Here is a 119,029-nt window from a genome sequence, read left to right as displayed (position 1 = left end):
TTTTCATGGCTTCATTCAGACAAACCCTCTATAGCAGGGGTGGGCAACTCCAGGCTTCGAGGGCCGGTGTCCCTGCAGGTTTTAGATGTGTCCTTGAACCAACACAGCTGATTTAAATGGCTAAATTAGCTCCTGCAGTTCTCCAGAGGCCTGGTAACGAGCTAATCATGTGATTCAGGTGTGTTGACCCAAGGTGAGATCTAAAACCTGCAAGACACCGGCCCTCAAGGCCTGGAATTGCCCACCCCTGCTCTATAGTAACAGCTGTGTTACACCATGTTTGCCTACATGCGTGACACCGTCACGTCTCTGGTGACGTGCAACTGAACTTTTGAATGTTTGGTTCTCTCCACTATTCTCATTAACAGAGCAAACTAAGGATTAGCACGTGTGCAGGCGTAAGTCTTTGTGCGCTTCAGTTTCAGGCTTGTGTCACGTTCAGATCTGCACATATGGGTCTATCCTGGTAAAGTTGCCGTGATGACTCCTGCTGAAAAATGCTGCCATCAGATTATGAGAAAAGGAATGAGTGTCTGAGAGGGGCTTTAGGTTACATGTTTGAAATCACAGAAACGTCATATCACGGCTGATTTTGGAAGCAAGAAAAATAAATGAATACATTTTTCACTCAAAGACTCTTGTCAAAGAACAAAGAAACTGGTTGGGGAAAAAAAGGCTGCCCTCTAACATTTTGTGGAGCCCATTTGGAGATTATTTTAAAAAACATATCAAGACACACAAACCCCAAAGTTTTCAGAGGGTTCTCACAGGTTTAGCCAGTGTGTAGCACAAACATGTTTGACATCAGAGGCTCTGGTTGGGTCGTATGGAACGCCAGGACTGACATAATGAATTAATTAAACACACCATTAAATACACTCAACAAAAATATAAACGCAACACCTTTGTTACTGCTCCCATTCCCCATGGGATGGACGTAGAGACCTAAAATTCATTCCAGATACACAATATAACCATCCCTCCCAAACAGTGGTCACAAATCAGTCCAAATGTGTGGTAGTGGGCACATCTGCTATATTGAGATAATCCATCCCACCTCACAGGTGTGCCACATCAGGATGCTGATCTGACATCATGAGTAGTGCACAGGTGTACCTCAGACTGCCCACAACAAAAGGCCACCCTGGAATGTGCAGTTTTGTCTCACAGCAAAATGCCACAGATGCCACAAGCAATGAGGGAGCGTGCAATTGGCATGCTGACAGCAGGAATGTCAACCAGATCTGTCGCCCGTGCATTGAATGTTCATTTCTCAACCATAAGCCGTCTCCACAGGCGTTTCAGAGAATATGGCAGCACATCCAACCGGCCTCACAACCGCAGACCTCGTGTAACCACACCAGCCCAGGACCTCCACATCCAGCAGGTTCACCACCAAGATCGTCTGAGACCAGCCACCCAGACAGCTGCTGGAACAATTGGTTTGCACAACCAAACAATTTCTGCACAAACTGTCAGAAACCGTCTCAGGGACGCTCAACTGCATGCCCGTCGTCCTCATCGGGGTCTTGACCTGACTCCAGCTCGTCGCCGTAACAGACTTGTGTGGGCAAATGCTCACATTCTATGGCGTCTGGCACGTTGGAGAGGTGTGCGCTTCACGGATGAATCATGGTTCACATTGTTCAGGGCAGATGGCAGCTGAGAATGTCCCAGTTCTTGCATGGCCAGCATACTCACCGGACATGTCACCCATTGAGCATGTTCGGGATGTGCTTGACCGGCGTATACGACAGCGTGTACCAGTTCCCACGAATATCCAACAACCTCGCACAGCCATTGAAGTGGAGTGGACCAACATTCCACAGGCCACAATTGACAATCTGATAGACTCCATGCGACGATGTGTTGCACTGCATGAGGCAAATGGTGGTCACACCAGATACTGACCGGTTCTGGGTCCCCAGACCCCCAATAGCCCAAAAAACTGCACATTCCAGGGTGGCCTTTTGTTGTGGGCAGTCTGAGGTACACCTGTGCACTACTCATGATGTCAGATCAGCATCCTGATGTGGCACACCTGTGAGGTGGGATGGATTATCTCAATATAGCAGATGTGCCCACTACCACACATTTGGACTGATTTGTGACCACTGTTTGGGAGGGATGGTTATATTGTGTATCTGGAATGAATTTTAGGTCTCTACGTCCATCCCATGGGGAATGGGAGCAGTAACAAAGGTGTTGCGTTTATATTTTTGTTGAGTGTAATTAATTAAATGTGGCAATAAATAAACATTGTAAATAATGAATTCATTATTGGCACATTTAATTAATTATTTAATAATGTATTTAATTAATTCATTTTGGCACTATTGTCCCCTTCATGTCTCGCGTTGAAATCATCTTATCTGTCAGCCTCACCCATCAAACTGGGACTTGTGTCAAGCCAGCCTCCAATTCGAGACTTGCAGTCAAGCCAGCCTCCAGTTTGTTTTACGTTCCCTGTGTATTCAAAGTATTACGGGAATGGATGTGGAAACCGGATTTCAAAATAAAAGCCAACTTCTTTTTTTTTTTTTTTTTTTTTTTTTTTTTTTTTTTAATAAATAGGACAGGGGGAATGAATGAGAGAGAGAGGGGGAGAGAAAGAAAGAAAACCAAAGGGGAGAAGAGACGGTGAGAAGGGGGGGGAAGAGAGACAAAAAAAAAAAAAAAAAAACTCCTGGGTCACCTGTATGGAGAAAAAAAAAAAAACAAACAAACAAACAAACAGAGGAGACAGCAAACAACAAAGAGCAACATAATAATAGAGAAAACAAAGCACCATCACAATAAACTAGCTAGTCATAGATATCAGTATTTACTAAGTAATAAACGATATTGTGCAGCACGCAAGATAGACAGCGCACAGTGTGCTTTGAGGCAGCAGCCAAGAAAGCTTTAGTCCGCGTCTGTGAATACCCATGTGTGCATACCTGTGTGGATCAGCATGCTTGCATTCCAAAGGTTTCTCCATGTAATGATCTGCTAGGGAGTGTGGGGGGGCCTCAGCCCCGTCCTCCAGGGTGTGAAGCGGGTATGGAGGAGATCAAAACTCCAGACATCCAGAGGCCCCCAGAACACAAGAGACCATGGAAGACCAACAGAGGGGCAGCCGCGCCACTGTTCCAGTAAGAGCTGAGGAGAGTCCCAGATGAGGGCTCACTCAGCAGCCGCGGAGCAGAAGCCAGGGGGGGTTGCAGTGACGCGCCCGTGAGCTCCGCCGGCCCCCAGCTGCGCCTGAGTGACCGAGCCCTAGGCCGAGAGGCCGGGGGCACCCCACCTCCAAAGGGGGCCCGAGCGAGCCCCAGGCCCCGACAAGCGGCCGCCAAGGAGTGAGCCGGTGTGTACCCGGACGCCCACCCCCAGACACAAAGAACCACCAACACACCGACACCTGAGGGAGTCCGCCACCGGCAGGGGAAGTGGTGGTGGGTGGAGATAGGCCTCCAAACCTTGGAGGGCCTGAGGTGTCCCCAGAGAGGTGGCGTCTGATACCCAACCTGACATATAGACACAGACATACAGGCACACACAGACACAAACATCCATTCCCACCCTCATGCTCTCATATGCACTCACTCCACACTCAACCAACGTGGAGACAGACATAAAGAGACGCTGTACACACAATCACACTCCCCAAGCGTACTCTACAATCCGGGTCTAGGTACCCTTGCCCCTGGAGGGGGGGAATTGCACCCAGACCCAGGTGGTGTTACCCTTTTCCCTGCGGTGGGGAGAGGCAGACCACCCCGACTCCGCAGCAGCAGGGAGGCCCCACACCCCAGACCGCAGTCGGACGGCCAACTCCTCCTACTAGCCCTCCCGCTCCAGCAGGCCGCAGAGAATGGGGGTGGGAGAAGACTCCAAACCTCCCTCCACCCGCTCATTGTAGTGTTGATGCATATGTGTTCTAAGGTGCAATTAAAACCCAGGAGGGCATGGAGCTACCTGCCAAGGAGCAGCAGGTAAGCGCATAGTCCCTCCTGCTAACCCTCAATGACTAAGTGTATTTAAAATTGAGAGGTGGGCAACGACGTCAGGGGTGAGGTATACACCCTGATGGTGATTTGGACTCCGTGATTGTGCCCACCCCCAAGATCCTATATGTATGTGTAATGAGAGTGTGAATAATGTGAATGTCTAAGTTGTGGGATAAAATTGAGGCAGAGGCAGCCAGAAGGGGACAGGGGGGGGGGTAGCCTCCTCTGCACCCTGGTGACATACCCCCACTCCAAGGCCCTGCATGTGTGGGTGGTTGTGGAGGAGCGGGAAGAGGGAGGCAGCTGGAGATGGGGAGGGAAGGAAGGGAGGGGCAGGTAACCCCTCCCTGGGGCCAGCTCCCCCGCTGACCCCAGTAGGCACTCCCACCCTCCGCGACCCGCCAGGGAAGGGGGGCCCAGGCCCATCAGACCGGGGCCCAGTGCAGTAGCGCCCCCCGGCTCCACAGAGCCCTGGACAGTCCACCCAACCCCACCACAGAGAAAACTGCACCCACCCCACCAACCACACATCTTCCAGACTACATAAGACGGTAAACGCCCAGGCTGAGATCTTCCTCCACCTCTCCTGTATCTCCCCCTCCTGCAGAGAGTTCCTGAGAGAAGAAAGCTCCTGCCAGATGTGACCATCCCCCCCACCAGTTGAAGAGCCCCCCAGGCGGCTCGATGCACCGGCGGCACCCTGCTCCAGGGCCGGGCCCCCATGCACCCACCCGCCCACAACCCCGGCAACACACCAACCAGGACCCGAGCCCCCGAGGCCCGGCCCGGGCCCCCGCCCAGAGACGGAGCACCCCCAGAACCTCACGCCCATCCCGGACCCACCCAGGGGCAGCCAGGTTGCCAGGTCAGTAACCCACGTCCGTCAGCACAGACCCTCCCCTAGCCCCGCTGCACGCAGCCGCGAGGAAACAGTCACCTGAGAGCCAACAGAGCCCTCAACCGGACGTGACCGCTACCCCGGGTTGAGCCCCCCAAGGAAGATGCCTCCGGGGAACCCCCCGACGCCCTAAGCCTGTCCCTACCCCCTCACCAATCACAACAGTGAAGGCGGGACCAAACTATGACCCCCCACCCCCACTAGGTGATGGAGCTGATAAAAGGGGCCCAGAGCAATTGATCTGATGTGATGGCAGAGGCTGTGTCAAGACTAATGTAATCTAATAGATAATTTCTATATTGGTTAGAATTAAGATTATTTTTATTTTTCCAGTTCATGAGGACTGTTTTCTTGGCTATGCATAGGGCAGTGAAGATCATATGGGCTATATTCTTTTCTGAAGTGACATTATCTAAGCTGCCCAACAAACACACTAAGGGGGAGGTTGGAATGTTACATTTCAGACATTTTGATAAGTCTTCACATATCTCGCGCCAAAACTTTTGCACTGGTGGACAGAACCAAAGAGCGTGGATGTAATTGTCTGGTGTATTGCCTTGACAGTGTGAGCAGTTGTTGGAAGATGTAAAGCCCATCTTGAACATCCGATGACCTGTATAGTGCACTCTATGAAGTATTTTGTATTGTATTAATTGCAGACTGGGATTTTTAATTAATTTAAAAGTTTTTAAGCAAATCTGAGACCAGAAGTTTTGGTCTAGGTTGACTGATAAATCTGCTTCCCACTTTGCAGTAGGAAGGGATATTGATTCATCTAATTTAGAAAGTGTTCTGTATATTTTAGATAATAATTTGGGGGATTTAAGAGTAAGAAAATGTGCCGCACTTAGTGGTGTTTGTAATTCAACTTGACTGAGGTTAAATTTCTTTTTTACTATGGATTTAATTTGTTGATATTCTAAAAACCTTGTCTTGTTGATCCCATATTGTTCAACTAGTCTGTCAAATGGAATAAATTCTGTTCCCTCTAATATATGTTCTAAGTATTTAATTCCTTTACAACTCCATTCTGGGAAATTAATCATATTATTGTTTTGTAATATGTCAGGGTTATTCCAGATAGGTGTACGTTTGCATGGGATTAATGAAGACTCCGTTATTTTTAGAAACTCCCACCATGCTGTTAGAGAAAAGCTGATGTTGATACTTTTAAAGCATTCATGTCTTTTGATGTTTGAGCTAATAAATGGTAGGTCTGAAATCTCTAGATCCTTGCATAGTGCCTGTTCAACATCTAGCCAGGGCTCAACTAAGAAGGTATGTTTTAACCATTCTGAGATGAACTGAAGCCTGTTGGCTAAGAAGTATTGGTGAAAATTAGGCAGATCTAATCCTCCTCTATCCTTGGTTCTTTGTAGCGTTTTTAAGCTAATACGCGGGGGTTTATCTTTCCAAAGGAATTTGGAAATATATGAATCCAGAGATCTGAACCAATCTTGTGATGGTTTGTTAGGGATCATCAAAAATAAGTAATTTATTTTTGGCAAGATCATCATTTTTATAGTGGCGACCCTTCCCATGAGTGATATGGGTAAAGATTTCCATCTAGTCAGATCGCCTTCTACTTTCTTTAGAAGTGGGATGTGGTTTAGTTTAGTTAAGTCTGAAAGCTTAGGAGAGATATTAATACCTAAATATTTAATGTTTCCGGATTGCAGTGGGGCAGAGGAAGAATTATGGAAGGAGCAGTTAATGGGGAGAACTGTAGATTTTGGCCAGTTAATTGAATAATCTGAAACTCTTGAAAACCAGTTTATTAAAGTAATTACCTCAGAGAGGTTGGTTTGTGTGTTTTGCAGAAAAAGCAACACATCATCCGCATAGAGACTGATTTTATGTTCTATGTTCTTACATTTTATGCCCTTAATTGTTGTAGCCTGTCTAAATGCTGCTGCTAGAGGTTCGATAAAAATTGCAAAAAGTGAGGGGGAGAGTGGGCATCCCTGTCTGGTGCCCCTCAGGAGACAGAAGCTGGAGGATGTCTGGTCATTTGTTCTGATACGAGCCGTTGGGGAATTGTATAATATTCTTATCCAGTTTATGAAAGAGTTTCCAAAACCAAATTTGTGTAAAGTTGCGAATAAAAATTTCCAGTTAACTCTGTCAAATGCTTTTTCTGCATCTAGAGATAATATTATGGCTTCGATGTTTTTATCGTATGAGTAGTCTATTAAATTAAGTAATCTACGAGTGTTTGTTGAGGAATGCCGACCTTTTATGAAACCAGTTTGGTCAGGATGAATTAAGAGGGGGGTCATTTTCTCTAATCTCTTTGAGAGAGCTTTGCAGATTATTTTAAGGTCTACATTTAAAAGAGAAATTGGACGATAGCTTGAGGGAAATAAAGGGTCTTTGCCTGGTTTTAGCAGGAGACTAATGTTGGCAGAATTCATATTTGGTGGTAGTCTGCCCTTTTCCTCGATTTCCTGCAACATGCTGTGGAATACTGGTGCCAAAATTGTCCAGAATTCTTTGTAGAATTCTGCAGGGAAGCCGTCTGGACCTGGAGCCTTATTATTGGGCATACTTATCAGGGCTTCCTGGAGTTCACTTGGCGTCAGTGGCGAATCCAATTCCATTGCTTGACTGTCTAGTAATTTTGGAAGAGTTACGTTGTCAAGAAACAGATCAATTTCATTTTTAGATGGGTTTATTTGTGGTGAGTATAAAGTTTCATAGAAATCCCTAAAAATGTTGTTTATTCTTCCAGGATCATATATTGTGTTCCCCGATAAATCTTTAGCAGCACATATAGTTGTTTTTTCTTTATTTATTTTTAGCTGGTTAGCTAGAAATCGACCTGATTTGTTACTGTGTTCAAAATTCTGCAAGCGAAGTCTTTGTATAAGGAATTGTGTTTTTTTATTAATAGTTTCATTTAATTCTAGTTTTGTTTTGCATATTTTGTTCAATGTTTCCTGATCTTGGTGGGACGCGTAGGCTTCTTCTAGTGTTAAAAGCCAACTTCGAGTGAATTAACAGATATGTTAAGAACATAATAACATATAATTTAGGCTTTTTTTTTTACAAACTCTAATGTTAGATCTATATGACACAGCCTTGTACCCTAATTGTGCCCTGTCACTATCAAGGCCATCTTATTTTGGATTTCAAAGTAAAAGCCCTGTGAATCTTCATTTTTGAACTACTTTTTAAATGACTTAATAATGCTCTTAAAAGCAAAAGTCGTATTTCCAAATACTATTTGAACTTTATATCAACACTTTCCAACCACAGTCTTTTTCACAGTGATACCATATCAATATCAAGTCAGTCTGATTTTGCCTTTCATAGTAATGGCCCTTTGAAATTGCTGATATTTGACTTAATCTTTTAACGATTCAAAATGCTCTAAAATGAAAAATTCTTGTTTCCACAGGGTAATTCCACCTTAGATCAACAGTATACAGCCCCACAGTGATACCATATCAATATCAAGTCATTCTGATTATGCCTTCCAAAATAAAAGCCTTCTTAAATTGTCCATAATTGACCTAACTTTCAGTGATTTCAAAATGCACTAAAAAGGAAAATTCCTGTTTCCACAGGGTAATTCCACTCCAGATCAACAGTATACAGCCCCACAGTGATACCATATCAATATCAAGTCATTCTGATTATGCCTTCCAAAATAAATGCCCTTTCAAATTGAGCATATACGACCTACTTTTTTAACGATTTCAAAATGTTCTTAAACAGAATTTTGCTGTTTCCACAGGATAATTTCACTTTAGGTCAACAGTATACAACCTCACGATGTTACCATATCAATATCAAGTCATTCTGATTTTGCTTTCAAAAATAAAAGCATTTTCAAACTGCCCATATCTGACTTGATCCTGGAACAATTTCAAAATGCTCTAAAATGGAAAATTCCTGTTTCCACAGGGTAATTCAACTCCAGATCAACAGTATACAACCCCACAGTGATACCATATCAATATCAAGTCATTCTGATTATGCCTTTCAAAATAAAAGACTTTTCAAATTGCCAAGATACGACCTACTCTTTTAAAGATTTCAAAATGCTCTAAAAGTGAAAATTGCTGTTTCCACAGGATAATTTCACTTTAGGTCAACAGTATACAGCCCCTCAGTGATACCATATCAATTTCAAGTAATTCTGATTATGCCTTCCAAAATAATGGCCTGTTGAAAATGCCCATAATTTACTTAACTTTCAGTGATTTCAGAATGCTCTAAAAAGGAAGATTTCAGTTTCCACAGGGTAATTCCACTTTAGATCAACAGTATACAACCTCACGATGTTACCATGTCAATTTCAAGTCAGTCTGATTTTGCTTTTCAAAATAAAAGCATTTTCAATTTGCCCATATATGACTTACTCTTGGAGCGAATTCAAAATGCTCTAAGATGGAAAATTGCTGTTTCCACAGCATAATTCCACTTTAGATCAATAGTATCCAACCCCACAGTGATACCATATCAATATCAAATCAGTCTGATGTTGCCTTCCAAAATAAAAGACTTTTCAAATTGCCGATATACGACCTACTCTTTTAAAGAATTCAGAACGCTCTAAAAATGAAAATTGCTCTTTCCACAGGATGAATCCATGTTAGATCAAAAGTGTACAACCACACCATGGTACTATGTCAATTTCAAGTCATTCTGATTTTGCCTTCCAAAATAATGGCCTGTTGAAAATGCCCATAACTTACCTAACTTTCAGTGATTTCAGAATGCTCTAAAAAGGAAATTTTCTGTTTCCACAGAATAATTTCACTTTAAATCAACAGTATACAACCTCACGATGTTACCATGTCAATTTCAAGTCATTCTGATTTTGCTTTCCAAAATAAAAGCCTTTTCAAATTGCCCATATACGACCTACTCTTTTAACGATTTCAAAATGCTCTTAAATGAAAAATTCATGTTTCAACAGGACAATTCCACTTTAGATCAACAGTATACAACCCCACAGAGATACGATGTTAAGATCAAGTCACTCTGATTTTGCCTTCCAAAATAAAAATATTTTCAAATTGCCCGTAGACGACCTACTCTTTTAACGATTTCAAAATGCTCTTAAATTGAAAGATGCTGTTTCCACAGGATAATTCCACTTTAGATCAACAGTATCCAACCCGGCAGTAAAACCATGTAAATTTCATGTTGGTCTGATTTCGCCTTTCAAATTAATGGCCCGTCGAATTTGTCCATATGTGATATACTCTTTCAATTATTTCAGAATGTTTTAAAAATGAAAATTGCTGTTTCCACGGGATAATTTCACTCAAGATCGACAGTGCACACTATCACGGTGATATCAAGTCAATTTGCCTTTCAAAGTAATGGTCCATTGAAATTGTCCATGTATGACCCACTCTTTCACTGACTTCAGAATCCTATTAAAAGCAAAGTTGCTGTTTCCACAAGTTCATTTCACTCTACATTGACAGTATACAACCCCACAGTTTTATCACGTCAGTATCGGAATTATAATTGTTCATTTGGTACTTTTAATAATTAAACGCGGATGCTGTTAACAGGACAATTACTGTTTCCACTAAGTAATTGGAGTTCATGCAAACCATACACAACCTCTACAGTGGTAACATCTCAATCTCAAATCAATCTCGTTTTTCATTTCAGAGTACAAGCCTTTTGACTTTGTTTATAGGAGCTTCTCTTTCCACAACTTCAGAATGGCATTAAATGGAAAGTTCCAGCTTCTATGAATTAATACCAGTTTGTGCCAACACATATCATTGCATATAATCTAACAGTGGAGTTGGTGACCATACTTTTCGGTGACATTAGAATGCTGTTAAATAGGAAAATCCCTGTTCCCATGCAATAATTTTTCCTCTAAATCAATAATATACTCCCTCAAAGTTGTACACTGTGAAAATCAAGTCTTTCTTGTTTTGGCTTTAAAAATAATCGCCCTGGAAATGGTTTGCAAGCTGTTTTGTAATTTCTTTATTTAGAATGACATCTTTCCACAGACTTGAAATATGAACGTACTATCAATTACAACCTAGTGGCAATTTCAGCTTCCTTTTACATCATCTTTATGATTCAATTCTGTCATAATCAATTGAGTCTGATTTTGCTTTTCAAAATGAAAACCCAATATGTGTTGAAACAGCAATTTTCATTTTTAAAACATTCTGAAATAATTGAAAGAGTATATCACATATGGACAAATTCGACGGGCCATTAATTTGAAAGGCGAAATCAGACCAACATGAAATTTACATGGTTTTACTGTCGGGTTGGATACTGTTGATCTAAAGTGGAATTATCCTGTGGAAACAGCATCTTTCAATTTAAGAGCATTTTGAAATCGTTAAAAGAGTAGGTCGTCTACGGGCAATTTGAAAATACTTTTATTTTGGAAGGCAAAATCAGAGTGACTTGATCTTAACATCGTATCTCTGTGGGGTTGTATACTGTTGATCTAAAGTGGAATTGTCCTGTTGAAACATGAATTTTTCATTTAAGAGCATTTTGAAATCGTTAAAAGAGTAGGTCGTATATGGGCAATTTGAAAAAGCTTTTATTTTGAAAAGCAAAATCAGACTGACTTGAAATTGACATGGTAACATCGTGAGGTTGTATACTGTTGACCTAAAGTGAAATTATCCTGTGGAAACAGCAAAATTCTGTTTAAGAACATTTTGAAATCGTTAAAAAAGTAGGTCGTATATGCTCAATTTGAAAGGGCATTTATTTTGGAAGGCATAATCAGAATGACTTGATATTGATATGGTATCACTGTGGGGCTGTATACTGTTGATCTGGAGTGGAATTACCCTGTGGAAACAGGAAATTTCCATTTTAGAGCATTTTGAAATCACTGAAAGGTAGGTCAATTATGGACAATTTAAAAAGGCTTTTATTTTGGAAGGCATAATCAGAATGACTTGATATTGATATGGTATCACTGTGAAAAAGACTGTGGTTGGAAAGTGTTGATATAAAGTTCAAATAGTATTTGGAAATACGACTTTTGCTTTTAAGAGCATTATTAAGTCATTGAAATAGTTCAAAAATGAAGATTCACAAGGCTTTTACTTTGAAATCCAAAATAAGATGGCCTTGATAGTGACAGGGCACAACTAGGGCACAAGGCTGTGTCATATAGATCTAACATTAGAGTTTGTAAAAAAAAAAGCCTAAATTATATGTTATTATGTTCTTAACATATCTGTTAATTCACTCGAAGTTGGCTTTTATTTTGAAATCCGGTTTCCACATCCATTCCCGTAATACTTTGAATACACAGGGAACGTAAAACAAACTGGAGGCTGGCTTGACTGCAAGTCTCGAATTGGAGGCTGGCTTGACACCAGTAAACTGGGGGGGAACGCGGCCACTGCAGCTTCTATAACATTTGATTGGTTGCCGTGCAAAGTAAGTCAAGACAGGTCGATCTTAGATAATCGATTGCTTGTGTGAACTTGGGGCAGCCAGGTATCTCAGAATGCATTTCAAATCACAGGCAGCAATGTTGGTGGTGTAAAGTTTTGAAATACCCCGTTTTTCTGTCACCAGCTACACTTTTAATAGTGTTTTAGCCGCGAATGTAGCGCCGTAATCTTCACACATCTGCTCAGGTTGTCGACATAGAACATGTTTGCAAAAGTGCTCAGCTAACAGCTGACAGAGTGCACCGAGCTCACAGCCCCGGTGTTCCAGCTTCACTGTTTGTTTTTTTGGGGGAAAGGGGGGTTAACCGGTTTGTTTACATATTTCACTCTCCGTGTTCCACATGTTGCATTCGCAGATTCTCATTTTCACCAAACGATCGTCTCTTTCCGCCTGGTCTTGTGTCTCTGTGCTTCTGTAACATAAAGAACGAGCTGACATTTTTCTCACGACACCAGCGATCAGCTCAACAGGCCCTCAGTTTACCTGCATGCATCCTCCTCCTCACCTGTCAGCTGTTTAACACCTGCTGCTAGTTCAAGAAACACGCCCACGTGACCTGGTGATAGTCACAGTTTAACTGTGCTCGATATAACGCAATGTCGGCGCATAGTATTTTCCCCGAGCGCAGAGCTGCTGGAGCTTGTTTCCCTACAGAGCACTTTATAGGCGAACCCACTTTATCAGCGGCTGATGTCCAATCACCGGCACACAGCTTTGAAACCTCACCTGAGTTTTAGCTCTTAGTGGTTAAACGCTGGACTTAATTCACTCAGGTTCTGTCTGTCGGGTCACGTTTACTTCGCTGTTTTATTTACAACCGAAAGCAGGGGCGATTCTAGGATCAGAGCTTTGGGGGTGCTGAGCACCCAGAGAGCTGCCCAGCCAGGCAAGATAAACTTCAAGATGAGACTTCTTCCCCATCTCTGTCAGTCCCTGCATCCTTAAATGTCTCCAGTTGTTCCGAGTTCTCTCTGACTGTCTCCTTGGTGCATTTAAACCCCTGTTCCTCCCTGTCCTCGTCGTCTGTTGTCTTCGTCTCCATTATCAGTCATCATAATTTTACCGTCTCTGTGCAAGTCTGCAAATTTCTGTATTAAATCATAACATTCTTAAATTCATCAAGTCTCTCTGTGCCTGGGTCCTCATCACAAAACATGACATCACTGTTTTGTACATTTTAACACAATTTAATCCCACATTTGTGAAAGAAAAGCAAAACACTTTTTTTAAAGTCTGTAATAAAACCATCAAATCTGATAAAGGTTATTTAAATGCTGCAGAAGAAGAATGGATTGGAATAAAATAAAAAAAATACATATCCTAACCTTAATTACTGCGGGAGAATAATGAATGATGCTCATAGTGAGTAAAAAGTAAACTGAGTGCATTTTTTGGACAGAGATTCACTTTTAAAGTGTATGTATAATATAATACAGATACATAAAAATACACTCCAAAAATAGAGTCCTTGAAATGTACAAATGTACAAAATATTGATAAAAAAAAAATTATAAAAATGGAGGCAACTTTGCCTATGGTACAATGTATGAAAAGATCTTTACTGCAGATGCTACTATGACTCTGAAGATTTTTTATTTTATTTTAAACCATGTCACCTCACCTTGAGGTTGGCAAATCTGTCACTTTTGGTAGTCAAGTCTCTCAAGCAGGTTAACAGTTTCTGTTTTGCCTGTCACTCTTCCCTGTCTGTTTTCATACCTGGTTCTTCCTGAACTTGTACTCTCTCCTCATGTTCCCCCCATACCTCTTTCCCTCTTTGGACTGACAATAATACACAAATAGATTGTATTCAATTAGATGAAAAAATTACATTAATGTGAAAAAAAAATATTATTAAGATCACTAGTAAAAAAAAAAGTCCTCTCTCAGTGTACTTTCAACCAAAAGGCAAATAACCCAACCACATGTACATCTAATAAAAGATATAAATATTGAAACACTGATCCAACATTATCCTTTGTTGACAGATCATTTGTTCTTACACTTTTACCTGAATGTTGCTTCTGGGTATCATATTGGCACATATGACAAAATAACCAGTTTCTCTCTTTCCATTTCAAACAGGACAGTGGTAACAGCAGCAGGCTACGGACAATGTTAAGTTTTAGATTTTAAATAGTCTGTATAAATGTCAATGGGAGCAACAGGACAGTCAAATGTAGCTGATTTTACTACAGAGCAGGACGGATTGTAGGGTAGCAAACATAGTCGGGAAACAAGTTTTCAACACTGCAGGTTACCTGGTGTAATGTTTTTCAGCTAAAAAGAAACATGGCCTGACTCCTACCTAACTATATAAAGAGTAACTGAAGGTTAAATGCAGCTAATATGTCCTGTTTTAAGCCAGATGCTCACACCTCCACTCAGCTGCGTCTCAGCCACTATAGCTCTTGCAGCAACAGCGCTAGAGCCAGAGTAGGGGAGAGGCGAGCTGGAACAAACCATTTTTTGGGTGGTGGGAGGGGGTTATCTATACTTTTGTTGTTAAAATGTTACGTCTCAACCAAGTACTGAATGATTTTTATATTTTTAGTAGTGTGTCACACAAACAGCAAAACTATTGTCAAAAAAAAGAGTAAAAAATCTTTGGGGTGCTTTGATTCATTTTGGGGGTGCTGAAGCACCATTTTGGGGGTGCCATGTTCTGACTGAGAGATTTTTGAAACTAATTCAAATGTACAGCTCTGCTATCACTTCCAACATAAATGAAGACAGAAAACTAAACAGCAGTGACGTTTGCAGGGTTACTGAAGTTGGGCGACCTGGTATATAATGTTGTGCTACGTGATTGTGTCATCCAGTTTTACTACCCCAGTCGGGTTGTTTGAGTTCGAGCGGATGCCGTTTGGTCTGTGCAATGCACCCGCTACATTTCAACGCCTGATGCAGCACTGTTTGAGTGGACAGATTGCAGAGTCTTTATTGGTGTACTTAGATGACATTATCATTTATTCACCTGACTTTTCGTCTCATTTACAGCATCTAGATGAAGTGTTTCAGAGGCTGTGGCGTCATGGGTTGAAGTTACAGCCGAACAAGTGCGAGTTCCTGCAACAGGAGGTGAAATTTCTGGGGCATGTAGTGGATAAGTATGGTGTAAGACCAGACCCTGATAAGATTTCTGCAGTGATGGATTGGCCGGTCCCTGATACCATCAGACAAGTCAGATCCTTTTTGGGCCTGGCTGGCTACTACAGACGTTTTGTGTCCGCGAGCACCTGTTTTAGCATACGCAGATTACTCCCTTCCCTTTATTGTGTATACTGATGCCAGTGGGTGCGGGTTGGGAGCCGTTCTGGCGCAGGTTCAAGAAGGTCAAGAAAGGGTAATAGCATACGCCAGCAGAAGCTTACACCACACGGAACGGAATGACGCGAACTATAGTTCCTTCAAGTTGGAGCTGTTAGCCCTTAAGTGGGCAGTTACCGAAAAGTTTAAAGACTATCTGACTGGTGCACGATTCGTTGTGTATACTGATAATAACCCTGTGGCCCATTTACAGACTGCTCGCTTGGGCGCAGTAGAACAACGTTGGGTTGCCCAGCTGGCCTCTTTCGACTACGAGATCAAGTATCGTTCGGGTAAGAGCAATATTAATGCTGATGCCCTTTCTCGATTCCCCACTGTCCCAGCAGAGCACCTGGAGGGGGCTGGATCAGAGCGTGGAGTCACTTCAGCAGCCATTGAATTGACCTGTGAGGTAGAGGGGAGTGACTGGGTAGAAGCACAAGTTCACGATCCGGATATTCAAGTGGTAAAACAACTTCTGGAAGCTCAGGTCGCACCCACAAAGTCAGAACGTCAGGCATTGTCGCATGGTGTGCGGCGACTCCTACAGCAGCAAAAAAGACTTTTTATTAAAGACGGAGTACTGTGCCGTAAAGTGTCGGACGAATATACCCAGGAGACTCGTTATCAAGTTGTGTGTCCTAGTTCCAGGTGCCATGAGGTGTGGCGGAAGATCCATGAGGCTGCTGCCCATGCGGGGGTAGATCGAACCCTCTCTCGGATACGGCAGCGGTTCTACTGGGTTAACATGGAAGCGCAGGTACATCAGTTTCATCTGGGTTGTGTCCCCTGTAGTCTACAAAAGGAGAGGGTAGAACCTAGGGCTCCACTGCACCCTATTTCGGTCTCATACCCTTTGGAGGTTGTAGGCATGGATTTCCTGTCCTTAGGTCGACCAACTGACACTTATCAAAATATACTTGTGGTGACTGATCTGTTTACGCGGTTCGCTTGGGCTATCCCTACAATAAACCAAACAGCAGAGACTACAGTAAAGGCTTTGTGGAAGTACAGTGGGGCAAAAAAGTATTTAGTCAGCCACCGATTGTGCAAGTTCCCCCACTTAAAATGATGACAGAGGTCAGTAATTTGCACCAGAGGTACACTTCAACTGTGAGAGACAGAATGTGAAAAAAAAATCCATGAATTCACATGGTAGGATTTGTAAAGAATTTATTCGTAAATTCGGGTGGAAAATAAGTATTTGGTCACCTCAAACATGGAAAATCTCTGGCTCTCACAGACCTGTAACGTCTTCTGTAAGACGCTTTTCTGTCCCCCACTCGTTACCTGTATGAATGGCACCTGTTTGAACTCATCATCTGTATAAAAGACACCTGTCCACAGCCTCAAACAGTCAGACTCCAAACTCCGCCATGGCCAAGACCAAAGAGCTTTCGAAGGACACCAGGAAAAGTATTGTAGACCTGCACCAGACTGGGAAGAGTGAATCTACAATAGGCAAGCAGCTTGGTGTGAAAAAATCAACTGTGGGAGCAATCATCAGAAAATGGAAGACATACAAGACCACTGATAATCTCCCACGATCTGGGGCTCCACGCAAGATCTCATCCCGTGGGGTCAAAATGATCATGAGAACGGTGAGCAAAGATCCCAGAACCACACGGGGGGACCTGGTGAATGACCTGCAGAGAGCTGGGACCAAAGTAACAAAGGTCACCATCAGTAACACACTACAACGGCAGGGAATCAAATCCCGCAGTGCCAGACGTGTTCCGCTGCTGAAGCCAGTGCATGTCCAGGCCCGTCTGAAGTTTGCCAGAGAGCACATGGATGATACAGCAGAGGATTGGGAGAATGTCATGTGGTCAGATGAAACCAAAGTAGAACTTTTTGGTATAAACTCAACTCGTCGTGTTTGGAGGAAGAAGAATACTGAGTTGCATCCCAAGAACACCATACCTACTGTGAAGCATGGGGGTGGAAACATCATGCTATGGGGCTGTTTTTCTGCCAAGGGGACAGGACGACTGATCCGTATTAAGGACAGAATGAATGGGGCCATGTATCGTGAGATTTTGAGCCAAAACCTCCTTCCATCAGTGAGAACTTTGAAGATGAAACGAGGCTGGGTCTTCCAACATGACAATGATCCAAAACACACCGCCCGGGCAACAAAGGAGTGGCTCCGTAAGAAGCATTTGAAAGTCCTGGAGTGGCCTAGCCAGTCTCCAGACCTCAACCCCATAGAAAATCTGTGGCAGGAGTTGAAAGTCCGTGTTGCTCGGCGACAGCCCCAAAACATCACTGCTCTCGAGAAGATCTGCATGGAGGAATGGGCCAAAATACCAGCTACTGTGTGTGCAAACCTGGTAAAGACCTATAGTAAACGTTTGACCTCTGTTATTGCCAACAAAGGTTATGTTACAAAGTATTGAGTTGTATTTTTGTTATTGACCAAATACTTATTTTCCACCCTGATTTACGAATAAATTCTTTACAAATCCTACCATGTGGATTCATGGATTTTTTTTTTCACATTCTGTCTCTCACAGTTGAAGTGTACCTCTGGTGCAAATTACTGACCTCTGTCATCATTTTAGGTGGGGGAACTTGCACAATCGGTGGCTGACTAAATACTTTTTTGCCCCACTGTATGTGATACAGCCGTTCGGTTGCCCAGGCCGACTCCACCCCGACTGTGGGTCTAATTTCGAATCTGCATTAATGAAACAGCTTTGTGATACCTATGGTATAGCCAAAAGCCGTACGACACCTTACCACCCTGCAGGGAATGGTAGTGTAGAACGTTTCAATCAGACCCTATTGAACATGCTCCGCTCCCTAGAATCAGTTAGGCAGAGCCAGTGGGTAGGAAATCTGCCGGAACTCGTTCATGCTTATAATAATACTATCCATAGTTCCACAGGTTATGCGCCTGCCTATTTGATGTTTGGTCGACACTTGCGACTTCCTGTGGACGTGGTGTTAGGCGTGGCCCCCCAGCAGGCGAGGCAGGATGTAAGTGAGTGGGTGTATTCTCATCAACAGAAACTCTCCCTAGCTTACCGTTTGGCTGGGCAGAGGATGTATAGTGCGGCCTCCCAACACAAAAGCCAGTATGAGAAAAGAGGCTGTACCCTCCCATTGTTGCCCGGAGAGAGAGTCTGGGTACGTGACCGAAACAGACAGGGCGAAGGAAAACTGTGCTCCTGGTGGTCTCCTGAGCCATATGTGGTGTTGGAACAGGTGGGAGATGCGGGCTTAGCGTATAAGGTCAAACCAGAAAAGGGGGGTAATATACAAACTTTACATAGGAATGCCTTAAAAGTGTGCATTGCTCCTCAAACAGACTTTACCCCTCCTACGGAGGAGCCAACCACAGGCCCTTCGGATTTCCCAGCGCCAGTGTTTTATGGGTTTTTACCCCTTACTGACTGTGTGTCACCTCACCAGAGTGATTCAGGTATGTCCCTTAGACGGTCCATTAGGACCACGCGTGGGATTCCACCAGAGCGTTATAGGGAGATGGAGCATTAGCAGGGACTACTAATATTTCAGTGTGGGGGGATGTCATCCAGGGAAGGACGGATGTTGTTTTGCTGTGCTGTATTTTAATGTGAAGTGTACTTATTTATATTTTTATATTGCATGTACTGGTTATATTTTGTGCAGTGTTTTATTTAGATTGCATGTTTTGGTTATACCGTCAAATTGTCCTGGAGAGACTCCGCCTTTCCCCATTTTTACTAATTGGACACACCTGAGAGGAAAGGCAGTGTAATTTACAGAGTGCTGAGTGACACATAAGAGGGTTGGAGCTTGGCGTTCGAGGAGGACGGACAGCACCAGCGACTAGGGACGCGGAGCGAACAGGCGGACGGCAGTAGTAACGAGAGCCCAGCTTGTGCACTGCGGGAGAGCAGAGGCGGCGAGACAGCTGGTGCCGATTTGCAGTTTTAAAGAAGCGGCCGGCGGAGTTGAGAGCTCTGCCCACCCGGGGTAAGTCTTCGACTTAGCCCCTTTTATTGAATGAAAATTGCCGAAAAGAATAGTGACTGCCGCTCCCTCCCTTTCTTCAGCGTACCAGGACGCGGAATGCGGGGAGGAAGGCGAGGACTCCGCTGGGTTTCCCTTTTACATCACTTCGCTGGACTTTTTTAGTTCTTTGTGACTTTTATATCGTGGCGGATGCCACTGGACTTTTAATGTTGTGTTTTATTGCTTTTTATTGTGTTACCCCTTGGCCAAGGTTGTTTTAATTCATTTTGCATTTTTAACTATTTAAATATAATAAATTATATTTTAATTATACAGTTTTTTAATCGTGTGCTTTCCCTTGGCGGCTCCACTGCTCTGTCCGTTTGGAGGAAGGTTTCCTTCCTTTAAAAAAAAAAAGACACTGTGGAAATAAAATCACCTTCGCTCCGTTACAATTGCTAGCGACACAGCTATGTTAGCATAACATTAGCACAGTGAAGCTGGAGGATGAACCACAACTTTTTTTCCACTCATTAAAAGTTAACGTGAGGGATTCTGGTGGTCAGGGACAAATGCAATCGCATAGCAGGCCAAACTTCAGTCAGGAGAACAACTGAGATTATTCATCCACAATACAGGGTTAGTTATTAATATACTGCAACAACATGGGAATAGAGCAGCTGCGAGAGAATTCAACATTAATGAATCAATGTTACGGAAGTGGAGGAAGCGCAGTTTTTGGCTTTCCCCATATTCCAAAAGTGCTTCATCTCTTTGCTATGACTGTTGCCCGGAATAATTTGCAGATGATAATGGTTGTAGCCACACTGCCATGCTTTTGACCAAAACAGGCGCAGCTTGATGACATCATCACATGTGCTATCCCGATAGAGCGGTATAGTCAAAATCTCTATCTTTGGCCAAATTTATATTGTTTCTATCGTATATCATTTCTATCGCCCACTCCTACATGACAGAAACACCAACGTTATTTCTTTTATGCGTTTATACGCAGGTCACGCTGATTACTGAACAAAAACCCAAAGATCGGCTGTTAATCAGATTTATTTGCTCGCTCTCCTCTTTAAACATGTTTTTAATGTTAGTTATAATTCAGAATTGTTGACTGAAACACGTAGGACAGATAAGGAAATAAAAACCCGACAAATATAACCTCAGTAAATGAAGTCAGTGTACTGCGGGGGTTATGGCAGCTGTGCCTGCGCTTTGTCGGCGGTGGGACTGAGCTGGGCAGACATCATCGAAGCACTTTTGCAAAGAGGCTCTATCTTGACAAACCGACCAGAAATCTAAAGATTAAACCACTGCATTCTCTGCTAAAAAAAAAATATTAAAACGGTATTTGGTGACACACAAACAGGGTTTTTCAAAGTTCAGTTCTGTTAGTTGTTTCCCGCTGACATCGGGGGAGCAATGTTTGTCCAGTCTAAGATCAAACAAGGTCAGACACATGTCAGGTGTGCTTGAACAGTCACCTTATTGTAGGTATCCTCTGCAGTTAGCTTAGCAATGGTACGTGTTTCTGTAAAGCCTCATAGTCAGGGAGAGTCAATAAGGAAAAAGGCCCCAAATTTTAGACACTCCTGCACAGCCCTCTTCCAGAAGCAGCCAATCATCAGTGATTGCACTATAATTACATCCTGCACCAAATGCACCTGTAAATGTGGACCATCTCTAAAGAAGACGACCATAACCATAGCATTATGTTTTCAGCTCACACCAGGCTGCACAGCACAGCTGCCTTTATAATGATAAAAACTAAACGTAATCTTTGAGTACGAAGCCGTTACTTACATCCATTTTATCTTTTAATGTCCTAGTATGGTGAGAATAGTTTTATTTAACACCATAAAGCAAAGTCATCATTTTTAAATGAAAAGATTTACATTTTAATATAAATGTTTTGAATGATGTATAAGGAAAAGACTAAATGGAATATTTCCAAATGAGGGTGCTGGATCTCAGGATGCTAATAGACTGTTATTCATATATACTCGTATGTGTTACAAATTATATGAAGAATAAACCACACAATGACAATCTTTTTTTAAATTTATGATAGAATGACAATATTAAACAATGGAAAAGCCCTAAACATTACAGGAAAACCTCAACATTGAAATTTGAGTCAGCACAGTATATAAACACGATGGGAGTGAGAGACAGAGAGGAGTAGTGCTCCGTGCATCATGGCAAGTCCCCCAGCAAATACAGACTATGACAGCATAACTGAAGCATGGGTTGACAAAAGGCACATTTTGAGCCTAACCTTAAAAGAAGAAATCATTTGTGTCCTGAGCAGTGGTGGAGCGGGGGGTGGCTTAAGCCCGGGTGGTTTTTTCAGAAGCCCGGGGTCTTTTGGAGTGTAATTTTTTCATAGTTAGATGCCTGGCTGACAACTGTATAAAGCAAAAAACTACACACAATATTCGAAGCACATAGCGCACACTGTGGGAATTTACGACTGTGCGTAAATCCCCCCTAATATTGGTATGATCCGAGCTCAGGCACTAAGCGGGGCGGGGCAGCTGCTGCCTACGAGTGCGCTGTTAGAGAAACGCAGCCAGGCAGACAGAGGAGAACTGAAGTTCGACCAGGTACCAAAGCAAATCATCCGTACTGTACAAATAATGTAAATATGACGGTGAATCACGAAAGCTTGATATCAGACTGATCACTTGATCACTTACGTTACTTGGTCTTTAAGTGAATCAACAAACGGCGAAATGAAAAGTGGAACAACAACAATGCTGTTTCTTTAGAGAGTCTTAGCTTACATGTGTGTTTATTTCATATTTTCAGTTGTTACCCTCCACGGCTAAATAAATCGGTTTCAGTAATGCACTGATATACAAGAATGGACATAAGGAGCTTCTTTCAAAGAAAAAACTCAGGTAGATGTTATTTTATATATTATGCTTTGTATGTTGTTCAGTATATTTCTATGCAAAACAAGAGGAACTTCAACACACAGCAGTACATTCACAGTTGAAACCAGATATTTACATACACTTTATGGAAAACACAAGAACATTTTTTTTACTGTACAACAACAATTTAGAGTAAACTTGTTTTGTTTTGGATAAATAAATATTGAAATATCTTTTGAATTAGTTAAATGTCAGAATAAAGAGAGACAGAGCTTCTATTTTTTATCACTTTCGTCAAATTTAGGAGTACATGTACACTAAGTTTATTGTTCATTAATAAGAAAACTGCAGACGATTCCATTCTGAGCTGAAGAAGCTTCTGATTGGTTAGTAGAGTCCATGTGAGTAAATTGGTGGCACAGCTGTGGATGCATATAAGGCAAAACACAGAGCCTGTTTCTGTGACATGGAAAAATTAAGAGATGTCAACCAAAACACCAGAAAAAGAATTGTGGAGCTCCATAAGTGTGGCTCAATTTTGAATACAATTTGGTGCCATTTACAATTAAGAAATACAGATAGTTTCTCTCTTTACTCTTAAAGTTAACAAATATGTTTTTATATTTATCAATCTAAAAAAAATAAACATTTAGTCTGATTTGATGTTACAATTAAAAAAGTGTTTGTGTTTTGATCTGAAGAGTACATAAATATCTGGTTTCAACTGTATATTTGATGATTGTCAGCACAAAGAGGGAGAGAGAGGAACAGAGAGGGAGATGGAGAATGAGGACAGAACAGGTGGAACAAGAGCAGGGGCCCGTTCTTCGTACGTCGCTTACTACATCCAAGATCAAATGACACATCCAAGATCAAATCATCGCGCTAACCGTGAGCTCGCTAATCCGGTTCCCCGAACACACCTGCTGTTGACGATTACTACAGCTGGACGCAGGAATGTGACATCACTGGGTGTCGTAAAAGGGGCTACGCATCGATAGTAGAAACATTGATCGTCAACCCGCTGATTGGTCGGCGAAAATGTCGAAGGGGCGTGCTCGGTATTTTCCGGCAGCAGAGCAAGAACTCATGAGTGAGGGATTTCAGGAGTTTCAGAGTTTAATTAAAACGCAAGAGAACACTGCAAAGGCTGCAAAAGCAAGGAGAGAGGGCTGGCAGAAAGTTGCTGACAAATCAAACTCGTAGGTAATTTAATAATAATAATAATAATGGATTGGATTTATATAGCGCTTTCCAAGGCACCCAAAGCGCTTTACGATACCACTATTCATTCACTCCCACATTCACACACTGGTGGAGGCAGCTACGGTTGTAGCCAGGCTGCCATATCGCGCCATCGGCCCCTCTGGCCAACACCAGTAGGCGGTAGGGTAGATCTATCATATGACACTATATTGTCCAATATCATATGGCATTATATTATATTATAATATGTTATATTATATCCCCTTTCACATTAGAGCCACAACAGGACCCACAAGAACATGGGAACAAGTAAAAGTGGAATACAGGAGTATTCTACAGAATGGTAATATTTATCTCTTAGATTGCTTTGCGTCTCTTGGCAAGGTAATACTGGCCTGTAATACTCTGTTAGTTTGTTCATAACAGCAACCAAGAAAAGGGCAGAGGAAAAAAAGACAGGTGGTGGTCCTGCACCCCCTCGTCAACAAGTTGGTTAAGTAAATAATACCCTCACGGGAATATCGATATCTCTCTATGAGCACACTGTCGCGCTGAGCTAAAGGATCCTGTCTATCCCGCAATATACGCTGAATTCTGAGGACTCTCCTTATCAATCTTGCACCTTCCGCAATGGGTTGGTCGCGTATACGGACAGGACATGGCTGCGACAGGCTTCCCAAATCCACCTTCGCTTTTATAGCCGTGGTCTCTCATCTTGATTACACGAAGTGATTTACAATTACTACTCTGAAATATGAATTACATCTGTAATAATCACATACATGTAATAGAATGTTGATAGTACATTTCCCTTTTTTAGGAAATGACCTGTATGTATCTGTGTGACATCAATAAAAGGATCAAGTGCTGCATTATCTTTAGTTACATTGATGTTATTTATTTATGGTGAAACAGTGGTGGAATATCGCTGTTGCTTTCGTATAAATGAAGCGGACATACCTGCGTGGCCGCGATCTAATCCTGTTTACATAAAGTAAACCTGCTCCCGAGCAGGTTTACGCTTACGGCTCTGTTGCTATGACAGCAAGTCCCGGATGAGCTTCGGGGAACCGACTGATCCAGGATCACGCGAAATCGTCAACAATCTAATCCGGCTAACCTACTTAGCGAGGTACGAAGAACGGGCCCCTGGTGAGACACACATGTTAGTAAAATGGTTGTTTACCAAAAGTATCACCGTATCATAGGTCCTCATGTATCTCGTACCTAGTGTTTCTTTTTAGGTTTGCTATTTTTCAAATTCTACATTTATTAACTTTTGCAGGCTTGTTTGCACAACAAGGCTAAATAATTATATAAACTTTTCTCAATCTAAATAGTGGACTTTGGTAGAATTAAAAAAAATAAGTGTAGTGCAGGTCTATGATGATTTTTAGTGCTACTATCATCTAGTTCTGATTGTGGTTCTGTCTTGGTTAAGTCCTCAGTACTCCTGATTTTGAACTGTTGTAGTCCTGTTTTAATTCCGGATCAGTTCTGTGTCTGGTTGAATTTGGGTTTAGTCCTCGTGTCTTGATACAGCCCGACTTTGTTCTGCCTTGCTGCTTAATTAAAAAACTAGTGTCATGAATCGCTGTGTGGCAGGCAGGCAAGCAGGAGTGGTGGATCCAAAATGCAGGACTCAGACACAGAAGTACAACTTAAAGCACAGCTTTATTGCTGGGAAAAACCTCTTACTAAACTAAACTCACCAAAAGACAAACAAAAACGCTGGTGGACTAAAACATTGTAGCAGAAATACTGAACTGGAGGCAAAACACACAGCTTGTTGAGGGTACGACGCGACACTGACTCAGAGAAACACAGGGTTTAAAAACACTGGGAAGTAACGAGGGGAATGAGACACAGAAGGAGAGCACAGCTGGGGGAAATCAGAACTGACGAGACAAGGAAGCATAAACTGAACACATTCACATAAGACACAGACCTTCAAAGTAAAACAGGAACTATGACACAGAGACGCGAACTTGACACGGTGGAGACAGCAACTAAGAAACAGAGACATAACCAGTAAGGCAGAGGACTCGAACCAAAAGACAGAGGGAAACTCAAACATGCAGACACAGACTTACACAGAACAGAGGGGACACCGAGAGACATGAAGGGCAAGGGATCAAAACTAGAAACCATAGAATAAATCACACACAAGTACAATAATACAAAAATCACAAAGAACTAAAAATGCTGGGTCAGAAGACCCAGGACCCTGACAACTAGTTCAAGGTGTCCTGTATATGTGATATATATTTTTCCCTATATGAAGTCATTCTTTTTTTGAACAAAACTGAAAACAGAGCCAATTAATCTTTCAGTCATTTCTAAGCCCCCCCCCCCCCCCCCAAAAAAAAAAAAAAAAAAAAAAAATCCCACATGCATACTACCCTTTAGGGCTAAGCCCCAGGTGTTTCAAATGTCTGGCTCCACCTCTGGTCCTGAGTCCAAACTGTGAGTAGGGCTGGGTATCGTCACTGATTTCTAGAATCGATTCAATTCCGATTCACAAGGTCCCGAATCGATTCGATCCACGATTCGATTTAATTCGATTCGATTTAAATCTGGGAAATTTTGACAGTCAGAAATATTATAATTCAGATCAGTACATTTACATATTTTTGTATCAATAAAAAGGAAGCTGACACACGCAAGACTTTATCACAGGTGTAAGCGTCACAGCAGATGCCTTTGTGTCAAAGTAGCTGAAGATAAAACACAGAAAAACATGAAGGTTTTCCTGGCCTGGGATTTATAAAAATATTCTGCAGTACATCAAAAACGAAAGAAAACCATTAATCTACATATGAACATTACCCATTAATCGATGAATCGATTATAAAAACCCACCCCTAACTGTGAGGTCAGGAGAGGGGACTGAGACCTGAAGCTTCTGCCTACCATTCTACTTTTAAAAACGCCAGAGTGCTGGGCTGTTGTTTTCATATTTTAACTAGCGAGATTTTCTGACGTATCTTTGGCAGATACCGTGATTTATTTCGACGATAAGAAAGCGCAGTGACAAATCAGGCTTTTATTTTGGAATAGTTTTTGAGAGATTAAATTTTAATGTGTAAAAAAAAAAAGTTCTGACAGTCCTTTAAAAAATGTGATATATGAAGTTGTTGTACTCATTATATATGTTCGACTTTGCACCTTAACATCAGCTGGTCGAGCAGAAAAAATATTCTGATTTGAGACTGAATCTATGGATGGAAGGTCAGTGTGTTTATGTTGAAGGGGTAGCAGTCGGCGGAAGTCGTGCTTCAGGAGGAGGAAGCTGACAGCATGTGGGATGAAGGCTGCGAAGCACACGCCGCACAGCAGCACGGAGGAGTAATGATGAGAGGCTGAGCTCTCCACAGCACAAATTCAGTTCTTACACGACTCGTCAGAAAATAGCTCAGCCATGTCGGGAGTGTTAGCACGGCTGCTCTTCTACCCCACGTTAGCCTACAACGTTGTCATGGAGAAGGTGTCCTCGAGACGGTGGTTTGACCGAGTGGATGAAACTGTGATCCTCGGAGCGCTGCCGTTCAGGTCCATGACCAAACAGGTCCGCCTGTCAAACACTGAAGCTGCTAGCTAGCGCTCGACTACGCTAACGACTCTTTAGACCAGCTGCCGAGCTAGCCCGCGCTAACGAGGCGGCATTGACTTTGTTCTAAACAAATGTTTTGACAAGTTGTTATAGTAGTGGTGTGTGTGTGTACAATTTCAAAGAAATGCTGTAAAGACAGTAATATGCGAAGCCACAATTATGAAATAGTAACTCACAGTGAGTAGGTCATTATCTCAATCAGCGAATATTGTGATTTGTGGGTGATTCTCACCATCTTCGATCCAGCTGAAGCAGAAACCGCTGTAACACCGCCTCAGTTGTCTAACAAGCTAACATATCAGAAACAGAAACGGTCTCGCAGTTCAGTAGTTTTTGCCCATAGTTGGTCCTCTTGGATCATCAGACCTCTGACGGTCAACATGATTTATTAGGTTTGTTTTTCTTCAGTAGTCAGACAGAGCACACAGTGCAGTGTGCATCAGTAGAAAAACACTAAGACTAATGTTCATACTATGTTTAGCATTAATTCACACACCGCTGTTGCTATTGTTCTGCTGCTCTGTACCTCCGCCCCTTCCTTCACGATGCCCCATCAGTGCGTCCTGCCTACGGCCACTGTGGCCACTCCAGCACCACCCACAGATGCACATTTGGCCACTTATTTGTGTGTTTGAATACTTTGCACCCAAAAAGCTTTTGAATGGCCTTTTCCCGAGCTAAGGGCTTTCCTTTTATAAAAGTAATTTTGGTCCCAGCAAAGAAGCTTTTGGATAATTGTAGGACTGATTTCTAAAATGTTTTTGATTATTAAATGATAGGCAAACATCCCTTCCTCATTGTGAGGAATACAGCTTATTAATGTAAAGACTCTTACACAAGGAACATGCTACCATACCATACCACCTTTATTTATAAAGCACTTTAACATAAAACCAGAGTTCACAAAGTGCTGTACATGCAAAATGGCCTAAGTAAAGTAAATAAAAATAAGATAAAATAAATTAAATAACTAAAATAAATTAAAACAAATTGAGTCAACCCCTTTAATCAGTGCCAAAGGCTTCAGCGAATAAATATGTTTTAAGAAAACTTTTAAACTCAGAGAAGAGGCCTGTCTAACGTGCAAGGGCAGATCATTCCACAACTTTGGGTTGGCTGCGTAAAAATGCCACGAAACACACACTGAACGTTGTGCTTTTGTCACATTACACATACTGGATATTACCTGTTACATGATTAGAATAAGGACCACAGGCATCTTTCTCCTTAGCTCAGGTAAGATGCCTGTTTATGAGTGGCTGATATTATTGAAGTCGATGGCTGTGGTCCCTTTGCTGTGTACATTGTGACACTGACACCACCTTCAGTCTACTCCTTGGCAAACTCTCATGTCATGTGTGTTGTTTGTGTATACTTTTCCCTTCTAGTCAACTTCCCATAAATATTTGCACACTGTGAACTGACAGCTTTTGCAGCAGTGACTGTGGTGGCTTCTGGTGGTTGTTGAATTTTGCCATCTGAGCATCTGGTAAGTCAGCAGTCTTCCTCATGGCTGTGGACTCCAGATGAAATATTCTAATAATTTGACATACCAGATTTATGTTTTTTGTGATCATCAAAATGAAATAAAAAAAAATCTTGGAAAAAAATGAACTTTTACACAATATTGCCATTTTCTGAGATGCACCAGTGTTTGCATAAAGAGCAGAGAAGGAGACTGGAAATATATTTTGTCAAGACCTCATAAAAAATGGAATAAAGGAGAGAAAGAGTATTTAGAGTGCCGCTCTCGTGGCAGTTGCAGTTTTCAACTCTGAGAGCTGATGGCCTGTTTTTGCTTTTGCAGCTGGTGGAAACAGAAAATGTTCGAGGGGTGATCACCATGAACGAAGAGTACGAGACCAAATATTTCTGCAACTCAGCCCAGGTGAGTTCCCTTCGTTTGAGTTCCCATTATTAAGTTAACGTGCAGTGCATGGGGGCCCAGCCCTGGAGCAGGGTGCCGCCGGTGCATCGAGCCACCTGGGGGGCTCTTCAACTGGTGGGGGAGATTGTCACATCTTGCAGGAGCTTTCCTCTCCTCAGGAGCTCCCTCTGCAGGAGGGGGAGATACAGGAGAGGTGGAGGAAGATCTCAGCCTGGGTGTTTATTGTCTTATGTAGTCTGGAAGATGAGTGGATGGTGGGGTGGGTGCAGTTTTCTCTGTGGTGGGGTTGGGTGGACTGTCCCGGGCTCAGTGGGGCCGGGAGGCGCTGCTGCACTGGGCCCCGGTCTGGATGGGCCTGGGCCCCCTTTCCCTGGCGGGTCGCGGAGTATGGGGGTGCCTACTGGGGTCAGCGGGGGAGCTGGCCCCAGGGAGGGGTCACTTGCCCCTCCCTTCCTTCCCTCCCCATCTCCAGCTGCCTCCCTCTTCCTGCTCCACCACAACCACCCACACATGCAGGACCTTGGAGTAGGGGTATGTCACCAGGGTGCAGAGGAGGCTACCCCCCCCCCCCCCCCCCCCCCCGTCCCCTTCTGGCTGCCTCTGCCTCAATTTTATCCCACAACTTAGACATTCACATTACTCACACTCTCATTACACATACATATAGGATCTTGGGGTACGATACACGGAATCCAAAGTACCATCAGGGTGTACACCCCACCCCTGGCGTCGTTGCCCACCTCTCAATTTTAAATACAGACATTGAGGGCTAGCAGGAGGGACTATGCGCTTACTTGCTGCTCTCTGGCAGGTAGCTCCATGCCCTCCTGGGTTTTAATTGCACCTTAGAACACACATGCATCAACACTACAATGAGCGGGTGGAGGGAGGTTTGGAGTCTTCTCTCACCCCCATTCTCTGCGACCTGCTGGAGCGGGGGGGCTAGGAGGAGGAGTTGGCCGTCCGACTGCGGTCTGGAGTGTGGGGCCTTCCTGCTGCTGCGGAGTCGGGGCGGTCTGCCTCCCCCCACCGCAGGGAAAAGGGTAACACCACCTGGGTCTGGGTGCAGTTCCCCCCTCCAGGGGCAAGGGTACCTAGACCCGGTTTGTAGAGTACGCTTGGGGAGTGTGATCGTGTGTACAGCGTCTCTTTATGTCTGTCTCCACGTTGGTTGTGTGTGGAGTAAGTGTATATGAGAGCACGAGGGTGGGAATGGATGTTTGTATCTGTGTGTGCCTGTATGTCTGTGTCTATATGTCAGGTTGGGTGTCAGGCGCCACCTCTCTGGGGACATCTCAGGCCCTCCAAGGTATGGAGGCCTATCTCCCCCTACCACCACTTCCCCTGCCAGTGGCGGACTCCCTCAGACATCGGTGCGTTGGTGGTTCTTTGTGTCCGGGGATGGGCGTCCAGGTACACACTGGCTCACTCCTTGGCGGCCGCTTATCGGGGCCTGGAGCCTGGGGCTCGCTCGGGCCACTTCGGAGGTGGGGTGCCCCCGGCCTCTCGGCCTGGGGCTCGGTCACTCAGGCACAGCTGGCTGCCGGCGGAGCTCACGGGCGCGTCACTGCAACTCCGCCTGGCTTCTGCTCCGCGGCTGCTGAGTGAACCCTCATCTGGGACTCTCCTCAGCTCTTTCTGGGACAGCGGCGCGGCTGCCCCTCTGTTGGTCTTCCTTGGTCTCTTGTGTTCTGGGGGCCTCTGGATGTCTGGAGTTTTGATCTCCTCCATACCTGCTTCATGCCCTGGAGGACGGGGCTGTGGCCCCCCCACACCCTCTAGCAGATTATTACATGAAGGAACCTTTTTAAAAAAACAAGCGCGTCCATGCTCACAGGTGTACACACGGGTGATCACACCCACAAACTACACCCTTTTTGGCTCCTACCTCAAAGCACACTGTGTTCTGTTGATCTTATGTGCTGCACAATAATGTTTAATATTTAGTATTTACTGTCATATTCCCATATATCATTGTGATGTTGTTTATTCTATTACTCTTGTTCTCTTCTGCTTGTTTTCTTTTTTCTTTCTCAGCAGGTGATCCAGGTGATTGATATATGCATTTTTTTTTTCTCTGCCCGTTCTGTTAGTTTTTGTCTTTTGCCCTTCTCCCCCGTCCCTCTTCTCAGCTGTTTCTCTTTCCCTCTTTCTTTCTCCCCTTCTTTCCCCCAGTTAATTCTGTCCCGTATTCAGTAAGTGAAAATAAAATAAACAATAAAAGGTGAATCAAATGGACCATTACGGCAAGGCTGGGATGGTCAATTCGGTAAAGTAAATCCGTTGGGCATCTTTGTTTGCCCTTAGACAACAATTCTGATGGCAAAAGAGCCAAACGGGACAGGCAAAAAAAAAAAAAAGTTAACGTGCAGTTTAATCGCCCTGCTCATATTTGAAATGACCCTGTGCTGTCATGCATATGCAAGATGAGTTAAATACTGATGTGTGATAGAAGTTCAAACCCTAACAGTGCCAAAGAGCCGCCCCTCATACACTGTGTCATTTATTGTTGCGGTGCTGGTGCAGGAGTGGCAGGCTGCTGGTGTGGAGCAGCTCAGGCTTAGCACTGTGGACCTGACTGGTGTCCCCAGCATGGAGAACCTCCACAGAGGCGTGGAGTTTGCACTGCAGCATAAAGAGCAGGGAACCAGTGTGTACGTGCACTGCAAGGCTGGACGTTCCCGGAGCGCCACATTAGCTGCCGCCTACCTCATACGGGTCAGTATGATGCATTCAGACTGCAGACAGCACAAAAACCGAGTGGAGAGAAGAACATCCCACTTTTCATGGTAACGCAAGATAAAGCATAAAGAGCGGATAAAAAATAAAGAAATAAATAATAAATAGAATAATAAATTTACATTTGTTATGTTGGATAATTTTGAACAAATAAGAATAAGGTGGCAACAAATCCGTTTTTTACAGGAAGCAAATAATTATACTGCTATAAAATCTGAGCAGCGCATAAGCACTTTTAAGTACTTTTAAGTACTTTTAAGTACTTTTAAGCACTTTTAAGTACTTTTAAGTACTTTTAAGCACTTTTAAGTACTTTTAAGTATTTTTAAGTACTTTTAAGTACTGTGTAATTTCCTGGTAATTTAGCAGCAAAACAAACAATATTTCCCTGTATTTACGTCCTAAGTACGTGTTACTTTTTGTGGAGCAGGCAATATTACAGAGTGGCCTAAACGTGCCTATCCTGCATGTATTTTAGAGGAAAGGAGACACAATTTATACTGTAGGTAATTTTGAGTATTGCATAACTTATTTTAAGTCAGGGTCTCATATTTGCAGCCTGGGGGCCACTTGAAGAAATGTCATGCAGTTTGTCTTTGAAGTTCTTTAAAAAGCTGAGAATGACTGAATATGAAGGCAGCATGAGCAGAGAGCACAAACATGCTGAGGGATCAGCTGTTAGCTCAGTGACAGAGTCACACTCATGTCTGCAGTTTATTTTGTTAAACATGAACACAATGACAGCAGCAGTGCTGCCACGTGTGTGCACAGAGAGGACCAGTGTGTTTGTTTGGTGGTTCGATGAAAGGATTCAGTTTGTTACAATCTGTGTTCATGTTTGCAGTTTTGTCTCGTTATACAATATTTGAAATTTAAAAAACAAAACAAAACATTTTCAGAAATATTTGTGGGTGTTTTCTTGTTTGTTTCGTTTTTTATTACTACTTGAACACAAAGTGGTCTTCCAATGAGATGACATCGTTTCAGTTTCAGAGCCTGTTTTAAGTGGTGTGTAATTAGCTGGTAATTTTGCAGAAAAACAATATTTTTGATGCAGTTTTTGTGTTGACGGCTGTAAATGTTGAGTGACTTAACCTTCCCTTTTTACATCCTTATTTTGTTACACTGTGTACATGATGGATTTTCTGTTATTCAGTTGTTCTTTTTAACTTACAGTGTATTTAAAATTACTTACACTGTAAGCTGTGTCTCCTTTCCTGTAAAATACCCAGAAACTGGCCGAGGTTAATCCGCTTCATAATATGGCCCTCTCCCTGAACAGTACAGCATACTGCTAAATTACAATGTAATATATTTCTTTGTTTCCTGAAAAAACCCTGACTTTTTACCCTCTTATTCCAGCGTACTTACCTTTAAAGTATTTGTATGTAAATATAATCTCATGGTCATTTCAGATAAAACACATGCCACATTTAACTCCGTTTTTGACCCGTTTACCTCCACATGCACTGAACCACAGAGTGTTTAAGTCAATATTCCAGAGTGGTGACTGTATGAAACATGCTCATGGCTGATGAGTCGCTCAGGCATCAAGCGACAGGTTTGCTGTGTTGACCGTTTGCTTTCCTGCTGACAGTTACACTGCTGGACTCCAGACGAGGCCTGTCAGAAGCTGGCATCTGTTCGACCGCACATCCTAGTACGCTCCGCTCAGCTGGAGATGCTGAGGAAGTACTACCAGCAGATATGTGCACAGTCCAGCTGAGAAAGTGGGGCAGTGTGTCGGACCTCATCGTGTTCCCACTGGAGGTGGGAGACGGCGACTCAGAGCCTTGATCAAAACAACTGTAACAGGAAATGCAACTGTTGCCTTTTCAGCAAGTGCTCTTTGGCATGTGTACAGCTGCAGAACAGAACATGTTGTTTATCTGTTTTTGTTACTCTTTAATATAATTTTGTTGAAAGAAAATTTTCTTTTTATAATTTGATTTCCAGCCACGTTATTCTGTTTTAACTAACAAACTAAGACAAATCACTGCAATGCTCTCCACATTTGTTTTTAAAAAAAGAAAACACTCCCCTCAGAGCCGGCTGACGTCAGCTGGAGTTTAGTCAACAGGATGAGAACACTGTAGTAAATAATTCAGTAATGAAGGTGTTTCTGTGTAGACTGGAAAATATTTGCTTTATATTTTTCTGCAGTGCCTCATAATGTAAAAAAATGACCATAAATAAATGTTTATGACAAAAAGAGTAATGGTGCTTCTTTATTTTCAGTAGTTTGTTCATATTGGCAAGCACATATTTAAATAAAGTTAGGATGTTCCAATGTGACAGTTATCAAGAAGGTTTAATATGAGGATGGAGTCCCCGAAGCAAACACACATGAAAAATGTTCAAGTGATAATACTGTTAGATTCTATTTCATGCAAACAAATAGAAAAATTAAATTGAAGTAAAACAAAATAAAACCTAAATCTAACTGTAGCGTGGACAAACATTCGGTCAACTTTTACATCCTAGTAGGGTAGCTGTTTATTGGAAGTTCATTTAACTTTAACATTTAACATTAGTTTCCACTGACACGCTGTTGGCTAACAGCACTGACCATTTTGTGCTGGATGATCTTCCTGACACAACCCTCCCCTTTAATCCAGACTTGAGAGGCCACTCGGCGTAGTCTGACTTGTTGACTGCCAGTGCTGCATCGTATCATGACACATTGTTATATAAATCATGGTATTTTAAGCATTTGCATGGTTTGGGGCTAAAAAATTACACGCGAGTGCCAAACTCAATTAATTAAATACATCTGTAAATAACTAAATGTAGCATGATTAATTAAAAATTGAAATAATTTATTCAGTAATTACAGTTTTAAATATTTAATTATTTACAATTTTATTTAAAAATATTGAATTAGTAATTATTTAATGAAATCATTTGGCACTCTTAAAATGTGATGTTTGAATATTTCCGTTTCAGTGCATTTTCCAGGGCATTTTCCAGGGCACGCTTTCAGGAGCAAAGTGAAGGAGGAGATGAAAGCAGCACAGCGGGAGGTGAAACGCTGCCTGAGGGAAGCAAAGGACACCTACAGGAGGAAGGTGGAGCAGAAGTTGGAGAGGAACAATATGAGGGAGGTCTGGAATGGTGTGAAAACCATCACAGGCCACAACACCAAGAAAAGCACAGTGGGGGGGACTGTGGAGAAGGCAAACGAACTCAACAACTCCTTCAACAGGTTTGACCAGCCCACAACCCCCCCACCCTCACCCTCACCTTCACTACAGAGTCCTCTCCTGCCTCCCTCGCTTCCCCCCCTTCCTGACACCATGACACCCCCCTCCTCCAATCCCTCTCTCAGCAGCAAGACATCTCCCCCCCTCCCCTCCTCCCAAACATCTCCCAGTGTCACAGTGGATCAGGTCAGGAGGCAACTGAGGAAGCTTCGCCCCAGAAAGGCAGCAGGCCCAGACAAGGTGTGTCCTAGGATGCTAAAGGCGTGTGCTGCTGAACTTGGGGAGCCGCTACAACGAGTCTTCAACCTCAGTCTGCGACTGGGGAGAGTGCCCGCCCTATGGAAGACATCCTGCATCGTCCCGGTCCCTAAAAGGAACCGGCCCAATGAGCTGAATGACTTCCGACCGGTGGCACTGACGTCACATCTTATGAAGACTCTAGAGCGGCTCTTCCTCAACCTCCTCCGACCACAGGTACAACATGCCCAGGACCCACTACAGTTTGCATACAAGGCGGGTGTCGGAGTGGAGGATGCCATCCTGTACCTCCTACACAGAGCCCACTCACACCTGGATGGGGGAAAAGGCACGGTCAGGATACTGTTTCTTGACTTTTCCAGTGCCTTTAATACCATCCGGCCCTGTATGCTTCAGGAAAAACTGAACAGGATGGAGGTGGACCCCTGCCTGGTGGCTTGGATCTCCGACTACCTCACCGACAGACCACAGTACGTCAGGCTGAAGGACATCACGTCTGACACAGTGGTCAGCAGCACAGGAGCACCACAGGGAACTGTGCTGTCCCCTCTTCTCTTCACCCTGTACACCTCTGACTTCTGCTACAACTCTGAATTATGCCATATTCAGAAGTTTGCAGATGACACGGCCATCATGGGGTGTATCTGGGATGATCAGGAAGAGGAGTACAGAAGTCTGGTGAGGAACTTTGTCGCATGGAGTCACACAAACCACCTGCAACTCAACACCTCAAAGACTAAGGAACTGGTTGTGGACTTCGGGAGGTCCAGAGAAGGTCCACTGCCGGTTCAGATAGAGGGTGAGGAGGTGGAGGTGGTCAACAAGTACAAGTACCTCGGGCTGTGGGTGGACAATAAACTGGACTGGTCATGCAACACAGAGCACCTGTATAAAAAAGCCCAAAGCCGACTGTACTTCCTCAGGAGGCTGAGGTCTTTTAACATCTGCAGGAAGCTCCTGAGGATGTTTTACCAGTCGGTGGTTGCTGGAGTACTTTTCTATGCTGTGGTGTGCTGGGGGAGCAGCACAGCAAAGAGGGACTCATCCAGGCTGGAGAAACTGATCAGGAAGGCTAGCTCTGTGGTCGGCATGAAGCTGGACACTCTGGTGACAGTGGCAGAGAAAAGGACATTAAAGAAACTGATGGACATTATGGACAATGCTGGGCATCCTCTGCACACGGCCATAAACAATCAGAAGAGTCTGTTCAGTGACAGGTTGCTTCTCACAAAGACAAGAACTAACAGACTTAAAAACTCCTTTGTCCCACACGCCATCAAACTGTTTAACTCCTCTCTGGAGGGGAGAGGGAGGGGAAACAGGAAACAGGAGGACAAAGGAGGGGGGAACAACTAAGCTGTAGTGCCTCTTCACCTCACTGTACAATACCTTGTGCAATACTTTTTGTAAATAGTCAACAGTGCAATAGACTCAATACTTGAAATGTGCAATTCACTTGTATTTTTATTTTTTATTCCTATTTATCCCCTTTGTATACTCTATTTATATTTGTCTCTGTATTTATATATGTGTGTGTGTGTGTGTGTGTGTGTGTGTGTGTGTGTGTATATATATATATATATATATATATATATATATATATATATATATATATAACAATTCTGTAACTGTAACTTCGGTCGTTGCTGTGCTTTTTTTGGAAGTCGAATTTCCCAGAGGAACCCACCCGAGGGATTAATAAAGTTCTATCTTATCTTATCTTACATTGAGTGACATTTGTCTTCCCGTCCACGAGGGGGCGACTGGCCGCTGATAGTCAGCTCTCGGCCCGAAGAGGAAACTTGAGAGAGCCAACATGGCGGCGTCGTTGGTACGGTTTGTCCGCGGAGGTCTTGGAAGGAGTTTTAACAGTACGTTAACTAGAAATCCATATACAGGCTGTAGATTGCAGTGATTCGTTTTAGCATGCGTCCGTTTGCGTGCTACCAATACAGTGTCGTCTTCAGCTGTCAAATGCTCCGTGTTTGACCTTCGAGCTAGCTAATGCTACCTTTAGCCAGCTCTTGTGTAGCAGTGCGGATTCACTCGTCAGTACCTCTGTGATTGATCCTTTCTGTCTGTCCCTCCTCAGTTGCGAGGACTTCGTGTCTCCTGCAGCAGCAGACCAGACTGCAGGGCTCCAGCACCGAGACCAGACGTGAGTACACACTAACTCATCGTGCAGGGTAGTGCCGCTGAACCACCGAGCTGTTTGACATTAGGACTAATAGCTGTCACTAATAGCTGAGAACCCCAGAGTTAGAATTGTTTTAACTCAACTAGTTAACAGGACGTTACTGTGGGAGTATGGAGCAGCAAATCATTGTTTGTACCTACGGACATGGTTGCATTGACGGGTTGTTTTTGTCCCCGGTACTAACATTACACAGCAACAACTAAAAACATCAGACTTTTTTTTTAAAACACTGACAGGTGCTTTAAAAATATCCAGAGGGTCCACATATATGTAACAGCACATGGAGTGGGGTCCACAGTGAAAGCTGCTGTGTTTGTGACTGTTGTGATGTTATTTTGTCTGCTGACAGACACACAAAGCTCGACCTATCAGATAAAGCACTACATACATCAAATGAAAATTTAGTGTTTTCCCAACAGTAAAAGACTTTCGTGACTTTGTGCGCGTGTCAGATGAATGAGAAAAAAAAACTCTCTGGTGCACAAAGTTGGCAACAAAGAGGCGACACCGCATGTATGTAGCACAGCTGCTGGCTTAGTGTGCCGTTTCTTGAAGTCTGATCTTTGGGCTGAAACATCTGTGTTGAATCGTCCTTAGGGAGGGGAGTCCCAGTAATGACTCACGATGTTTCCTTTATCTTTACAATTTGCTAATTATATATATATATATATATATATATATATATATATATATATATATATATATATATATATATATTAGTGCCAAGCCGCACGTGTGTTTGTTTGGGAAGCAGCCAGCGGGTAATGGAGCCAGCGCATAATGGAGGAAATGAGTGTGCCGACTAGAAAAATCAACCGAGCGTGACCGAAGAGAAAACAGATGATGGTTCCAATGCCGGAGAGATTGTCGAACGGAAGAGCCATAGAAGTTCCGTAGTGTGAAGGTATTTCGGCTATTTCAAGTCTGACAAAAAACAGAGTAGCGTGCACTGTAAATTGTGCCGAAAGCAAGTCTGGAAATACAATAAACTGGTGCATGCGTCACACTGTGCGCCACGTTATTGTTTCGGTGAAATGAATTTCTACAATACTGTTACTGTTAATTCTACTCTCTGCAGTGTTTAAATGCTTACATATACACACAGTTACTGTCCCTCCACACATACGACTCGGTTCTGCTTCTATGCCCCAGCTTTGTTTACTTTTTCCCACCGAGGCTTCTAGACTTCTGATTGGCCAACATTTCTGCACGGTTAGGAATCTAGCGCCACCTGCTGCTTTGGCATGTTCATAGCAGCGTTTTCCTTCATTTCTCCCTTTATGTGTGGACGGGATTATTTTTTAAAACGAAAACGGAAAATCTCAGTTTTCAAAAATACCCGTGTACGTGTGGACGTAGCCTCAGTCTCTGACTGGAAGCGCTAATTCGTCATTCGGCTGTTGTCAGACTAAAGTAACTGTTAAAACTGTTTGAAAAGCTAAGCTATACAACAAGGAGAGATTGAGAATTTCCTTTTAGTTCTCAGTTTATTTGATATTGACAAAAGTTAGTCAGTTTTGTCTGTTCTTCTGTAAAACAAACTAAGATTTATTTTTAGAATTAATACTTTGTTTCTAAGTGGAATTGACAATTTAGTCTGTTTCGTTTGTTCTATTTTGAAACTTAAACGCTTTAGTGGCTGTCTTTTGTGTAGTTTGCAATATTTGCCTTTATTTATCTGAAAAAGTCTCATGTTCCTTAAGTACATCTACCCTGTTGAACTTATTATGGGAAATAAATATTTAAAAACAAGCTGCTGATTATTTCACATTTTACTTGTGAGCAACGGCACATTTAAATCTTACAAATATAGTTATTTGGCTTATATCGTGATAGATATCGTTATCGCCTGAAATGAAAAAAACATATCGTGATATGAAAAAATCTCATATCGCCCAGCTCTACGTGTACCACATAAAATCGTTTCGAGGTCAGTAAACACAACCAGAATTCATACATAAAGCACACGGGACTATAAGGGGCAGTGTCGATTTTCAGAAAAATCAAAGCATTGATTTTAAGTGTGCCGTATTTTCCAAAAAACACGGTAATAACGACGTCCCGCTAGCATGTGCTACCAAAAATAGTGCTTTGTTGTGTATCTAACGTACGAAAGCCAAACCAGTTCCACACCACTGAAGTTGCAGCATTTTTACAAACCAGTTCTCGGTTCATCCGTTTCATTCAACGATCCACTTTCGCTCTTCTCATTCTCCGTCGCCGCTGTGCTTTTTCCGCCATGTGCATATGTAAACAAAGACACTGCGCGTGCGCGTTTTACCCATATTCTACCGCAATATTTCATTTTCTTATTGTTGCCCAACATTATACCAGTATTACTGTGAACGGTATGATATGGCCCAGCCGTACCGTCATTGACCCTGAAGTTATTAGCACTGATTCCCAAACTGTCCCTCACAGTGACTTTATTATTTCAACACTGGTATCGGATCAGCGATTGGTGTTGGCAGAACCTTAAACCCAGGTCTTGTAATCAGATTGGAACCGGGAAAAATCTGAATCCGTGTTTCCTTAATGCTCAGGAGAGTCTTCAGCACATCAGCAAGACAATCGGTTGTATTAGAAAAACAAAAGCATTTTTTCATCTGTTAGGGCTGTGCGATATGACCAAAATCTCATATTCCAATATGAGACATCTATCATCCCAATAAAGATATAAATCACAAAAATTTAACATTTTCTGAAAATTCTGTGAATCTCGGGCAGCTTGACTTGCGTGAAGTGTTTCCAGCTGCACGTCGTGTACCTGGAGTCTTATGTCTAAAAATGAAACTATACATTTTTAGACATAAGTTGTAACTGTACATTTAACAGCTATTAGTCCTAATGTTTATTTTCACTTGCTAGATACGGGACAGACTTGAATGAGGAAAAGAAAAGGGAGAAAGGAAGAAGGGGAATAAACAGCAGAGAAGAGGGATGGGGATGAAGGGCAAAAAAACAACTAAATAAGCAGAAAAAAAATACATATATCAATCACCTGTTGAGAAAGAAAAAAGAAAACGAGCAGAAGAAAACGAGAGCAACATAATAAACAACATCACGATGATATATGGGAATATAACAGTAAATACTAAATATTAAACATTATTGTGCAGCATATAAGATCAACAGAACACAGTGTGCTTTGAGGTAGGAGCCAAAAAGGGTGTAGTTTGTGGGTGTGATCACCCGTGTGTACACCTGTGAGCATGGACGCGCTTGTTTTTTGTTTTTTAAAAGGTTCCTTCATGTAATAATCTGCTAGAGGGTGTGGGGGGGGCCACAGCCCCGTCCTCCAGGGCATGAAGCAGGTATGGAGGAGATCAAAACTCCAGACATCCAGAGGCCCCCAGAACACAAGAGACCAAGGAAGACCAACAGAGGGGCAGCCGCGCCACTGTCCCAGAAAGAGCTGAGGAGAGTCCCAGATGAGGGCTCACTCAGCAGCCGCGGAGCAGAAGCCAGGGGGGGTTGCAGTGACGTGCCTGTGAGCTCCGCCGGCAGCCAGCCTGTTCAAACGTTTGAGTCTAAGGTTTATTTTTTAGCACCTGACGGCTCTTTTTTGCATCCTCTTTCACGTGATTCAGTTTATTTTGAAAAGTCTCAATAGGACCTTGAGCTTTATTGTGAAAGGTTTATGTGGAAAATAAACAAGCGGACATGCAATGGTTTTACCGTCGTTGTTGCTAACAACAAAGCATAAAAACAGGCGCTTGTCCGTCCGTAGTGTGGTTATATTAAATATAAAAGAAAGAGAGAACTTTAAGAAATGAATATAGTCACTACAGTGGCCATCAAAACGATACAAACGATATCGTAAAATTCAATTCAATTTTATTTATATAGTGCCAAATCACAACAAAAGTCGCCTCAAGGCGCTTCATAAATGAAACGATAGATGTTTTTATATCGTCATCCGATGTCTATCGTTATATCAAACGGCCCCAGCGCCTGTGACTCTGGTCAAATGTTACACAGCCTGAAGCGTCTGTCGTGGTGAATTTACGGTGTCGTCTCCTCTGCTCTTTGCAGCCACCGTCAGGCCCAAGGATGCTGTCGCTCACAACCAGCTGGCAGCGTTTGGGGAGTATGTGGCAGAGATGATGCCCAAATATATTCAGCAGGTCCAGGTCAGTTCATATTCACATCACAGTGGGAGCACGTACACTCTTCTGTTGCAAATCCTGCTGCTGACCGAGACAGCACATTGATGGTTTTTCACAGTTATTGTGAAAAGCCATCAATGTGTTGGTGCCGTTACTAATCAAGACCTGAGTAAATATTTTAAAACTGTAATTAGACTTATTATGTTTGGATTTAGGCAGCACGGTGGCACGGTGGTTAGCACTGTTGCCGCACAGCAAGAAGGTCCTGAGTTCAATTCCACCATCAGGCCAGGGTCTTTCTGTGTGGAGTTTGCATGTTCTGCCCGTGTTTGCGTGGGTTCACTCCGGGTACTCCGGCTTCCTCCCACTGTCCAAAGATATGCAACTTGTGGGGATAGGTTAATTGGATAATCCAAATTGCCACTAGGTTTGAATGTGTGAGGGAATGTGAGTGCGAATGGTTGTCTGTCCCTGCGTGTTGGCCCTGCGACAAACTGGCGACCTGTCCAGGGTGTACCCCGCCTCCAGCCCCATGACAGCTGGGATAGGCTCCAGCACCCCCCGCGACCCTGAAAAGGATAAGCGGAAGCGAATGGATGGATGGATGGATGGATGGATGTTTGGATTTACTCTGATTTGAAAAAGGAAGAGAATGGATGAATGCATGTTTAGATTCAGAAACCTGCAGCAGGGCCTAAAAGACTGTGTTCATGTGTGTAGGTGACCTGCTACAATGAGCTGGAGGTGATGATCCATCCTGATGGAGTCATCCCTGTGCTGACCTTCCTGAGGGACCACACCAATGCTCAGTTCAGGAACATGACTGACTTGACAGCTGTCGACATCCCGACACGACAGAACCGTTTTGAGGTACAGAGATAAACTGGAACTGACTGAACCGTGAGCTGCCTGAGGTTATTGCTAAGAGAGGCAAGGATTTAAGCATCCTATCTGCAGGTGCATGCCTGTGTAGCCATGGTTACAAGAAAGTAGAACTCTCAGTGCAGGTGAACAACAACATATAACATGTTACACTATGTCATTATTTGTTTAACAAAAATGTATCCAAAATTTGGTGCGTGAAAGACCAAGTCTACAATTAATGCTTTGATAGGAATTATGAGGGAAAGTAGAGCCTGGTGCTGGTAATCAATGCATTTGATTAACCCTTTAAAGCCGGTCAGCGCGGGCACGCTCCGTTTTGCATAACTATTTTTAAATCCCCGTAGAACTGGAACCACGTAAGCTAGCGCAATAATGATTTTTGCATATGAAACCAGAGGAGTTGTACTTACATCTGATGCCATCAGCTTGTCCTCGGTCACGGTTTCCTTCCACATATAGCTTTGCAAAAATTGCATAAAAAGCACTTGCAGGAACAAAAACATAATATCCCAGAAACACGCTTTGCCGATCCGATCAGCTGTTTATAACACTTCCTACATTGAAATAGACGTCAGCGCGAACTATCGCATGTCCGCCATTACCTGCCCGTAACCGGAAGTGATGTCATTTTTACGGAAAATTTAGTTTTTTACTTGTAGGCCTTATAAGCCTATACTGGTGTTTTTAAAAGTCATGTTTGACTTTAAGCTTTTCTGAATAGTTTCTGTGATGCTTAGAACTCAAATTGCATTGCTGGAAATAGTTTATTTTGATGCACATGCTGTTTTCTTTGCAAATGTGCATTGTAGGATTGTTTTTCGTTTTTTCTGCAGTTTATAAAAATTGGTGTATCTGAAAAATAAAACTATGAAGACACTCAAAATAAATTTTCAGTTGTTGGAAACTATTTTTTGCAACTTTTTTGTATTTAAAGTTTTGAGGGATAAACCTCTTAAAGTAGAAATATATGTAAAAAAAACAAACGATTTTCTATTTATTTTTTTTTGTAATTTATTGCAATTTTTTTAAAATAAACTATTATGTAGTTACTATGGACTTAATGCATACATATTATTACAATCTGGGCTATAACAGTTGTATTGATGTATAGCAACTTGAAATGCTCCCAAAAATGGCTCCACAGCATGTAAAAATATAAAGTAAGCTCTGGCGGATTTGGTGCTATGGTAGGTTTTAAAGGGTTAATTGATCATCAGCACGGCCAGCCAAGGAGGAAAGATAAGCACTGATAAAGAAGCAATTATTTATGCTCATCAGTCCATTATTCTACAATGAGAAAGAAAGAAGAATTATAAAAAAGTGGAAAGCATTCAAGACAGACAAATGTACCTCAAGGTCAGAACAGGCAACGCTCCGGGAATCTGGAATAAACCCAAACACTGCATCTCAAAGTGTGCAGGGCTCAGTTAGCATGTTCAATGATAAACCTGATGACAGCCTGGAGATTTCTGCAATGTTGCGGCTCATTTATCAACCGAGCGTCTGCACCAATCTGTGCTTCAAGACGTTTCACAGCAGCGTCTGTGATTTATCAACATTTGTTCCTGAATTACTTTGTACTTCTTTAACAAATGGAGTAGTCCCTCTGACTGTGCATCATAGAGCCTGTCTGCATTAGGACATTTTACCATAAACCTTTAAAAATACTTCTGCCACCACGTTCAATAATAATTGTATTTATTATTGTGTTTTGGTCATTTTGTACAGTTTTCCAAAGCACCAAAAACCACACATAATATATAATAAATATGTATAGTATAATATAATATAGTATAATATAATATAATAAAAATCTAACCTTCATCCAGCGAACCATTTTCTTCCACTTATCTGGAGCTGGGTCACAGGGGCGGCACCAGGAAGGCCAAGGCCTGTTTGGACCTTGAGTCATTTAGGGGCATTGCTCTGCATACTGAGGGGGGTTCAAATATAAGTCAAATATGAGGCCATCTCTCTGAGAGCTAAAGCCTGGTGACATTAGGTCATGTAACAGGATCACAGCAAACCAACCGATCTGTAACAGAAGAGCTGAAAAGAATCATGTCCAGACTCAGTCCAAGAGAAGGGCTGTGGTGGGCAGTGTTGGTCAAGTTACTTGAAAAAAGTAATCAGTAATTAATTACTGATTACTCCCCCCAAAAAGTAATCCCGTTACTTTACTGATTACTTATTTTCAAAAGTAATTAATTACTTAGTTACTTAGTTACTTTTTAAAAACACGATTTACAACCTGAAGAGGTGATAAAGTGATAGATCTTTCAGCCCAATTCTACTTTTTCTACATAATCCATCATACAAAATGTAATCAAATGGAAAAGTCTCTCTTTTTTAACTTGTTTTATCAGTTTTAATCTTTTAACTTTATGCATCAAGCAAAACATTTAATTATATGCAACATTCTCTGACTTGAATAAATTAGTTTAACATTTAAACCTATTTTCTACACATTCCAGCACATAAAATAAAATATTTTTTGTGTTTTCACTCACTCTTTCAAACAGATGCAAGTAAAACACAGCAGAAAATAAATAAAGTCAAAGACTCAGCGGTCCTTTTGCTCTATTTTCACCTGTAAAGCAGGAGCAGGGTAGGCGGAGGGTTACCCTGGTGTAGGTGTGCTGCGGTCAGTTGAAGAATCCGCGCGAGTGTCTCTGTGAGTTTCCCATCACGTCGTAGCTACTCGGTGCTTGCTCGGAAGTTTAGGGGTTTTTTTCGCTGTAAAAAGTTTTCTTCCCACGCACGATGGACGCTAATGTTTTTGTCACTTTTTATGGAATCAAACTCAAAGTAAGGTCAGTACTTCCACGCTTTAAACGCTGCACGCTCATACTCTCTCCCGCACTCGATATATTATCCATTGTTGATCTGCACACAGCTGCTGTCACCAACGTCGCACTTGCTTACGTCACTGTCATGAGACATTCTCGCAAAAAAAATCACGGTTTTAGTAACGCAGTAACGCAGCGTTCCTACGGGAAAGTAACGGTAATCTAATTACCGATTTTGCAATAGTAATCCCTTACTTTACTCGTTACTTGAAAAAAGTAATCAGATTACAGTAACGCGTTACAAGTAACGCGTTACTGCCCATCTCTGGTGGTGGGACATTAGGTAGTCTAATTTATGCATTGATTGTGTACTATAGTACTCTGACTCACTGTGTGTGCTGGTCTACAGATTGTGTACAACCTGCTCTCACTGCGTTACAACTCCCGTATCCGCGTCAAGACCTACACCGATGAGTTAACACCGGTTGACTCCGCTGTCCCCGTCCACATGGCCGCTAACTGGTACGAGAGGGAGGTGAGTTGCCCGCTGCACTTGTGAAACTCAGCAGTGGTTTATACTAACATTACAGACAAACTGAGAGCAAAGCTGTATTACCACAGGTGTGGGACATGTTTGGAGTTTTCTTTGCCAACCATCCCGACCTGAGGCGGATCCTGACAGACTATGGCTTCGAGGGTCACCCCTTCAGGAAGGACTTCCCTCTGTCGGGATATGTGGAGGTGAGTTTACTTTGAGTCCACTTTATTCAACTCCAGCAATGTGAGAGACGGGAAGGAATCTGACCCGAAGCATGCCTCCCTCTGCAGGTTCGTTATGACGATGAGTTGAAACGTGTGGTGGCGGAGCCTGTGGAGCTGGCGCAGGAGTTTAGGAAGTTTGATTTAAACACGCCCTGGGAGGTGTTCCCCGCCTACCGAGATCCCAAAGAGGATGCACCCAAGCTGGAGGCTGGTGAAAAGGCCCCTGAGAAGAAGTGACGTCCTCTTGTTTAGCCTCCACATCTTCATCACCATGTTTTGTTTTTGTGTTATTCTGGGAGTCCAACCCCCCAGCAATCCTGATATTTATGTAAATAAAGATACTAGTAAAACATCTGGAATATTGTGGCTTTTTTTTCTTCCAGTTGATGAAAAAAGTATCTGAAAGGATTTGACAGAGGGGTACAGACCTGTCACTTTCACCATAAACTGGGAAAATGTTTTTAAAAGTAAACCCAATAATGCACAAAGCCTTATTTTGTTTAATTTTTCAAAATAAGTCCTTAAAGAATTTACATTCATGTTGGAATCATGAGCAGCAGAATATCGACCTGGGGGAATTCAAACAAAAAGGAAAAAAAACTAAAATTTTGGCACCTCAGTTGCTGACCTCAACTTCTGTGTTTTTTCACTGGTTTTGGTCTGGGAGGAATCACTCCATCGGTTGTCTCATTAGGAGCATGTCCCAACATTGTCAGGCATGCATGCAACCACATGGGGGCCATACAAACTACTGACACTATTTGAGTTTCAGAATTGTTCTTTTGGCAAAATGAGCTAACGTGCTGCATTTCCTTCCCTTTGATTTTCAGAGTTTTCTTAAGTTCAGCCCTGGGTAGGTAGAAAATGTTAATTTCTAACAAATGACGCAGCATCCTTTTGTTCCCGATGTGTTCCTGACACGAGGGCATCCAGCATCAAATCTGTGCTGAATAAGGGGAAATAAGGGACCAACCCGAGGTAACTAAACTGGGGGACGCTGTGTATTATGGGCCCCAAATAAACTGTTCCTACCGAGGCAGCAGCTTTAGCAAGTTGATAAAAGAGAAAACTAACAAACTGTGAGTGAGTGAAAAAGTCTGTGTGGTTGGTCAAAGTTGTCTCCAAATGTTTACCGAGGCTAGGATGTTCATGTGACTGTGATTATAGTTTTTACATTGCAGTGTCTGTTATGAACTTCATACCCCCCCCCCCCCCCCCCCCCCCCCCCAAACACACACACAACCGAAAAAATGAAACCAGACGTTTTAAACTATGGCTAACGTGAAAGCCAAACATGAAACAAACTTTTTGTTTGTGACCACTGAAGTCTTTTCAAATTTCAAACACTAAATTTAGCCAGCAGGTGGCGCTGCAGCACTGAATATAAAGCTGGAATGTCTTTCATCGCAGTCAGAATGACACTCAAACCTTTATGTTTATTTTTTATTTTGTCAAACATCTTCATTGAAGCATTCATTTTACAAATAAAAAATACTCGAAACACTTTAAAGAGTCAACGTGAGGCAGACTACTGCAGACAGGCTGTGGGTCAAACTGAGCCCTCTTTCCCCATAAGCAGGGTCACAGTTTCAGTTTCAATCATGCCGAGTAAAATGATGCTGTTCCAGAAAGCGAGCACATTTCGACCCATGTCTGTGCCACATATTTACTAATACACAGTCTTCCATTGGGGATTATCAGAAACAGAGAAGCACAGACCCGAAACATCCAACATATCGTCAGTTACTATACAGATAAGTCACTAATCAAGAAAAGTACACAGCAGGCATCGAGTGGGTCTGTGAAGCTGCTCTGCAATCGTGACAAAGTATCTTTTTCATGTATTTCACTTAAATGCATGCATCACACGAGTTTGGTGCAGGATTTCTGGACACCTTTGCAGACTGGTCACGGTTCTGAAAGCTGAACTGAGGCGTTCCACCTGTGTGCACTCCTCCTCACTGAGTGTTAGACTGTGACAGAATATATCTGCAATGAGCCACGCTCACAGTGTAATTTCATACTGTTAAAAAAAAAGGCATATTTTTCTGAATTTCTCAGAAGTGAGTGCAGCCCGTAAAGGACAGGAAATTGTGGATTAGTGAGACTGTGAATGTGGAGCCACCTGAAGCCGGAGATCAGCTGGTGCAAAATCATTTCTCCTGTGCCCAAAAGATGTGACAATGAAGCAAAGACTTTTCTTTTTACTTTCCACTACTCTAACGCTGTCGTTTAGGAACATTTTCAGGTTTATCTCTTCAGGTTTTCATAATTTTAAAGCCCAGTTTTAAAGACCTTGGTCCATTTGATGTAACTTCCTGCTGCTGCACACTCTCATTTCTGTCTCCTCCTTTGCCACGGTGTGTGTGGTTAGAAATTTCTGCTCTTAATATTAGCAATTAATCACATTACTGCCAGATGAGGGATAGTCAGAATTCAGGGATACATGAAGGGTTGCATGCTTCTTATAATGCAGCTTGTATTTTTTCCTAATCAGTCCAAATGACTTTGCACCAGCCCACTGTTTATGTTTCCTTCCAATGAATTTTTCACCATTGCGGCGCTCCAAGGGCCGGTAAAACTGGCAGGACCGCAGCGTGGTTAACGGGCATCTAGTTTATTAATAGCGTGGCTGTTTGGATTATTTTAGGAGTTACGTGTATTGGCTGCAACATTCACTGCCATTCAGCCTGCCAACTGAAGCGTGGCTACCCACGCGATGATTACCCCTGCTGTGGTGCTTCAGTCTGAATGCACTTCACTGGAGCAAGAGGAAGTGTTTATACACAAGTTTCCTGGGCTAATTAATTAATAGAGATTTTTCTGTGTGGCTCAGGATCGGCAGTTGTCCGAGATCTCTGATTCGCTGGTTATGATGTGGACATCATAGCTTATGTCTTATTTAAGTGTGAACTTCTCCACCCACAGCTTTACAAGAGGAAAATTATATCTTGAGCGATCTGATAAAAGCTAAAAGAAAGCAAAGTCAAGGCCTCTGGTATTTAATGTGAAATGTTTTGTTAATGGCCTTTTTAACTTTTGATACTAATAACAGATTTTGTTGCTAGGGGACAAAAGCTTTCTATCTTTTTTCTTCACGTTTAATTTGTTGACTCCTCTAACAATTAAAAAAAAAAAAGTTTGCTTGAATTTAGGCAGAATATTTGCCTTGATTTGAAAGATTCTGCTTATCCAAATAATAAAAGAGGGATTTTGGAAGTGATTGGACTGTAGTGTCTGGTTGGACACAAAAGCAGCTGCACCTGCAGCAGATGTACATGAACACCACCACTGCTCAGGTGGAGCACCACTTCTCTCCACCTGATGAATGCCAGTCAGTCTCTATTTCCTCTATTGAGGAAACTGTGTTGGGTTAAATGCACACGAGCACAGACTCTGTTGTTTGCTGTGAGAGTGAGCTGTTAAGCAAAATGGGATAATAATTCAGTGTGGGTTCGACACTGGGCAACCTTTTATAATTGCACAGCCATTTATGCTGTCAGTACCACCAAAATACTGATTAATGAAACTAATGTTGATTTGTTATTTTAGTCTTCAGGAAGCAGGTTTGCATTTTTTATACACTGGTGTGTTTAGATCAGGGGTGTCCACCTCCAGGCCTCGAGGGCAGGTGTCCTGGATGTTTTCGATGTGTCCTTGATCCAACACAGCTGATTCAAATGGCTAAATGACCTCCTCAACATGTCCTGAAGTTCTCCAGAGGCCTGGGAATGAACTAATCATGTGATTCAGGTGTACTGACCCAGGGTGAGATCTAAATCCTGCAGGACACCGGCCCTCGAGGCCTGGAGGTGGACACCCCTGGTTTTGATCGTTGGTTATATGAGAACCTCATTCCTGTGAATTTATAGCCAGTTAACTGTAATAAAAATGTAAATGTTCAGTAAAAGTGAAGTATGATTTCACATGTTGCCTTTCCAACAGAGAAGGTGATTTCATAAAGTCAAGGTTCATCACAACTTGAACAGCATCATCGTTTCCCCTGCGGCGTGAAATTAAACAGACATGCATATTATAGCTGCCGGGAGAAGCAATTACATTTTCCCCACAGTGGTTCTGAAGACATGAATTAAGTGCCGCTAGAATTAGAAATCAAATTAAGGTCCAGATCCCTGCAGGCTCAGAGGTGGCATGTGGTCAACAGTCGGATGGATATGGAGTCTGCACATTTCTACAGCTACGTCAGTTTGTTCCCGTCGCGCTCTGCTCCTCCTGCGGCTGATATTTGGGCGAGAAACACCAAACTTTAAAAAAAAAAAAGACTAATTTTGACACAAAACACACAAATTTCATATCAATTTACATGCCTCTATAGACAAAGAAAGTAAAGACACTTTACAAGCAGAAACACCTTGGACGAGGGTAACAAATGCACTTGGAGGAATATTTTGCTCAAAAAAATGAAAAATTCAGTGATTATCTACCACAGCTTTATGTCTACAGGTCAGACTGAAGTGTGCATGCAGTTTGAATTTTCATTTTGCTCAATGTAATGGAATTAAGTACATCGTTTTGCAGTTTAACCCTTCCCTTATAATTCTGCAGTACATTACACAGGACGTTTACTGCACATTTATCAAAACATGCTTACAAGTTTCTCTTCAGAGCAAGATCTTATGTTCAAAATGCAATCAAATATAAAGACTTTACAAGGACGATGTACTGTGGTACGCACCGGCCAACTGTCAACATTAAATAATCATATAACACTTTAACTAAAGTCGCCTCATTTAATCACTTAATCTAGCAATGTAGTTGGCAAGTAACATATGTGTTTATTTGTCAACAACTTAATGTCATCAAGCGGCAACGAGCAGCAGCCTCGTCTAAAAAAGAAGCTAACAAAGCCAAATCTATGAGCCACTTGGGCCTGACAACGGAAACAACTCAGTTTCAGTGCAGCAGAAATACGCAGGTGTAGAGTTAGGTTCAGTTTTTTATCTTTGTCTTTATAGCGAGAAGTGAAACTGTCTTTTGGGGCATTTTCATTGCTGCTGTCTAAAAAATAACTTGCTGTGTTTATTGCACCGCCTTGGATTCAGTGTTTGTGAGTGACTTTCTAACAGCTGGCATTAATTATCAGATATCTGTGACCGCACATGCAGCTCGCTAACCTATCTTTGTTGCCCAACTTAGAAGTTAGCTTGCTAGCATTCCACCTTAGCAGTCCACCATATTGTCCCAATATCCATCCAATCATATAATAATCATTAACAGTATATCACAGAGCATTTCTGAATCCCACTCTGTTTTTGAGCTGTATAAAAGACATGGACGCTAACTGATGAGCTAACACAGGAGTGAGTGGGTGATAACCACTGAACTTTCATTAAAGAGTTAAATATTCACATCTGCCAACATCATATCCTGGGAAGCCACTGGCTGAACATTGATTTTGTTGTAAGCGCTGCACTCAGTCCGGGTCGCTGTGACTTTGTGAAGGAATTCATATGAAGCAGAAAGACAGCCACAAAGCAGCATTCATTTGGAGTACAGCTCCCCAGTACTTTCTGTGAAATCTGAGACTTTTCCATCTTATATGAATTCCTCCAGAAATGTTCGGTGCCTAGTCAAGGTGCTGCAGCTAGGGTTTCTTGTCTGCATATGATTGGCTGGTGGCAGTATTGGTGGTGGCGGCAGCAGGAAAATCTGGGTATACCAGGAAGCCGGTAAAAGTGATGTACTTGGCGTGGTTGCTGTAGGCACCGAATCCATCTCTCTGGTGGGAGTAGAGCCAGACTGTGTCCCCTGGTTTAAGTGACAGCATCAAACTCTGGCTTTGCAGAGCTTTCTCACCTTGGCTATCGTCATAGATCATCGCTTGCACTTCCAGGCGGTTCTTCATCAGTTTGACGGACAGTGTCTTCTGTGGCATCTTGCCCACGTTGAAGGAGAAATAGTACGCCCCGGGAATGCGGCAGGTGAACACTCCCTCTGTCACGTTGAAGTCTTCCCCTATGTTAACAAATGCAGTGTCGAAGCTCACCGGCTGGTGTTGCGGCATGCCCAGTTGGTTCACGCCCACAATGCTTTGGGTGCGCCCCACCGAGAAAGCAGATCTCTGGTCATCCTCTTCGTCCTCCTCCTCCTCTTCTTCCTCTTTCATTTGCGGCTCCTTCTCCCCATCCGTCATTCCGGGTCTGACATGATCCGTGGCCTGGTTGTCGCTCGGCAGTGGGATGTTGTCTTGCAGTGGCTGCTCGGAGTCGGCGTGCTGCTGGTGGTGATGGTGGTGCGTTTGGTAGCCGTAGACATCGGGGTACACAAGGTAACCATTGAAGGTGGTGTAGTGTCCGGTGTTGCTGTACAGCGCGTAGCGAGGGTCGCCATGGAGACGGAGCCAGACAGTGTCCCCGAACTCCAGCTGCAACATGACACTCTGGCTCTGCACCTGAGGAATGATGCAGACTGTTATGCCGGTGTAGTCATACCGAGGCCTGTTTCACATCAACAACAAACACATGATCCTGTCACACAGCCTTTCATTGGACGGAATAATCCGCTCTGATCTGATCTCATTCCCATCCCCACACAAACACACCCTCTGTGAGTGCTACCACAACCTCTGACATCATAAAAGAGCGCTGTAAATATGGGGAGAAAAAACACACATCGAGAGAGATTGATTCAATCAATTATAAGATGTCTCTATAAAGTGCCGGGGCCTGTTTAAAGGTTATTGAAGTTCCATATTTTGGGAAATCTGGTAGCTTGATTAGATTAGAAGCTTTTGCATTTTTTAAATGTGCATGAAATGCAATGATCTGCTGGGAAACCTCTGGGTCTGACATTCATGTGCATGCCACTGGAATATACCAGAAGGTGTGCATGGCTTCACCCAGTAGGAGAGCGTGCCCTCAGGACAGCTGAGGCACATGAAACAGAGCCAGAGACCCTGACCCAGTCTTCTTGATTCTGACTGAGCACTAAAAAACACAACAGATTCATGCTGGGGGATCTTAGCCCAGGACACCTTCAGTACAGTTCTCAGTGTCAGGAATTTCACTTCACAAAGCAAAGTCCCAAAGTCCCAGTGCCTGACAGATCTGCACTCGGAGCTTCTTTAACCGTGTCCTGCTGGGCCAGCTGTGTGTATAAGCACAATGTAAGGTAGATTATTTAATGTTGTGGCCAGTCAAAGTACTAACTGTGGAGCTGGAGCTCACTTCCATAAAAACCTGAAGCAGGCTCCAAAGTTAAAAAACAGTCACTTTATTATAATAAGCAGAGGTGTATTAGGGCTTGGTGCATTTCCGCTCAGTCACTGACAAGAGAGAGATACCGGGGTGTTTATTACCCACTTTGACAAGGGGATAAAAGTTTAGGTCAGTCTCATCCTCCAAGTGTAGTAATCCTAACCAGTAATACCTGCTGAACATGTAAAGCACTACTGGATTATAAGATTTGGCCGCTAGCAGCTTTCTGTACATAAAAACAAATAAGATTGAAGCTCTGAAGCGTACCTTCCTCTCCTCCCCTGCATTTTCTTCATACACAATGGCCTGCACCTCATTCCTGTTTTTCATCAGCATCACAGACAGGTCCTTATTTGGAAACTTTCCCACGGTGAAGGAAAAGTAGTAGGCTCCAGGGATACGACAGCGGAACAGACCAGACTTGGCATCAAAGTCCCCACCGATGTTGACGTAAACAGCGTCAAAGGTTACCGTCATCTTTGGTCCACCTTCCATGCTGCTGGTGCGAGCGACCGAGAAAGCTGAGCGCAGCTCTACATCATCAAGCAGACGGGCGAAACCCCACGCACTGCCCATGTGACTCAGGCACAGCAGGACAATCAACAGGCCGGCTGGGAGCAGCATCTTATCTGTAGACAGAAAGAAAGAAGGGACACGTTTACCTCAAATACAGGTTTGCAAAGTTTCAGTCACACATCTCAGAGTTTCAGTCCTAGCTGCGGTTTTTGTGACAGTCTATCATAGAAAGGTTTCCATGGATCACTTGGCAAACAGCAGTGTATAATCAATACGTGACAGGGAAGTTAGGATATGGAATTTCCCTTGCTGCCTTGTCTTACTCCATGATTCCGAGTGGGATTTAATAAATAACCCTGTTGTGTTCAATCTGCTTAAACAGCACATCAGCTCCAGCTGCCTGAAGCCTTGTGTTCATTTATCTTGCTGCTTAGTGGCTGGAACATTTGTAACGGTTGTTTCATTAATTTCCACAGCATCGTATTCGTCCCCTTCACATGATTTGATATACCAATGCTCATAGTGAACTAGCACATGGAGATAAATGGAGATAAACCAGAACCCATTTCTGTGGAGAAGAGTTGGACTAGTTTTTTTCTGTCGATGGTTTCTTAATCATCACCATGGCAACACAGTAACGTGGTGGCTAACACCACTGCCTCACACCTGAAAGTGTTTGCCTCGTACCTGTGTGAGTTCTCTCTCCATCCCTCATCTCAGAGACACGTAGTTGGTAGGATTCAGATAATTGGTGATCCTAAACTGCCCAAAGATGTGAATGTGAATGCACACACACACACACACACACACACACACACCTGTAAATGGATGGATGCTGCTTACGTGCTGTCGCAGCCTTGCTTTGCTGCTGTCACTGCCCTTGAGGCAGTCACTGACCTCCTGGATGTACCTGAGCTACTCTCACTGAGTCAGTGTTGTCGGCACACTTGAACCAGCAGAAACTTCCTGAAATTTAGCACCAACTCAAAACATCACCAGAGGCGGAGCCAGACATTTGAAACACCCGGGGCTTAGCCCTAAAGGGTAGTATGCATGTGGGATTATTATTTTAGAAATGACTGAAAGACTGAAAGATTAATAGGTTCTGTTTTGAGTTTTGTTCAAAAAAGAATGACTTCATATAGGAAAAAAATATATCACATATGCAGGACACCATAAACTAGTTTTTTAATTAAGCAGCGAGGCAGAACAAAGTCGGGCCTGTATCAAGACACGAGGACTAAACCCCAATTCAACCAGACCAAGAACTGATCTGGAATTAAAACAGGACTACAACAGTTCAAAATCAGGACTACTGAGGACTTAACCAAGACAGAACCAGAATCAGAACTAGATGATAGTAGCACTAAAAATCATCATAGACCTGCACTACACTTGTTTTTTAATTCTACCAAAGTCCACTATTTAGACTGAGAAAAGTTTATGTAATTATTTAGCCTTGTTGTGCAAACAAGCCTGCATAACTTAATATAGAATTTGAAAAATAACAAACCTAAAAAGAAACACTAGGTACAAGATACATGAGTACCTATGATACGGTGATACTTTTGGTAAACAACCATTTGACTAACATGTGTGTCTCACCTGCTCTTGTTCCACCTCTGTTCTGTCCTCATTCTCCTCCATCTCCCTCTCTGCTCCTCTCTCTCCCTCTTTGTGCTGACAATCATCAAATATACAGTTGAAACCAGATATTTACACACTCTTCAGATAAAAACACTTTTTTAATTGTAACATCAAATCAGACTAAATGTTTATTTTTTTAGATTGATAAATATAAAAAACATTTGTTAATTTTAAGAGTAAAGAGATAAACTGTCTGTATTTCTTAATTGCAAATGGCACCAAATTGTATTCAAAATTGAGCCACACTTATGGAGCTCCACAGTTCTTTTCCTGGTGTTTTGGCTTATATGCATCCACAGCTGTGCCACCAATTTACTCACATGGACTCTGCTAACCTATCAGAAGCTTCTTCAGCTCAGAATGGAATCGTCTGGAGTTTTCTTATTAATTAACAATAAACTTAGTGTACATGTACTCCTAAATTTGATGAAAGTGATAAAAAATAGAAGCTCTGTCTCTCTTTATTCTGACATTTAACTAATTCAAAAGATATTTCAATATTTATCCAAAACAAAACAAGTTTACTCTAAATTGATGTTGTACAGTAAAAAAATGTTCTTGTGTTTTCCATAAAGTGTATGTAAATATCTGGTTTAAACTGTGAATATACTGCTGTGTATTGAAATTCCTCTTGTTTTGCATAGAAATATACTGAACAACATACAAAGCATAATATATAAAATAACATTTACCTGAGTTTTTTCTTTGAAAGAAGCCTCTAATGTCCATTCTTATATTTCAGTACATAACTGAAACCGATTTAGTCGGGGAGGGTAAGAACTGAAAATATGAAATAAACACACGTAAGCTAAGACTCTAAAAAAATAGCATTTGTTCTGCTTTTCATTTCGCCATTTGTTGATTCACTTGAAGAGCAAGTAACGTAATATTGGTCAAGTGATCAGTTTGATATCAATCTTTCGTGGTTCACCGTCATATTTACATTATTTGTACGGTACGAATGATTTGCTTTGGTACCTGGTCAAACTTAAGCTCTCCTTAGTATGGCTAGCTCCGTTTCTCCAACAGCGCACACAGGCAGCAGCTGCCCCGCCCTCTCGCTCAGTCGCTTAGTGCCTGAGCTCGGATCATACCAATATCAGGGGGGATTCACGCACAGTCGTAAATTCCCTCAGTGTGCACTATGTGCTTCGAATATTGTGTGTACTTTTTGTTTTATACAGTTGTCAGCCAGGCATCTAACTATGAAAAAATTGCACTCCAAAAGACCCCGGGCTTCTGACAAAACAACCCGGGCTTAAGCCCAGTAAGCCACCCTCACGCTCCGCCCCTGAACATCACCTGACAAAAATGTCCATCGTAGAGAATTATGGACAATAATAAATAACTGAGCTTCAACTGTTAAGCAAAGGCCATTTACTGCATATGAAAGATGACATTGCTCCATCAAGCTGAGCTTTTTGTCCACTGCCATCTAGATCAGTTTTAAAAACCAAGCCGAATTTTTGGCCTGTCTTAGAAGCTGAGGAACACTTCACTCTCATATGGTAGCAACTCGTCTGTCACAGCACGACTGCCTGACACAAGCTCTGAATCACACCCTGTGTTTTTATCCTTTATAATTTACAAAATAAATATAATCTTGCCTTCAGTAACACTGTTACTGTAATAAGTGGACAAACCTGGAGAAGCCAAAGCATCACTTTCTTGTCGACTTCATTACAATCAGGTTTTCTTCTGCAGTCAGAGAAGCTGCCCCTTCCTGGTCATGACAGACCGTGCAGTCATTTCAGCCACATCTGTCATTTGCACAGTGGAGGCACATATTTGTATCAACATTAGAACCACACTGGACAAACCCGACCCCCATACAGTGGAGCAACTACACATTTGCACATCAAAAACGACAACAAAAAAAGCTTTTCAATGAAAGAAAAACACGCAGTCCCAGAGCAGGGTTTGAATCACTCAAGCAGTTCGTGCTCAGTAAAGGAGGTATTGTGTTCTTTATTAGCAGCGACAAGCGCTTTCATTGTCTTATTGTCCTCCCCCAGTGAACCAACAGGAAGTAGACACACACACACACACACACACACACACACACACACACACACACACACACACACACACACACACACACACACACACACAGGTGGAGCTGCAGGGCTCTGAAAGCTTGTCAGAACAAAAGGACGAGGCTTAACATGTAAGGAGCAGAGACTCGGGGGAGTGGTCTCCATGTTCAGCACAGCGAATACATGATCACCACCTTAGTTTTACATTTGGACTTATTACATATAACAACCATCCACTCACAAAACAAACAATGCAGAACGTTAGAGAATATGAAGAAAATTAGATGCAGTTGTGTCAACAATATGCTTCAGTATTTCACACAATCAGAAGAATCTGAACTCTAATTCAAATTGTGAGCAGACGGTGGAGTTTTATGACAAGTGACAGTGAGGTATCAGAAGGTTTATATAGTCATAAACCCTGTCACACACTTCCCCCCCCCAAAATCAATACTTGAGTCACCTGATGCTGCTACTGGCTCTCTGTACTGTAGCTGTGATTGCTCTCATAGCGAGGGTGCTGCTGTGCTCTTAAGGTTCTGGTGTTATACTCCCTCCCAGGCCCTCACGTAGGTACCATTCATTTATTTTAAACACTATAGCTGATAAAAAAATAAAACAATAAACATGAAACTCATTAAATGAAACATTTAGAGATAAGTGGTTAATCCATACTGTCAGATTCATTTTTTACACTGTGACATATCTCAGTTATTGTTTTATTTTGCAAATGTTGACAGATTATATAAGTGCAGGATGTGGAGCTGGTTAGTTTGCAGCATTGTTGTAAAGTTTCCTCTAGATTTGGCTGTGGTTTCCATGGTAACTGTTAGGTTAGGTCAAGGTCAGTTTGAACTGGAATGACTGACGGTCCTGCTCCATGAAGAAATTGAGTGCAGTGTATCTTACAAGACAAATTAAAAGTGAGTAACATTTCCCGACCACACTGCAGGTTTCTCCCGTCTCACAGGTTATTTTTGCAGAGGAAGGCACTCTGGACTTCTGGATGCTGCTTATTTTGTTAAACCAAATGTCTGCATATTTTTATATCATATTTTATGATGGATCTTTTACTGGTGACCTGACAAGGCTAATCTGCCTACCAACCCAGACGACAGCATTGCACATATGTTCAGCATCACAACTGCAGAAAGCTGGCATGCTGTGGAAAATACAAATAGAAACAGAATGCAAAGATTTTATTTACAGTAGAACACAGACAGCAAATCAAATGTTTCAATTGAGAAAATGTACCATTTCAGTTAGAAAATAGGTGCTTTTGATTTTGTTGACAGCAACACATCTGAAGCTGGGCCATGTTTACGAACGTGTAGCATCCCTTCTACTGACGACAGTCCGTAAACATCTGGGAAAATCAGGGATACCGGCTGCTTTTGGGAGACGAATGTCGACTCGTTCTTTTCTGATTCTTGACTGGATCTTCTTTGCCGTGTCTTTCATTTCATAATGCTCCAAATATTTTTTATTGGTGAACGGTCTGGGCTGCAGGCAGCTCAGTTACCCCGCCATGCTGTTGTAAAAATTGCAGTGTGCAGTTTTTGTCTTTGTCCTGCTGACATAGACAAGGCTGTATGTACCTTTAGCATTGATGCTGCCTCTCCAGATCCAGTTCCACAGGCACTAACACACCTGATTATCATCACAGATGAAGGCTGCTGAACTTGTACTGATTATAAACTGTCCATCTCCTCTTCAGTCCAGATAACGCAAAATAATAAAAAAGTGTGTGACCACAGAACAGTTTTCCACTTTGCTCCAGTCAGCTTACAGTTTGGCGCAGAGACGACAGCAGTGTTTCAGCAGTGCTCACACATGCATGATGCAGATTTGTGGGCAAACATAGACAGTGATTTCTAGAAGTGTTCCTGAGCCCATGCAGAGATTTCCATGACAGAATCCCTTTAGTACAGTTCCACCCGAGGGCCAGACTATCATTCTTAGAGTCTCACACACTTTTGGTCACATTATATTCCACTGCATTATGTTTTAATTTACACTCTTACACAGTGTTCTTGTTCTTTTGGAAATGGTTTTATGAACTGCATGTTTTTACTTGGGTTAAATGCACAAGCTTAGACGCACAGACTAACATTCACTGTCAAACCAAACACAGTAAACACACCATTACTTTGTGCAACACTTTTGCAGTAGTGTAACAGGTTTGCATGCCTAACTGGTGAGAAAAGTGGAAACTATAAGACTTAAAACAGGTTCATACATACAGGCTGCATGTACACAGCACACACACTGACTGGGGATAACGTTTTGACTCCTTAAGCTTGTCCAGTTTTCTAACACATTAACTTTGAGGACACAAAGGTCATGTCCTCCCCAAAAGAAGGGAACAGAATGAAGAGATAATCAGCGTTATTCACTTCACATGCATGAAATCATGATGTTATGGCTGATCGGTGTATATAACTTATATGAAGCAGGAAATAGGTCCGTATATTTTGTTCTGCTGGGATTTTTACTGGCTGTTATTGATTAGAATTTGTTCTCATGACAAACCGGCATTGTGGCGTCTTACCTCATCTAATGTGCAAAGTGTTGTATATTATATGGTTCTCTATAACTTGTAATCTTTGAAAGTTATTTACTGGTGAAACTAAATGTTCTTCTTGTATGGCTATACTAAATCGACCTCTTTAAATGGAAACTAATTATAGTGGTTAATTGTACTTAAGGCACCGAGGCACAACTGATCACTTCTGTGTGATTACTCGTCCCATTGCAGCAGAGAGAGAAATCTTTTCTGAGAAAGCAAATAGTGCTGCAGATATCATAATTTTCCTTTATGAATCATAACAGTCTTAAAAAAGCAGATGATGCAGTAGTTAGTCTTGTTCACATAATGGCACCTTACATTAAAAAAATAGTGTTTGTCTATGTAATGGCAGCAGTTTTAACTAGTCATGTTGATTCTCCGCAGAGAGACGCTTCGGGTTCAAACAGTAATAAAAGAACAGATCAAACAAACTTCCTCCATAATGAGCACCCATGGGAGTAAAGCACAGAGCGAAGCAACAGAACGGGATGGAGCTGAGTAAGTCCATTCAAGAATAAAGAGTACATGGTGATACTTTTTCAAAAAATGTAACTAACGAGCCTCTTTCTAGTGCCCTGCACAGTTCTATAGTTAAAATGCACCTCAGGTGCATATTTCTCTTTGGCTGACTTTCTTGAAGTTTAGTGTTAACATTATTATGCGCGGAGCATTGTAATTGTGTGGTTACAATTATCTGATTGTACAAGCTTTTTTAGTATGCATAACACAACAATATCTGTTACACACTGAGTGTGTTTGACTATGTGCTGCTCAGTGTGTGCTGCAGTGAATATTCTTCATTTTAACCAGAAACAAACAGAAAAACACTAAATGGCTATGCTAGCTGTACTGAGGTGTAGCTAACAATGCTGCAAAGCACTACTTTGAGCTGAACATATGCTAACATATGTTCACTGATTATGCTAACACGTCGATGTTAAAGTAGACCTACTGCTGTTTCTGTCATGTAAAAGTGTATGACGGTCATATGGACAACACAGTGGTGCTAGCACAGTAATCCCTGTTGGCCAAAAGCCCCTTTAAGCATGTTAACTGCCTGAGCATGGTAGCATGCTAACATTTGCTATACAGCATGATGAGTAGCATACCACGACATTTGATTAGTTGTTGTAGTTTTACTCAGTAGCAGGGTGTCCGGTGATTACTGCAGTAATAAAATGACATAATGTATTAAGGTTAAAAATAAATAATACTAATGTAAGTACCGCAAGCCCAGAGGTCTGTAAACAATAAGCACTGCAAGTAAGATGAAGTATTGGCTCAGATACGAGTTATCTGCCATCTGGCAACAAAACGCCTGAAGATAGGGGCTGCTGCCTGCAGAGGCTCAGTCATCACGGGATAGCTGACTTTCATATTTGTTCACTCTGCTGTTAATTGTGTTTCTAATTTCTTGCTTCCCCACAGGCCGAGACAGACTGTGCAGAATTGGTGAAGCTGCTAATATTAAATAGGCTCCAAGTCACAGGCAATTTGTTATCTATCAGTCAGAAGTGTAAGTTCAATAAGTTATTGGATCATAATATAGATGTGTATATGTTCTGAAACCAAACCTGTAACAATAAATTAATAATTTGTGGAAATTACTTTAGTGTTATGTTACTGAAATATATTTTTGTTATTCTTGAAGCTCAACAGCTTCACAAGTTAATTACCTCGTTGGAGTGTACTCTTGTTTCAAGAGGACAACAGCTCTGTTTAACCCTCCTGCAAATAAAACCATATGTTAACTTAATGTGACTGCTAGCACTCGGCTGTGATGGCCAATACAGAGACTGAGGGAAGCCATCAGACTAACATCAGCTGTGACAGATATAATATGAGGAAATGTATCAGCTAATGAATTTGACTGCCATGAATCTTATTTACTATTTCTTTTTACTAGTTACTTATCTCCAAATGTCTGTTCATACGTCGATTTCTATATTTAACTGGGCTGAAGCCAGAATTCCCTTTTTGAACAGCTTACGAGTCCAGCAGCTTCTTCTGAGGGGAATACTGAGTAGTCTGAGCAGACTGGGAGATCCCGTTATGGTCCCAGTGAGTCCTGGATATGTTCCTTTTAACAAAAGACGTCTGTTCTTCCATGTGCCAGAGGATTTACTATGTACTGGAGTAAAACATCTCCTACCCTCATTCCCCTTAAATACTGTTTGTGTTTTCTGGCTTTTTGTCTCAGGGCAACAACAGAAGTAGGCCAGAGCTGTGTTTACATACACTGTAGAATCAGGTGGAACTGAACACATGAAAAACAAATTACAATAAGCAAAAAACAAACAAACAAACATGTAAATGCTGCCATCAAACTGCCTCTTTTGTCTTGCCTTCAGACTGCTCAGTAGTTTATCTGTAGTTGTCCAGATATTCGGTGAGTTCTTAAACTCCATGGTATGCAAATATCCGTGTCAGTACTAGCTGTTTCAAAGTGCCAGGAAACATGTTCTGGGAAAATCCACGGGGACTGATTCATTACTCAGTTCGCCAACCAACCGGATGTACGAGTTGGCGCTGCCGCGATACACCTAATCCACCGTGCCTACATCCATCTGGACAGGACAGGAGGGGCTGTCCAAATGATGCTCTTTGATTTCTCCAGTGTCTTCAGCACATTTCAAAATGTCCTGAACAGTGTTGGGTGTAATGCGTACTGTAATTAAATTACTTTTCCACTGAAAAAGTAGAGTAACTAATTACTGTTCATTTTTAGGTATTTTAATTACAGTTACTTACAATGTACTTACAACGTAGAAGTAAGCTCTGCTGCTTTAACACCGCTGTAGTGCAGCTGCGCGTCATTTCGCACCAGTTTGCTGCATAGTCGTATTCTAAAGCGGAAGATGTCGGACTCGGCTGAAGCGAGTGGCTGTTTTATGAAATGGACATATTCCCATCTCTTCACTTTTCTGAAACAAGCAGACAAGAACATTACAGTAAAATGTAAGCTATGTCTTGGGGAGAAAAAACTATCGGCCGCTGTTAATAGCACGAGTAATCTACTGAAGCACCTGACACGAGAGCATAGACGAACACTTCTGAGTGATCCTTGTTCATCATCCATGGATAACACCGCGACAACTCCTGCTAAGCAGGCAAAACGTGATTTTACTTCAGCAGCACAGAAAGCGTCTGAAGGTGAGCTTAAAAAATGATTGCGGGCTACATTGTGGAAGAGATGCTACCGCTGCGTACTGTAGAGTCTCCGTCTTTAAAAAAATGTATTTATTATTTAAAGAGTTTAATTTCTATTGTTTGCCCATTCAAGGTTTATAGGGATTTTAAGAAGTATTTAGTTAAATTACTTATTTAGTAATTAAGTTACTTTTCTGACACAGTAATTAGATAAGTATTTTAAATACAATATTGACTAAGTAATTAGTAATTAGTAATTAATTACTTTTTTAAAGTAACTTACCCAACACTGGTCCTGAATGACTGTCCTGCACATTGATACACCTCTTAATCCTTTCAGAGTGTTGTTTTGAAGACCTCCAGAATAGTTTTCTTATATGTATCAAAATAAAAGCATAAACTTGGATTTTTAACGCAGATGCAGAACATGAAACACTTATAGCTGAGATATTTCCTCACTGGTCAGAACTGCGTTAAACACAGATTACTGTACGCTAGCACATTCACATTTAAAACTGTGTCAGACACAGAAGTTTGGACGGCCACTGCAAGGAACTGTGTCTTATTCCCTTTTCACTCTGCCCCCTGTACACATAGGCAGTGGCATCTCATATTCAGAACAGGATCTGCAGCTACCGGATACCGGATGAGCTTTCAGAATACCTGAGAGTGGTAGACTAGTGTGTGTTCAACTATTTGCAACTGAACATCAACACACCAAATGTGCTGGAGGTACAGGATTACCTCACCTCTTCTTTCCGTTACAGTAAACACAGTGCAGATGGTAGCGGAAGAGTCAAAGTTCATTTTGCAGCTGTGGAGGCTCCAGCTGTATTTTGTACAGTCTACGACAAAATACAGACAGAAGATTTTTTGAAACTTCTTTTCCTAATGAATGTTTTCCACCTTCTTGGCATTTGGTTAACTACAAAAGCAAGTTGTGTAATTAATGTATTTGCCATAAAATACATGGAGTATGAATCATGTGCTTTTGCACTGTTGTGTTCTGCCAGTTTAACTCCAAGTCCTTCACCTTGCTGGAAAATCAACATTATCACAGAAGATGAAAGGTTGCATGCCTCAGTGACAGTCGCAGCAATCTTATCAAAAGAGCTCTGATCCTAGAGGGGATCAATCACTGTCTGTACGGGACTCCCCACCACTCAGCTGAGTGATAAAGCAGCAGCACAGAGCTGGTTGTGTGTCTGTTCACTGTATACACAGCATGAGTGTTACAGAGCTGCTGTATTTTCTGATGGCTAAAACACAAAACACAAAGCATCCTGCATTTGAAAAGGCATCCATCTTCCCAAGAGATTCAGAGATTTGTGCATTAGCCAAGAAAACCACCATCTGCAGTCATTTGTATTTGCCAATATGTGCATACATGGAGCGAGAGGTGGAGAAGAAAAACTCCAAGATCCCCAAACTGATAGTAGGCATTGGTGAAAACTGATAAGATATTTATTCAATTTAAGTCATCAAAGTAGGAACTGGGTTAAGGTGGGTTGCAAAGTGGCTTGTTGGTGTAAGCAACTATAGGCAGAGCAGTTAGAGAAAGAATCAGCTGAGCTTGATTTCATGGCCTCCCTGAACAAATTGTTTCCCCAAATCTAAGTAGCTTTACTCAAAAAGTCTCATCTTGTTGTTCGATGGGGTTGAAAATAAAACGGGCTTGCACAGATGTGATGGATTCAAAGGGGTTTTAAATACTCATCTGTGTTTGTTCTTAAAAGGCCATAATGATTGTTTGTAGAGGTAAAATCACAAGCTATCATACTCAGTTGAATAATAGTTTTTTCACCATGTGATTTCTAATATCTACACTCTCTGTGATCCACAGATTAAGCAGAGACACTGAGGAACACAGAAATATCTGTGTGTTTTTCAGACAGCAGAAACATGTGAGCCAAACTCCTCTTTGTCTCCAAAGGTCAGCCTGTGGGGGATTTCAAAACCAGCCTTATTCTTAGATTGACCTTCATGCATTTTTGAGTTTGTAGAGAGGATTTTAAAAGAGTCTCACAGAGAATTTCTCTTGTAGAAGTTAGTTAAAATACTACAAATGCATATCAGTGTGGTGTCATGGATTGCACCGCAGTGAACCAAATGTCCTCAGAGACAGCGAATCCTTGGCAGGTTCATTGCTTTACGAGCTTTGTCTTTATTCTTTTCTAATATCAGCTCGCCATCAGATTAAGCACCATCTTGTGTTGTCAGTAGAGTTGGTGCTTCTAGTCCATTTTCTCTCGTGTTGTGGTTCTCCCCGAGATATGCCCCGCGTCTAAAAATAGAGGGAGGAGAAGGGCTGATTTCTCCTCCCTGGAAACAGATCGATACCTGACGATTGAGATGGGAGAGAGAAGGAGGACAAGAGGAGGGAGAGAAAATGGAGGAAAGGTGGAGAAAGAGAAGAACGATGAACAAATCTGGCAGAATTTCTTGGAGTGGATCTAGCTGTTGAGTGGTTACTGGGGATTTAAAATACAGTAATAGTGTGTGTGTTTGTGCATGCGTGCTCATGTGGCCTATATAACTTTGTCATGTGGGTGGTGGTGTGCGTTTTTGTGTAGTCTCTGCTGCGTGGGTTGTTGGTGGTGTGTATCAGAAGAAATGTGTGACTGCGAGTGTGAATTTATCTGTGTGTGCTGATTAAAGTTATATTTTTGTGCACATGTGGGTTCACACATCTGAATCATGCTTGTTTCTGCCCTATATAATGTGGTTAAGGTTATATGAACAGTGGGGGAAATAATCCTTTCATGCCCTGAATCAGTAAGTGTGCTCACTTACAAAGAAGGGAACAGCCTGTAATCTATATGGTTGTCTCATTTTAATGGAGAGAGGCAGAATATCAACCACAGGGCCCAGGAAATATTACAATATTTTTCAGACAATAAGGTGCACTTAAAATCCTTTTATTTTCTCAAAAATCGACAGTGTGCCTTATGTATGAATTCTGGTTGTCCTTACTGACCTCGAACTGATTTTATGTGGTCAAATATCTGTCAAAAAATGTTGGTAAGCTACAAAGCCGCACCGCTTGATGGATTGTTGGAGCATTACGGCTACCGTAGTCAGGAGCCTCGCGGAATAATCTGGGTCCTAAACTCCATCCTCTTCAGGTCCCAAAGTCTGAAATTCTTTCATCTTTAATAAAATCATCAGCGTTGCTGCTTTACCAGGTGAAACAATTAAGTTTAACATCCAGGCATCCATGAAAAAGGAATTTATTACATTTCACTGAGTTAGAAGTTAGCAGGAAGTTAGCTCACTAGTTTCCACCTAATCATGATATAACATGTTCTGAGTGAGAGATTTCTGAAAATTTCAAACGTACAGCTCTGCTATCACTTCCAACATAAATGAAGACAGAAAACTAAACAGCAGTGACGTTTGTAGGGTTACCGAAGTTGGGCTAGCTGGTATATAATGATGTGCTACGTGGTGGCTAGCGACACAGTTATGTTAGCATAGCATAAACACAGTGAAGCTGGAGGATGAACGCTAACTTTTTTCCCCTTGATAAAAGTTAGCCTGAGGGTTCCCGATGGTTAGGGACAAATGCAATCGCATGGCAGGATGCTGTAAACGGACCAAACTTCAGTCAGGAGAACAACTGAGATTATTCATCCACAATACGAGGTTAGTCATTAATATACTGCAACAACATGGGAATAGAGCAGCTGCCAGAGAATTCAACATTAATGAGTCTGTCACGGTACTGGGTCATGGGAGCCAGTGTGTGGGTTGTTTAGTATTTAGTATTTATTTATTTATTGTCATTGTCAAGAACAATGAAATTGCGTTTGGGGCTTCCATACAACCCCAAAAAAAGAAGAAAATAATAAATACCCCTTAAAACCCAAGTGTACATATTTAACCCAGTGTGACTCCAATGCAATAAGACAATTATTGTCAATAATGTGTCATTTTGTATTAATTTGTGTTCTAGTTTCAGTTTAGCTCATCCAGTCAATTTCTAGGTTGCTATTAGTCCTTTGTTTCTTAATTTCTTTGTGTCAACATGGGGAACTTTACAACATGTAAAGTTCCCCATGTTGTTTATTGTGTGTTATTGGTCATGTTTCTTGCCTGCCTGGTTAATGTTGTCAAGTTTGTGTCATGCCTGCTTCTTATCATGTTTTCCTGTTTATTATGAAAGTCCAGTTTCCATGTCTTTGTGTTTTGGTTTACATTTCCTGTGCATCATTATGTTCATCCTAGTCAGCTGTTTCCTCATGTGTCTCCACTCCCCCTGATCACCTTATGTGTATATTTAAGTCCTTTGTCTCTTACTGTTCTTTGTCAGGTTGTGTGTTATCCTCACCACAGATTTAATAGTTTTCCCTCATTGTTTCACTGTATTTCATAGCATTCCTAGTTACTCTGTGTTCATAGTTTTTCATAGTTCTTTCACAGAGTGTCATTGTCATTTAGTTTACACAGTGTTCTTAGTCCCCTTAGTTTTCCCAGTTTCAGTGTGTCTCTAGAGTTGTTCTCATGCCATCAGCCACAACAAAGGCTCGCTTTATTTTTGGACTTAGTTCTGTCTTCACTGTATCTGCTTTTGGGTCTACCTCATCTACACACCGGCGCACCCCGCCGTGACAGCACGACCTGACCATGTCAGACCCAGCGGACAGTCCAGATGAGATGGGGGAGGAGCTGCAGCGGATCAGCCAGCTCATGACACGCATCTGCGGGTGCATGGACCCCAGAGTGGTGTCCACTGTGTTGGCGGCTATAGACGCCATCCTGTCGCAGCTCCGGCAGTTTCCCCAGCTTTTTGAGGCATTCGACTCTCTGGCCCCCCTGAAGGAGGAGCTTCGCACCCATCGCTGGCTTAGAGAGTGTTGAAAGCCGCAGCAGCACCCACGAATTCACCCCGTAAACGGGTGTCGTCGCCGCTGCCTCGTGAGCCAGAGGCAGTCAGAGTTGGAATGCTGAAGCTCGCCACTGCTCTGCCAGCGTCTCACCATTCATCGGCTTCCTCATCTCCGCCACAGTCAAGCTGCACAGAGGTGGTGGAGGCCATCAATTTTGGTGACGATGAGCGGCAGCAGGTGTTACGAGCCTTTCGGGAGGAAGAGCTCCGTTGGAAGCCCTGGCTCATTTTCGTGGAGGAGCTCTCGCCAGTCGCCCCGCTTCGGACCGGCCACTCACCTTCGCCGCCTCAATCGGACTACTCATCTCCTGTTTCCTATCTGGCACGGATGTGGTTGGAGGACGAGGGGAAATTCAAGTTTTGTCCACGGCCGCTTCAAAGAGGAAGCGGCGTTCACGTCGCCGTCGTGCATTGCTACGGCATGTCTTGCCTCCACTGAGCAGCACAAGGATGCTGTGGAGGTCATGGATTTCAACCTCGAGGAGCGGCAGTGCGCTGCATGCGCTCAACTAGGGGAAGAGCTCCGGTGGAAGCCGTGGTTCACTCCTAACTATGACAAGATTTTCCGGGGAACTTGCCTGGCTCTCGGGGGCCCCCTGAGCTGCCAGAAACTCTCCCCTACCGCTCTGTCAGCACCTAGTTCCCCAGCCTCTGCAATGGTGCATGAGGAACCGCTGTCTGGTTCATTGGAAACCACCATCAAGAAGAAACGGCGTTCGTGTCGCCGTCGCGCTGCGCAACGACTGGAGGTGAGTGAATGCAGTCTTTCATCACCAGTCTTCGTTGAAACATTAGAAGATGAACTAGATTCAGAATTACAGATTCAAGAGTCAAAGTTAAAAGAGACTCATAGTGTGAAGATGGCCGACTGTAGTACTGAGAATGGTGTGGTCTGTTCGTCTGGCTTCTATGCACAAGGAGTAAGACCCACACAGACTGTGAATTCCAGCACTGGAGAGTTTCAGCCTGTGTTTTTGTCACGCCCTTCCAAACAGGAGATTGACGGCTCAGCTGCTGCGCTGACGGGGAATCCTGTGTCATGTGTCCTCCTGTTTGTGAAGACGTTTGTTCAGAGTTAGACAGTGCTGAGTTTCAGCTACCGTATTTTCACGACCATAAGGCACACTTAAAAGTCTTAGATTTTCTTCAAAAAGTACGGCGCGCCCTATAGCGCAGTGCGCCCTGTGTGTTGTAAGGAGGACGTAGTAGAGAACACCATGAGAACGCTAAAGGGTGAAGTGTGGGCGCAACCCTGAAAATGGCAAAGAGACACGCTTATGAAGCACAATTTAAACTGAAGGCCATCAGCTACGCGGAGGAACATGGAAATCGAGCAGCGGCGAGAGAATTTAAGATTAACGAATCGATGGTTCGCAAATGGAGGAAGCTAGAAAACAAGCTCCGGCAGGTCAAGAAAACGCAGCTGAGTTTCCGCGGACATAAGGCGAGGTGGCCCGAGTTGGAGGAAAGACTCGAGCGGTGGATCATCGAGCAAAGAACGAGCGGGAGAAGCGTTTCGACGGTCACCATTCGGCTAAAAGCAGTTTCACTTTCACTTTTTATGAAACGGTGCCATTTTTCCATCCGGACCAGGACTACGGTAGCGCAGCAACTTCCAGCGGATTATAAGGAAAAGCTGGCCATCTTCCGCTCCTACTGCAGCAAACACATCGGCGACAAAAACATCCAGCCCAGCCACATCACAAACATGGACGAGGTCCCGCTCACTTTTGACATCCCGGTGAGTCACACTGTGGAGAAGAAGGGGACCAGCACGGTAGCGATACGCACAACGGGGCACGAAAAGTCTTCTTTTACTGTTGTGCTTGGCTGCCATGCTAATGGACAGAAACTGCCGCCTATGGAGATTTTTAAGAGAAAGACTTTTCCTAAAGAGAAGTTTCCAGCAGGAATCATCATTAAGGCAAATGAAAAGGGCTGGATGGATGAGGAAATGATGAAAGAGTGGCTGAGGGAGGTGTATGTAAGGAGACCAGGTGGTTTTTTCCACGCATCACCATCGCTCTTAATCTGTGACTCTATGCGTGCCCATCTCACAGCCGATGTGAAAAAACTAGTGAAACAAATGAACTGTGAGCTTGCTGTCATTCCGGGAGGCCTGACAAAGGAATTCCAACCGCTGGACATCGGTGTGAACCGCCCATTCAAAGTAAGGCTGCGAGCGGCCTGGGAGCGATGGATGACCGATGGAGACCACAGTTTCACCAAGAGTGGAAGGCAGCGCCGGGCGAGTTACGCCACAATTTGCGAATGGATTGTAGATGCTTGGGCTAACATGTCTGCTGGCACTGTTGTTCGAGCTTTCGCAAAAGCCGGCATCATTTCCGAGGAGCCGCACGGCACAGAAAGTGACTCTGACAGTGAAGAAAGTGAACCTGGCATGTTTGATGGAGATTTAGCGCAGCTGTTCAATTCAGACACAGAGGATGAGGACTTCGATGGGTTTGATTGATGATAAAAATGTGAGTACCAAACTTTGTTTTGCTCCTGCTTTATTTTTAAATACGCACACTTGTATGCTTGTGTGTTGTTGATGATGACGATTACTGGTAATAAAAATGTGAGTAAGGTACCGAACTCAGGTTTGCTCCCGCTTTATTTTTAAATACGCATACGGTACTTGTATGCGCCCTATGATCCAGTGCGCCTTATGTGTGTGTTAAATACAGTAATGGCACACATAACTGAGACTGCGCCTTTTAGTACAGTGCGTCTTATGGTCGTGAAAATACGGTAAGTAATGCGCCGCTAACCAAGCCACAGACAGGAGATTTTGTTTCTAAAACAATTGTGAACAATTCTAGTACTCCTGTAAAGTCCTCTGATGCTGCACTTAGACTAAAAGAGACTTTCACAGATCATAATGTGAATAGTGTGGGCGGTGGGGTGGAGGTGCTTTCTTCTGCGACATATGTTGTGCCAAGGGTTCCATCACAGACTGAACTATGTGTGACCGATGCCTCCCTTCCTGTGTCTGCTCTGCTCACCCCAGAGCCACTTCAAGAAGCTAATGATGGTGTTACTGAGTCACTGGAGAAAGTCATGTTTGGGGATCTTGTTCAAAATAAAGATTTCAATGTACCAGAACTGATTGGTTCCCTAGCCACACCCTCTTTTGGAGCCTGTCTTCAGAGACTGTGTTTCTTCTCCTCCAGGCCCCTCTGCTTTCATAGCAAGTAAAGACATTTCAGAGGTGGCCAGTCCTGAATTAAAGTGTGAACAGACCGTGTGTGAAGTGACAAGTGATAAGGTATTGCCTGCTGTTGTGTGCAAAGAACTGAAAACTATAGATGCTGGTCAAAGACTCACTATGAAACTCACTGACAACAACACGAATTCAGATCATAGAAATCCAAGCGGTAACATTACTCAACCTGAAATCTGTTTTCCTCTGAATATTAAGCAGGATGCTTCTGAACTGTTTAACTCCAGCACTGTCACCTCCAATCAGGTGATCATGGCTGAAAGTGGGGAGTCCAATCTAACTGTTAGTGAACTTCTGTTATCCCCTCCCAGAGTTAACGTGATGTCTGTCTTCTCTGGCTCTGTAAACTCATCACTAGACGAGGTTTCATGTTGGGATAACAGTGTTACCACCCAGTCACAATCTGAAAAGTCATCTCTTTTCATTAAGGATTCTAGCGCAGCGTTATCTGCACCCATTTCTCCATACAATCTAAATGTACCACTTACCACTATCATTCTGTTGTCATTAACCAGATACATACCTGAGTATTTAATGTTTGTCCTCGAGCCTCACCATAAAGGTCTAAGTCATGTTTTTGTGTGCCAGGTTGTGATCCTTGTTTTTCGTGTGGCTGGACCAGCCCCTCTGAACTTTAAGGAACTGTCATTGATTGAATTCAACCAGCCTATGCTGAATTCTTCTGTGTCTGAAGAGACTGGACCATTTGCCTTTAAGCCAATTAAGACTGCCTCAGACTCTGAGAACGTAAAGACTGCTGGCTCAGGATCAGTGATCATTAACACTACTAATTTCATGGCCGCTTGTTTACAGATTGTGGGCACTATGGACTGTTTTTCACCTGCTCTCTCTCTCTGCATGATTATGCCTCAGTCCTTGGCGCAGGCCACAGTTCAGCCACCTGCTCAATCTCTAGTTTTGCCTCTAGATCAGTCACATGCGCTTTTACTTGCACAAGTAGCAGCTCAGCTCCCTGTACGCTTAGCAGCTCAGCTGTTGGCGCACCCTGCTGCCACGCTCTCAGTTTTGCAGGGGGCCTCCATACCTGCTGGTCCTGCATCGGCTTCCGCTGCTGGCTCAGGTGAGCCAGCCCAGCACCCAGCAGCTTCCATGCCGCCGTCTACATCAACTGGGGGTTCAGGAGAACCCAGCCAGCATCCTGCCTCGCCAGCTGGAGGGTCTGGGGAGCCTAGGATTGCCAACCGTCCCTTAAAAAACGGAATCGTCCCGTATTTAGAAACAAAAGTACACGTACCGTATTGAGCTAATAAGGGACGCACTTTGTCCCGTAATACAGTGAGAATCAAAAGTAGTCTATAAATGTTAATGGAATTAACACTTTGTTTGAAAACATAATTCCCAGCCCCTCTCCTGCTTTGTGACCAATGAGCTGACAGCACACTTATGACAATTCGAGTATGACAATTCAGATTACCGCTCATCTCATTGGTCGAGGAAAGGTCGCTTGCGGAGAAAATACTGGAAGACAACAGATGACCACAACAAGAAGCATGGCCAACAGGGAAACAAATGCCGACACTGCGGTGCAAGTCTCGGTTGACAGTACACCTAAAGCTGGGCAGACACTGTGCGATTTTCAAACTGCGCGATTGACTCGCAGGGGTTAGAAGTTGGTAGGTCACGATGCAGGGTCTCACACTATACCGCCCGATGCTCTGATGCGACCTGAGAGCTCACACTGTGCGTCCATAAAATGAAGGTTATAACAGAAAATCTGTCGCTCTCTCTCTCTGTCTTTCACTCACACAGACACGCACACCACCACCATCAACTTTGCTAAATTGCTAATGAAAAGCATTGATCAGGCAGCTGTGATAAAGCAGCAATGTAAATCCAACTATTTTCACGGTTGTTGTGGTCGTGATAATTTTGTGATGCCACATTGAAAAGGCTCGGGTGAGCTTTCCAAAGTTCTACAAGTTGTGCCTCTATCGCTTGTGTCCAGATCACAGGCTGCACAGCCGTGCTGCTCCGTCTTTTTCACCGACGTTTACGTGTTTGCGCGTGAGCAGTGTGAGCGGCTGTGGTGACACCCTCACGAGCGATTGATGATCGGGAGCTGGTCGTGAGGTGTTAATCGCTTCTCGTTACCCCACGTATACTACACGATGCACGATGAAGGCCAAAATCGGGCCGATCACCAAATCGGCCGCACGACTCAAAAATCGGCTCAAAATGGGCCAAAAATCGCACAGTGTAAGCCCAGCATTAGAGCAGCAATGTTTGTTCCCCTCAGAGAAAGAAAAAAAAAAGGCTGCAAAAGTACAGGGAGGAATGGGAAAAGGAAAACACCTGGCTGGGAAAGTGCACGATAACACCTATAAAGCGCACTGCACTGTGTGCCGGCGCACTTTTTCCATAGGCATGCTTCTAATGGTGGGCACATGAAGAACATGAGGGGCGTGAAAGCTTGGGGAACCCTTAACCAATTTTTTGTCGGTGGCACGGTGGCACGGTGGTTAGCACTGTTGCCGCACAGCAAGAAGGTCCTGAGTTCAATTCCAACATCAGGCCGGGGTCTTTCTGTGTGGAGTTTGCATGTTCTCCCCGTGTTTGTGTGGGTTTCCTCCGGGTACTCCGGCTTCCTCCCACCGTCCAAAGACATGCAGCTTGTGGGGGATAGGTTAATTGGAAAATCCAAATTGCCATTAGGTGTGAATGTGCGAGTGAATGTGAGCGCGAATGGTTGTCTGTCCCTGTGTGTTGGCCCTGCGACAGACTGGCGACCTGTCCAGGGTGTACCCCGCCTCTCGCCCTATGACAGCTGGGATAGGCTCCAGCGCCCCCCACGACCCTGAAAAGGATAAGCGGAAGCGAATGGATGGATGGATGGTAATTTACCTGTTACTACCACACACCAAATCTGGTCGTTGGTACTTGCTGGCTTGTGTAGCCACTAGGTAACAAAAGCTCAACATTGCACCTAGGGTCCTGGAGCACTTCCGTTGTGTTTTGGGGTTTGCACGTGTTTTGGAATTTGTACGTTCTTTGGAGTTTGTACGTGCTTTGTCTCTAGGGGCCACCGTACAAAAGTGCTTGCTCCCCTACAACCTAGCCAGAATGTGGGATCCCACAGACTGGCTTTGTGCCCAGGGCTGCACAAGGCTGGAATGGGTTACAGTATAAGATCATCAGCACGAGGCTTACTGAGAAGGCAACAAGTCTTGGTGTGAAACAAGAAATTTCCAATGCTTATATAAAATGTCATCAACTTGACCTGCTATGGTTGGAGGAAAGGAAATGCTGAGTATGACCCAAAGAGTCAAGCATGGAGGTGGAAGCATTATGCTTTGGGGCTGTTTTTCTGCTAAGGGTTCAGGATGACTTCAATGCATTGTGGGGCCAGTTGATGGTATTAGGTACCACAAAATCTTGCACAGGAAGCTCTTTCCCTCAGCCAGAACATTTGAGGATTCAGCATAACAGTAACCCAAAATATACCACCAAGCCAACAAAGGAGTGGCTTTGAAGAGGCACATTAAGTTCTTGGAGTGGCCAAACCAGTCTACTTCCAACCTGTAGGAAATCTGTGGAGGGATCTGAACATCGAATTGGCAGCCAAGAAACCTTAAAGGATTTAGTGAGTTTCTGTAAAGAGGACTGGGCCAAAATCCCTCCTGCGATATGTGCAAACCTGTTGACCAGCTACAAGAAGAAACATCTTACTGCTGTTCTTGCCAACACGGGTTTCTCCACCAAGTATTACGTTATGTTGGCTTTGGAATTCTGTCTCTCTCCATTAAAATGAAATGATCATAACATAAACTCTTGATTTCTTTATAAGTGGAAAAACACACAAAGTCAGCAGGGGTTCAAATTATTATTTCCCTCCCTGTATATGACTTTATGTCTATATTCTACTGTATATGTCACAGTATCTTGTTTCAGGATGATTAAATTGTCTTTTTTTCTTTCTCAAACATAAATAATCTGGTCAAACACTAAATACACTGTATACATAAGTTATACAGCATGTGACAGGATACTTTGGCACTAGTTGGAGCTTGCTGAAAAAGAAATATGTTGAAGGTCACACACCAAGTTTTATTTTGCAGTGCAACTTTGTCACCTCGGCATGTGCATGGTTTAATCTACAGAGGAATGTTACAGACACTACAGACACACTGCTTATACCGACCAGCTTTAATATGACCTTTTCCCCTCCATTAGAATATTTTTGTGGTTATATTTTTATGCAGATTCCCAGCAAACCTTTAAATCATTTCCGTTACCCTCTTGTCACTCAGAAATGAATAAATGTCAGTAGTGGACAGAATATTTGGTTTCTGGGGGGAATTTTTTCACGTTTATTTTTGCGCTGCTGTACATGTGTATGACAAACATACTTCAGAGTGTTTTTGTGGATGTGCAGGGAAGAGTTGGTTTATTTGTGTGTGCATTTGTGAATCTCTCTCTTCCATGCTGAGCCATCTGCTCGAGGTGATAACAGACACATTAGCCTACAGACTGAAGCAAAACAGCCATTCTCCAGCTTTCTCCAGCTGGCTCAGGATGACTAGTTCATATTACCTTTAAGAGAACCTGTTAATATGTTTTCATTTTTCCTGCTGCTGCTGTCCACAAACTGCAGCGCCATCGTCTCCCATTTAACCCTCAGCTAAGATTTCCTCAGCTAATCTAAGGACGATGACTGAAGCTGAGAACGTGTAGGACAGGAACAAAAAAAGAACAAATTTTGTGCTCAACAGTTCAGCATTTTATTTCTCATGGTGTTTAATAATGGAACCAAACCAATGCATCTGAGACATTTCACATCATTGTGACAGAAGGACTGGCACGTTAAAATCCTCTTGAGTCATCATGGTTCTGTCTCTTTTGTGTGAACTGACCAATATGAGCACAGTCTTTTTTCCTCCATGGCTCAGTTTTTTTTTTTACAACTGTAAACAAGACAAAGCCAAAAAAGACTGACATTAAAGTGTAGCTGCAGTTTACATTTGTGGACGCATTTCTGGTCATTTGCCTCTGTACTGCAGCCGCTTTCAGTCCCACTGTGTCTGTTCATGGCTCTCTCTGCCTTCAGTTTTATCTCCAGCATCTGCCTGACCTGGCTGTTGATGAACATCCAGTTTCTTTGCAGTACTCCTTGAGCTACTATCCATTTGGATACATTTGGACTGTGAAGTGCTGTCCGATTGATTTTGCAGCATTTGGCCAAATCTGAGCAGATTCAAACTGATCCTGCTGCTTTTATCAGCACTCACATCATCAATAAACACTAGTGACACAGTTTCACTGGCAGGCGTTTGCATGCCCATCCCACAACACTGGTATGGTATGTTTTACCTCATGAGCTATTTCTCTTCTTCTCCAGACTTTTCTCTTCCCATCATTCTGGTTAATCTAAGTTCATTTTACTTTCTTCTGTCCAAAGAACTTTATTCCAGACCTGTGTGGCCTTTTTTGTTTTAATGGAATTCCCATTTGTCAGTGTAACCAGTGCTTTGCACCACTGCAAACCCTTTTTATTTTCATTTACTGTATGAATGTGTCTCTTCATTGTAGACTTGGCAGTGATGCAGCGATCTATTCATGAATGTTCTGACTTTGTTAGATGGTGATTTGGACAATGCGAATGTTTTTACTCTTACTCTGATTTTGTTGTTTGTTTCAGTCTTCCTCATTTGCATCCACGTGTCTTTGACAGTCAAACTGAGAGTTCCAGTGAAGATAGACCAAATAAAATGCAACTCTTGGAATCAACTCAAGACTTTATTTCTGCTGAATTTTTCATGGACTTATGAGGAAACTGACCTGACCATAAAACAGCTTTATCAATTTCTCTTGAGCCTTTGAATATGAAGGCATGCGTATAAAAATGACTGTGAAACAATTAATGCAATACTTTTGTTTGCACCTCAAATTAAAGCTTAAAGTCTGTACTTCAGTCACACACGCACTGTGTGATTTCAAATTAACTGTGTCATTGTCTAAGATTGTTTGGACCTACATGTAGATTACATGTACATTGACATGAAGTTAACAGCCAGTATCATAAAATCAGATATCTTAATTTTCTAAAATGTTCTGGCTTTCTGATGACACTGCTTAGTAAATGTGAAAGATTTGCAATATTTAGTCTGCTAAGTAAATCAGGGAAAGGGAAGACTTTACTCTATAACCTGTTATCCTGGCACAAACAGACAAAAGTACTGTATAGCACTGAATAAACTGACTTCAGGGATTCTGTAAAAAGACCTTACAGATTTTACCCAGCTGTGCAGATATGTGTAGGCTTTTAGCCTCTTCTAGCTCAGTGTTTTGGTTTAATGGCAGCTTATTCTACAGCTTAGTCCAAGTGTTTTTTATCAGCCCCATTTCCAACAACAACAGGCAGCAAACAAGCTCTTAACAAACCCTTGTCCTCCATCAGATTGCATCATTTGCAGAAATAATCTGTAGTGCTTTGGCCACATGTATAAATGACACACATAGACCATGCACATGCTTTCTAACACATAAATAAGCTTTATAAAGGACAGTGAAACTACAACCATGTATTGTTGTTATATTGCATGTTTATGAACACATCTATCTACAGCTCTTTCTGTTACCTGTAATTATTGACTCTTCTTCTGTGATTTGAGCTTATTTTTTAAAGTCTATTTTTTCCTTGCAGCAGCGTTCTGTACCCTGAACTTAAAGGATCGATCGCCTCCATCACATTTGTTGTTCCTCAGTAGCTTTTCTTCTGTTCTCAACAACAAAAGCACATTTCACCCACTTCTCCTGTGACTCTCTCAGTTTCACAGTCTGTAAAATTGCATGTCTACTTTGATATTGTCTTATTAAAAAATTATTGTCAAATAACTTGTGGAGCAAACAGTGATTCTGTATGCAAATGATGAAAAATGAGACGGTCTGCTTCCACTTGCTGCTAAAGACGATAGAAGAAATGCACTTTTAGTAGTTCACAGTAACAGCGTGTACGCATGGCTGCATAAAGCCTATGAAAACAAAGTGTATGTACTTTTCTGTCCTTGTGATTATTCACAGGGTTAGCTGGTTGTCTGCATGCGTCCCTAGGTGTGGACAAATGCAAACCTGCATTTTAATATTTCATACCATAATGCAGACATAGTCTCTACTCCCAAATTAATTTTCATTTCCCTTTTCATGTTGGTAATAACTATCACTGAGGCCAGCTGCTCCCTTCGACCTTTAGCTTTTACACCAATGTGCAGTGATGGTAGAAACCTTCATTTTCATCATGTTTACTAGCCAGTGCTCTGATGTGAATGTGATGTTAGTAACTGTAACTGTTCTAATAATAGCCGTGCTATCACTCTTTAAAACAGCATGGTTCAATTTCTATGGCAAGACCTTTGGTTCAGCAAAAACGAAGATATAAGCAGCTGATTCAGTCTCATTGTGTAACCCAGCTTTTGCTTTCCTCTGAGCAATAGCGCTCTCTTTCTGATACACCCACCCCCACCACACACACACACACACACACACACACACACACACACACACACACACACACACACACACACACACAATTCTTCATTAGATCAAAGCCACACAGAGAACTATTGTTGCATTGTATAGGCCAGTACAACTGCTTTTGCTCTGTGAAAGCAAGAGAAAAAAAACAAAACAAAAGTATCTCTCATCACACATGTGTGCACACACATTCACACACACTCTGGGGGGCCAATATTTGACTTAAAGTGTTCCATTTTTCTACCAACGTATGCTTTTACTGAATTTTCAGTGTGTTTGGGATCAACGACAAACTAAAAAATGAAGCTGTTGCCAATCAGATGCTTTCCAGATGTTGTTGCATTATGGTCAAAATGTGACACTGATAATTCCAACAGTTTTCAGAAGACCCCCAACGCCACACTACCAAACCATCAGTTTATGCATGTGTGTATATGTATATGTGGGTTTTTTTTGGGGGTTTTTTGCCTTTCCCGTTTGGATCTTTAGCCATCAGAATTGTTGTCTGAAGGCCAAGAAAGATTTACTTTATCAAGTGGATCATCACGGCCTTGCCATATTGGTCCATTTGATTGACCTTTATTATAATTATGTATTTATTTGATTAGATTTTCGGTTGTTACAGACGGGACAGACATGACTGGGGGATAGGACAGGGAGAAAGAATGAAAGAAAGAGAGAGAGAGAGAAAGAAAAATAGAGGGGAGAAGAGATGGTGAGAAAGGGTGGAAGAAAAAAAAGAAAAACAAACAAAACACTTGGATCACCTGTATGGAGATAAGAAAAAACAGAAGAGAAAACAAACAGAAAAGAGCAACATAATAAATACCTAATTCAGTAAAATCATAATTCACGTCGGTAGTAATGACACCCGGGTACGCCAATCGGAGGTCACTAAAATCAATATTGAATCGGTGTGCAACTTTGCCAAAACAATGTCGGACTCTGTAGTTTTCTGTGGTCCCCTTCCCAGTCAGACCAGGAGTGACATGTTTAGCCGCATGTTCTCCTTAAATTGCTGGCTGTCTGAGTGGTGTCCCAGAAACGATGTGGGCTTCATAGATAATTGGCAAACCTTCTGGAGGAAACCTGGTCTTGTTAGGAGAGACGGCATCCATCCCACTTTGGATGGAGCAGCTCTCATTTCTAGAAATATGGACAAATTTATTAAACCCCCCATAATATGACTATCCAGAGTTGGGACCAGGAAGCAGAGTTGCAGTCTTACACGCCTCTCTGCAGCTTCTCTCCTCCTGCTACCCCCCCAAAAACCCATCCCCATAGAGACTATGTCAGCTTCCAAACAGACAAAAAAACCCAACTAAAAACCAGCAACAAACAACTTAAACATAAACAATCACAAAGAAAGAACAATACAGTATCCACATCTGAACCAAAGAGTAAAACAGTGAAATGTGGATTATTAAACTTAATAATTGATCAACAAATCAATTTACTCTGCCTTACAGAAACCTGGTTGCAGCAGGATGATTATGTTATCTTAAATGAATCAACACCCCCGAGTCATTCTAACTACCAGAAATCTCGAAGCACAGGCCGAGGGGGCGGTGTGGCAGCAATTTTTCACACCAGCCTATTAATCAACCAAAGACCCAGACAGACTTTTAATTCATTTGAAAGCCTGATGCTTAGCCTTGTGTAAAACTCAGAAACCAGTCTTACTTGTTATCATCTATCGTCCACCTGGGCCTTACACAGAGTTTCTGTCTGATTTCTCAGACTTTATATCTAATTTAGTGCTCAGCTCAGATAAAATAATTATTGTGGGTGATTTTAACATCAATGTAGATGCTAAAAATGACAGCCTCAACATGGCATTTAATCTGTTATTAGACTCAATTGGCTTCTCTCAAAATGTAAAAGAACCCACCCACTTTAACCCTTTAGAGCCGATCGGAGCGGGAACGCTCTGTTATGCGTAACTATTTTTAAATCCTGGTAGCACTGCAACCACGTAAGCTAGCGCAAAAATTTTTTTTGCATATGAAACCGGAGGAGTTGTACTTACATATTGTGCCATCAGCTTGTCCTAGGTCACGGTTTCCTTCCACATAAAGCTTTGCAAAAACTGCATAAAAAGCGCTTGCAGGAACAAAAACATAATATTCCAGAAACACGCTTTGCCGGTCCGATCAGCTGTTCAAAACACTTCCTACGTTGGAATAGACGTCAGCGCGAACTTTTGCATTTCCGCCATTACCTGGCCGAAACCGGAAGTGACGTCATTTTCGCGGAAATGTAGTCTTTTTTGCGATCAGGGCCTCAGGGCCTATACTGCTCTTTTTAAAAGTTATGTTTGACTTTATGACTTTCTGTGTCGTTTCTGGGATGCTTAGGACTCATATTGCACTGCTGGAAATAGTTTATTTTGATGCATATGCTGCTTTTTTGCAAATTTGCAGTATAATATTTATTTTCGTTTTTCCTGCAGTGTATAAAAATTGGTGTATTTCAAAAATAAAACTATGAAGACACTCAAAATAAATTTCCTGTGGTGGGAAACTATTTTGTGCAACTTTTTTGTATTTACAGTTTTGAGGGATAAGCCTCTTAAATTTCTCTAACTACAAATATATGTTAAAAAATCAAAAACGATTTTCAATTTTTTTGTAGTTTATTGCACTTTTTTGCAATTTATGTAATTACTATGCACTTAATGAATACATATTATTAAAATCTGGGCTATAATGGTTGTATTGATGTATAGCAACTTGAAATGCTCCCAAAAATGGCTCCACAGCATGTAAAAATATAATATAAGCTCTGGCGGACTTGGTTCTATGGTAGGTCTTAAAGGGTTAATCACACTCTAGATCATAGGTGCCAAACTCTGGCCCGCGGGCCAAATTACTATTAGAGCTGGCCTACTGGTATTATACAGCTAATATATATATTGTTTAGTATTAAGCTTTGCTTGTTCCATATTCAGTTTTTCAGCAAAACGTGTTTGAGTCCATAAGAAAAGATTCATTCTTATATCTGGAGGAATAAATATATTTCAATAAATATTAACGTTAGCCCGCGACTTTGTTCCAGTTTTGAATTTTGGCCCACTGTGTATTTGAGTTTGACACCCCTGCTCTAGATCTTGTTTTAACATATGGCATAGAAACTGAACATTTAACAGTGTTTCCTGAAAACCCTCTCCTGTCTGATCATTTCCTGATAACATTTACATTTACAATAATTGATTACACAGCAGTGGAGAGTAGACTTTATCAAAGTAGATGTCTTTCTGAAAGCGCTGTAACTAAGTTTAAGAATATAATCCACCCACTGTTATCATCTTCATTGCCCTGTATCAACACAGAGCAGAGCAGCTATCTGAACGCTACCCCAACAGAGCTCGATTATCTGGTTAATAATTTTACCTCTTCACTACGTACGACTCTGGATACTGTAGCTCCGGTGAAAACTAAGGTCTCAAATCAGAAGTAACACGTAGCCTAAAGCAGATGACTCATAAGCTGGAGCGGAAATGGCGTGTCACAAATTTAGAGGATCATCATTTAGCCTGGAGAAATAGTTTGTTGCTTTATAAGAAAGCCCTCCGCAAAGCCAGAACATCTTACTATTCATCACTGATTGAAGCAAATAAGAACAACCCCAGGTTTCTCTTCAGCTCTGTAGCCAGGCTGACAAACAGTCAGAACACTGTTGAGCCAACCATCCCTTTAACGTTAACTAGTAATGACTTCATGAACTTCTTCACAAATAAAATTTTTATCATTACAGAAAAAATTACCAATAATCATCCCACATATGTAATATTATCTACAGCTACTTTCAGTACCATTGATGTTAAGTTAGACTCATTTTCTCCAATTGATCTTTCTGAGTTAACTTCAATAATTACTTCCTCCAAACCATTTTAGACCCCATTCCTACAAAACTGCTCAAAGAAGTCCTGCCATTAATTAATTCTTCGATCTTAAATATGATCAACCTATCTCTAATAATCGGCTATGTACCACAGGCCTTCAAGGTGGCTGTAGTTAAACCTTTACTCAAAAAGCATCTCTAGACCCAGCAGTCTTAGCTAATTATAGGCCAATCTCCAACCTTCCTTTCATATCAAAAATCCTTGAAAGAGTAGTTGTCAAACAGCTAACAGATCATCTGCAGAGGAATGGCTTATTTGAAGAGTTTCAGTCGGTTTCAGAGCTCATCACAGCACAGAAACAGCTTTAGTGAAGGTTACAAATGATCTTCTTATGGCCTCTGACAGTGGACTCATCTCTGTGCTTGTCCTGCTAGACCTCAGTCAGCGTTCAATACTGTCGACCATAATATCCTATTAGAGCGATTAGAACATGCTGTAGGTATTACAGGTACTGCGCTGCAGTGGTTTGTATCATATCTATCTAATAGACTCCAATCTGTTCATGTAAATGGAGAGTCCTCTTCACACACTGAGGTTAATTATGGAGTTCCACAGGGTTCAGTGCTAGGACCAATTCTGTTTACATTATACATGCTTCCCTTAGGCAGCATCATTAGAAGACATAGCATAAATGTTCACTGCAATGCAGATGACACCCAGCTCTATCTGTCCATGAAGCCAGATAACACACACCAATGAGTTAAACTGCAGGAATGTCTTAAAGACATAAAGACCTGGAGGGCCGCTAACTTTCTGCTTCTTAATTCAGATAAAACTGAGGTTATTGTACTCGGACCTGAAAATCTTAGAAATATGGTATCTAACCAGACTCTTACTCTGGATGGCATTACCTTGGCCTCCAGTAACACTGCTTTCTTCGATTTGTGCAACATCTCTAAAGTTAGAAATATCCTGTCTCAGAGTGACGCTGAAAAACTAGTTCATGCATTTATTACTTCCAGGCTGGACTACTGTAATTCATTATTATCAGGATGTCCTAAAAACTCGCTGAAAAGCCTTCAGCTAATCCAAAATGCTGCAGCAAGAGTCCTGACAGGGACTTGGAAGAGAGAGCAGATTTCTCCTGTATTGGCTTCCCTTCATTGGCTTCCTGTTAAATCCAGAATTGAATTCAAAATCCTGCTCCTCACATACAAGGTCTTAAATAATCAGGCCCCATCTTATCTTAATGACCTTGTAGTACCATATCACCCTATTAAAGCACTTTGCTCTCACACTGCAGACCTACTTATTGTTCCTAGTGTATTTAAAAGTAGAATGGGAGGGAGAGCCTTCAGCTTTCAGGCCCCTCTTCTGTGGAACCAGCTTCCAGTTTAGATTCAGGAGACAGACACTATCTCTACTTTTAAGATTAGGCTTCAAACTTTCCTTTTTGCTAAAGCATATAGTTAGGGCTGGACCAGGTGACCCTGAATCCACCCTTAGTTATGCTGCAATAGACGTAGGCTGCCGGGGGATTCCCATGATGCATTGAGTTTTTCCTTTCCAGTCACCTTTCTCACTCACTATGTGTTAATAGACCTCTCTGCATTGAATCATATCTGTTATTAACCTCTGTCTCTCTTCCACAGCATGTCTTTATCCTGTCTTCCTTCTCTCACCACAACCAATCACAGCAGATGGCCCCCCCTCCCTGAGCCTGGTTCTGCCGGAGGTTTCTTCCTGTTAAAAGGGAGTTTTTCCTTCCACTGTTGCCAAAGCGCTTGCTCATAGGGGGTCATATGATTGTTGGGTTTTTCTCTGTATCTATGAAGCGCCTTGAGATGACTTTTGTTGTAATTTGGCGCTATATAAATAAAATTGAATTGAATTGAATTTAATAAATACAACACCATCACAATAAACTAGCTAACAGTAGATAACAGTAGATGCTAAATATTACATGTTATTGTGCAGTACGCAAGATCGACAGCGCACAATGTGCTTTGAGGTAGCAGCCAAGAAAGGTGTAGTTTATGTCTGTGAACACCCGTGTGTACGCCTGTGTGGATCAGCACGCTTGTATTCAAAAAGGTTTCTCCATGTAACGATCTGCTAGGGAGTGTGGGGAGCCAAAGCCCCATCCCCCAGGGCATGAAGCAGGTATGGAGGATATCCAGGCCCCAGACATCCAGAGGCTCCAGAATACGAGGACCGAAGGAGGACCACCAGGGGGCAACCGTGCCACCCTCCTGGGAAGAGCTGAGGAGAGCCTCAAACGAGAGGTCACCCAGCAGCCACGGAGCAGAGGCCAGAGGGGGTTGCAGTGACGTGCCCGCGGGCTCTGCTGGCAGCCAGCTGTGCCAGACAGGACCGGGCCTCAGGCCCTCGGAAGGGGCCCAGCCGGGCCACAGGCGCCAGGCACCACCAATCGGCCACCAGGAGTGAGCCGGTACATACATGAGCACCCAGCCCCAGACACCAAGAACCACCAACACACCAACGTCGGAGGGCATCAGCCACTGGGAGTGTGGTGAGGGAAGAAAGGCCTCCATACCTTGGAGAGCCTGAGATGTTCCCAGAGAGGTGGAGTCTAAAACCCAAGCTGACATATAGACACAGATGAACAGGCGCACGCAGACACAAACGTGCATTCCCACCCCCATATACACAAACAAATACTCGGCACTCACCCGACGTGGAGACAGACACAAATAGACACTGTACACACATTCACACTCCCCAAACATACTCTATATCCCAGGTCCGGGTACCCCCGCCCCCAGAGGGGCAAACCGTGAACTCGACGTATTAGCCAGAGGTCCCTTTACTACGGTTCGGAGCCGCGGACCTGTTTTATATACGCGCCGAATAGTTTTCTATACGAGATCGCTGCAGAAAGTGCAGCTTTACCTAATGTCCACCTACTGTTACTCATTTATATTAAGATTTAAACATCTAGTTGGTATGACGAGTAGTCTTCAGTAATAGTAATAAATCACACAGCAATAGTACATTCATGTAGTTGTAAAAAGCATGATAATATATTAAGTGATCCAAAGTATTCAGAATACGTTACTCTCATTGAGTAACGTGACGGAATACGTTACAAAATACATTTTGGGGCATGTAATCTGTAATCTGTAGTGGAATACATTTTAAAAGTAACCTCCCAATACTGCAAACCATGATAAAGGCTCCACTGTGTTTTGATGGTTGTAAGCCCCTACTGTTGTTTCAAATGCTGATTCAAATAAAAAAAAATATATTCAAATTTATATTATAATACCTGTTGAAAAATTCATAACACCGTCTCCTTGACTGGTGAGCTTTGGCTACGTTCTGAGGGAGTTGATGACACATGTTTATTCTTAGGTATGAAACTAAGCACATACACTGCAAAATATTGTTAACATCATGTAGGTAACAAATACAAAACACCTCTAAAGTGGGAGTTTTACATATTATCATATGTTAAATGTCCTGTGAACCACACAGGCTTAGAAATTGTCTGGAAACTTATGACTGCGATGGAAAAATAGTCACTTGCTGGAGGTTGTTGACGACGATGATGCCATATCAAAAATGTCCTTGCGCCTGCTTTGGTCACCAGCAGATCATTGCTTCGAGTTTGCATGGAACCAACCAAGCAACCAAAGCAATTTCATGCTGTTGGTGCAGCACCGTATGTCTCTTTGCAGCCAGTTTCACTTTAGCAACACCTATCAACCTTCAGCAAACAATTTGTCGTGGAATACACACTTTTCCCCAGCAATCGATGGTTACTGGGGCCTTACTGGTCTCTAATCCTCGGGCTTTAGCAACTGATTTCACAACAACTTCCAGCAAATAGTTACACCCATTTGGAGAATACATATTTTCCCTGGGAGCAGAGGTTGACTGATGGTTGCAGTCTGTAGGCTGTGTAATGACTAAAGTAATCAGGATCAGGCTTTGTTTCATCACACTCTTTGAAACAAAGCTGGTTAATGCTTTTGACAGTTTCTTATCCAAAGTAAATTCAAAACCGAAAATGTGACACATGGTTTATCTCACAAACGTTTCAGCTAAAAAAACATCCATATAGTAAGCTGCCATGTTTAAATGGCAAAAGCCTGAAAAATGGGAACCAAAGGCATAATTTGCCATTTGCTGACATGTTTACCCATTCTTAACAGATGAAACATGTTTTGCTTCATGAGCTGGAGCAAACATGAAGTTCCAGCTCAAGACCGGCTCCCTCCTCCTGTCCTCTAAACACACAGGGGTGCAGGCTGCTGATTCCTCCTCTCCCACTGGCATCTGAGTACAAAAGCTCCTTTGAAAATGACTTTGACTGGAACTGCAGCACGCAACCTTGAAAGCCACACAGACAGAGTCAGTGAGAGCCGATCCAAATCCAACGGCTGCTGAGCGGAGAGCAGCATGCACGACACTTTGTGTTTAGTGGTACGGATGCTCATTGGATGCCGTAAATGAGCAGGAATATAAGATGCTGCGGGACAATAGGAACGGGCGTCGTGCTTATTTCTGGTAACAGTCTATCAGCTTATTTCATGTGTGATCTCATCAGCTGTCTTTACTGCACATTAAAGCAATATCACTGTCATCAGTTTCAGAGAGTCATTTTTATCAACATAGCACATTAAGATCGATGATTTCATTGTGTTTCAAAGCACATAGTACAATCAAAATGAAGCCTTTCATCTTTGAGAGTACCAGAGGTGCTTTCTTTCAATAACACACTGGAAACCGTGAAGTGTTGAATCTGCAGCTTCCTTCCACCTTGTGGAATTTTAGTGCACTGTTTTCAGCCCTTCATCCCAAAGTTTTAGTGTTTTGGTTAAATCTTCCTCCCCTCACCGTGTTTCAGTTGCGCTATAACCATTTTCACCAAAAAAGCTCTCTGTAAAATGCTCTGACCATGACCCGGGCACCAACCTACAGCAAGTATTCAGCTTTAAGGATTTAGCTAGCGATAGTGCAAAAAGTTACTAACTTATAAATAAGTCTCATAATTTGTACTGAAAGCAGCATTGCATGTTTGTTTGTGGCTATGATGGGATAACCAGTGCTGCTGCTAACCTGGAGATTTAGTGCTTTTGTTCATTTATCAAGAGACATTGTAAGAGAATGGTACTAAAATTTTCAAATAAAAATCTAAGGGAGAAATTGGTGTTGAAATTTAAATTAAAGTCAATTCTTCTAAAATAACTCCCAGGCGGTGTTTCAAGATGGCTACCCAGTTTGTTTCCAGAAGGACTGATTTGGCTAACTGCATATAGACAGATGTTTTCACCACTGCTTCCCAAACCCTGCCAGAATAAAGCTGGTCTCAGGTGGACTTTGGTTAGTTACACTAAAAGGCACCATCAGCTAAATTTCACATTAGTAACTCCTACGCTGGGTTATTCTAACAGTGCAGAGCATGTTACTGTAAATTCTGTAAATTCTGACATAATACTGCAACCTACCATGTTTAGTCTATGCTTACTTTCTAACACAACCTTTAAATTTCTTTTTTATTACTTAAAAAACAATCTATTGTAAAATAAAAGTAGCAATACAAACTAACAAGAGAAATTCAGCAACACCTGCCAAGGGCCATGGTTCGTGACTTTAAGTATCTTCAGGTCTTGGTTCATGACCTGCGGATTAAAGAATGAGATCATGGATACTAAAGGTGGCTAGGCTCAGCCTTAGCTGTGGTCACTTAGGAGGGACCACTCCTCCACGTTAAAGGAGTGAGATGATGTAGTGCAGGCATCAGTATACATCCTGGGCATCTCCTGTGCGAGGTAATCCAGGTATGTCCTCCTGGGATGAGGCATACTCAGAAACGCTGGACAGATTACACCTCTGGCTTGGGAACACCTTGGTCAGAAGAGCTGGATAAAGTGCTTAATGAGAGAGCGGATATAATTTTGAGACTGGATTTTCTGTGTTGTCACTCTCGCCATCTCAGAGATTGATCTCAAATACAGCAAATGGACCGATAGCTAGCTAACAGTTTGTGTTTCAAAATCCAGTTGATAGTCTGTTTCAGGCCATATTTGTTGACATTTGAAATGACCTGCTAATTTTAAAAACATAGCTTATATGCCTGCTTTGCTTCTGTACTGCTAGCTACAGATAAATGAGGCCACTGGAAATCCAGTGAAATCTGTATGGATGCACGAGATGAATGGGTAGGATGTGCAGCGAGTAGTCTCCATGGCATCAGCAGGAAGGACTGCTTGGAAGCAGCAGTGAGATTTTTGATTGTTCCAAATCCTTGTAGTTTTCTGCCGATGATTGACTTATTTAGATGATTACCAAGAGTGACCGGTGAGTTCAAAACAAAAAGTGCTAAAAGCTCAGCATAAATTAAAAACATATTTCCTTCTAAAATGTTTCAAAGAGCATTAAGTTGTCAGAAATCCAAGTTGGATGTTTCTGACATGTTTTAAATGGCCTCCTCTACACATTTAGATAACACACTGTGAGTATGGTCCATGCTATGTTTGGAACAAGGTTTCAAGTTGCTCACCGCAAACATCCAGGCTCTCATGAAACTGGTGAAAACTGTGAAGGTGAACGAGATGAAAAAGAAGGCACTGGTGGTTTGCAAGCCTACAAAGGGAAAGATGCCAGTGTACGGACCACTGTTGGTGGTTCGAGCTTGTGTCTACCCCAAGATTTCCCTCGATGATTATAATGTGATAAGTTGCATATAACAGGATCGGGTTGTACACAAAAAAACAAATGTGCAGTTTTTTTTACCAAGTATAAAAAAGACCGTTTGTACACGGTTGATGAAGTTAAATCTAAACTTAAAGCTTACGGTCAGTTGGCATAACCACATGCTCCATATTCATCATTTAGAATAAAGAGCGCACGACACAATGTTCCTCCCCTCAGTCACCTTTCTCTACACAGGTTTGTGATTATGTACTTTCCCAGAATGCATTTCAGCAGTTTCTCGTCTGACCTTGATCTGTATTATGCGGTTAAACTGAAACAACTGTAGTGGTAACAGCAGAGTGAAGTTACTGCTACCACGGCTGAAAAAGAAAACCCAACGCTCGTGCAAAATGCGGCTCATGTTTTAATTGCTGCATTGTGCACCTGGGTCTGGGTGCAGTTCCCCCCTCCAGGGGCAAGGGTACCTAGACCCGGTTCGTAGAGTACGCTTGGGGAGTGTGATCGTGTGTACGTTGGTTGAGTGTGGAGTAAGTGTATATGAGAGCATGAGGGTGGGAATGGATGTTTGTGTCTGTGTGTGCCTGTATGTCTGTGTCTATATGTCAGGTTGGGTATCAGACGCCACCTCTCTGGGGACATCTCAGGCCCTCCAAGGTTTGGAGGCCTATCTCCCCCTACCACCACTTCCCCTGCCAGTGGCGGACTCCCTCAGGTGTCGGTGCGTTGGTGGTTCTTTGTGTCTGGGGGTGGGCGTCCGGGTACACACCGGCTCACTCCTTGGCGGCCGCTTATCGGGGCCTGGAGCCTGGGGCTCGCTCGGGCCACTTCGGAGGTGGGGTGCCCCCGGCCTCTCGGCCTGGGGCTCGGTCACTCAGGCACAGCTGGCTGCCGGCGGAGCTCACGGGCGCGTCACTGCAACTCCCCCTGGCTTCTGCTCCGCGGCTGCTGAGTGAGCCCTCATCTGGGACTCTCCTCAGCTCTTACTGGGACAGTGGCGCGGCTGCCCCTCTGTTGGTCTTCCTTGGTCTCTTGTGTTCTGGGGGCCTCTGGATGTCTGGAGTTTCGATCTCCTCCATACCTGCTTCATACCCTGGAGGACGGGGCTGTGGCCCCCCCACACTCTCTAGCAGATCATTACATGGAGAAACCTTTGGAATGCAAGCATGCTGATCCACACAGGTATGCACACAGGTGTACACACGGGTATTCACAGACGCAGACTACACCTTTCTTGGCTGCTGCCTCAAAGCACATTGTGCGCTGTCTATCTTGCGTGCTGCACAATATCGTTTATTATTTAGTATCTACTGATATCTACTGCTAGCTAGTTTATTGTGATGGTGCCGTTTTTTTTATTATGTTGCTCTTTGTTTGCTTTCTCTGTTTTTTTTCTCCATACAGGTGACCCAGGTGTTTTGTTTGTTTGTTTGTTTGTTTTTCTTTCTTTCTTCCCCCCTTTCTCACCGTCTCTTCTCCCCTCTGGTTTTCTTTCTTTCTCTCCCTCTCTTTCTTTCATTCTTTCTCCCTGTCCTATCCCCCAGTCATGTCTGTCCCGTTTGTAGCAACTGAAAATAAAATAAATTCATAATTATAATAAAGGTCAATCAAATGGACCAATATGGCAAGGCCATGATGATCCACTTGGTAAAATAAATCCGCTTGGCATCTTTCTTGGCCTTAAGACAACAATTCTGATGGCTAAAGATCCAAACGGGACAAAAAAACAAAAAACAAAAAAAACAAAAAAAAAACAAAACAATTACTGCATTGTTTCTATTTACAGTTTGAACCAAAAAGCAACACATCACATTTTAAATCGGGACAAACAGAACTGATGCATTCTACTTTTTAACTTGCATTTTACACAGAAATGTGCAGTAGTTTATCCACAGTACCTGTCATCATCAGATTTTACCACGGGTTGATATGAAGGTCAATAGAGTTATCCACAGTACAGGACGTACATATTAAGTCCCAGTAACATTCCTGCTCTGAAAAAGCATAAAAACCAGTATACATGTTACCTGGTTCTTTTTTTGTTCCACCAAAGAACACTCAACGCCCATCTTACCCTGTACGTCCTCCAGTTAGCTTGATGATAATAATTTTGCACATGCATGCCCGTGCTCGCCCTTATACTCTGTGAAAAGCACATAAAGGCCTCCATAATGACCAATACTGTCTGCTCTGTTTCCCATGAAGGCAGCAGGCTGCGACTGATGTTGTGAAGCCGCCTCCCTCGGCTCTACCTGCTGGGAGGGCAAAATCAAAGCACAGGCTTCTGAGGGAGGGTGGATAGGAAAGTTCACACCTCTGACTAGAAGTCAATATCAAAATGTAGACTGGGACTGAGGATGGACATCAAAGTGTTCAGTCTAGTGTTATGATTATGTCCATTATCACAAGGAGCAGCCCCAGGAGAAGAAATAAGAGTCACGGGGTGATCCTGAATGATTATGCCCTGTGGGACTGGATCAAAGATTTCTACTGTAGAAGATTGTTTTTAGCATCCCCACTGATGTCTGCGTTACACAGGTCGTATAATCAGAAGTGTGCAGACAAAATCCCAGATGAGTCTGAAGCTCTTGGACAGGATGATGACAGGTAACACCCGAGTCTGAGCTAAAAAACCTTCTGTTGCCCTCAAAGTCACCTTTATAGATTTGTAATGCTTCTAATTCACTCTGTCTTCTAAACCAGGCTGAGAAGCAGGACTTTCTGCTTTTTAACTAAAACAGTTATTGCAACAGCTATCTGACAAAGTGTAAAATGAAGGATTCAAATATGTCTCTGGATTTCATTGTCCTTAAACACATTCTGAGAAGATGTCTAGGGTCGTTATTTAGCACAAGTGTAAAGTTTTGTTTTGGTCCCTTCATCAGCTAAGAGAAGGAGATGGACTTTAATAAGACTTGTCTTATTAAAGCATTATCTGCATTCAAACACTGAAAGCTACCAGCTCCATTCAGCTGACATGCCGTAATCTTCTAGTAGCAGATTATAAAATAGTGCAAGTTTACATGACTTGAGCAATTTCTGTTGCTCCAAAATTCTCTTAAGATATACATTTTAATCAAATTGTAATCAAATGTGAATCCAAGCATGAGCACAATAGTTGGCAATGTTATCTGGAGCTTTCATGTAACAAACAAACATCACGTCCACCATCAGTACATACAAATCTAAATAAGGGAGTGTACTGGGACTGGGTAATTCATTGTAAATATTTTGACTTACAAAATTAATTTATTACCAGTTAGGAAAAGTCCCATTGATTAAATCTGTATCCCTGCAGCTTAACCTCTGGGTGATGTGTGCACATCTTTATTGTAATGTAATGTTTTATCTGAGGAGCTACGGCAGATTATCTAAGAATGACTCAGAGCTTAACATTATCTGCTGCTCTACCAAACATGTGGCACAGTTCACTGCCATGTTAGATTTGAATTAAGTGTAAATGAGGTACTTGATATTATATTTTGGTGCTACAGTAAATGTCTTCAACTTTAAACAGAGTATGCTGCCAAAGGGCAGGACACACACAAGAGCCCTGATCATGAGGGGCATTACGACGTCAGAGGGTCGGGTTCATTGGGATTTATGTGTGCCTTGTTTTCACATCGTTATCTACAGCAGTATTATGGAAATCCATGTAAAGTTTATATGAAAGTGAAAAGCTGGAGGGCTGGATTAGGTTCTTTGCTATTTACATAAAAAATAAAGCCTATTGGTGGATTTTGTTTTCTGCAGGAATATGCAAAGTGTTTCATCACAAGGTCTGTTTGTTTCAACAGGTCCTTTCATTGCTCCCCCCCATCTGAAAACTGCCCTGTGCATACAGCTCAGCTCCTGACCAGTGAGGGAGCATAAATCCCAGAGCAGTAAAAACATATGCTTAAATTAAAGCTTTGAAAAAACAAACAAACAATGAATGTGAATGTATTTATACCCCAGACTGAATAGAAAAGATGGATGTAGCCAGAATGACAACACTCATTAATTTGATTAGTGAGGTACTTATCAATCAGAAGATAGCCACACTCCAAATCACTCCATGTTTAGTGTTTAATTTATTATTATAAATGAGGAAAAATTACAAAATGAACATCATATCATATTAAATGAGACTTGAAACTAAGAACAGAGACCACAAACTCACAATTAAAATCTTGACTGAAGTCATAGATAAGTTAGCATTAGAGACGCTTCCCCATAGACTTCTATACAATCAGACTCTTTTTGCATCAAGAGGATTGGGATGAGGAGCTGCCCCTGCTGGTCACTGGAAGGACTGTAGGATTAAGGTATTAATTAGGAATAGGTTCCTAAAGATTAAGATTAAGGTACCTAAATCTTCTTAGAACCAGAAGTTACATCCATCTTTTAAAACCTATGATTTATACATGTTTCTATATCATGTGTAGAAACATGTTTATATATCAATTCTCACGTTGTCTGACATCATTACTCTTGTCCTATCATCTTCCTTCTACCTTCTTTGACCCAATGAGCCTCCCGTTGTTTGGTTTAAGTGTCCATTATTGTCCCTTTCAGACTCATTCGTTCCCCCCATCTCGAACTCACAGATACCTCAGTCATAGCTCCATCTAAGCCTCAGACTCCGGGGAGGTGTCCTAAAGCCTATCAGTGCTGGGATTCAGTTCTCCCATGATGGATCATCGGAGTGTAATTGCCAAATATATATATCAAGTCTCAGTGTGTCTGTATCTGTTGTATTAAAGTTTTGATTTAGTAGTCGAGTTGTTTAGACATTTCCCATGTTGTATTTGCCAACCTCTCACTGCTGAGACATCATGCAGTTCCTCTTGTACACCATCCTGTATTTATCAGCACAGCAGGGGGAACGTGCTTTGGGTGGATAACCAGTTTCTTTCCTCTTGTCCTTTCCCAAAGGTGTTTTTTTCAGTTCTACTTTTGGCTTTTTATTCTTCGGAGGTTTGGCACCACCCTACACTGGTTCCTCTTTTCCTCCCTTTTAAAATGCACAAAGAAAATAAAGGGAGGAAGGTATAATAAGAGCCCAACCCTTCCTCAAAAATACAAACTGATGGAGCAGCCTGATGGAGCAGCCTGGCGACCTGGGCCTCATATCAAAGAGAATTGGGGGGTTGTTATCTGGAGGTGCAGTGGCAGACCTCTGCTGCTTCTGTCCCTCTCATTAATCCTTCTCCCTCCCTCCTTCCCTTCACTGCTTTTCCTCCTCCCTTCCTCAGCACTTGTCACCAAGCTGTCAGCTGCCTGCTCAACTGTAGACACACGGACCAGCCTGGGGATGGGATGCATGGCAGGGATGGAAAGAAAGATGGAAAGACAAAGAGAGAGAACTGACAGATCCAATATGAAAGAGAAAAAAAGAGTTGGAGGTGTAAGCCAAGCTTGTCAGCCCTAGCAAACAACAGAAGAGATCAATTTCTATGAACTCTAATCCATCCTGTAAGTGTCTTCTTTTTCCTGCCAGTGTCTGAGTACAAAGAAAACCCAAAGCAGAAACACTGCTCTCTCAATCCTGTCAATTCACCTGCTAAAGAAACAGAAAGAGAGAAGGAATAGAGAGAGAAAGCAAGGAGAATATCAGCTGTGGCAGCAGCCTAGTTTCTTGCCAGAAAACATGGCGAGGTTCGATTCATCAGTGACATACGAGGTACAAGTGAAGCAGCAGTGGGAGTGAGCTGACTGCTGCCTCGGCCCATTATATGTGCGATTACAGGGGTTGAAGAAACAGATGGTAGTCAGGTAAGGAGCTGGTTTAGATTTCAGTAAGATTTAAACACCAACAAACTTCCCGTCGCAAACTATCCTGCAATTTGTGGTCAGCTGTTATGGTCTTGTGAGGAAGGTGAATAATTAGCACAGGAGGATGTTTCCAGCCCACCAGGACGGGTTTAATGATCTAAGACTAGCAGGACACATCTTCAGAATCAAAGAACTTCTAAGCATATAGTTAGAAATCTCCACCCACTTATTTTTGGTCCGTTTGTTTAATGCTTAAGAAATATCCAACTTTGTCATGCTTATTTGATTTTGATCCAGTTCCCTTTCTATCATAAACGGAGGTGTGTAATCCATGGTATCTTAAATAGTGAGTGTATCAAACATCCACGGTGCTGACTGATCACATCCTCTCTACAAACTGAAAATGCATCTGTGTACTGAAGGACAATGAAAGCAGCAGAAGAGTCCAGAGACTTGCTAGCGGCTTAGTGAGCTTGCAGCAGTCACAGCAGATGGCCCCGCCCTCCCTGAGCCTGGTTCTGCCAGAGGTTTCTTCCTGTTAAAAGGGAGTTTTTCCTTCCCACTGTTGCCAAAGTGCTTGCTCATAGGGGGTCATATGATTGTTGGGTTTTTCTCTGCATGTGTTATTGTAGGGTCTACCTTACAATATAAAGTGCCTTGAGGTGACTGTTGTTCTGATTTGGTGCTGTGTAAATAAAATTGAATTGAATTGATTATGCAAGCATTTCTTGAACTAAATTCTAAACACGCTGAAAGCGATGAACCTGCTGATCCTGAGTCGTGTTTGTCCAGTCAGTTTGGTGTCCACATCACGTTTAGCTACCACTTTGGTTATATACCACAACACGGGTCAATAAAGAGATCACACTTCATTCTGCTGTGTAAACTTTGTGACATTGAAATTCAACCTCATGGACGAAGAATCCAAAGTCAGTAGTATTAATCATCTGGGCTTACTATATTTAGCACCAGCCCATGCTCTCACCTATTTCCACCTTAAGTTGGATTAGTGACTCAATTTTTCCACTCATCTCTTGGCAACCTGCACAGAGATGAGTTGTTCTGCTTGTGAAAACAATTATTTTTACCCCAGACTATATCCTTCCTGGTATTTCTGAGTTGCGATAATAAAAGTCTCCTTAAGATTTTTAAAATTTTGAACAAAGATATTTCAGTTGGCTAAAAGAGGCGCACCAGCTGAAAGAGCAGCTGTGCTGTCCCTAAAGAGCCACTGTAAAAACCAGCAGTGGCTGCTAGTTTGTTTTTATCCTGTAGTAAGTGGTGCTAAATTTGGTCTGTGAACTTCTGTTTGACAAAGTTTGTAGATGGGCATCAATCTTCTTCTCATACCACAGTTTGGGGTGGCTGAGGGTCACAGCAGGTCATCTGCTAATTGGGTGGTTGGTATTTTGATCCCTGGCTGCTTCAGTCTGCATGCTTCACCAAAACTCTGAACCCTGAGCTGCCCCTGATGCATTCACTGGAGTGTGTGAGTGTTAGACAGAAAGCACTTAGATGTTGGAAAAAAGCGCTTGTATGAATGTGACTAAGACAAGTTGAATGAAGCACTTTGAGTGCTTAACCAGAGAGGAAAGTTCTGCTTAAGAACCAGTCCATTTACAGCTTCTGTCCTTGCTGTTTATTTGTTTTACCCTTCTGACTCTACACCTGCACCAGCACCAGTGTCTCTTTACCCAGTTTTCACTCCCGTCATTCCCATCCCGTCATTCCCATCCCATCATTTACTGCATGATTGTACGTTGGTAGCTCACTGTGTAATGCTTGATGGTCATAAACAAACACAATGCAGTGAGTCATGTTTACTTGTGCTGACTGTTGAATTTCTGGAAACTGGACTGAAAGTTGTTCTAAAGACAGCTTGCATTTGACAGCATGCACACTGTTCTGTGTGGGATAACTTATTTCACCCATCCATCTATCCATCCACTGCGGCAGGGATAGCTCAGTAGGTAGTGGTGGCCCCATGATCGGAAGGTTGGTGGTTCGAATCCACTGAACGGCTACCCTGAGGTACCCCTGAGCAAAGTACCATCCCTACACACTGCTCCCCGGGTGCCCAATGGCTGCCCACTGCTTCACTGAGTGAATGGGTTAAATGCAGAGAGGACTTTCCCCATGGGGATCAATAAAGTATACTTTCTTTCATTTTCTTCCGCTTATCCGGGGCCGGGTCGCGGGGGCAGCAGCCAAAGCAGAGAAGCCCAGACCTCCGTCTCCTCAGCAAACTCCTCCAGCTTATCCGGGGGGACACCAAGGCGTTCCCAGGCCAGCCGAGAGGTGTAATCTCTCCAGCATGTCCTGGGTCTGCCCCGGGGCCTCCTCATGGTGGGACATACCTGGAGGCCTCCTTGTCAGATGCCCGAACCACCTCAACTGGCTCCTTTCGATGTGGAGGAGCAGCAGCTCTACTCTGAGCCCCTCCCGGATGGGCAAACTTCTCACCCTATCTCCAAGGGAGAGGCCGGCCACCCATCGGAGGAAGCCCATTTCTGCCGCTTTTATTCGCGATCTCGTTCTTTTGGTCACTACCCACAGCTCGTGACCATAGGTGAGGGTAGGGACGTAGATCGACTGGTCAACTGAAAGCTTCGCTTTTACTCTCAGCTCTCTCTTCAACACAACAGACCGGTACAGCATCCGCATCACTGTGGCCGCCGCACCAATCCGTCTGTCGATCTCCCGCTCCCTTCTCCCATCACTCGCAAACAAGACCCAGAGATACTTAAACTCCTTCACTTGGGGCAGGGTCTCGTCCCTGACCCGGAGTGGGCACTACACTCTTTTCCGCCTGAAGACCATGGCCTCAGATTTGGAGGTGCTGATTCTCATTTCCAGCTGCGTCACACTCGGCTGCGAACTATTCAAGGCGAGCTGGAGGCCATCACCTGATGAAGCCAACAGAACCACATCATCTGCGAAAAGCAGAGATGATATCCTGAGACCACCAAAGTGAAAGCCTTCTGCCACTTGGCTACGCCTTGAAATTCTGTCCATACAAATTATGAACAGAATCTGTGATAAAGGGCTGCCCTGGCTGACCCACCAGGAACAAGTTCGACTTATTGCCGGCTATGGAACGGTTGTATAAGGACTGAATGGCCCGTAGCAATGGGCCAGTCACCCCATACTCCTGGAGCACCCCCGACAGGACACCCCAAGGGACACGATCGAATGCCTTCTCCAAGTCCACAAAACACATGTAGACTGGTTGGGCCATGTCCCCTCAAGTATCCTCGAGAGGATAAAGAGCTGATCCAGTGTTCCACGACCAGGACGAAGACCGCATTGTTCCTCCTGAATCCGAGGTTTCGACTAGCAGACAAACTCTCCTTTCCAGCACCCCGGCATAGTCTTTCCCAGGGAGGCTGAGGAGTGTGATTCCCCTGTAGTTGGAACACACACCGGGTCCCCTTTCTTAAAGATGGGAACCACCACCCTGGTCTGCCAATCCAGGGGTACTGCCCCTGATCTCCACGCAATAGAGGTGTGTATTCCTTCCTTCCACCGCCTGACAATTTTCTCAGTCGAAGTCAGCAGCACTCCACCCGCACTATACACAGTGCAGGTAAAGCACCGCTTTCCCCTCCTGAATTGCCTGATGGTTTGCTAGAATCTCTTCGAGGCAGTCCGAAAGTCTTTTTCCATGGCCTGAGAAAGTGAGGAAACAAAAGCATTGAAGCATTGTGAACCTGTATAATCACAACAGAAGAATCCACAGATGGATTGTTTTCCATTCGGGGTGGGGACTGTGCTTCGGGGAAAGTATGAAAGGGTTCAGGGTGGAGTGAACTGTGTGTGTGTGTGTGTGTGTGTGTGTGTGTGTGTGTGTGTGTGTGTGTGTGTGAGATATCGTCAGGATGTTGCTGGAGACAGATTAGTGCAGCAACAGAGGGATTGTCAGATGATGACGTGGTACAACTCAAAGACATCCTCTGCTGCAGTACTGTCACTTTCCTCTTCTTGGGGCTTATTTTGGGATTTATTTGTAACTTGCACTGATCCAAAGGTGTGAGATTTAAAATAATCAGAGTGCTTCTCTCTTTTTTCCTTGTGTGCTTCTCACATCATGCTTTGCATTCACACTTCCACTGTTCCACAACATGCTCACCTGCTGTTGGTCAAAATCTCGTGTAATTGGCTTAGTAGTTACTTTTTCCTGCGTGGGATGCATGTTGTGCTTTCAAGATTGGCAAGCTCTGAACAAACAGATCTCCACCTGCTTTGAGTATTCTGGTTGGTGCTTACAGATGGGCAATCAGTGACTGAAGTGGCTCTTGCAAATATTCCACATTCAGTTTTATTTGGAAGGTGCTGGCAGCCGTAATGTCACACTATAGCCTGGTAAGCCTCAATAACACAGGGGACTCGTGACTCCTTGGATTGCTGTGGTTGCCTGTAGTTTGTATAGAAGATGACAAGTTGTCTGCAAATTGCCAAATAACCACAGACAAGTAGTGAAATTTGAAAAATCTAAATCAGGAATGGAGAGCGTTCACCTTCAAAATAAAATGTGTGCCTTTCTGTTGAAACCACCACTTTTCAAAGGTGTTTTCTTTACAGATGGTTGGTCTCTGTTTCCCGTTTCACTGCTGCTTACCAAATCGTTAACAAGTGTTTGCACGTGTTGGCAACTCTCTCATAAATTACACGTGACCATACTAATCTGCTAGCAACCACAGCAATTACAATGAGGTTTTCAATACAGTGGCAAATACTTCTTTGTGACTGATTTCACCTAGTGACACCAAGCAACCTCCCTCATTCTTGACAAGCTGACAGCAGGTTGCCAGCTGGTCTCTTTGTGACGGTGGCCTTAATGTCCCCCAAAGCTGTTCTCTTCAATTCATGACAAATAAAAAAAAGCAATGTCTCGTGGTTGAGCTTGGATTTGCACAAACTATTTCCAAACTGAAATGTTGTGTTTGCTGTGATGTTTCAAAGATCAAACACTGCTACCCCAGATGACTTGGAGAAGGTTGCTCACATAATTAGTTGCTCATACATCACTCAGGTGTCTTAGTTAAATACCATTAAGCACAAAAACACAGAAAGTATCTCATTATCTATTTTTGTGATCTCTGGTTCATCTAAGTGTTTTTATTTTCCAAGGATAAAAATAGTGATGCTTACTGCTCAGTAATTGTGTGATTAATATTAAATTATATGTGATTATGAGATTTTAAACTATGATTAAAGGACAACAAAAAAAGTATAATTTATGTTGGCTTTGATAAATACAGTATTTTTCTGCAAATGATTGACTTCAATTTATCAATCTAATGCTAAATCACAACAACAGTTCTCTCAAGGTGTAAAGTAAAGACCCCACAGTAATACAAAGAAAACAAAGAAAACTCTCTAGCACGAGTACAAGTAAACTGCATTTCTGCTGTTTTCTTTTTAAAGTGAGTCACACCTCAGTAACATCATGATGGATCTGGATCTGTAGTGATCGGCTCTTTATGCCTTCAGTGCCTTTTAACACTGAACGCCTGAACTATGTGTAGATGTGGTCAATGAAAAGATGGACCACTGTTTTTCTTTCCTATACCCTTCATGTGTCAGGAGAAATCCAGAAAAAAAGAATGCATTGATATAGATTTTTTTTAAAGCTCCCATCAGAAGGCATTCCTTTGGGAAAAGCTGCACCTGTCACAGTTGGAGCAGTGAGCAGCAGAGTGAGCCCTTTCTAAATGAGAATTAAAGCATGACAAAAAGGAGACTGACTGAGAACAGCATGGCTTCAACTTGAATAAATCTTTGCCCTGTTTTTCAAGCATTCGAGCTTTTTCTTTTTGAATATTTGAGAGGGGTTACCGGCCTTTTCGCTCTCACACACTCATACAAACCACGCTGTTAGTGTTGAATATGCAACAATATTGCATGCAACAAGTTGATTTCCAATCCAAGGTCGTCAGCACAAATGAACAAGACAGGCTGACTGTTTGGTGCAGGAATGCAGAAGATTAAATGTTATTTACAGAAGCTTTAGGGTTGTGTAGCTGCAACTATTTTAATCTCAGTCTGTCTGTTAAAACCCCAAACATCATCCTCAGAAGTACGTAAATGCAGTCGCCTCAAGCTACAGTCTTCATATGCTATTGTCACTAAATGCTACAGGCTCGTATTTATTATGAAAAAAAGGGCTCACTTGAATAAAACTTGGTTGCTTAAGCCAAAGAACTTGTTAAGCTGCTGGTTTTACTTCTTTGTTAAGCATCCTAAGAAACACATGCTTTTGTGTTTCATGATCATGACACAGATAAAGCAGCAGCCAAAAAGCAAAAAGTCCACAAACCAGTGCGTAATGTCATGTGGCTACATCTATCGTCTGCATAGAGTGTATGATGTCAAAAGGATGGTCGACTTAATACAGCAATTCAATTTTATTTTATTTATATAGCACCAAATCACAACAACAGTCGTCTCAAGGCGCTTTATATGGTAAGGTAGATCCTACAAAACTAAATACAGAGAAAAACCCAACAATCATATGACCCCCTATGAGCAAGCACTTTGGCAACAGTGGGAAGGAAAAACTCCCTTTTAACAGGAAGAAACCTCCGGCAGAACCAGGCTCACGGAGGGGCGGGGCCATCTGCTGTGACATGCTGGGGTGAGAGAATAATCTTAGTAATGAATAATCTTAAAAGTAGAGATAGTGTCTGTCTCCTGAATCCAAACAGGAAACTGGTTCCAGAGAAGAGGGGCCTGAAAACTGAAGGCTCTGCCTGTATGGTAAAACCGTACAACAGGTAAAACGACACCATTTACAGCTGCAATCTACTGCAAAGCAACAAGCTTGAAACTTTCCTCAACCGCTTGATGCTCCCTCCCTCCGGGCTGTGTTTGGTTGAGACAATTCTTTACTTGTCAATTTATTGCGCTGGCAGTGTGTATATTTTTATATCTCATAACTCTAGGTTTCTTTGTTTGCTCTCACGACATCAAGAGCTCCTCAATAAAAGAAGGCAGAAGCAGCTGGATGCAGGCACACACACACACACACACACACAGATGCTGTAAATAACACCAGCATATGTCCCTGACAAATGTGTAATCTGCACACACACTGAGCACGAGGATCAATCTGTAGCCCGCCGCAGCCGTATGTTACACTGATGCGGATTAAGATATTGTATCTGCAGACAAAAGGAGTCAACCGCCTTTGTGCAGAAAACCCATCTTAAGATAAGAGAGATCTCATCTCCTCAGCCTAATTCACAGCCTCCTTCTGCTCTCCTGTATCTCTGCCGCATTCCCACAGTGCATTATATCAGCCCAGCTGCCACATGTGACATTATATAGACATTATATGCATTACACCCTCTGCTTTTGTGAGGTGTCACTGTTTCTGGAGATCAGTGCAGATAAATAATGCATGCTGCTCAGACGCGGCATGACTGCTGAATGCGCACTGAAGGCAGTATAGCTCTTTTCTCCCAGCACTTACACAGCAAGCAACACTTAAAGCATCCATTAACATCACACCAACACTTACGCTGCCCCTTGCTTTTTGAGCTCATCTGGGAAATTACTTATCAGAAAAATCAGAGCACATTCTGGACTGGTTGTCTTGTTTGTCTCTCGGGACATCTGCTGAACCCCGAGTGATGCGCTCGATGAATGCCAGCACACTCACAACTTAGGCTGCGCTCCCAGCACCAAGTTCCTAGCATTCTCTGTTGCACCTGAATGTCTGCATTACGTTTCAGCATGCACAAAGGCTACAAGCCGTGCTTCAGAGGGGAAGAAGAAGTGAGCTGTCTCACCTGTATGTATGCGGAAGGTCTCTTCTGTCCTGGCCGTGTACAACGCACAGAGCTGAAACTTCTGTCTCATCAGCGCTGCTGGATAAACCTCCCCCCCTCACTCTCTCTCTCTCTCTCTCTCTCTCTCTCTCTCTCGCAGTCTGCTCTCCCACCCTCCCGGCTTTCCCTTTTTGCTCTTTTTTCCCTGTAACTCACTGTGTTTTCTCCATCTGTCTTTTTCTCCCTACTTCAGTGCCTTCCATCAACCTGCTGCTGCTCATGTTGTCTTTGTACATATATATGTATATATTCTACGGCTATATTGCTATTGGAGGCTATAATTTGATAAAGAGCTTTTAGATGAGGTGCAATGCGTACCACTGCAGTGCTGGAGAGATGCACTCGGATATGATGCTCTGTTAACCTAGATCCTAGTCTGTGTGTGTGTGCGTGCGTGTGTATGTGTTCCCACCTGTGTTTTCTGGTGTGTGCGTGTTTGTGTGTATGTTCACAGATAATGGGAGGGGAGGAGTCTCCGTGCCATAACAACCGTTGGGCTTCGCTATTTGGCGACAGCGCTGCCAACTTCCTCCCTCCCGCTTCTTTGTTGGGAGTTATTTTCTCACCTCTGGGAGGATGGTGGGTAAGGCGCGGGGGTAGTGGGATGAAGAGACACACAGAGAATACGTGTAATGCTCTCAAATTGAAATTCATCCTACCCGTCTCCCTTTATAATCTCATTCAAATTCCACAGTCTGTTGCTCACTCATATTTAAATGAGCACTTGACTAAATCCCTCCTGTGCTTTCGCTTTTCTCGGTCAGCCTTTGGCAGGCTGCCGTGCTCTGTTGCTCTCCATCTTCCTGGACGCTTCTCGGCAAACTGGCCAATACGCGTATATAGAACTAAAAGAGTGGGCATTGAGGCCACGCAGATCTAATGTCAGGCAGTACACATGCAACCCACTTTGAAGGTAAATGAGTGTGAATGGACCAAAGCTCAGGATGACACTGACAGAGCGTTTCTGAAATTCTTGTAACTTTTCACACATAACCGCAGAAAAACTAGAAAGACTGTGGTGTTAGCAAACAACTGAATAAATAAGCTCCAGTTTGTTTGTGCTTTTCAAGAACTGGTGTCAGCTCACCATATTGTTGTCTTCATTGAGTCTTTGGGGTTTTTTGAGGTCTAGAACTGTTTGAAAATGATAAGGTTTCCGAAAGAGACTCAGGCACAGGCCAGGGTTTTCCTTTAAGCGAAGGACAGTGCGTTTATTTACAGTGAACACATACACCAAGTGGCTATATACAACGTGCAGGGGAAACGGGTCCGGGTCGCCAGGGTCCTTGGGAATCAGGGTTGGGAGAAGGGTGTTCCATACTTTCTGTACAAAAACGTTCCCCCTCAATCACTCCTCTCCGCATCGGGTTCCAAAAACGATCTACACACAAAACGTCGGGTTAGAAGGATAATTATAAGAAATTCTCAAAGTACAGGTTAGCAGAAACACAAGTCTAACTGACACTGATAGCTCAACGATCCAGCGAAGACTAGTGCAGACTCGCCATCTAAGTAGTGCAGTAATCAGCTGGGATCAGCGGCCGGTGTGGTGATGAGCAGGTGTGTGGGCCAGCAGCGGGAGCCCGCAGTGAGCATCGCCGTGGCGAGAGAGAGAGAGAGTGAGAGAGAGAGAGAGCGAGAGCGAGAGAGCAAACAAACCACAAACATATTGCCCAATAGCAGAAACGGCCCTAACCAATCTGGCGCCCTAGGCAAGATTTTAGGTGGCGCCCCCCTACATCAGCAGTGTAGTGTAATGTTGTAACAAATAATATTTCTATTAAATAAGCTTTACTTTGCATTTTAATTAACGTGGGATTATTTTTTGTATTTAGAAATAATAGTACCAACTTTTTTTTTTTTTTCCCAACATTTGTGGCACTGGCGTGGCGCCCCCTGATGGACAGCGCCCTTAGCATTTGCCTATACGGCCTATGCCACGGGCCGGCCCTGCCCAATAGAGGATTGACCAGCGGAGCACAGGGACCATGACAGAAAAGGCCTTCTTTTTCATCTTGTCTGACTGTTTGAAACATTAGAGAGGCTTGTGTTACTGAGACAGCCTCGAATGTCTCCAACCACGCTTCTAAAACCATAACCAATTAATACTGTAACTATGATGTCTATGGCTGCCCACTGCTTCCAAGCTCAGGATCCTTGATTGGACTCAGAGACCAGCTTGTGGTCTGACAGAAGCTAAAATTAGAAGAAGGGTAACAGCCTTTTGCCTTCAAGGCAGCCGATCTTGTGAGTAAGCTTAGAGCAGACCTTCCCAAAGTGTGGGGCCCGCCCCTTGGGGGGGGGGGGGCAGAGCCATTGCAGGGGGGCGTGGTATGAAAAAAGGCTTGGACACTGCTAGCACGGGGCACCTACACAAACGCAAAACAGGAGATGACGCATCGCTGAATATGTTTCCAAACCAACTTCATTCTAAGCCAAAGACTAGAAAATATGGTGAAGCATATCTTCCCTTTGGCTTCACCTGCACAAGTGCCAAGGTAGCTCTCCCCTGCATAATTGGTTTTCCCTTAGTCAGGAGCACGTGCTGGGCTGTTCAAATCACGGACAAACAGTATCCCACATTCTTGATTTTTAGTTCACAAACACTTGTTGTAATGACTAACTACTCCTGACATTTTGGAGATATTAGCTCTTTATACAGTAAAGTTACAGCGGGATACAAATAACATCAGGCTGATCCTGCCACGATTTGTTCCCTTGGTTCAAAACATGGACAAACAGTATCCCACAGTTGTTTATGTTTTTGAACCCATTTTGCACAGAGAGGCATTTTTGGAAAAATGTATTGATAGCAGTGTTGAATATTATTACACAGGAAAAAAATAACTACAGGTAAAATAATTACACCGTGAGCATCTGCCTTTCTAAATGGAGGGACAGTAACTGCGTGTGTGTATGTAAGTGTGTAAAACCTGCAGATAGTCAGATTAACAGTATTTTGTGTCTATCTGCCATTCTGCAATTCATCTCATGTAAACAATAACGTGGCGCACAGCTGACGTGAAAAAAGGCACTTACCTTTGACGTTGCGTGTTGAACTCTGTATTCCTCGTCCACACGGAAACGCAAAAAAGGAGTTTTAAAAAAATCTCAGTTTTCGGTGATTCGAAACGCCGTTTACGTGTGGACGAAACAGCTGCGTTTTCAAAATCACCCGTGTAGGTGTGGACGTAGCGTAACAGAGTTAGTAGTTTATTTTATTACTACCTGTAATTTATTGCAGATTACTTGTATTTGCTTAATTGTTTACTAAATGTTTGAGGTGTGAAATAAACCGCAATGGAGCAAAATAGGTGTGTGTGGTTGGAGGATGTGTTTGTGCGCGGGGGACGAACAAAGGGGGGCCTAGCAAAAAAAGTTTGGGAACCACTGGCTTAGAGTGACATTGTGACAAGCTAGTTGCTTTAGTGTGAAGTAACGAAACAAGCCCATGGCCCCAATCACAATGGAGGACAATGTGATTCAATCCCGAAGACCCCAGTGGAGGCTGTGTGGGATCCAAAAGGTCATCTCTCTTTGTCCCTTATCTTTGCAAGGTAGGGGCTGTTAGTGCATTTTTCCAGAATGATCATTCACTTTCCATCTTTGACTCAAGATCCAATCATCCATGGGGGTCTTACTTTTGCGACCAACCTTGTTATGGAAATCTGAAATAAACTGAGGTGCATTTCTTTATGCATTTTATTTACCTTTGTAAAGTGGTCAAACAACAGTACAGACAGCATCGTAGCAGTCTGCATGTTTTTTGAAAGAAAAACAAAGTAGACGAAGTAAGACTATATGGAGCTTTTCTTTCAGTAAGATCAGCTTGACACAAAGAAATAGCAGCCTTATAAATTTCCATCACTATGGTGCAGTGTTGGGTAAGTTACTTTAAAAAAGTAATTAATTACTAATTACTAATTACTTAGTCAATATTGTTAAAATACTTATCTAATTACTGTGTCAGAAAAGTAGCTTATTACACTACGCTCACCGGAAGAAGCTAGAGATCTGGTGGATTGGCTAAGAGAGTTGCTGAAATCGGCTTTGAGCTACGTCAGTGGGCTTGTAATGATCCAAGTGTCCTGAGCCATTTGCCTCCAGAAGCTAGATCACAGAGTCTGGATCTGTGGCTAGATGAGGACAAATCCAACCCGCTAGAGACCACGCTCGGGCTCAGCTTGGACTGGAATACCGACTCCTTGGGGTATAAGCACATGCCCGTGTCCTATGAGATGCCAACCCTCAGAAACATCTATAGAGTCCTAGCCTCATAGTACGACCCTTTGGGCTATCTGTTACCCTTCACCACTCAGGCCAAGCTCCTCCTCAGGCAGCTATGGGATAAGAAGCATGGTTGGGACGACTCGAATCTCCCCTCCACCCTCCTGCAAGCTTTGTCTGACTGGGAGGCGGAACTTCAGTTTTTACCTCACCTTACCTTCCCACGTGCCTATGTTCCTGCCAGTGCTAACTCAAAGGGGGCCATCCGTGAGGTGCACATTTTGGCAGATGCTTCTGAGAAAGCTTATGGAGAGGTGTCTTATATGAGGACTGTAGAACAGGATGGGCAAGTTCCTTTCACCTTCATCCTAGCTCGATCCTGTGTAGCCCCCAAACAAGCTCTCTCTATTCCCCGCCTCGAGCTCTGCGAAGCTTTGCTGGCAGCGCAGCTGGCCAGTACCCTGAATAGGGAACTCACCTCAGCGATTGAAAGAACAGTCCTGTGGTCTGATTCGACCACTGTTCTCACTTGGTTGAGCTCACAGTCCTGCCGCAACAAGGTTTTTGTAGGAGCCAGGGTAGCTGAGATACAGGAGTTGACGGAACACTGTACCTGGCGCTACATAGACTCAGAGAGTAACCCAGCGGATGACCTGACAAGAGGGAAGGCTCTGGCCGAGCTCAAAGTGCCTAATTGGTGGTCTAATGGACCCCCCTTTCTGCTCAACAGTCCTGATACATGGCCAGAGAACCCAAGCTCCGACCCCAGTAATGACGAACTTGAGCTCTGGAAGACAGTCTTCTGTGGAACCTCTATCGCTTTCACACCTACCTGTCAGGATGGAATGGCATGCAAGACTTGGCAGAAGCCAACCTTTGTCTGTCTCCGAACGGGGACCACTCGTATTGCTCTTTTCTGCAATAGCGCCTTTGTTTCCTATCATGGCCGCCTCGGTGTTGAAAGTTGTGTTTACGACTCTTTGGAAACAAGGCGGCTTGACCCGGAACTGCAACCGGTAACCCATGGCAATGGTTCACAGCACGCACGGAGAGGGGGCGCAAGCATGCCACGGAGGGAAGTGAGCAGCCAGCCAGCTGACCTGCAGCACCGTCGGCGGGGCGTTGTCGCCCCCCAGTGTGTCTGCAGGGGACTGCATCACCTGCCTGAACTGGCTCATTCTGCCTGCACGCTGAGCATTTGTGATTGTTTGAGAATAAACAACACTCTTTATTGATTGTAAAATTGTAAAATGTACATTTATACATTTTGTTGGAGGCACCTTTTCTGGGGCACAACAATGAAAAACAGCGGGAACACTCGATGTGGTCACCTGAACATTTAACACACCTGAACAGGCATGAGGCATTTTGTGTGCAGGGGTTTTCTGCTTGGGAGACAGTGTTAGGAAAGTGCAGCGCCTTCTGGGGCTGACAACCTGAACAGAACTTAAGCGGCACCTCTTGTGCGGCAACAGAGGGGTAAAAACAGCGTCTCCCTGCTGCTGGACCCCCTCTCCACTCGAAACCACAGCTAGGAGGGCTGAGGCTTCTTCCTCCTGGGCGTCGGGTCCCGAGGGTGGGCCTTTGCTCCAGGCCGACTGGCGTGGAGCTCGGGCCGGAGGATGTGCTCTCGCTGGCGGAACACCCACTTCAGCAGTGGGCGCCGGTCTCTTGCCAGTCGGCAGAGGAGCGGCGGGCCTGTGAGAGCTAGCTGTGGGCTTGGGCTGACGTCTGGGGATGATGTTGCGCAGAGCTTCCGTCTGCTTCTTCCTCAGATCGAATCTAGCCTGAATGGCTTCAAGTGAATGTCCGAATAACCCAGCTGCAGACACTGGTGCGTCTAGATATACCACCCTGTCCCTATCCGGGACGTCAGAGAGGGTTAGCCACAGGTGCCTCTGCGCCACTACTGTCGAAGTCATCCCTCTGCCCAGGGAGAGCGCTGCACAGCGAGACGCACAGAGGATGTAATCTGTGGCGACTCTGACCTCGTTAAGGTAAGAGGTGCCAGCGGGCTGTCATCAAGAACCAGCGATCCGACCTCCGCCAGGCACATTGCCTGGTACGTCTGGAGCATGGTGACAGAGCTCATGGCGCGAGCAGTGCCGGCCTGAGCTCGATAAATCTTCTCCAGCTGCGAAGCAGGCAGAGTTGCGGAGTTGCGGGGCCGCCGACACCATGGTTATGGGACGGGGCCAGATAAGCAGCCAGAGACGGCTCCATAGGGGGTGGGTTAGCTAGGCCAGCCCCCTCGGCGCCGTCCAATTCCATGTACTGTCCATAGTGACGCGGGTAGACAGAGGTTTGTCCCATGATGCTGTTAGCTCGCAGAGAAAGTCTGGGAACATGGGAAGGCAGTTTTTGGCCGTTGCAGGCTCCGGTGGGAGGAAAAACCCCGCGAACCGCGACTGTCATGGTCCTGAGTCTGAGGACTCAGTGTTTTGTGTTTCCTTATGCTTTTGTTCATTCCGAGTGTGTATTCTGTTGTGATTTTGCCATTTGTTAGGTTTCTGTTCTTTGCCTGCCTGCTCCCACTTCTCTGTGTTCCCTCTGTCTGTCCATGGTGTTATTGTGTCTGCTCATGAGTCTGCCTGTCAAGTTCAGTGTCCTGTCTGGTTCTCTGTGTCTGTTAGTTTCCTGTTTTATTCTGAAAGTTCATGTTTCATGTCAGTGTGTTCAGTTTTACCGCTCCCCTGTCTCGTTAGCCTAATTGCTCCCAGCTGTGTCTCCCTCCTTTGGCCCATTCCGTGATTCCTCCCCGTGTATTTAAGCCCTGTGTTTTCCTGTGCTCTCTGTCGTGTCGTCTGTTTAACTCCATGTCCGTCTGCATCATTCTGTGTAACCCGGTGTTCAGTCTGCGTCTCTCCGCCATCTTTCATTGTGTATTTTGTTTGGTTTAAGTTGTTTGGTCCAGCCTCTGCCTCAGCTTTGCCTGGTCCGGCTTCAGCTTCACCCACGCCGTCGCCTGGTCCAGCTTCAGCTTCACCCACGCCGTCGCCTGGTCCAGCTTCAGCCTCACCCACGCCGTCGCCAGCTCCAGCTTCAGCTTCACCCACGCCGTCGCCTGGTCCAGCTTCAGCTTCACCCACGCCGTCGCCTTGTCCAGCTTCAGCTTCACCCACGCCGCCTGGTTCAGCTTCGGCTTCGCCTCCGCCTGGTCCAGCCGTCGCCTTGTCCAGCTTCAGCTTCACCCACGCCGCCTGGTTCAGCTTCGGCTTCTGCCTCGTCTGGTCCAGCCTCGTCTGGTCCAGCCTCTGCTTCTGCCTCGTCTGGTCCAGCCTCCTTCTCACCTGGTACTGGGGGGCCACGCAGCCTTCTGGTCCCCAGCTGCCGCCTCAACATCGTCGGTCATCTGCCAGGCCGCATGTTGGGCATCTTCGCCACCGTGGCCGGCCTCCGGACTTGCATTGTTGCCACCACTGTCGTGAGCACGGTCGGCCCCCAGAACTGCTTTCATGCCGCTGTTGCCGTCCGCACGGTCAGCCCCCAGAACTGCTTTCATGCCGCTGTTGCCGTCCGCACGGTCGGCCCCCAGAACTGCTTTCATGCCGCTGTTGCCGTCCGCACGGTCGGCCCCCAGAACTGCTTTTATGCCGCTGTTGCCGTCCGCACGGTCGGCCCCAGAACTGTTTCCATGCCACTGCCTACTGCGTGGCTGGCCTCTGGACCTGCCCCACTGCCGCTGCCTTTCACACGGTCGGCCCCCGGAACTGAACTGTTTTGGCCTCTGGCGCTGTCGGCCTCCGGGTCGGCCCCCTGAACTTGTCCGTCTGGGCCTTTTTGGACTCTGCATCATTCTGTGTAACCCGGTGTTCAGTCTGCGTCTCTCCGCCATCTTTCATTGTGTATTTTGTTCCTCCTCCCGTGCGTGTTTGGTTTAAGTTGAGTTCTTTAGTTTTCCCCAGTTTAGATTGGTTTACTCCCTGCTCTGCTCCTCCTATTTTTGTCAGCTTATCACCTCTGCAAATAAACATTCACTCGCACCCCAGTCAGTGCCTGCATCTTGGATCCTTTTCTCAATTCACCACATGGCTGAGCTGGCGGAGGAGAGGGCCAGTCCACCTGCAGCTTCTCAGCAGCACGATGAAACAGGGAGAAAAGAGAGGTGTCACCGTGGCCGACCGGCGCAGCAGCAGCGGTACATTGGGCCGACAATGAGCTCTCCTGCTCATCCTCCGACAAACCATGGATGTCCAGGCCGATGTCCACTACGTCATCATCGTCAACGCTCTCCTAGCGTGGACGATCCCCAGGCAGACAGGACAGGCATCGTGCTGGTCGCTGTCGTGCAAAGACAAACCGCATCCCTGAGGACAGGGGCGAAGAGAAGATTTCTGCTTTGCTCGCTTCGGTTTGGAGTCCATTCCAAAACACAAAGCAAAACGCTGCACGGGGAAACTTGAAATTAGCGCTCCGCAGGCAGCCTACACACCAACTGCGCGGTGGAGGCTAACACCAACAGGGGCAGTTAAGCTAAGTTCAAGTTGGCAGACAATGGAGCTAACTAGCAGCAGCTAGCTAGCCCAACTCAGCAGAGGTGTTCTCAGCGAGGTGAAGAGCGTAAGAACCGAGGGATGACTGTGATGACAGCGGCTATGAATGCAGGCGGGGCCGTGCACGTGTCATCACACGTCATCTGCCTTAAAGGTGTGATTAAAGGTTTCTTCAGCCAGGACAAGCGAGGGCGTGATATCCCATACTTATGTGTTGTACCGAGTGAATCGACTGAAAGGGAACACTCACTCACTCACCCCCTCCCTCCTGGCTCACAGCTTCTTCTTCTTCTTGGTTGGCAACCAATGTTAAGGTGCATTACCGCCCCCTGGCTCACAGCTCAGTAGACATTTAGATGAGAAAATATATATTTAACACATTTAAGGAAAATGCTAATAAAATAAAAATAAACAAAATAAATATTTATTAAGCAATTTTGATACGAAATTGTTTAATTTTAGAAATGTTTTTGCTCTTTTTTGCTCTATAAAATAGTTGTTTTTTTTTTAAGAATCATTCATCTTAGCAGTAGGATTTACATGAAAACAGAAACAAATTAAGTTTGAGTGAAAATGTACATTTTTTGCACTCTCTGGTCAACTGACTCAGTGAATCAAATGACTCAAAAAAGCCGATTCACTTTGGTGAGTGACTCATTAAAACTCGATTCAGTAAAAATGAAATTTACCATCACTATTAAAGATTACGAAATCATTACACTGTTTTATGATGCATTATCCTGCTGAGGTATAAATGGTAAATGGCCTGTATTTGTTTAGCGGGAGAGAAGCTATTAGTCTGTGTAACTGTGAGACACGTCCAGATTTTGTCACGGTTTGCCGGGGCAAGCCGTGTGGAATATGAAATAGGACCCAAAATGCGGCAGCTCTGGTGCAGATGAGTGTTTATTTGACAACCGAAAATACAAACAGCAATGGTGTGGGTACCATGAAACAGGAAAACCTAAACTGGGTAAAACTAATAACACAAACCAGAAACGAGGATGCAGGGAGGTCCGGGGAAATACATACGGGAAGACGCAGGGAGACCGAGGGGAAACAACACAGACGAACCAGCGATTACTGAGACAGAAAATACAACTTAAATACACTCAGAACACAGGGAGATTACACACAGGTGGGAGACACAGCTGGGAGTGATTAACATGACGAGACCAGGGAGGCAAACTGAAAACACTCACATAAGACACAGACCTTCACAATAAAACAGGAACACACGGGGGGAAAACAGGGTAAACACCAATTAGAGAACAGAACCAAAATTGCGAAGAGAAAACACAAAACGCTGGGTCAAAAGGACCCAGGATCATGACAGTACCCCCCCCTCAAAGGCAGGCTCCAGACAGCCCAACAAGAAACAAAACAGCCAGAAAAAACAGAAAACAACCCGACCAGGGTGGGCGGTGGGGGCCCAGGAAGGAGGGCTCGAAGCAAAACAAAACCGGAGCACCAGAAGGCCAAAAGACAAAAACAAAAAACGAGCCCAAACCCAAAAGAAACGAAGCACACCAGAACAAAGGAAAAACAGAGTCCAAAATAGAAGAGTCCAGGGGGCCGACAGCACAGGAGTCCAAACAGTTCAGGGGGCCGGCCAGGGGGCCGACAGCACAGGAGTCCAAACAGTTCGGGGGGCCGACTGTGCGGACGGCAACGGCGGCGACGTGGACACAGTTCGGGGGGCCGGCCGTGCGGACGGCAACGGCGGCCACTCAGGCGATGGCGGTCCGGGGGCCGGCCGTGCGGAAGGCAACGGCGGCCACTCAGGCGATGGCGGTCGGGGGGCCGGCCGTGCGGAAGGCAACGACGGCCACTCAGGCGATGGCGGTCGGGGGGCCGGAAGGCAACGGCGGCGACGAGGGAGACGACGGAGCAGTTCCGAGGGTCGACCGTGCGGACGGCAACAGCGGCGACTCAGGCGATGGCGATCCGGACCAGGCGAAGCACAGGCTGAAGCTGGACCAGGCGAAGCACAGGCTGAAGCTGGACCAGGCGAAGCACAGGTTGAAGCTGGGCCAGGCGAAGCACAGGCAGAAGCTGGGCCAGGCGAAGCACAGGCGGAGGCTGGGCCAGGCGAGGATGAAGAGGCGGAGGCTGGACCAGGCGAGGCTGAAGGCTCTGCGGCTGGACCAGGCGAGGCTGAAGGCTCTGCGGCTGGGCCAGGCGAGGCTGAAGACACGGAGGCTGGGCCAGGCGAGGCTGAAGACACGGAGGCTGGGCCAGGCGAGGCTGAAGGCCCTGGAGCTGCAGCAGGCGAGGCTGAAGGCCCTGGAGCTGCAGCAGGCGAGGATGATGATGGAGCTACAGCAGGCGGCTGGACGGGCTGAACAGGCCCCTCGGACCCTCCAGCGGAGGCAGGAGGCTGAACGGGCCCCTCGGACCCTCCAGCGGAGGCAGGAGGCTGAACGGGCCCCTCGGACCCTCCAGCGGAGGCAGGAGGCTGAACGGGCCCCTCGGACCCTCCAGCGGAGGCAGGAGACGAAGGCCGGAGCGGTCCCTCGGACCCTCCAGCGGAGACTAGAGACGAAGGCCGGAGTGGTCCTACGGACCCTCCAGCAGAAGTCACCATTAAGCCAGCAGTCATGGAGTCCTCTGGCAAACACGAAGGCAACTGGCGATGCACTGAGCACTGGCTCTGCCCAGGCAACGCTGACATGGTGCAGTTCTCAGGTGGCTGCATAGACTTCAGGGGTCCAGAATCAGCCGGGGACTGAGACCTAGCCTCTGGGGAAGCCCTGGAGCGGCAAACTGTGCCAATGGCGGCTGAACCATGAAAAGCACCTTGAGGTGAAATTAGACTTTCTCCCTGCATGGAGTGAATGAGTGAAACCGGGGATACTGGAGCCGGGCTACGGGTAGCGGGGGCTCTGGAGCTACTGGGGCCTGCGCTACAGGCGGCACTGGAGCTACTGGGGCCTGCGCTACAGGCGGCACTGGAGACTGAACTGAAGGTGGCACTGGAGCTACTGGGGCCTGCGCTACAGGCGGCACTGGAGACTGAACTGAGGGTGGCACTGGAGACTGAACTGAGGGTGGCACTGGAGACTGAACTGAGGGTGGCACTGGAGACTGAGCTGAAAGTGACACTGGAGACTGAGCTGAAAGTGACACTGGAGACTGAGCTGGGAGTGGCTGCGGGGGAGCTAACTGAGCTGGGAGTGGCTGCGGGGGAGCTAACTGAGCTGGTGATATGCTGTTCACAATATCATATGCTGCACAGAACATAGCCCCTGAATGAACGGTCATGCAGTCCGAAAATGAAAAAGAGTCCTCACTCACCACAGCCGGCGATTTAGAAGCCCGAACGTCCGGCTGTGGGGTGGCGCGCTTGCGGCGCGATTGGCGTCTCCTCCCCGCAGACGGCTCCGACGGGCCGGGCAAGATCACATCCGGCGAGTCGGGCAGCGAGGTAGGAGTGGCTGAGAGGAGGTGAGGTGTGAGCCGGAGAAAAGCCTGCATGGTCGGAGGGAGCGACTGCAGAAGCCATGGCAGGCCAGAAAAGAGCCGTTGTAGCCGACTTTCCACGGCACGACGGAGCTCCTCTGGAGGGTTCTCTAGCCATAGCCCGAGGAGAATCTCCACATTGTACGTAATGTCGTCCTGGAGCTCCTCGGACGGATTTACTGCCGCTGGGTCCATGGTGGCTGGTTCGTCCTGTCACGGTTTGCCGGGGCAAGCCGTGTGGAATATGAAATAGGACCCAAAATGCGGCAGCTCTGGTGCAGATGAGTGTTTATTTGACAACCGAAAATACAAACAGCAATGGTGTGGGTACCATGAAACAGGAAAACCTAAACTGGGTAAAACTAATAACACAAACCAGAAACGAGGATGCAGGGAGGTCCGGGGAAATACATACGGGAAGACGCAGGGAGACCGAGGGGAAACAACACAGACGAATCAGCGATTACTGAGACAGAAAATACAACTTAAATACACTCAGAACACAGGGAGATTACACACAGGTGGGAGACACAGCTGGGAGTGATTAACATGACGAGACCAGGGAGGCAAACTGAAAACACTCACATAAGACGCAGACCTTCACAATAAAACAGGAACACACGGGGGGGAAACAGGGTAAACACCAATTAGAGAACAGAACCAAAATCGCGAAGAGAAAACACAAAACGCTGGGTCAAAAGGACCCAGGATCATGACAGATCTGCTGTGACCCTCTCTATGCACATCTCCCGTCCGGAATTTTGTAATGCTTTTGTCATTTATACACCGAGTGTTGTTCTTCCTTCAGCCCAAAGATCAAAGAATTGGGGTATTTAACACTGCCCATCGATCAGGTGATGAGAAAACCCCATCAGTCTTTTATGGCTGAATGGTTAAAAAAACAAAGAAAATAGCTGCAAGATGTAGATTTTCTCACTGAGGTTGAGTACACTACAAAATAAACAAAAAAATTATATTTTTTTGTACGCCATGAATTCTTCTTTTTACGATAGGCTTCTGCAGGGCAGGAGCTAAGCTAAAGGACTTACCAGAGGCAATGGGCTGCTACCCTGCTAGAGGCTGGCCACCCTGGTACGAGCCAAGAACAGGTCCCATGGCTTCAGACCCCCAAACATCGGCAGAGCCCCCCCTCCTGACAACGCCACAACATGCAGCCACGTGCCACTGAACCAACAAGTACCCACATGCAGCATCCAGTGGAGAGCCCCTCCCTCAATGACCACGTCCCACAGGGGCTGAGGGTCAAAAAGCCCCAGACACACAGACGCATGCTCCAATATAGACAAGGTAAGTTGTATAATGTGAGCTTTTCTTTTTTTCATCAGAACAAACAGCACGAGCTTCCTGCAGCTTTTCCAGAAGGCACAATATTAATGTAAATCACTTTTCATGTTTGTTTTAAAGTCTGATGGAAAGTAAACAAATAAATTACCCGCTTTCAATGGTAATTTTTTCTAACATCAAGGAAGCCTTTTCAATCTCTACAATGGAGACAGAGAGAGTAAAATTACCATGACCTAGAGAGCCACAGCAGCCACATTAATGGGAAACAGACACTGGAATGATCCTTTTAAGCACTTACTCCTAAGCTTTACAAAAAATCCCAAAACAAAACAAAAACAAAAATGTTTGGGAGAGGTCATGTCTAATGGTTTCTGGAAGACGCAGTAAATGCTAATGTTGTCAGCTGCAACTACATATTAGACTTAATGCAAGTAAATACAGTCATTTATGTGTGTGCTGAATGCATTGCACACGCACTCCTTTCTTAGGCTGTTGAGTTGTTGAGTAAGCTATCTTATATAGTTACAAAGAAAAGGTTTAATTTATAAAATAGTCTTTATTGAATGATGTTTTAACACAAAGTAACAACTTTAATGCTTAAAGCTTCGGTGTAATGAGTTTACAAAAAGAAAAAACAAATGAGAGCTTTGACACCTTCACTTCGTCACGTTCTCCTGTATTTGTTGAGCCTAAATTAGAGCAGCTTAAACTCTTTTCATCTTTTTTGATTTAATGCTTTTACTGCCTGTCTCAGTCTGACACACTCTTCATAACAATCTTGGATCTTTTAACAAAGCTAACTTCAAAACCTTTGTGTTGCGTCATATTTTACTTTTGGGGAGGGGAAGGGATAAAAATGAGACAATCAAGGTGAAAATTACAACAATCTATTGAAATAAAAATGTCAAGCAGCTGACATTTTATTTCAAAGCAATTTTCAAAAAGGATGCCAAAATGTACATTATTGCCATTGTTCCTACCACAGAAAGCTAGTGGTTTATATACAGCCGTTTATATGCATTTTCTTTTGCATCTAATTTTGCAACAATTTGAGCCACATCTTAAATGCCAGTCTTTCCATTAAAAATGAAAAGAAATAAATCTGTCCTTTTAGTTTTCTACACATAAACCAACAACAGGAAATGGAACAAGAGCTCAATCATGTGAACCAGTCCCCTCCTGACTGTGTCTATTTCAGGGCTCTTTGTATCTGCCATCTGCCACCTTCAGCAGGTGTTCCTCATCCTGCACCATGAAGCCAGCATATAGGACAGGCTCAGCTAATGACCCACCCCCAGCTATCAGGTAATGATGGGAAGGATGCTAAATTAGTCTCAGTGTCCCCCAATTTTCTCTTTCCCCCAACTGCCATACTCTGCATCGGTGTCGGTCTGTTACTCAGTCCCTCTCTGCTTCTTCATGGTCATCAATCACTCCATCCACCTGGGATCAGCCAATTAACCTACAACATGTTGTACATGAGCAATGTGGAGAGATGGCCTCTCTGACTGTCAGTGCAGGAAAGAGGGAGCTTGTGTTTCTGTTGGCTCAGTGCGTGAATGTCAGAGTCGTCTTCACTGGTGTTAATTAGAGAACAGCTTCACAAAAAACTTTGAAATGTCAACTCTTTAAAGTGCAGAATTTAAAAGTAGAGGATATGGGGATATTTCAGGTGACACGGTGCGTAGGCAGCTCTAGGCAACCTTGTTTAATAACAACGTTCTGTTTCATCTGTGGAAATAGAGATACAAGGATAAGCCCGCCATGACATCTTCATCCTCCCTAATATTATGCTTTGTTACTGCTGTGCAGCGCCCAGAAAGACAGACAGAACAAAGAGATGTATAGATGCATATATAAGAGGGAGGTAACATATAAGAGGGAGTGTGTGAGGAATCAATAAGATGAGAAAAACAAAGGGAAAATGGCTGGTAAGGAAAAATATTGCCAAGTGAAAGACAACTCTATTCTGTCTGTGTTATGATTTAAAAGACATCTAATATAGGTTGAGTGCAGAAAAGTCAATAAGTGAAAGCTGAACTGAATATGAGTCCTCTTTACTGTTTGTGTAAGAAAATTGAAACTGTAATGCAATGACTGTATAGTGAGTGTCACGTATAACCTCAACATTTATAGTTTTCATCATATCCACACACCATTTTATAACAAAGGTATGTGTATGATGGGCAGCATGGTGGTTAGCACTGTTGCCGCACAGCACGAAGGTAATGAGTTCAATTCCACCATCAGGCAGCAGGCTTTCTGTGTGGGGTTTGCATGTTCTCCCCATGTTTGTGTGGGGTCCCTCCGGGTACCCTGGCTTCTTACCACTGTCCAAAGACATGCAGTTTGTGGGGACAGGTTAATTGATTAATCCAAATTAATCAAAAATTTAATCAATCAAAATAGGTGTGACTGCGCGAGTAAATGTCTCTGTATGTTAGCCCTGCGACAGACTGGCGACCTGTCCAGGGTGTACCCTGTCTCTCGCCCTATGCCAGCTGGGATAGGCTCCGGCGACCCTGAAAAGAAGAAGCGAGTGGATGGACGGATGTTATGTGTGTAATGATAGATAGGAATAACTTCATAGC

General features: G+C 43.6%; 3 protein-coding genes across 3 annotated transcripts; 2 read left to right on the top strand and 1 right to left on the bottom strand.

Annotated features, from left to right (window-relative positions):
* The first annotated feature begins 26,969 nt into the window (after positions 1–26,969).
* ptpmt1 (protein tyrosine phosphatase mitochondrial 1) lies at positions 26,970–34,078 on the top strand. Its single transcript, XM_085358044.1, has 4 exons — positions 26,970–27,225; positions 29,078–29,158; positions 31,685–31,876; positions 33,495–34,078. Exons 1-4 carry the CDS (start codon positions 27,079–27,081, stop codon positions 33,621–33,623), a joined length of 549 nt encoding a protein of 182 aa, XP_085214170.1. The 5' UTR covers positions 26,970–27,078; the 3' UTR covers positions 33,624–34,078.
* Positions 34,079–37,159: 3,081 nt separating this feature from the next.
* ndufs3 (NADH:ubiquinone oxidoreductase core subunit S3) lies at positions 37,160–46,450 on the top strand. Its single transcript, XM_085358036.1, has 7 exons — positions 37,160–37,229; positions 37,451–37,516; positions 41,591–41,688; positions 42,385–42,534; positions 45,748–45,873; positions 45,960–46,079; positions 46,167–46,450. The coding sequence occupies exons 1-7, from the start codon at positions 37,175–37,177 to the stop codon at positions 46,335–46,337; spliced, it is 786 nt and encodes a 261-aa protein (XP_085214162.1). The 5' UTR covers positions 37,160–37,174; the 3' UTR covers positions 46,338–46,450.
* Positions 46,451–51,705: 5,255 nt separating this feature from the next.
* c1qtnf4 (C1q and TNF related 4) lies at positions 51,706–102,982 on the bottom strand. Its single transcript, XM_085358025.1, has 3 exons — positions 102,913–102,982; positions 53,585–53,946; positions 51,706–52,512 (listed from the first exon to the last, which is right to left on the bottom strand). Exons 1-3 carry the CDS (start codon positions 102,980–102,982, stop codon positions 51,706–51,708), a joined length of 1,239 nt encoding a protein of 412 aa, XP_085214151.1.
* Between the last annotated feature and the right edge of the window lie 16,047 nt (positions 102,983–119,029).

The sequence above is a fragment of the Diplotaxodon limnothrissa genome, linkage group LG1 (genome assembly GCF_057381915.1).
Source record: "Diplotaxodon limnothrissa isolate DT_005_m linkage group LG1, D_limnothrissa_male_GT1.1, whole genome shotgun sequence".
NCBI classification, from domain to species: domain Eukaryota; kingdom Metazoa; phylum Chordata; class Actinopteri; order Cichliformes; family Cichlidae; genus Diplotaxodon; species Diplotaxodon limnothrissa.
This window is presented reverse-complemented; position numbering and strand designations above follow the sequence as displayed.

What these genes read in the sequence shown, in the direction of transcription:
- ptpmt1 (XM_085358044.1), top strand. Translation starts at nt 27,079, where the DNA reads ATGTCGGGAGTGTTAGCACGGCTGCTCTTCTACCCCACGTTAGCCTAC. An exon ending in TCAGGTCCATGACCAAACAG is followed by an intron (nt 27,226 to 29,077) that starts GTCCGCCTGTCA and finishes TTGCTTTTGCAG; the next exon opens with CTGGTGGAAACAGAAAATGT. An exon ending in ATTTCTGCAACTCAGCCCAG is followed by an intron (nt 29,159 to 31,684) that starts GTGAGTTCCCTT and finishes GTGCTGGTGCAG; the next exon opens with GAGTGGCAGGCTGCTGGTGT.
- ndufs3 (XM_085358036.1), top strand. Translation starts at nt 37,175, where the DNA reads ATGGCGGCGTCGTTGGTACGGTTTGTCCGCGGAGGTCTTGGAAGGAGT. An exon ending in CTCCAGCACCGAGACCAGAC is followed by an intron (nt 37,517 to 41,590) that starts GTGAGTACACAC and finishes TGCTCTTTGCAG; the next exon opens with CCACCGTCAGGCCCAAGGAT. An exon ending in AATATATTCAGCAGGTCCAG is followed by an intron (nt 41,689 to 42,384) that starts GTCAGTTCATAT and finishes TCATGTGTGTAG; the next exon opens with GTGACCTGCTACAATGAGCT.
- c1qtnf4 (XM_085358025.1), bottom strand. Translation starts at nt 102,982, where the DNA reads ATGAGACAGAAGTTTCAGCTCTGTGCGTTGTACACGGCCAGGACAGAA. An exon ending in GACCTTCCGCATACATACAG is followed by an intron (nt 53,947 to 102,912) that starts GTGAGACAGCTC and finishes TTCTGTCTACAG; the next exon opens with ATAAGATGCTGCTCCCAGCC. An exon ending in ATGCAGGGGAGGAGAGGAAG is followed by an intron (nt 52,513 to 53,584) that starts GTACGCTTCAGA and finishes ATCATTCCTCAG; the next exon opens with GTGCAGAGCCAGAGTGTCAT.